At 50.0% G+C, this 140,947-nt stretch overlaps 4 protein-coding genes across 6 annotated transcripts in view; 1 reads left to right on the top strand and 3 right to left on the bottom strand.

The window, feature by feature from the left end:
• Positions 1 to 6,959, top strand: part of LEP (leptin) — a 12,404-nt gene extending 5,445 nt beyond the window's left edge. Inside the window, exons 2-3 of the mRNA XM_032865380.1 lie at positions 4,530 to 4,701; positions 6,552 to 6,959. Of these exons, the coding sequence (XP_032721271.1) occupies positions 4,558 to 4,701; positions 6,552 to 6,908 (501 nt within the window). The 5' untranslated portion in view covers positions 4,530 to 4,557 and the 3' untranslated portion in view covers positions 6,909 to 6,959. The remainder of the gene's footprint in view (positions 1 to 4,529; positions 4,702 to 6,551) is intronic.
• Positions 6,960 to 52,496: 45,537 nt separating this feature from the next.
• On the bottom strand, positions 52,497 to 82,516 carry RBM28 (RNA binding motif protein 28). Its single transcript, XM_032869866.1, has 19 exons — positions 82,285 to 82,516; positions 77,429 to 77,587; positions 77,030 to 77,124; positions 76,562 to 76,637; positions 75,810 to 75,902; positions 74,988 to 75,059; positions 73,796 to 73,976; positions 73,485 to 73,627; positions 72,176 to 72,248; positions 69,509 to 69,618; positions 66,730 to 66,803; positions 65,634 to 65,769; positions 64,574 to 64,638; positions 62,677 to 62,835; positions 59,597 to 59,746; positions 59,208 to 59,282; positions 56,455 to 56,717; positions 55,753 to 55,852; positions 52,497 to 53,046 (listed from the first exon to the last, which is right to left on the bottom strand). Exons 1-19 carry the CDS (start codon positions 82,400 to 82,402, stop codon positions 52,912 to 52,914), a joined length of 2,277 nt encoding a protein of 758 aa, XP_032725757.1. The 5' UTR covers positions 82,403 to 82,516; the 3' UTR covers positions 52,497 to 52,911.
• A 4,923-nt stretch (positions 82,517 to 87,439) lies between these two features.
• Positions 87,440 to 98,283, bottom strand: PRRT4 (proline rich transmembrane protein 4). 2 transcript variants are annotated; one of them, XM_032869857.1, is made up of 5 exons: positions 98,107 to 98,283; positions 96,127 to 96,851; positions 95,937 to 96,041; positions 95,479 to 95,598; positions 87,440 to 89,808 (listed from the first exon to the last, which is right to left on the bottom strand). In XM_032869857.1, the coding sequence occupies exons 2-5, from the start codon at positions 96,776 to 96,778 to the stop codon at positions 87,983 to 87,985; spliced, it is 2,703 nt and encodes a 900-aa protein (XP_032725748.1). In that variant the 5' UTR covers positions 96,779 to 96,851; positions 98,107 to 98,283; the 3' UTR covers positions 87,440 to 87,982. The 2 variants fall into 2 exon arrangements, with proteins under 2 accessions (XP_032725748.1, XP_032725738.1); XM_032869847.1 differs by lacking the exon at positions 98,107 to 98,283 and having other exon boundaries at positions 96,127 to 97,127.
• Positions 98,284 to 113,232: 14,949 nt separating this feature from the next.
• On the bottom strand, positions 113,233 to 129,346 carry IMPDH1 (inosine monophosphate dehydrogenase 1). 2 transcript variants are annotated; one of them, XM_032869827.1, is made up of 15 exons: positions 129,101 to 129,346; positions 125,090 to 125,191; positions 122,907 to 122,955; positions 120,599 to 120,700; positions 120,398 to 120,472; positions 119,937 to 120,143; positions 119,716 to 119,803; positions 118,674 to 118,873; positions 117,965 to 118,055; positions 117,618 to 117,713; positions 116,143 to 116,286; positions 115,880 to 116,024; positions 115,441 to 115,584; positions 115,219 to 115,302; positions 113,233 to 114,000 (listed from the first exon to the last, which is right to left on the bottom strand). In XM_032869827.1, exons 1-15 carry the CDS (start codon positions 129,274 to 129,276, stop codon positions 113,979 to 113,981), a joined length of 1,725 nt encoding a protein of 574 aa, XP_032725718.1. In that variant the 5' UTR covers positions 129,277 to 129,346; the 3' UTR covers positions 113,233 to 113,978. The 2 variants fall into 2 exon arrangements, with proteins under 2 accessions (XP_032725718.1, XP_032725726.1); XM_032869835.1 differs by having other exon boundaries at positions 125,090 to 125,188.
• Positions 129,347 to 140,947: the final 11,601 nt, after the last annotated feature.

The raw sequence follows: 140,947 nt of genomic DNA, 5'->3' as shown, positions 1-140,947 counted from the left end.
ATTTCAACTCCCTCCCTGTGCCTCTGCCAATTTCCATCTCCATCCTTCTTGCCACCTGGACTGAAAACATTAGCCTGGGAATAGTCAGAGCTCCTCGTTTCCATGACAGGAACCTAGCCTCCCTATGCTGTCCTCAGGGCCCTTCTGGCCCATCATACCTCCCATGCTGGCTGGGAGCCCCTGTGTCCCAAGTTCACAGGTGTTCTTCAGCCTCTGGGCCCTCAGCTGGGCTGCTCCACTCCTCCACTTCACAAACCCAGTTCCTCCTGACTCTTACAGCCTGTATCAAATGCCACCTCCTCCAGGACGCCCCCTTGATTCCTTCCTGGAGATAGTGGTGATGTGTGACAGCTAATGTGTATTAGGACAGGCCAGCACCTAGCACATTACATGTATTACCTCATTTCATCCTTGGAACAACTTCAGGTGGGAATTATAGTTTGTGTCATTCCCCTTTTATAGCTAAGAAAAATGAGTCTGAGAAAGTTTGGCCAGCTTGTCCAGGGTCCTATACCCCAACCCAAGCAGAGTTCTGCTGGACTCCCAGAGTTTATAATTTTACACACATCTCCCTCCCCTGAATCACCCTGGGCATGCTGTCTGTTTAAACATTCTTCCTGGACTTACAGCTAATTAGGTAAGCTGGTTGTTCAAGAGCACAGTTTTGTTCTTTACTTTTATTTCTAGCAAATAATATACGTTAACAATTGACTGCATTAAATACTGTGGTATATTCCCTGGGCTTCAGGGAAACCCAGCAGTCTTCAGCCCCATCCCTCCCTAGTCCTGATTCCTGCCTTCCTGTGGTCCCGGGTCCATTCTGTCTTTGTACCTGGCCCCCAGGGGGCGATCAAGGGTAACCACTACATGTCAGGCGTGGTGCTTAGTGAAGTTGTAGTGGTCGTCTTGAATGATCCCTCCCCTCTCTAGTTCCTGAATGCTGCTCTCACCGGCCCTGTGTACCACCTTCTTGGGCCACAGACAGGCCCCACCCAGGTACTGACATTCGAGGGAACCCAGAAGCACTTGGCATCCACTCTGTCCTGATGCCCATGTCCAGGTGTATAAAGCAGCTAGCATCAGGTTGGGCTGCATTTAGCAGAGACCCAACATAACAGTGGCTTAACCAAGACAGAGGTATGTCTCTCTCACACGCACAGCACAAGTCCAGGGATGGGCAGTCTGAGGCCAGTAGGTCACCTCAGCTCCGCAAAGTCCTCAGGGACCTGACCTCTAGGTCCCCACTGCACTGCTTGTAAGGTGAGGCTCTCCTACTTGTGATTCAAGATGGCTCCAGAACCGAGGCCACCACATCTGCAATCCAGGCATGGGATGGAGGGAGGGATGAAAGAGGAAGAGGCAAAGGCACGCACCCCCAGGGCTGCCGTGCTGGTAACTGAATTGGCCAGGCTTTAGTGGCAGAGCCAAACCTAGTCAGGGGAAGCTGAGAAGGGTAGTATTTGTTCTGGATGGCACATCACCATCTAAACTTGGATATCACTTGGAAAGAAGGGAAGGAGAGATATTGGAGACAACTAGCAGCCTCTACTAAAAGGGTTTGGGGTGTTGATGTGTTTGCGTGTGTGCCTATGTTGGGTGTGATGTACGTGAACGTGTTGGTGGGGCATGTTTCCTCCCCGACGTTGACCTCCGATGGACTTGTTATGGGCTCTCTACAGAACTCCCCTACATCTGGTCTCCTCTTGGGCAGATTCAGCAACAGCCTCTCAATTCCACCTCTCAAGGAACTACAGTGTATTTTCTGCGTTCGCTGAAGCGTATTATCAGTGCTGATAGAGGGGCTTCTAAAACTGTTTTCCCATTCAGGTGCTACAGGGTGGCCATTATGCGACAGCGACTGTGACCAGACTTAATCTGGTAATAAATTCTCTTGGGAAGGAGGGTGTCATTACACTAGAATCCTAGAAAAGGGTACTGTTCAATCTTGTGCTGCCCAGAAATGCCAGGCACCCTGTGGAGATGGCCGGGGGAAGGCAGTGGGCCAAATGCTAGATTCGGGGTTGGCGGCAGGCAGTGTTACCCCAGTGTTTCAAGACTTGCCTAGTGATCACACAATGCCGGAACGGCTGACCTCTCCCCCCAACCCCACCCTTGGGCACCTACACGCCCTGTACTCAGGGGCTTGACAGGTTCATCTCATTTATCCTTTTAGCCAGGTGCTGTTATTGGTTCCGTTTTACTCACAGGAAAGGATGCTGTAAGGAAGTTAAGTATTTGCCCAGGGACTCCCTAACACCTTGGGATCTAACCACTGTACTTTCCGCCTTTGCTAGGCTTTTGTGGAACCATACTGGGGATTAGCGCTATTTAACTCCATTCCACAAGCATTTGGTGGAAATGTTTACTCACGCAATCAGTAGTTAATAGAGGGAGCTTTGATTTTTTTTTTAAGATTTTATTTATTTATTTATTTGACAGATCACAAGTAGGCAGAGACGCAGGCAGAGAGAGAGAGGAGGAAGCAGGCTCCCTGCTGAGCAAAGAGCCCGAAGCGGGGCTCGATCCCAGGACCCTGGGATCATGACCTGAGCCGAAGGCAGAGGCTTTAACCCACGGAGCTACCCAGGCACCCCGAGCTTTGAGTTTTTAAGAGAGAAAGCGAGCACAGAAACCCTCGAAGCATAGCCCCTCCTGCATTACTTGGGATTTTTCATATTCAAAGCTGGTATGGGGGTTCAGTCTCCTAGCTTACTGCTAGAGCGGGTATTTCTTTCTCAGGACCATGGTTCCAGGAGGTACCTTGGTTGAGCATTGGGGTGGTTTGTAATTTGGGGCTCTCCTCGAAAGCTGGGGAAACTATGGGGTGGCACCCCAGCTATGGAGAAGGCACCCCAGCCTGACTCCGCCACTCACCTGTTTGGCTTTGAGCAAGTTAACGCATCTTCCTGACCCTCGTTTTCCCCCTTCTGTAAAATTCAGATTAAAAGGATACCTTTGGGGAAAAAAAGCATACCTTGATCAAGCATGATACAGATTACTTATTTCTATTATATTGTCAGAATATGAATCATACTAATATTGCCACCTGCGGATAGAAAGTGTATTATCTGTTTTTTTCAAGACCTAGACGAGGCAGAACATAAAAAGCAGAGATTAACTTTTTTGCCTTCTCCGGAACCTTCCTGCTACACTTACTTACATTTGATTATCATTTCAGGTTCATGCACACAACCTTAGCACGGATCACAGACTTGCATACCTTTAACTTTATTACCTTTTGTCTTATGTATCTCATTAAAACTTTGCTGCTTACTCAAGGATCTGCATATCATTAATATGAGAATTCATTGTTCCATGACTTTGAAAGTGTCAGTCATTCTGGATGAACATGTTATATAATCTCTCCTGCCTTCATGCCTTTATTTTATTTTATTTTGTCTTATATTAAGATTTTATTTGTTTATTTGTCAGAGAGAGGGAGTACAGGCAGGGAGAGCAGCAGGCAGAAGGAGAAGCAGGCTCCCTGCTGAGCAAGGAGCCCGATAGGAGACTCGATCCCAGGACCCTGAGACTGTGACCTGAGCTGAAGGCAGACACTTAACCAACTGAGCCACCCTGGCATCCCTGTCTCTATGCCTTTAAACCAGGTGTTTTCTGGACACTGGTGGCAACCACTTTCCATCCTTACTAACCCCCACTGGGCCTTTAATACCCAGCTCAGGTGACACCTCTTGCAGGGAGCCCCATTTGTACTCCTGTGATCTCTTGCACTCATCCTTCTCATGAATTTATTCTCTCTCTATTGGAATGGCCTGCTGACCTGTTTATCTCTCCTACTAACGCATAAGCAACCCGAGGGTAGAGAACATCTGTTGTTCACAACTGTATCCTTGTGCCCGGCTCTGTGTCTGACGCATTAGCAGACCTTCCAGCAGCACTGGTTGCATTCAGGCTCCCGGTGGGAGAGAAAGGACGTAATTAAGCCAGTGACAAATGCCCTCACAGAGTCATAAGCAGGCCGCCGTGGGAGAGTAACGGAGAGGACAAGAACCATCACCTCTAGTAATGAAGATAATAATAGAGCACATTTCACAACACCTTTAAAGCTCTTGCACACAATTGTCTCGTTTGAGCCTCATAAAAGCCTAGAGATAGGTATATTGCAGGAGATGCAGGTGGAGTTTTTAGTGGTTATGTGATATGCTTAGAGTCAGGCAACTATTAAATGGCTGGATTCAGACCAGACCTTAAAAGCCTGTTCTCTTCCTCGTGGTGTGCGATAAAGTCATATCACCACCACATCGCCCATTTGCTCCTGTCCTGGCTTCATGTTCCGTGTCCATCTCATACCATATCATAGATAATTGCTCAGGCCTTGCCTCCCTGAGAAAATGCATTTCATTAATGTAATTCTAGATAATGAATTGCCTTTGGCACTGAGGGGATGATTGCCATGGCAGAAAGCAAGTCTCATTTTTATCCACATCTGATAATGTGGTTGGTAATGGGGCATCTGGGTGTGTTCTGAGATACCAGCGACTTGCCATGTGTGGTTCCTTCGTTTTCAGGCCCGAGAAGCACATCCTGGGAAGGAAGATGCGTTGCGGACCCCTGTGCCGATTCCTGTGGCTTTGGCCCTATCTGTCCTATGTTGAAGCTGTGCCCATCCGAAAAGTCCAGGATGATACCAAAACCCTCATCAAGACGATTGTCACCAGGATCAGTGACATTTCACACACGGTAGGGAGGGAAGACAAAACAGAACAGTGACTGGCCCTGGAGAAACCACGACCTCATATGCTAGCTGAGGCCTATGCAGCCCCATGTAGGGACAGTGGTGGTCTTGACCTCTCCCCACTTCAAGGACAGCTGCCTTTCCTCTTGCTCTTCCCTCCACCTCTCACCTCTGCCGACTCCTTCCTCTCTGCTGGGAATCCTAGTGCCTAGGACCATAGGGAGCCATAAAGGTCCTCGTGTCCCACTGGCAGGAGACCAAATTCTCAGTTGCATCCTCTCTGGGCCTCAGAATGTGCTAGAATGTGCTTATCATTGGGCATTCTTTTTTTTTTTTTTTTAAGGATGTTATTTATTTGAGAGAGAGAGCAGAGCTAGAGAGAGAGCACGAGTGGGAGGCAGAAGGGCAGAAAGAGAAACAGGCTCCCCACTGGGCAGGGAGCCCGATGCCGGGCTTGATCCCAGGGCTCTGGAATCCTGACCTGAGCCGAAGGCAGACACTTAATCAACTGAGTGACCCAGGTGCCCCACATTGGGCAGTGTTGCTAGCTGAATTCTGGCCCTAGGAAGCTTCTCCCTGTTACTGAGAGTCCTGGGGTCCACAGGCCTAGACCTTCAGCCATTTCCCAGATGAGGACTGTGTTTGGAATTAGGAAGACTGAATGAGAATCTTCAGACTTCTGTTCTCTATCTATAAAATCTGAAGCCAGTTGCTCAGCGTCTTGAAGCCTGGGTTTCTGGAGCTAGATATTGGGACTATCATAAGGTACTTTGCAAGGTTGTTACGAGATTCAGTTAGATAAAGCAAGTGATCCTCCCTCCCTGCCCCTGACAGAACCAGAACAGAGCATGCTCTCATTAAAGGATTTTAGCAGTGGTTTTTGGTAGCCCCTAGTCTTAAAAGCCTGCTTGCTCCCCCAGCATGGAACCATCTAGAAACTTGACATCTTCTGCTCGCTATGCATGTCTGACAGTGGCCTTGGGTAGCCAGGGAGGAGTTAGGTGGCCAAAGGAGGGACCCCTCAGAACTAGATAGAGCCTTGGGCATTTTATAGAGAGAAACCCAGGACTCTCCTGGCTTTCATGAGGCCATGCGTGGTAGATCCAGAATGTTCCAGCTTGGGTGGTGCCGAGAGTGAAGGCCACAGGCAGTGGGGAAGAGGGGAAGCCCTCCTGGTAACCAGTGTGTTACTGAAGCAGAGGAGGGAGGTGGGACACTTTGAGGGGGGCATCCCCACCTTAATCCCTGTGGGGTGGGAGGCCTTGGAGAACCTGACTGGGAGGGAGGAGTCCTCTGGGAGTGGAAGGGGGTGAGGATGGCTGGGGGAGGGACCATTCAGGAGGACCTCAGTGCCTGGGGAAGAGACTTAACTAAGTAGGAATCCGGGCCACCTGGGTGGCTCAGTCGTTGGGCGTCTGCTTCTGGCTTGGGTCATGATCCTGGGATCGAGCACTACATTGGGCTCCCTGCCCAGCGGGAAGCCTGCTTCTCCCTCTCCCACTCTCCCGGCTTGTGTTCCCTCTCTCCCTGTCTCTCTCTCTGAGATAAATAAATGGATAAAAAAAATCTTTAAAAAAAACCCACAAAACTAGGAATTGGGCCTCATGGCCGGTTCTCCAGCAGAAACCATTTAGAGGAGGGAATTGGGGACGGGCAGGAAGACAGAAGTCCAAGAGACCAACTTGTAAGCTTGGCAGCCCCCCGGGGCCCAAGCAACAAGGGCCTGGGTCCGGGTGGTGAGGAAGGGGGAAAGGAGGCAAGCAAGAGAGCGGACTCCACACCCATGGGAGAGGCCAAGTCCTTGCAGCACCAACTTCTCTGAGATCCTGCTCTCCCTTTTCCTCTCTCCTGGCAGGCTGTCTCCTCCAAACAGAGGGTCGCTGGTCTAGACTTCATTCCTGGGCTCCACCCTGTCCTGAGTCTGTCCAGGATGGACCAGACATTGGCCATCTACCAACAGATCCTCACCAGTCTGCATTCCAGAAATGTGATCCAAATATCTAATGACCTGGAGAACCTCCGAGACCTCCTCCGCCTGTTGGCCTCCTCCAAGAGCTGCCCCTTGCCCCGGGCGAGGGGTCTGGAGAGCTTTGAGAGCCTGGGTGGTGTCCTAGAAGCCTCACTCTACTCCACGGAGGTGGTGGCCCTGAGCAGGCTCCAGGCGGCCCTCCAGGACATGCTTGGGCGGCTGGACCTCAGCCCTGGGTGCTGAGCCCTCAAAGGCCTCTCTTCCCAAAGTCGAGGAGAGAGCCCTGGACTCCCGGGTGTCTCCAGAAGAGAGCCCATATGGGTGTCCCTTCTCCGGACCCCGGGCCATTGCTCTCTCATACCTTTGTGCCCCTCTTCCAAAGGCATAAGCCTCCGGAGGCATGAAACCAAAGACAGAATGCATGATTCCATGCTCACCGGGAAGGGGGACCCAGCCGGCAAACAGTGAACTGGATCTGGGGTTCTTGCCAAAGAGAACCTTCCTTTCTGTGCCACCTTCCCCCTCACTGCATGCTTTAGCGTGACCTGGGGTGATTTCGGGAGGCGCCCACCGAGCCTTTGGACCATCGAGCAAGGTTCTGTCCGAGAATTCTGGGAGCACGGTGAAGGCTACATCCACGGAGCTGCCAACTCCCCGGCAATGCATTATTTATTATGCCTTTTATTCTGGAAGGATTGGAAGCAAAACATCAGCTTTTCTAGGCTCTCTGGGGCCAGCCGGAGCTAGGGATGCTGGTTCCAATCCCACCAATGGGCCTGGCTAAAGCAAATCCATTTCTAGTGACTTGAGGGCTCTCGAGTTAGTTCTTTGGTACCTGGCTTTGTTTCTACCGCGACAGATGTGAAATTACAGTATTTTGCAATGGCATTGCCGTGAGCGGATCTCCAAGGACCAGGTCATTTCAAAAAGAAGATGAATTTTGTCATCTGTGATATATAGATATGTGCACGTATTAGCGGGAGTGTGTTTTCTGAATCACATTTGTGCAATGGGCTCTTGGGATTGGGGGGGTCATTTTCTCATCTCTGCAACCACTTGGTGTGGTTTTCATGAAAAGATGACTCCTTCAGGGGGGTCGTGGGGGGCTTTGCCAGCCACCCGTGGAGGGAGTGGCACTGAAGACTGTCTCTTGGGGCAGTTGTGAGCTCCGGTCTTCTCCCATTACTGGAAGGAGGTCTTTCTTATTGGGGTGACGCTTGCTCTCTGGAGATGGCGATCCCCGGAGCAGGGGTCCTTGGTAGGGGCCTTGGAATGGTCTAGAGATGATCCCACACTGGACTTGTAACACGGCAGGAGCCCTACTTGGGATGTACCTGCTGAATTGTGGCTCTCATCTGACTGGCTCCCCTAAAGCAAGACCGTGTTTCCCACTCCTTCAGGGTGGATTTTGATTTCAGTGGGAAGGTCTGTGGGCCTTCGTGGGCAGTCCCAGGACCTGGGCCAGCACAACTTGGTGCCGGACTGCCAGGCCGGGCCTCCAGGAGTGCCCTTCCCACTGGAGATCATGTCTGGGGGTGACAAACCAGGAGGCTTGGGTTTTCCACCATCCTGCCGCTGTGATAAGGCCATCACACTCTCGGCGGTGGATCTGTCCAAGGAAATTTGAATCAAAGCTATCAGCTTGGAGACTGAGCACCTCTTTTGCGCTCAGCCCGGATGGGTGCTATGGGCTAGAGAAGCTCACCAAGTAAATGTTAAAGTCCAGTCTTATCCTCAGGGACCTTGCATTCCAGATGGTAAAAAGTTTACACACCGGGATGCAAAGGCTGGTCTTTTCACCATGGCAACAGAGCAGGTGAACCAGCATCCTGTTCAGCAGGCAGGAAACACGGAGCTGAGGATGCCAGTGATCAGGGGCCCCCAGGCCAGCCCTGCTTGCCTGTGGTAGCATTTTTGCTTTGCAGGGCACGCCAGCATTTCCTCCTGCGTAGCCACCTCCCTTTGAAACAGCGCAGCTGACAATTTAAAAAATAAGAACATAACCTAAGACCACAACCTCTGGCAGGTGGCAGGGCTCAGATTAGAGTTCAGGTCCTGTGACTCCCAGAGTGGTCTGGATAGAGGTTATGCTCCCTGGAGGTGCCAACAGCGTTGGGCAGGGCGGACCAGGAGACAGGAGTTGGAGGTGACTTTGCGGAGACGAGGGGTGTGAATTGTCTGGAGGGAGGGGGTTGTTTTGTTTGTGCTGAGACCCTGGGTGAAGGTATGTGGTTCCAAAGAAAGTCAGACAAAGAAAAGACAAGACAGGAGGGAAAGGGATGTGTTGAAGAGGCTTTCAGGTGCAAAGAAGTTTGATATCGAAAAGCATTAATGTCGGCAGTTCTGGAACAGAGATTCATGAGATGGGCGGAGTCAGACCCCTTCTGGAGGCTAGGACCTAGGTAATCATTACCACCAATCATGACCACCCAGTCAGGCTGGGATTTTTTAAGCCTCTCACTCTCCAAAACCTGACACCAGGGCTTATTCTCAGAGTGTGAAAGTTCTAAAATGTAAATGATTGTCTTCTTTTGTAACTTAAAAAAAAAAAAAATTTGTTGTTGTTAAAAAAAAATCAAATAAATTAACTTTGCCGCCTGGTCTTTGTTTTGTCACCCTTTCTGGAGGGGCTTTAGAAGAACTATTTGTGTGTGACAGGGCAAGGCCTGGCTGGCCTCCATCCCTCCCTGGCATCAGCTCTGCCCAGGCTTGGCCACAGCCGGCCACCAGTTATCCAGGCTAAAGGATTCCCCCAAAGCACAGAGCTGGCAAAACGAGCACATTCTGCACCAGAGTCCATGCAGGTCTGCAAATCAGCCTTGAGAAGCACCAAATAATTTTTCAAACAAAAAAGAACAACAACAACAAAAAAATCCACAAACAAAGAACAACATGCAGCCCAACAGCAGACCCAGGCAGGGCCGTAGATTCTTGAAAAAACAAGACTTATCTCATTGCAGGCACAGAGCAGGGACAGTCATCTCTGCAGTGCAATTAGAACCTGACAGTTTAAACCCAAGTTCTGGAGAGGACTGGGGGCAGGGTGGTGGGGGGGGACAGGGCTGACCCATCAAGCAGTCACTTCCATGGGTGATCTCAAAGGATAGTTGACAGTTGCCAACCCTTTCCTGAGCACTAGTTTAAGTGGTGGAGGAAAGGGAAGCAGACCTCCTGAAGAAGGGGAATCCGCAGCAGGCTGGGGTGTGGGTGGGGGGTTGTCAGATCTGGCTGGAACAGCCTAAGTGGGCCACTTGGCAGCTCAGGGAAGTGGCTGGCCTCTGTACCAGTCAAGACTTCTTTAGCTGCAAACGACAGAAATCCAATGCAAACCAACTTAAATAAAAAAGAATTTTTGGCCCACGTTGCTGAGAAGTCTAGGTCATGGTCCGTCCCTTAGAAGACTTTCTCTGCACACATCCCCAAGGACCTAGAAAGGTACCCGTGCCATGACCCGCCCCAGTCTCTGCCAGCCTTAGATGGGGAACAGGGCTCAGGGACAATGTATTTGTCCCTCGGTGGCTGTCTGGGACTGCAGGAGATGTCTTGTTTTGAGCAGGCACCCAGAAGCTCTCCCCGCCCCCACAATCCCCAGGTGGCTCCAGAAGTCAGCCCGCTCTGGGAGGTGACTGCCAGGGTCACAGTTGAAGGTTGTGTTCTCTAAGTTATCCTTCCAGAAACTTTTCCATCCTTGGGCATTCTCTTGCTCTCCCCTGAGGCAGAGCTCACATCTCCCAAACAGCGGGCAGACTCTGTGGGCAGCTTCTAACCATGTTCAACCTCCGAAGGCAGGACTTCTGCAGAGAAAGGGAGAAAGAAGTCAGGTCAGTCCAGCAGGTTATTTCCAAAGAACCCATCCTAGATTCCTGCGCAACAGCACATGACCAAAAAAATTAGACCCCACTTTCCCAAAAAGAACATGGAGTAGTAATTCCAGGCTTTTACCAACAGGATCTGAGTCTGGTGCTGTCTGACAAACACATCCACCTGGGTTAAGCTCACGGGCACACTGACGTCCTCAGCCCTCCGGGGTCCTTACCCCAGGAACACACCCTTTCAGACCTGAAGATGGTAGAGTCAAGGATGTAATATCGTAAGGGAGCCTCTGTGCCCAGCCCTCATCTCAACCCAACTCCCAGCGAAGAGGAGGCTGAACCCTTAGGCGAGTTATTTAACCACTCTGAGCCTTGGTTTGTCATCTGTACAATGGGAATATAATAGCCCCCTTCATCACAAGTCTTTAGAAGATTAGATGATAAAATATTTGGAAAGCTATTCACCCAATGGCTGATATACAAAAAAGCAGTCAATAAATGATGTTGTTATTGGTACTGAAGTGTCAGAGAAGCCAAAGGAGTGAGACTTGCTGTACCGGACAGTCCTCCATGAGATAGCCACAGCTGTGGTGTGGACGCCCGGGAACTGGGTTCCCTGCACCGCTCCCCTTGGCTCCTTAGAGAGCCTCTCAACCCACACGGGGCAGAAGGGGAAGGGGAGGGGGAAGTTCCCAGAGGGGCAAATCTCAACCAGCGGAGAATAAAGGTCTGTGGATAAATGCTTTTGCCTCCCTCCCTCCACAGGAGCAATTCAAAGGTGCATTTTGTAGGACTGAGCCCTGGGTCCCCACAGGCATCACATCCGTGGGGGCACTCCTGACTGGTCTTCTCCTTCCTGTTCCCACTCTCCCTGATCCTCACTCCTGCTTCCTGGGGTCACCTCCCAAATACACCTCCTGCACTTGAACCCTTGTCTCTGGCACTGCTCATGGAGGAACACAGAGTAAGAAAACTGCAAGACAAGTGGAGATGGGCTTGGATTTGGGGAGAACCATGAAGCCAGATTCCTGAGAGGGGTAGGCACCACACAGCAAAACTCACAACCGTCCCCAAGAGGCAGGCCTAATAGAAAAGAAGAGAGGCCTCCTGAGGGGAAATCCACTATAGGAAAGCTTGACACGGGAAAGACAACAGGACAGGACGCAGAGTCTACTAAATGTAATAATGACAAGATTAATAAGGAAGGGAGGGACAGAGGAAAGCAGAAGGAGGGAGGGAAGAAAGGGAGGAAAGAAGGCAAGGAGAGAGGGAAGGAGGGAGGATGGAAGGAGGGAAGGAGGAGTAAATGAGAAGAAATACATATAAATTTAATATCTCCTTACTGCCTTGGGCTGCTATTACTGAATAAAGAGGTCTGGGGTGCTTATAGAAAACAGAAATTTATTTCTTACACTTCTGGAGCCTCGAAATCCAAGATCAAGGGGCGAGCAGATCCCCTGTCTGGTGAGCACCTGCTTCCTGGTACATAGACCACATGTCTCACTATGTCCTCACCTGGCAAAAGGGGCAGGTGAGCTGTCTGGGGTCTTTTTTACAAGGGCACTAATCTCATCGATTATTATGTATATAATTATTACTTAGAAAATACTCATCACCGGGGCGCCTGGGTGGCTCAGTGGGTTAAGCCTCTGCCTTCAGCTCAGGTCATGATCTCAGGCTCCTGGGATCCAGCCCCGCATCGGGCTCTGCTCAGCAGGGAGCCTGCTTCCTCCTCTTTCTCTCTCTACCTGCCTCTCTGCCTACTTGTGATCTCTCTGTCTGTCAAATAAATAAATAAAATCTTTAAAAAAATAAAAAAAATAAAAAAAACACTCATCACCTCCCAAAGGCCCCACCTCTGAATACCTAACCTTGGAGGTTAAGATTTAACATATGAATTTTGGGGTGACACATTCACTCTAGGGAATCACTGTATGATCACCGATTAGAGGAAAGATCAGGCCAAATCAAGGGAGTCTCTATCACTGACTACTACTTGCCTAAAATGTCTTTTTACAATAAAGGTACCTCTATTAGCATTTCTTCCTTCCACTGAACTCTCAGGGCCCCTGGTCACTGAGCGCCCTATCCTTCCCTGCCTGGCTGGGAGACTGTGCAGGCGGGATCGCCCCGCCCCCTCCTCGCCCGCCCCCGCCCAGCCTGGCTGCTGTGTCCCGCCCAGCGCAGCCCCTCCGCTCTCGCACGGTGACCGAAGGAAGGGAGACTCCTGTATTACTACCAAACCCATTTTATCAGGTCAGCTAATTCAGTCAAAAGCCTGAACACCGTCCAGACCATTAAAGGTTAAACTTCTTAAAAATTCTGGTCACTCTTAACTTGCTCAGCAAACCTCTTCCTTTTTAGTTCAAAGATATAAGCCCAAACCAACTATAAAAGACAGCGTTGAGACAGTGATGGAAATTTGAGTATGGATTCTGTGTTAGATGATGAAAGGAATTGTTACTAATTGTGTTAGCTGGGGTGATGGCATGGTCATTATTTTAAATTTTTTTTAATTTTTAAAAAAGATTTTATTTATGGGGCACCTGGGTGACTCAGTTGTTAAAGTGGCTGCCTTCAGCTCAGGTCATGATCTCAGGGTCCCGGGATTGAGCTCAGCCCCAGAATCCGGCTCTCTGCTCAGCGGGGAGCCTGCGACTCCCTATCCCTCTGCCTGTCACTCCCTCTGCTTGTGCTCTCTTTGTCAAACAGACAAAAAAAAAAAAAAAAAAAAAGTCTTAAAAAAAAAGAATTTAAAAAAAGATTTTGTTTATTTGACAAAGAGAGAGCACAAGTGGGGGGAGGGGCAGAGGGAGAGGGTGAGAGCAGACTCCGCACTGAGCCGGGAGCCCCAGGGCTTGATCCCAGGATCCCGAGATCATGACCTGAGCCAAAGTCGGACACTTAACAGACTGAGCCACTCAGGCACCCCTGTTTTGTTTTGTTTTGTTTTAATTTTTAAAGATTTTGTCTTTAAGTAGCCTCTCCACCCAATGTGGGGCTCAAACCCACAACACTGAGATCAAGAGTCACATGCTCTACCAACTGAGCCAGCCAGGTACCTCTATTTTTAAATGCTTCCTTATTAGAAATTCAAACTGAACTCATTTAGGATGAAATGCAATGATGTCTGGGATTTACCTTAAAATATTTCAGAAAAAAAATATATGTAAGAGGGTAGATAAACAAGCTCAGTAAAATGCTGGTAATTGGGCACCTGGGTGGCGCAGTCGGTTAAGTGTCTGCCCTCAGCTCAGGTCATGATCACAAGGTCCTGGAATGGAGCCCAAGGTTGGACTCCCTGCTCAGTGGGGAGTCTGCTTCTCCCTCTCCCTTTGCCTCTAACCCCACTCTTGCTCTCTCTCTCTCTTTCTCAAATAAATAAATAAAATCTTAAAAAATAAAATAAAATGTTGGTAATTGTTAAAATTGGGTGACAGGGACGCAAGAGTTTATTACAACAAGCCCTCTACTTTGGGGCTGAATTTCCAGAAGAAACATTTTGGGGTAAAGTGCAGTTTATCCCAGCCCCTTGGCCACCTGGGTGTTGTGTGTTCAGGGTCGGGGAGGAGGGGGTGGTGCAGGGAAGAGAAAGGAGAACAGGATGTGGGACTGAATTGTGTTTAACTTCACATTTGCTCTTACTGCCTGGCAGATGTCTCGGGGCAGGGAGGAGGGCAGGGGGCGACAGCCTGTCACAGTGGGTGTGAAACTGAACTAAGATGGAGATTTGACAAATCAAACGAGGAGACAGCGTTAAGAACCAGCTGCGAGATACTAGAAAGGTGAGTCCTGACGCTTAGAAGAAAAAGCCAAAGGAGTGGAAATGAGAGCCTCTGGCATTGCCTTAGCCCTGCTGGGCCTTGGGGTGCCCCATGGAGGCCACAGAACTCCCCTTCTCCCTCTGCAAGGGGGCGTCGTGGTGTCTGACGTCTCCATGGTTATCCCTCGATATTAAATAGACTCTACTGGGTAAGGAGCCCTGGGACCACTTGTGAAGGAAAATGGGATTCCTATCTCATTTTCCAACTTCAGCCATTATAATAAAAAGGTACTTCATCCCAACCTTCAAAACCTTGTCCCTGGGCTCTGCCTTGGGCTGCAACCCACAGCAGGCTCTCCCATTTCTCCGCTAGCTTACGTCAGAGCCCTCCGAGTGCAGGAGCAAATCTCGGTGCACCTCTACCCAGCCCCACACACCCTCTACACACACTTCAGGACACCTGAGAGTGCAGAGGAGGGCGAGCCGAGGGACCGACTCAGAGGTCAGTGAGGCTTCCCCCTTGGGGCCTAAGCCCTTGGCACAGAACACTGTGACACCTCAGATAGGACCTTCCCATCGATGGCCAGGGTTTCATCTGAGATGGCTGTTCCCAGGGAGGTTCACGGACCAGAAAACCACTCTGAAGTTGCCTCCGCCTTCCTACCCTCTTTTTGGCCATCATTCCTGAGGAAACACCAACCGTCATGGCTTCCCTTTCTCTGTTTATAAAATGTGTGGATTTACCTGAAGGAACACTGGCCGGTGTAGCTGGAGTGGAGCTCCCCACCCCCACCCTGCCAGGCCTCAGACCCTGACGGCAGGGGAAACCTCTGCTCCCTTCCCTTCCACACTTGGGCTTGGACCTTGCACCTGACTCAAAATCTGGAAGTGGTCTTCACAGCCCAGTAATGATTTGGAGCTCACGGTAACGGCCCAGGACCAGTCCCCTCCCTCCGTCCCTTGGAGGAGCAAGGCAGGGTGTTTGTGACTTATCTCATGCATTGGATGATGGCCTAGAGGTCTCAACAAGACTTGCCCGAGACTCCCATCTGAGGATTAGAAAATGAGCCTTCAGCTTTGCAATACCCAGGCTGGATATATATGGCCATCTCTCCCCACCCCACCCAGTCCGGAACACACATTTGGATTTCCAATTTGTCCCATCACCACCTCTCCCCATCAGAGAGACAGCCACCTGGAAAAGCTGGCTGGCCGTGTCACTGTCCTGGTGCTGAGGAGCTTGTGGCGTGGGCTGTTTGTACACACACACACGTGTCATGGAAACAGATGCCTGCACAGCTGACTCCAGGGTTCACTCATGGGTTTGCATACCTTCCCCATCAGCACTCCTGAAGATCCCTGAATTAGTCAACTCTCCTGCTACTTTTCTTGGGTGAGGAACTCTTTAAATCACAGATCAGGAAACCAACCCTCACCCATCCAGCTTCTCTTGGTTGCCTATATTTTACTGGACATTTTTTTAAAGATTTTTTGAAATTTATTTATTTGACAGACAGAGATCACAAGTAGGCAGAGAGGCAGGCAGAGAGAGAGGAAGGGAAGCAGGCTCCCTGCTGAGCAGAGACCCCCCCAATGTGGGGCTTATCCCAGGACCCTGGGATCATGACCTGAGCCGAAGGCAGAGGCTTAATCCACTGAGCCACCCAGGTGCCCCTACTGGACATTTTTTCATTCACATTTCCCTCTCTACTGCCCACCACCCCCAGTCAACATGTGTCAGCTCCTCGTAGGCAAGGATGGTGTCCGGGCCTGTTTTATTTTCTACCGTATCGCTAGCACCTTGACCAGATCCTGGCACAGAGTAAGTACAAAACAGTTATTTGTTGGCTGAATAAGCACCTGACTTCAAGAGCTGAGCCATAGATATTTGCATGTGGGCCGTTAAGTGTAGAAGCAAAAGAAGCCCCGTGAGGGGAGGGAGAATTCTGGGCAGTCTGTCTGCTTAGATGATCCCAAGCCAGATATAGTTGCTAAAGCCTTGCCATGTGGACAAGACTGGAGGAAGTTTGGAGATCAACAGGTAGAATTCTGCAGAAAGCAAACTTGGGCTTAATCTCATAGGGGGAGCTGTCCTACCGTAGGGGTATGGGTGGACTACGGCAATGATGGCTCCCATGAGTCCTGCCTTCTGGTTACCACCTCCTTAGGCAGTCTCTTGTCACGTGACTCGGGGCTTGACCATGTGACCTGTTTTGTCCAATGGCACAATGGCATGCCTTATACGAGCTGAGCCTGGAAAAGTGCTTGCACTCTGAGGCTTGTCCTCTCTCATTGCTGGAAAGCCTTCAGCCGTCACAGAGCCAGCCCAGACTAGCCTCCCAGAGGATGAGCGACCAAGTAGAGAGGAGCTGCAGCCATCCCTGCTGTATAAAGCACTTTTTTAATTATCTGGACTCTCTGATGCTTTGCCATATGGGGGCCTTGTGGACACTTGATTGCTGATTGTTCCAGCCAAAGTCTCAGGGCTGGCTCTCACTGGCCTAGTTTGGATCACATGCCTCTCGCTGAGTCGATAACAGTGGCCTCTGCTGAGAGAGGTTTGAGTCATCCCAGAAACTGGGGAAGGGCTCAGTCCTACTTGGAATGAGAAGTGTAAGGGGTAATTTTCCAAAGGAAAAAGGGGTTCCATTACCAAAAAGAAAAAGGAGTGCATTCTGGGGAGGCAGAAACAACAGACAATGTCTCCAGCAATGCTCTGAGCCTCTCCATCCTGCCTCTCTGATTCTTTTTTTTTTTTGAAGATTTTATTTATTTATTTGACAGAGATCACAAGTAGGCAGAGAGGCAGGCAGAGAGAGAGGGGAAAGCAGGCTCCCCGCAGAGCAGAGAGCCCAATGCAGGGTTCGACCCCAGGACTCTGGGATCATGACCTGAGCTGAAGGCAGAGGCTTTACCCCACTGAGCCACCCAGGCACCCTGCCTCTCTGATTCTTGACAGCCTTCCAGAGCCTTTTTCCCATATGATCTCTTTCAAGGGGAGTGAAGACAGGAGGCTCTCACTTTGATCCTATACTTTCTTGTATGGAGAACCAGAACCAATTTCAGTTGGCTCTTAACTTCAACCACACGGCATCAAATAAAAAATGATGTTTGACCTTCGGCTTTGAAGAAGGTGAAGCAATTGTCCTTGGCTCTGAGAATTTCTGATAAGAATGGAGACCATTTTCGTTATTGGTTATACTGGACTGGGCCTTGCTATGAAATCAGCCAAATTGTCATTGCTCTAGTTTGGGTTATTGGATTGGTCTCTCTGCTTTGTCCAGGGTCACTCTTTTCCATTGAGAAAATTGGTTCCTTTTTTTCCCTCCCTTACAATGGAGGTCATGCGGCCAAGACTTTATCTTAGAAGGCATGGTTGTTCTGTGGGCTTTGCAATAAGTATGATGACCATAATGATCCCTTACAATGGACTAACACCTTGCCGTCTAGAAAGGCTGTTCGCACACATTACTGTATTTGATCCCCCCAATAACCAGGCTGGAGGAGTATGGTATTACCCTCATTTTCTTTAGATATAGAAATAGACTCAAGAGGTTAAGTGACTGGCTGAAGGTCACAGAGCTATGCTGCCTTGGGTAGAAGGAAAATATTGGCAAGGATTAGACAGACATTTATTCTAGGTTTCATCTATTTACCAAGATTAGACTTTATTGCTGCAAAGCTAATCAGAGCTAAATTCCCAAAAGAGCTATTTTGCAGTATGCAAACTATGGTAGGTCAGAAGGACCCAAACATGAACACAGGGTCACAGAGGCACCAACACGTATGACTGGAGCCCAGTCCAGCCTGTCTGCCATTGGACTCACCCATGAGCAAGTCCAAGAGAGGCAGTCCCAGCCCGGCCCCCTGGAGAGCAATTCTAGGTACAGGACAAGCACCCAGGAGCCCACATCTGTGCTTCAGCTCTGCTGGGGAACCCCTGCACTCCTCCCTAGCTCCTTCTCTCCTCAGAGAGGCTGGCGGCTGGGCCATGCATGGAACTGAGATTTTGGCCTACAAACAGAGAAGGGACAAGTCTGGAAGGGCCTGGAATGCTGGGGAAATTGCAGGCTTGGGTAGAAACCCCACCCTGAGAGGCTGAGGGCTCCCCTTCCGAGGACTCTGCTCTTCCTTACCCACCTCCTTGCCTTTCCCCTCTGGGCCTGTCCTCTGTACTAAAATGCCCAGTCAGAGAGCTGCCTGGCGGTCCTCGTTGGTTTGGTTTCCACACAACTAGCAAATTCTGCTCACTACCAAAGGAAGAATGGACCCAGAGGAACTAGAGGAGATAGCGTCCCTTTCACAGGAGGAAGAGCTTCTGGGGAACCTTCCATTCCTTGTCCTGTCCCTGGAAACTTCCATGTCATCCTCTCATCCCAACATTCTGCCAGTATCCAGAGAAAGCCAGAGTGAAGAGGTAAATGGTGACCCCTACAAAAGTGGGCCCTGTCCCCACCCATCCAGTCCTGTCCCTCCACTCATTGTGGAGGTCCTGAGGGCTCAGCAGGACAGACAGGCCAGAGAGGAAGTGACCCAGCCCCAGAACACTCTGGGAAACCTACTGTGTTGACCCCAGGCCCCACAAAGATGGGGGGTTAGTAGATCAGAGTCCCTTTCCAGCATTGTCTGAGGTGAATGGGACAGGACTTATCAAAACCTGCATGGGCCAGAAGAGAAGGAGCCTAGTCAGCTTACTATGCTGTCCCTGACCTAGCTAAAGCCTTCCCTAGATGATCAGGCTATGTGCTGTTGGGACGCTTCTATTCTAGAAGTTTCCGCCAGGTGGCAGAGGAAAATATCAGATGCCAGAAACTTATCCATCTGAAAGGATTTCCCCCATAGGAGAAAAAAACCCAATCACACTTCTCCCAGTTGGAACGTCTGCAATTACTCACCCCCCCATAAGTGGAAAAAGAATGTCAGGACTAATCAAATGACATCACTTTGGGAACCCAGTGCATCCCAGCACTGATCTTTTTGAAAAGCTCCATATGGGAAGATACAAATTCAATTTGTCTTGTCTAGGGGAAAAATGAGTTTTAAATATGTTAAATCAAAAATGATATCCTACATACCAGACATTAGCGATCCAGAACAAACGCCTTGGGAGAAAAATTACCCTGAAAATTTTAAGTATGCAGGTGGCCAAAGAACTGGTAATTGATGCCTCCGTGCGAGAACAGAGCGTCCACCCTGGACGCCCACATGCCCCGGGCTGGGCCAAGGAAGGCCAGGCACCTCAGACAGCTTAAAGCCCTGGTTCCTGAAGACCAGCCTGGGTGGTTCCCGGGAAGCCTGGGTGGTTTCCCGCAGTGACTCCTCCTGCTCACCTCCCTGGCATTGCTGTCTTCTTGCTCAGCTGGGCTGCCGAAGCCTGAAGACCTCACAGGAAAACAGCCCGGAGCAGGGTGGTGGCGAGGGGAGAGAGGAAAGAGGCCCAAGCCTGGTGGACACCAATGCTTTTTTTTTTTTTTTTAAAGATTTTATTTATTTGAGAGAGGGAGAGAGCACAAAGCAGAAGGGAGGAGCAGAGGGAAAAGGAGAAGCAGACTCTCCACTGAGCAGGGATCCTGATGGAAGACTTAATCCCAGGACCCTGGGATCATGACCTCAGCCAAAGGCAGACACCTAACCAACTGAGCCAGCCAGGTGCCCAGCACCAAAGCTATTAAAAGGCCAGTTTGCAAGAACACTAGAGGGCACTGGTTGTTCTTTTCCAAGACAAGCAGGTGGGATAGAAAGGAGGCCCAGGGAGATACGGGTTTTAATCCGAGCTCTGCCAGTTGCTGGCTGGTGCCAAGGATCTTGGATCAGTCTCTTCTCCTCTTCAATTCTTAGCTGACAAATCAAAGAGTTGCCTCTAAATGACATCCAGGTCTCTTTCAGCTCCATGGCAAAGATATGTTTCTTTCTTTCTGCTCTCTTCCTTTCAAGAGTCTGTAGAGCACGGTAAAAGCACCATCTCTCAAACCGATCTGCATGGGTTCGCATCCGAGCTCTGCTGTTTTCTAACTCTGTGACCTTGAGGAAGTAACTTAAGCCTTCTGTCCTTCCACTTCTGCTTCTGCAAAATGGAGATGATAATATTTATGTCATAACTTTGTGACAGGATAAAATGGGTTAACGTGCGGAAAGGGCTTCGAGGAGCTCCTAGCATGTAGCTCTTATTTATTGAGCAATTACTGTATACCAGGCTCTGTAGCAGGGGTATTAGCTACAGAAATGAACCAGAGTGCCGTGACCCTTCCTCTCCAGGATGTTATTGTCTCCTAGCAAAATGCTGGCAGGAAGTTCCTCTCTCATGGTCACCTGTCTGTGTCCAGGGTGGGTGACTCCTGGCATTCTGCCTTTGGTATGGGGTTGGACATGCAGCAAGCCCCCCCCAACCCCACAGGTCCCCAAGGAACGCACCAGCTGCCCGAGATCTCAACTTTTTCCCTTCCCTGCTTCTCTATTGCTCTTCCACTCCTGATGCTACTTGCAGTCTGACTTCCAAGATAATTAAAATAAATAAAATCTCCCACAAAAGAGCCTTTCCTCCTCCTCCCTCACCCCTTTCTCTCTTGAATTTTCTCCCGTCTCCACTCGCCAGTGTTGCATCACTCAGTCTCGCAGCCTCGCTCCACTTGCCCCGTTTGGGGAGCTCCGAGATCCCTCGGTGCCTGCCTGCCCAGAACACACTCTGGCCTCGCTCTTCCGAGAACAGGATGCAGTCATAATCTCCTTGGTTAGCGAGGACATTGGCTGCGGGAACATTCGGCTTTGTTTTCCCAGGGGACGGGGTGGGAATGGGAGGCATGGCTCCGCTCCTGCACAATCAGCGGGGAAGGTAATAGGGATTAATCTGGGCGCTGCCAAACGCAGATGTGTCCCCAGCCCGGGAGGGAGGATGAGCAGCTGCTGTCTCTGGGGCCAGCTGCGGGCTGCAGGGGGCCCAGGGCGAAGAAGGAGGCACTGGCCCAGAACCGACAGCCCCAGGGGGCTCGGGGCAGCATCATCCTGGAGGTCTGGAGCTGCCCTGCTCAGCGCTGCCTGCCCAGGAGGGCTGGTTGATTGATGCCTTTAATAGACATGCTGGGGAGCTGGCAGGCCAAGTGTTTATGCCCAAATGCACACTGGCTGTTTAAGGAATTCCCAAGTCCCTTGCTGGAGCCTCAATTATGAAAAACATTTCTAGAGGAATCCTGTGGCCTCCTAGTCACTGTGCTCATCTTCGGGCTGCGCGTGGGTGGGAGGGTTGGGGGAGGAGCGCAAAGGGCAGCCCTTTGGCCAATGCTGGCAGGTTCTGATCAGGCCCTTTAAATCCGGGCACAGGAGGAGCTGGGGTAAAGATAGCTGTGAACATTTCTTGAGCACCTACTATATGCCGGACTCTGGAGAAAGCGAAAAGGAGCAAAAAGAGAACGGAGCGGAGCAGACAGCTGCACCACGGGAACAGGGGTTCCCGGAGCTGTGGGAAGCATGCAGAGGTGGCCTTTGAGGTCTTTGATGCCCTGCCATGCCCTCCCTCACGCCTTCACCTCTGCAGGAGCCAAAATCCTTGTCTAGTCACAGTGCTAATGAAAGGTTCCTTCCACCATGATTTCTTTAAAGGGGATGTTCTTGAAGCCCCCCCACCCCCAAGCCCTCCAATAGTAAGGGGGTTGGGGAACTCTAATGGCAATTTTTCAGGAATCCTGACAGATCTGTGGAGGGGGAGGAATTTGGGAGATCATCTTCAATAAATCACACGCTGGCCTGAGTCAGGACACCTGGGGTTTGTTTGGTCCATGTCTTGTCACTCCAGCTGGGTGAGTGGGACAAGTCCCCAAAGCTCTCTAGCCAACCCTCTAGAGTCTCTGTGCTGTTTAGATGATAAGACAGGTGGGACAGGAAAGGGAGACGCACAGAACCTGGGGCAGCCCAGGCAGGTCCCATCTGTGGGAGCCTTTCCTGTTGGCTTTTAAATTTTATTTATTTATTCTAAGTGATCTCTATACCCAACATGGGCCTCAAATTTAGGAACCTGAGCTCTTCCAAATGAATCCCCCAGGTGCCCTGCTGCTGAGTTTTATATGGATCACTGTTCACACTCATTTATATACAAATAGTTGTTGAAATAATACAATATTTAATGAAGGTAAACAAAAAGGGGTATGTGTGTGTGTGTGTGTGTGTTTGTGTGTAAGTGGGATATCTTTGTGATTGCTACATTTCGTGACCATGCATCAAGCATCTGAAAAAACAGCCTCGGGGCCATCTAAAACAGGTGAGATGGGAATCGAGTTGCCCTGGGACCTGGTCGGCCTCTGGGCTTCCAAGCCCATCTGAAGGGGGAGGTCAGGAAGTAGTCTAAAGTCTGGGGTTCAGGTACGCAGCCTGGTCTTAGGGAGAAAAACAAAGCCATGTAGGAGGGCTAACAAGGGTCTTGCGCTGGGAAGCCAGACACAGGGATTCTAATCCTGAAGCTGGGTAGCCCTGGGTACGTGTGTTCACTTCTCTGGGCCTCAGGTTCCTTATCTGCAAAGCTGCATCCTGGACTCCATTTCTTAGGTCTGTTCTAGATTTACTATTATACAATCCCATAAATAAATGTATCAGGTGGGAAGACGCCCAGTCAAGTCATCCAACAGCCATAATTATTTGCTTGAGCCGACACACCAACATAAGGCATTTGGAAAACAAGTTTTATTTCATGCACCAACTTGGCTCTGTGGGCAGTGGCTATCTGGAGTACTGTGTTGAGGAGTCTGAAGCCTTCTCTCAGTACAGCAGGAGACAGGATGGTTTAGGGTTAAAAGCTAGGTTCAGGGGGCACCTGGGTGGCTCAGTCAGTTAAGTGCCTGCCTTGGGCTCAGGTCATGATCCCATGATCCTGAGATCCAGACCCGCATACATCCTGGTTCTCTGCTCAGCAGGGAGCTTGTTTCTCCAGTCCCCCTCTGCCTGCTGCTCCCCCTGCTCCTGCGCACTCTCTCTCTCTCTGTCAAATAAATAAATAAAATCTTAAAAAAAAAAAAAATGGGCTCAGAGGCAGACAGCCTTCCATTTATGAGCTGCATGATTTGGGCAAATTACTTAATCTCTCCCAGCTCTGGGCTATTTGTGGTGATGGATGAGATAATGCCCCCAAAATCTTTGCGCGGGATCAGGCACATAGCCAATGCTCCAGGAAGAGGGCCAGAGCCGTCTTGGTGGGCCTGGGAGGGTCCTGGAAGAAGGTATGCTAGCACAGGGACCTGCCCTGTTACATTATCTCCTTCTCAACCCAGTGATCACGCTGGCTGTTTTCTCTGTTTCTCCCAGGAAAGGTGATTAGGAATCTCAACAGGATAGAAGCGAGTGAGAGGAGACAGCCCACCCCCAAATCCTCAGGGAACAGCTAAGTTGCTCCTTCCCTCTTCTTTTTATCCTGGAGACTTATCATTTCCAGAAATGCTTTTGCTGCCCGCACCCTCTACCCCTTTCTCCGGCCAGATGGCAGGAAGCGGGTGGCAGTTGCCCGCCCGCTGAGCCGGTCCCCGAGGGACTCAGTCATCTTCGGGTACAGGTCTTCCTCCCGATCCCCATGCCGATCCCCGCTCCTGGCCTGGGGAGGCGCGGGTGCGGCGGGGGTGACAAGCGCGCCGCCGCCTGGCCGGCTGAATCCCAGACGCGCGCTCACTTGTTGCGTCTGGGGAGAGAATTCCACCGGCTCAGCAAATTTCCCTTTATTGTTGGTTTTGTCTGTTGGCTTTTCCCCCCTTTCTCTTCTTCCTTTCTTCCCTTGAGTCAGCAACACGGAGTCCAGCGAAGCAATGGGGTGAGGGAGGAGAGAGGCGCCCCGGGGACCCCAGGTCCCACCTAGTCCAAGAGGGCCGGCCCCGCGCTGCGGACGCCCGGGGCGGGGGCGGGGGGGGGGGGGGACTGAAGGTTGTCGGCCAACTCCAGGATCGATAGAAGGGCACTGGCCGGGAAGGCGGGCGCCAGTCACCTGCGTTCTCCGGGTCAGAACCCTGCCTGCCTGCAGCTCCCTCCTCCGCAAAGGCTCCTCCTTTCTCCTCAGCTCTGGAAACCTCGGAGAGTCCAGACCCTTTAATTAGTGCTTTACCTTGAGCTCATTTCAATCTCACCACCAGTCTGTGAGCGATCTGTTATTATCCCACACTGTTGCTGTCAGCAGCCAAACCGAGGAATCATAATATAATAATCAGAGTAGAGCAAACCAGCAATTTTTCGTCTTCGCATGAAGATTTGAAGGGATATTCGAAAGGTCCCTACCCACAAAAATATTACCCCATACTCAGGTCCCGAAGCTTACCAGTGTATGTATTTAGGAGAAGCATGTCCCATGCAGTATTGCTCTGTTGTCTGGGATATACTTGTACTAAAAAAGGATTCATTGCTGCTACAATTCAGATTTAACTAGTGCCCTGTATTTTTCTTTGCTAAGTTTGGCAATCCTAGCCTTATGGACCTGGCCCCAAGCCTGCACAGAGGCCTCACCTACCTAGAAATGCCAGGACCCCAGCTGTGGGTGGGGGTGGGGAGCCCAGGTCACTCCTATTTCCTCTCCCTTCTGCTGATTACACTCACCATGATCTCTTCTTCCTCCTCCCCCCAGCTCTACAGCCTCTTCCCAAATTCATAAGGCCTCACCCCACCCTTGCGCGGGTAAGCAGATTGCCCCATAGCTAGCCGCCTCGCCTCACATGCTACAAAAGGATACAGGGCCTTGTCCAGAGCCCTTCCCTACACACCCCTAATGCCATCCTGATGCCAGAGAGGAGAAAGGCAGAAAAGAACAGGAGGACGAGCAACGAGGCTTTGAGATGTTTCTGCTGAATTACCAGGGGACCCTGCCAGAAGGCCAGTGGACTGATTTTTTTCAAGCTGCACGTGCTTAGGTGCCGGCCCTAGGGACTGGAGTGAAGGAGAGTCGAGCATGGGGCCTTGTCCTGATGGAGCGTATGTCTAGCAGGAGAACAAATTACTAGGGAAGTTACACCTTGTGTTGGGGGTTTCTGCTGGGAGAAAACATACAGCAGGGTCCCAGCAGCGTCTAGTGGCCAGCGGGCTGCAGCAGAAAAGGAACCCCGAAAGAAGAAATGAGCTAAAAACCCAGGGGCTGAGCAGAAGTTCTCCAGGTAGAGGGGACGTAGGGGGTGGCTTGGGGTGAGAGTAACAGTGTTTCTGAAGTCCCCAAAGCAAGAGCGAGGCTCTGGAATCTTGGAAACGTGATGCCAAGGGAAAACAGCCAGACACAAAAGGCCCTATGTGGTATGATTCTATTTATACGAAACGTTCAGAATCCGTCAGTGCATAAAGAAAGGAGATTAAGGTTGTCAGGGCTGGGAGGGGACAAATAAGGAGTGACTGCTAATGGGATTGGGTTTCTTTTGGGGATAAAAATGTTAGCTAGTGGTGATGGTTGCACAACCTTGCGAATATCCTAAAACTGACAAATTTTCCTTGTACGCTTTAAAATGGTAAATTGCATGGTCTGTGAATGACGTCTCCATTTTTCACAAAGGGGGTGTGGTGGGAGGCCCAATGAGCACCTGAATGAATCCCAGGGCATATGGGACAAAAGAGAGAGGTCAGCCATGCCAATTCATGCTGGACCACCTCCGATGGACTGGACCTGGAAGCTGTGAAGACCAGGGGGAGCTTTGAAGCTGAGCCCCGTGGTCCGATTGGCACTTTATTTTTTTTTTTTTCAAGATTTTATTTATTTATTTGACACACAGAGAGAGATCACAAGTAGGCAGAGAATCAGGCAGAGAGAGAGAGAGGGGAATCAGGCTCCCTGCTGAGCAGAGAGCCCGATGTGGGACTCCATCCCATGACCCTGAGATCATGACCTGAGCTGAAGGCAGAGGCTTAACACCCTGAGTCACCCAGATACCCCAGTTGGCACTTTAGAAAGATCTCTCAGGGCACCTCGGTGGCTCAGTGGGTTAAAGCCTCTGCCTTTGGCTCAGGTCATGATCTCAGTGTCCTGGGATGGAGCCCCACATTGGGTTCTCTGCTCGGCAGGGAGCCTGATTCCCCCCTCTCTCTGCCTACCTTTCTGCCTACTTGTGATTTCTCTCTCTGTCAAATAGAGAAATAATTTAAAAAATTACTAGAAAGATCTCTCTGGCTGCAGTGAGAAGGATGCATCAAAAGGAGGACGGGATAGACCAGTTAGGAGGCTGCTGCCATATCTGGATGAAGGATCACAGGGACCAGAACCAGGCAACAGGGGAAGAGACAGGTAGGATTCAGGGGACAGAGAGGCTGAATGACAGAACTGGGGATGACTGGATGTGGAGGGAGGGGTGCAAATGGGAGAAGTGGTATGTGGCCCAGGGAAATGGGACTGAGGACAATTTACTGGGACAGGGAAGCCTGGAGGAGGCTCAAAGAACAGGGTGTCTTGAGCAAAATGGTGTGGTCCACCATGTGGAACGCCATAGGGAGTCAGGCAGGTGGGGACACACAGGTGTCCCCTGGATTCAGGGACAGGTCAGTCACTAGTGACCCTGAGGGGATAGGGCTTGACTGAAGGGAGATTGGGGTAGACTGAGGAGGAGGAAGAGAAGAGGAGGAGGAAGAAGCAGAAACTGATTCTTGGAACAAGTTTGTTCAGGGAAAAGTAATACGGGGGGTTAGGCTGGCAGTGTGGGAGGGCTCAAGGGTGAGAGGGAAGCAATTTGTTTTAATTCGGAGAGCCCAGGCAGGAGGGGCTAAATGTTGTGTGTGTGTGTGTGGGGGGGGGGGGTGTTTCTAAGGAAGTGGGTGGAGCCACAATTAGCAGCCAAGAGACCTGGCCCCATGGGAGGAGGGATAGACCCCTTTCTTAGGAGGAGGGAAGAAGAAGGGGCAGGGCTGCGCTAGGCAGTACCAGGGTTTGTAAGTCTAGAGATGAGGGAAGGGAATTTGCACACAACTTCTTTTTTGTAACTGAAGCAGGGGTCAAGGTCAAATACTGAGGCTGTAGGCAAAATGGGGGGGCTGGCGTGGCATATGCCTGTAATGGCTCAGAGAAGCTACTGTGAAGTTTCCAAGGATTTTGTGAGCCAATTATTAAACAGAACTGTTATTAAAATTAAATTATAGTAAATCCACACAAAAATGCTCAACTATTTTTTTATAAAGATGCAAAAACAGGGCACCTGGGTGGCTCCGTTGGTCAAGCATCTGCCTTCAGCTCAGGTCATGATCCCAGGGTCCCGGGGTCAAGACCGTCCTTGGGCTCCTTGCTCAGCAGGGAGTCCGTTTCTCCCTCTGACCCTCCCCACTCTCCTGCTTTCTCTCTCTCACTCTCTCTCTCTCAATAAATAAATAAATTTTAAAAATATGCAAAAGCACTTTGCTTTTTCAATGAGTGGTTGCAATTGGACCACATCAGAATGAAAAGCTTTTGCTCTGTGAGAATCAGAAGACAAGCTACAAACTGGGAGAAAATACTTGCAAACTGCATATCTGATGAAGGACCAGTATCTAAAATATATAAAGAACTCTCAAAACTCAGCTGTGCAAAAAACAAACAATTCAGTTAGAAAAATGGGCAAAAGGTATGAATGGAAGTTTCACTGAAAAGGAGATACAGATGGCGAATAGCACATGAAAACACGTTCAAGATCATTAAACATCTTGGGAAATGCAAATTCAAACCACAACAAGATAACATGGCACACCTACCAGAATGGCTAAAATGAAAAGTTATAATAACAGCAAATGCTGGTAAGGTTATAGAGAGACTGAATCACTTATATGGTGCTTCTGGGAATGCAAACTGGTAAAGTCACCTTGGACGAGATCATGGGAAGTTTCTTACAAAACTAAACATGTGCCTACAATCCAACCCAGCAGTTGTGCTCTTGGGCATTTATCCCAGAGAAATGAAAACTGACATTCATACAAAAATCTGCACAGCAATGTTCATAGCGGCTTGTCATAGTAAAAAAACTAGAGACAACCCAGATGTCCTTCAGTGGGTGAATGGTGCATCCCTACCATGAAATGCTAACCAACAAGAAAAAGGAACAAACCCTTGATATGTATAGCAACTTGGATCACACAGTATAGGCTCTTTTGGAACTGTATTTTTTTAATTTACTCAACATAACGTCCTGTGTAGGGGAAAAAAAAAATCCCGTTCCAAAAGATATTGTACTCTAGGCATTCATTTATTTTTTTAGTGGTTTTATTTATTTATTTGTCAGAGAGAAGGAGAGCATAAGCAGGGAGAGTGGCAGGCAGAGGGAGAAGCAGTCTCCCGGCTGAGCAGGGAGCCCGATGCAGGGCTTGATCCCAGGACCCTGGATCATGACCTGAACCGAAGGCAGACGCCCAACCAACTGAGCCATCCCAGCCTCCCTTTATGAGTCCACCTCTAGAACACTCTCAAAACGCCAAAATGATAGAAATAGAGAACAGATGATGGTTGCCAGGTGTCAGGGATGGAATGAGGAAGAACGTGGGTCTCTGTGAAAGGATGACAGAAGTGATCCTTGTGGTAATGGAGGTGTTTTGTATCTTGACTGTGTCGACATTAGTGTCCTGGCTGTGACATTATACTATCGTTGTGCGACGTGTCGGCCCTGGGCAAAAGTGGATAGAGGTACAGATATCTGTATCATTACAACTCCATGTGAATTTATAATGATCTCAAAATAAAGCTTACTTTAAAAATACATTAAAGGGATGCCTTGGTGGCTCAGTCAGATAAACTGTTAAATCCACCAGCTCACCACGGGCCGGTCAGCTTGTTGGGAGTCTGAGTGAGTGGAGCCGTCTTTCCAGGGCCCAGAATCAAGAGTTGTCTAGAGACACAGGGTCGTTGGGTTGCTGGATGCTGCTGTGCACTCAGTTGAGGTGGAGACCAGGACTTCAAGGTGGCCCAGTCTTCCTAGAACGGTGGAAAGCTGCTGGCTGCTTTTATTGAGGGCGGGATTTTGCCAGGGGTCCTGCCGGGGCAGGAGGGAGAGAGGGAGTCTAAGATAGAGACCATCCATGCTTGAAGCTGGAGCATGGACCCTGAGCTGGGAAGGGAGGTATGTGCAGGCAGCGGAGACTGGTTGATGGGGACGGTGTGGAGGCATCCGTAATCCAGAGGTCCCCAGAAGCCTGAGGAGCAGGGTTGTTACAAGGGACTCAGGGCAACTGTGGCGGCTGCTGTCAGGGGGCACAGCCTCCACGGGCACGGTCCTGGGGGGCGGAGATCCACAGCCTAGACCCAATGGATTCCAGGACACAGCCTGGCCACAGGTATGGGCTGGAATGGAGGGCAGGGCCCTGGGCACAAGGAGCCCAGGATGTGAGAGGCCAGAAGCTGGCCATTTCCACGGAGGCTGGTGTCTCCAGGGATGGCAGCAGGCTTGGAGTGGGGGTCGGGGGAGGACTGGGAGAATTAGGGGATATCAGGGAGGGAGAAAAGGACCAAGGGAGAAAAAAAAGAAAAGCCTTCTTAGCAGAGACAAGAAGGAATTAACTCCTAAAGCTGGAGGCTGTTTAGGAGCACCATTTAATGATATTAAATGCCTGCATTTTAATCAAAAGGCCTAAAGGGTTGGGCTAAGAATCTCAGTTACCCCAGGGGCCAGACTAAACTCCTGCCTCCGTGATTCTTAAGTTGTCAGAAGAGTCTGAATTTATCAGATGCTTCAGAGTGTAACCCAAAGCACAGGACAAACTGTCACCAAGAAAACGAAAGTCTCCTGTCAGTCCCAGACAGCCGCTCTCAGGCCTGAGTGGTTGCCTACTGGGCTAGTCAGAGGGAGGAGGCCTCAAAGGCAGAGGGGCATGCATCAACCAGAAGGCAGGAGGTGGGACCAGATCTGAGCTGAGCAAGTCTGATTCCTCCAAGGACCCAAATGGGGTCCCAGAAAAACCCCTGTTCACATCCCTAGGAGTGTAAGGATGGTGGGAATTTTCAAATTGCAGAAACCATGTCTTTCTTACTCACATATGTATTTGTGCTACCGAGCCCAGTGTCGGGCATACAGTAGGTTAGTGGGTGCTCAGCAAGTGTTTATAGAATTAAACAGAATTTACTTGAAGAGAGAGAGAGAGTTTCAGTAGAAGGGTTGGGGCCTGCTACGTTTCCCTTCCAGCAGAATTTTAAATTTAAGATAGGAGAGGGAAGGAAATATGAGCACAGTTAACTCTCCGATGGTGGACTGCCAGCTCTCAGTGGAAGGTTTTCTTGCTGGGGAAGAAAAGGTGGGAAGAGCCTTCCCTTTGCTCCTCAAATTGTCCCAAGGGACACTGCTGTTCCAGGTCAGGTAACCTTGCTTGTGGTCATGGCTCTCATCCGCAGCGAGTGAGTCCGGGCCACGGAGCTGAGGACTTTCCAAGGAGCCGATCCCATGGAAAGGACAGTCGTTCCGTCCACTGTAGTGGTCAGGACCCTCTTGTTCTATGAGAGCCCTGGCTGACTGGCCGCTGGGTGGGTCTAGGCCAGGAACCTCCACCTGCCTTCCCAGCCTGAGCCCACAGCCTCGCCCCTCCCCCACAGACCCTGCGACTGAGGTCAGGGCAAATAACCCTCTTCTCACCAGCTCCGTGACCCCTTGGGACAGACACCTGCCCAGTGTGGTCCCAAAGACTGTGCCAAATCACATTCTTGCTCCACAGGTAGAGGCAAGGGGGAAAAATCCAGACTCCACTTGGAAAAGAACTTCAATATGGGGGCAAGGGAGAGATGGAAGGAGAAAGGCTAGGAAATGATTCAGAAACAGCTGAACTTTGAAAAACAGCAGAAAAATCTCTCGGGCGCTGCAGAGGAGTGCATTTTTCCATGAAGCTGTGCCAGGGGACTGAAAAATTGCTTATGAGCAGAGGACATGGGCCCAGGGAGCAGATGAACTGACAGGGCAGACAGAAGAACTGCTGGGAGCACGGTTTGTCCAGGGGCAGCAGAGGGAACTCAGAGCACATTCTTCATCACTGGATTCCAGGAGGTCACCGGATTCTGTAGCCACTCAATAATGTGACCGCTAACTGGGATAGATACCAAATACGAGGGCCACTGCAGACTATGGCCACGAAATACTACAGTAACCGAAGCCTGCACCCCAGACAGAAAATTCTGGTATTATTACTCCAACAGATTAGGCCTAAAGAAAACCAGTAATGTTTGTAAAAATAACAGCATTCTTGAGGGCTCTGGCCCATTGTCTGAGTAGCCCCCGGAGAAGGACATTAGACAGGTGGCAGTTTGGGGCCGGGGGAAGGGAAAGGGAGAGAAGTATTGTTTCACTTCCCATGAGGCCAGAGGCCTCTCTGTGCTTCTTGGGTCTAGGGTAGGGGCAGCAATGCTCTGTCTGAGTGTGAATCCTTCTTCCAGGCCTGGAAGCCAGCTTAGTCTCACCAGCCTCAGGGCCAGAACTGGGCCAAGAGAAGACCTGGGCAGTGATCTTTCCAATCTGACTGGCCCTTTGACTAGAAAACCGTCTCTACTCTTAATCACTGATATGAGACCGGGGACCAGGTAACATTAAAATTGCCCATGCGTATTTTTGGTCATGGTGGATGTTTGCAGCCGAGGAGTATTTGGTTTTGGTTTTGGTTTTTAGCATTGTATTTAAGTCATCTCAAACCCACAACCCCGAGGCCAAGACTCGCGTGTTCCACCAACTGAGCTGGCCAGGCCCTCCCAGGTATGTTTTTTAGCTGTGTTTGGGGATTTGGAAAGGAGAGAGTGTGGAGTTCTGTTTTATTTGGAGTTTATCTGTTGGCCTTTCTCCTGGGCAGCCAGGGAGTCCTATGGCCTGTGGTTTTCCCTTGGCAGATCATCTTGGCTACCCAGGGAGACTCCAGGAGATGGAAGAAGCGTGGACCTTGGTGCAGTGGCCACGGTCACAGGTACCCGCCACGGTCAAGGGCCTCTCTGAAAACCACCTGCAAGCAGAAGGGACCTTGGCAGAGCCTCCCCCGCTGCCTGGGTTCTCCTGCAGGGTCACCATTATTTCCTGCCCTACCCCTGCCCCCAAGTCTCCAGGCCTCTCTCTGCTCTTCCCTGGCCCACCCCAGGAGGACAGGACAGGGGTGTTCCCTCCTTGTGTCCCCAGGTGCTTTCACAGAGGGGATCTGGCAGCTCCTGGCAGTTTCCTCGGGCTGTGTGTGGAGAAGGGCAGACAAGAAGTGGCACAGAGGGACCCAAGGCCCAGTGCTCTTGTGCCTGCCCTTTCCCCCACATCCCTCCATTTAGTCTCACCCACAAGAGGACCCCCCAGCACCCTAGTCCCAGACAGAATTCCCACCATGCAGCAGTTGGATTCTCCCCTTAGGGGGTTGCTCCACGCAGAGGACAGGGTACGGCCGCTGGCCCAGCTGAGGGTCTACAGGAAGAGGCCAGCCATGAGGTCACGGCCACAAGGTGGGAAGCACGCCCACCCCAAAATGAATCTTCTGGGCAGCGAAGAGATGCCACTACTTCTGAGCCCTCAGGGTTTGCGTCCTTAAGTTTTTTCCTTGTCACAGTGATTCGTGTTCATTGCCGAAAATATGAAAAGTGCAGAAAAATAGAACTATAAAAACAATGACTCGTGGTCCATAATGCAGAAGCAAACACTAGTCACACTTCGTTGACTGTCTTCTTGGCTCGCTTCCTTCACGTAGCTTGTTTCCCTTAACAGTAGGGGATAAGCTGTTCCCTAGGGGTTCAAACCCTTCAGGATGTTGTTTTAAAGGCTGTACGGGATGGTCGACTTAATTTTATGTGTCCGCTTGGCTGGGCCACGGGTCGCCCGGCTGGGCCACGGGTCGCCCAGATTAAATGTTACTCCTAGGTGTATCTGTGAGGGGGTTTCCAGATGAGACTGGCATTCGAATCAGTGGACTGTGTTGGGTCAACTGCTCTCCCAAAGGTGCCTGGGCCTCATCCAGTCCACTGAGGGCCCCTCTCTCTGCCTCACCAAAGGAGGAGACCTAGCCCATCTTCTCCCAGCCTCAGACTTCTCCTAGCCTCAGCTTACACAATGGGCCCCACTGGTCCTCAGGCCTCTGGACTCAGACTGAAGGAGACAACTGGCTTTTCTGGGTGTCCAGCTCGCCGATGGCAGACTGTGGGACGTCTCAGCCTCCATAATCGAATGAACCGATTCTTCATAAGTCTCAATAGACAGAAGATAAATAGATAGATCAATCGATCGATCACTCTCTTTGGAGAACCCCAACCTCCCCAGAGGGGAGGGGGTGGCTGAAAGAGGTGACGGGGTTAAGGGTGCCCTTACCATAGTGAGTACTGAGTGATACGTAGAATTGTAGAATCGCTGTATTGTACACCTGAGACTAACACAACACGGTATGCTAACCACACTGGAATTAAAATAAAAAACAAGCAACAACAACAAACCAAAATGAAGCACTGAGTGCCCGTGGGGTACGGCTAAGGACCCAGACTCTGCAGCAAACTCTGGGCCCAGGTCTTGGCTCTGCTCGTGATCGGTTGAGAGGGCTCGGGTAGGTGACTTAACGCCCTGCTTCCCTTTCCTCATCTGTAAGCCCAGCGTGGGGGATATCATTCATCTCTTAGGGTGAGGATTCAATGAGTGAATGTGTGGAAAGTATTTAAATCAGGGTCTGGTTGGGGCATGTTGGGGGCGCTATCAGTTAAGCATCCGACTCTTGGTTTCAGCTCAGGTCGTGATCTCAGTGTGGTGAGATCAAGCCCTGTGAGGAGCACACACCCCCCACCCCCCCACCCCCTCCACCCCCCCCTGCAGCCTCTGTGCTAGGTGTGGAGTCTTCTTGTAGATTCTCTCCCTCTGCCCTACCCCCACCTTTTCTTGTGCTCTCACTCTACAATAAATACAATAAATCTTAAAAAAAGAACAGTGTCTGGCTTGGGACTCAGAGAGTGTTAGCTGTTGTTATTAATTTTATTATCAGTATTATTTTTAATTGGTATCATGCTGGAAGCACAAAGAAGATTTAGCTACTGCCTGCCTCCCAGGAGGTCACGGTCCACTTGAAGGAACAGACAAAGAAGGAGGGGTGCCCAGTCCAGCATGTGTGGTGGATGCTGAGGATGGAGAGGAGAACGGTTTCCAGAAAGAAGGGATTCCTGAGCAGAGAATCAGCTGGGAGAAGGCGGGAGAAAGAGAAACAGCATGTGGGTGGCAAAAGTTGAGGTTTTAGTTAGAAGAACAGGAAAATTTAGCCAAGTAAACAGGGACCCAGTGAGGAAGAGCTCGTTGTACTTCAGATAAAGTTACCCTTATCCTGCTGGGGAGCTGTCACAAGGACAGAAGCAAGGAAGAGGGTCACACGCATGCAAGGGAGATGACCCCAGCTGAGGATGGAGTTGGAGATGACCCGTCTCGGTGGTGTCTGTCCAGGGTAAGGAGGATCTGACAGGCAAATGGCGGAGGGGCGGCCTCAAGCCTGGTGTCGGAGGGGAGCACTGGCGGGGCTTGGCAACATGGACAGAGGTGTCCATGGCAACCTTGAGGTGCCTCGCCACGGTGGTTTGGTGGATCCTGGTGCCACAAACTGGGACGGATGATGTAGGAAAAGGCGTGCGCTGGGAGGCTGGAAGGCGTTTCAGTTATTTCTACACCTGCAATTAAAACCTGCCTAAAAGGTCGCCTTAAACAACAACTTACTATTTCTCATGATTCCGTGGGGTAAGAAACGGGCAGAGATCAGCCGGCTAGTCTGCGACCCCAGCTCCCCCTGGGCTCATTCAGGGGGCTGCACCCAGCCTTGGACAGGGCTGGGAGGTCCACAAGGTGACTCACATGCTCGGCCCCTCGTGGCAGGCGTCGGTCCCCTCCTGCCTTCAGTCAGACTCAGAATAGGACCCAGCAGAGCCTATGGTGAAGTTCCAGTCCTGTTCTGAGTCTGAAGGCAGGAGGCAACCGGTGCCTGAGCTCGAAGACTGAGGCAGAGAGGAAGACTTTTTTATCACTCAGACTTCTTGCTATTCATGCTTTCGACAGATTGGACAGGCCCACTCACACCGGGGAGGGAAATCTGCTTTACTCAGTTTACTGACTCAAATGTTAATCTCACCCAGAAAACACCCTCACAGACACGCCCAGAATAATATTTAACCCAATATCTGGGCACACGGTGGCTGAGTCAAGATGACACATAAAGGGAAGCAACACAGCCAACCAGAGGCTCCCCTTCCAGAGGGAAGCACGCAGCATGCAGTACTCCCCTGCTGGGAGCACGGGCTGCGCAGCTGGCTCTCCAGGAACTGTCCTCCCCCGAAGTCACACCCTCTCAAAGTACAGCCCCCATCCAGTGCCTAGAGGACGTGGAGGATACCAGAACCCAACCCCCTCACTCCTCTTCAGGACAACTCTGAAGGGCCAGGCCAGCTATATTTCTCCCCATGGGATCAGCTGATGACTCTGCTGGAACGGTATCACGGTTCAACTTTCCCTCTTGCCCAGTCCCCTTCCTTCACTCCCGTACAGAAGCTGCTCCAAGTCCCTCCCCAGCAACTAAACACATACCTCTGCTTCACAATGTGTCCCACCAGCCGACCTAAGCAGAGAAGGAAGAGGCTGAGCTCTGACCATGCCATGCAGAGGTATAGAGAGCCTCTGGAATGGAACCAGAGGCTCCGGCTGCTAGAAGGATAATTGAGGCTGCCATTGGAGGGAGAGGTCAAGGCCTATATGGAGTGGGTAGAAAAAGAAGATCAGGGGGCTGAGGTGAAAGCAAAGGAAACGCTTGACCTAACCAATTCACTCATGTTAATGCTTAGGTTGTCTCCAATTTGCATTGTTATAAATAAAAAACATTGCAATACACGTCTTGATATCTGAATTCTTTTGTTCACAGTTCTGATCGCCTTTTTTTTTTTTCCTGTAGCCCAGATTTGAGCAATGAAATCAGGAATGAAAGAATATAAGCATTCTGGACGCTGCCAGAATGGTCCAAGGCCCCTATTCACATTGCGTTTACACAGAATTCATTCCCCTGCAGCCAAACTCCTAAATTTATAAGAAACCTGATTTAAGGAAGGTCATTGATACAGCCGGAAAGTTAATTATTCATTTGAATTGGTTTGTGCAAAAGGCTCCAGAGAGCCCACAAGAATAAATTGAAATGCTATTAGAACTAACAGGCGAATTTAATAAAGTGGCTGCATGCAAAATTCAATAGCTTCCTCATCAACTCGCAATAGCCAATTAGAAAATAAAATGTGGGGGCCACATGGGGGGCAGAGAGTGTAATCACAACAGTAATAACAATAACAAAATGCCCAGGATTGACTTTATCAACAAATGTGGCAAATGGAACACTAGATCTTAAGATTTGGTGAACTTTCTAGAACACATGCCATAACGGCTTTGGATGGAAAGGCGTGCCGACATGTGCCGTGAAGCACTGTGTTCCTAAATGGCATGAGCCAATGTGCCATGGAGTGAACTTGGTGACTGAACACTGCCCAGTGGAAAGTCAAAGGTGGTTTATTGCTTTGTTGTTGTTAAACGTGCCACAGCTATTCTAAATTTCACTCCTAGGCAAGAACAGCTAAGAAAACATTTGAAGATGGACGAAGAGGAATTTTGCCTTATCAGATAGTGAGTATACAACGGAGCTAATATTATGGGAATAGTATAGCACTGATGGCAAGGACTGGCAGACACCTCAATGGGTCACGCTCACAAACAGAAGTTCGTGTGCGAGAACCTAGAGTCTGCAGAAGTCGGCATCATGGTCCTGCTGGGAGAGACAGCATTATTTGATAAGTGGCAGAGAGATGATTGGTGAACTTTCTGGGGGAAAAATTATACCTCCTCTCACACCACACAACCAAATAAGCAAATCCCAGTTGATGAAAGAGTTTGGTGTTGTTAGAGGTTGAATTGTATCCCTTGGGGAAAAAAATAAGTAAATTATATATATTGTAGTCCCATCCCTCAGCACCTCAGAACGTAACCTTATTCAGAAATAGGGTCATTGTGTACGTAATTAATTAAGATAAAGTCACCCTAGAGAATTAGGTGGGCCTCCAATCCAATATGGCTGTTACCCTTATACAAAGACAGCACGTGAGGACAGAAGCCGAGATGGGAGTTACACCTTTCCCCAAGCCACGGAACCTGGAGACTCCCAGGAGCTGGAAGAAGCAAGGAAGAATCATTCTCCCTAGAGATTTCAGAGCAAGCATGGCCTGACTTCCAGCCTCCAGAACTTGAGACAATACATTTCATTTTTTTTTTTTTTTTAAAGTAGGCTTCACGCCCAGCACAGAGCCCAACATGGGGCCGGAACTCACAACCGTGAGAACAAGACCCAAGCTGAAATCAAGAGTTGGACACTCAACTGACTGAGACACCCCAATGCCCGAGACAATACACTGCTGTTGTCCTAAGCAATCTAGCTTGTGGTACTTCGTTGTGACAGCACAAGGAAATCAACACAAATGTATGAATTAGAACCATTAAAAAAAAATTCAAAGAAAATATAGGTGAGGGGCTCCTGGGTGGCTCAGTCAGTTAAGCGTCTGCCTTCTGGCTCAGGTCGTGATTTCAGGGTGCTGGGATCGAGTTCCTTGGGCTCCCTGCTCAGCGGGGCGTCTGCTTCTCCCTCTCCCTGCTCGTGCACTCTCACTCCCTCCCTCTCAATCTCTCTTTCCCTCTCAAATAAATAAATAAAATCTTTTTTTAAAGTTATTTAAAAAAGGGAAAATATAGGTGAAAAATGTGTATGCTTTCAAAAGCAGTAAGGACTTTATATGCATAAGACCAATGGAAAATATCCAGAGGGAAAATCAATACTTCTTCTACATTAAAAAACTGAAACTTACATAAAAAATAGGTTTAGTAAAACTAAAAAGTGAATAGCAAATTGGGAGATACAATTGCTACAAAATGACAAGTGGCCATTATTCTTAATATATAAGAATCAAAAATCCCAATAGAAAATTGGGCAAAGAACACAAACAGACATTTCACAGAATGGCCATGACTCTAAACATAAAAAATGTTTAACCTCATTAGTAATCAAATCCATATCAATTAAAAGATGACACTTTTGCCTTTCAAATTGATAATATTTTATATGATAATACACTTAGTATCAATGAGTACAGTAAAAATACCCATAATACTATCCAAAGTATACATTTCTAGTATTCAAAGCATAAAATTCTAAATTTTTTAGAATGCAATCTGATGCTGGGCAGAGTTTTAAAAATTCATGCCCTTTAAAAAAAAACTCATACCCTTTGACCAAGTGATTCTCTTTCTAAAAAAATCTATCTTCAAGAAACAATTAAAATGTAGGCAAATATTTATCTACAAAGATGTTCATCACTGCATAATTTATAATAATGAGAAATTAGAAATAGCCTCAGTATCCAACAAGGGGGGGAATCATTGCACAGCCATGTATGCTAAATTATATAACCATTAAAGGAGGTGATTTTAATTTAATTAATGACATGAATACATTCACAATAAAAATGTAAAACTAAAAGCCTCACTATTATATGTATATTATAAACCAAGTTTTATAAAACACACACATGCTGTGGGGGAGGACAGGTTAAAATAAGCCAGATTACCTTTCCTTCTGAACAGCATGATTTATGGATGATTTTCATTTTTTTCATATTGGGGTAAAATATATATGAAATTAAATTTACCACTTTAACCATTTCTAACTATACTATTCCGTAGCATTAAGTACATTCACAATGCCACGTAATCATCACCTTCATCTGTTTCCAGAACTTTTTCTTCATTCCTGCTGAAACTCTATACCCGTGAAACAGAAGCGCCCACTTCCCCTCCTCCCCAGCGGGCCCTCCCCAACCTCTATTCTACCTTCTGTCTCTAGGAGTTTGCCTATTCTAGGTGCCTTATATAAGTGGAATTACACAATATTTTTCTTCTGTGGCTTATTTCACTTAGTGCAACAGACTGGATGTTTATCTCCCCTCCACCCATTCATATATTGAAATCCTAATCCCCAAAGTGTTGGCATTTGGAAGCGGGACCTTTGGCCGGGAGTGGAGCCCTCATGTATAGGATTCAAGCTGTTATGAAAGAGATCCCAGAGAGCATCAACAGCCCTTCGGCCAGATGAAGGTACAGCGACATGATGACCAACAGTGAGGAAGCGGGCTCTCACCAGACACGGACTCTGCAGATGCCATAGCCTTGGAATTCCAGCCTCCAGAACCGTGAGAAATAAATCTCTGCTGTTTATAAGCCACACATTGGATGGTATCTTGTTACAGCAGCCTGGATAGACCAAGACACCCGGCATGATGTTTTCAAGATTCATTCCTATTGTAGCATGTATCAGAATATCATTCCTTTTTATGGTTGATTGCTATTCCATTTTAGGCACACCACTATTATCCATTCATCCATTGATGGACGTTTGGGTTGTTTTCCTTTTTAGGTTATTACAAGCAATCCTGCTGTTAACATTAGTGTATGAGTGTATGTTTGAGTAAGGTTAGTATTAACATTAGTGTACGAGTGTATGTTTGAGTTCCTGCTTTCAATTATTTGAGGTATATGCCTAAGGAGTGAAATTGCTGAATCGTATGGTAAATCTATGTTTCACTTTTTGAGGAATTGCTGGTATTCATTTTTAAAATTTTTCTTCTGTATTTTTCAGATTTTCCCTACTAAACATGTATTATTTTTATAATCAGGATAAAAAATGAACATATTTATTTTCAAGCCTCTCCCACTGCTTTTCTTTCTTCTCTCTACACATAAAGCACCGCTCCCTTGGAGCCAAGCAAAAGATGGCTCAAATTTTCCCCTTAACGGAGAGCAACAGCTGCACAAAATGACTATTTTAACATGCACCTGGGATTTGTTTTAATCAGGCATGGTAAGATGATAGACACGGAGACCATTGCCTGTCTTTTTTTCATTTTCTGGAGATATAATTGCCATATAACATACTGTAAGTTTAAGGTGTACACCATGATGACTTGATACACATGTATATTGCAAAATGATTATCACAATAAGGTTAGTTCACACACCTATGGCCTCATTGGGTTGCCATGACAACTGCCATTACAAGAATAGTTTATTGCTTACCATTCCCAAGAGGAGGGGGCCAGCCGCACCACACAGAGAAGCACCAGGTTATGCAAAAGGCTGGAGGAGCTAGGAGAAAGCGTGGGCACAAGCTTCCATTGTGATTTCCATGGGAAAGGCGAGGCAAGCCAGGGTGGACAGATTTAGGATTGACTAATTTGAATACTTTCTCAGTGGGCTCTGGGCTAAAGGGGTGACCCCTAGTTGTTGGGTACCCGGCCCTGGGGTGATTTAGGGCAGGAGGAGTACGGACTTGGTGTGAGAAAGATAATAAAGGAGGTGGGTTGCCTATGAAAGGAGTGCTCTCAGGCAAGGTGTTAACTATCCCTGGAAAAGAGCTAACCCTAGGAGGACCATCAAAGCCCCAGGATGTCAAAGCGTCATAGAGGAAACAAAAAACATGATTAATACCATGATGTATGTGCACGGTTTCTCTTCACAGCAGTGTGTCATAGAAAAGGTTGGAAGCCAATGAAAGTTCCATCAAAGCAGGAGGTAGTTAAGTGATGGCACAGTAATAGAATCCAATGCCAGGCAGTCATGAAAAAGAAAGAAATGATTTCCAAGAGATGTCACAAAAAGAAAAAAAAAAAAACCCTGGTGCAAACACCAAGTGAAATATTCCTTATTATATGTACCCAGGTGCTTGTATGTGCAGAGAATGTCTCTGGAAGGGCGCCCAAGAATCCTAATACGGGGGCCTCCAGGTACAGGAACTCAGTGGCTCAGGACCAAGGTTAGGAGAAAGAGAGTTTCTGTCTCTTTTAATTTTGTGCCATGTGAATGTGTTGCCTATTTCAAAAGGAATTACATAAAGCTTTTTTTAAAGAAAAGAAGAGGAAAAAAAAGGGCCAGAGGCCCTGTTACACATGTTATGGGTTGAATTGTGTCTCTCAGAAAAACACACTGAAGTCCTTCTAAGGCCAGGGGCCTGTGAATGTGACTTTCTTTGGAAAGAGGGTCAAGTTACAGTGGAGGTAGTCAAGTTACAGTGAGGTCATTAGGGTGGGCCCTAATCCAATACGACTAGTGTTCTTATAAGAAGAGAGATTTGGACATGGACACCCCCACGAAGGGGAACACAGACACGAGAAGGCAGTCGGGTAATGCCGAGATGGGAGAACACATCTTAGACCGAGGAATGTCAATGCCAGATTTACCAGCAAATGTCAGAAGCTAGCAGAGGCAAAGAAGAGAATCTAACACCTTGCTAACACCTTGATTTTGGACTTCCAGCCTCCAGAACTGCAGGACAATACATTTCTGTAATTTTAAGCCCCCCAGCTTGGGTGCTTTGTCATGGCAGCCCTAAGAAATTAATACAGGCCTCTCTCAACTTCCCCTAGAACCCCAGGTTTCCTGGTTATAATGCTGGCAGATGTTTTGAGAGAAGCTCAAAGTGGAGACTCAGTCTCTGAACATGAACCCTCAAGGACCATGAACACTCCTTCTGGCCAGACTCTCTGGCCTCTGGGTTCTTCTCTGTCCCTTGTCTGAGGGCCCCAAGCAGAGCTGGGTAAGAACCTTGGATCAGACATCCTGAGGCGGTTTGGGGCTTGGTTCCTAGAGTGTGAGCTCCAAGCTGGCCGGAACTGAATTCTGTACGGTGCCCTCCCTCTGCACTCCCCCTGGAGCTCCTGGAAGGAAGTCAGGACTCAGTTAACATTTGCTGAGTGAAGGCAGGCGCCGTCTATCTTGTGTCTCATTTGATCATTCAGTCAAAACACTCTGAGCATCTGCCTCCTGACCTTGTGAGGATTAAAGCCGCTAATGCCCACAAACCCTTAACAAGATGCCTGGAATGTAACAAGAGGGCTATTAGAAGCAGTTATTAATACTGTGTTACACTTTGGCAACTAAGCATGTTTCCTTATAGCAAAATTGGCAAGAAGGTTTCACCTCGCATGCCAACTTGACTGAGGTCGCCTAGACTGTTGTGTTGAAAAGATGTTGAGGTCAAGTCTGGGCTGGGTCACAATAAGTTACCAAGGATTGCCAGGAGCCAAGAGGTAGGGTGGTGGCCTGGGTGCCCCTGATCTGGGGTCTCCTCACAGCATTCCATCTCTCCCATTGACAGAGCCAGCTCCTCACAGAGATAAAACATGGACACAAGACACTGCTCTCCCTGCGGTTTTGTAGGGAAGAAGCAAAGGCTGAGGAGGGCACATTGCCCTGGGAGCAGAGCCTCATCCCCGAGTCTGGGTCTCCCTGCAGAGATCATGGTGGGGCCAGTGCCTCACTCCTAGCCTCAAGGACAGGGTGGGCTCCCTCGCCCCCAGGGAGGAGGGAGGTGGAAATTAGCCAGTAGTCTGGTGATGGGCAAACGCTTCTAGGACAATATCCTTCTTCCCCCCTTCCCATGAATTTACCAGGGCACTGGGTGCAAAGGCGTCACGGAGCCCCTTCTTCCCAGGCACCCCGGAGACCGCTGGCCCCGATTGAGGACTTCCCCACTCCTTCATGACGCTTTTCCATTCGGCGCACACTAATGGTCCTGCAAAGAGGGCTTTATCACCGCTACAGATGAGCAAAGAGAAGACTGAAGGGTCTCATGGTTTATCCAAGGTCATCCTCCTGTCCTCTGGCCTTCGTCTTGTGTCACCACAGCCTTGGGGAGATTGGCTGTGTGTGGGGCAGAGGATGGGCTTCACATCGGGGAGGAGCAGCCCCACGCTCTTTCCTGCCCTTTGGCACTGCTGGGGACACACCTGGCCCTGCCCAGCTCCTTTGGTGCTTTTTACCCTCCAGAACTTGGAAATCTCTTGGGAGGAGACTTTCCTTCTTTCGTCCCTCACCCAACTGGAGCAACTCAGATCCTTTACTACCTCCACAGGAAAGGACCCTTGTCCTTAGGTAGTCCCTTGTTAAAGCCCTACATTGCCTGAATCTCGCCAGGCGGCTGGAAACACAGATGCCCTGTGACAGTTTCCTGGGAGCCATGTGGGTCCTGCCCCTGGGAACACTTATGCTTCCTGGAAGGTTTGGGCACCCCAGCTCACCATGGGGCGGGGGCTGGGGGCTTCTCCTGGCAATAGTTCTCACTGCATTCACTTAAGTGCCTGCTCTCTGCCAAATATGCCCTGGGAGCTGAGCAGACAGAGGGAAAGACACCCCCCCCACCCTCCTACAGCTATACCCCAGCAGGGAGGACAGGTCCAGAAATAGACTTTCGGTGGTGCCACTGTGGGATCCATGGGTGCTCCGGCTGTACAGAGGGGACTGACTCAGCTAATTAGCCCACAACCAGGCTGTATATTCCGAGCTGTGTGGAAATGCATGGGGTGCTTGGTACAGGTGGTGAGTTTCCTGTCCCAGAAGGTCTGTAAGCGGAGGGCAAAGGGACTGCCTGCTTACCTACACAGATTTCCCTTCTGTTATCTTCATCCAGGCTCTCAGAGTGGGGATAGGATGTGATAAGCCTTTGCTCAATGGGATAATTTAGCACATGCCTGACTAAGTGCTGGGGAACTGTTAGCAGCTATTATGAACTATTATATTTGATGTTAGAGCACCCATCCTCTTGCGGAGAGTAAGGGAATAGGAGGCAAAGGATTCTTCCCCTGTGCCAGCCACATCCACACACAGCTGGCCATGGGGAAGGAGAGCCTGGCTGGCAGCTGTCCCCACAGAGCCAGAGCAAGGGTGTGTGAGCTCCTGAGCAGCCGCTTCAATCTTAATGTCCCTTTAATAGTCCTTGTCAAATTGCCATGGCTCTCCCCAGAGACTTCCATGACTATGGAAAATAAATAGCCATTATCTGACCTCCAGGGGAATGACACTGCCTGCAGGATTCCAGGAAAGGCCATGCACAAACCAAGTGGAGCCAAGTCACCCTTTCGGAGACGCAAAGCCAAGGTAAGAAAGTCATAAAGTAAAGGCATTCACTGCTCAAATTCTTTTCACCAGTTTTGATGTATATGAGTGCATTTGGCTTCTGGCAGCAGAGAGGGAGAGGGAGGGAGATGGAGAGCAACTTCCAAAATCTGGGTTGGCTCTTTTCTTTTGCCCTGAGGGGAAAGGAGGTGGTGAAACACAGGACTTCATTTTTCAGTTAATAATTTATCATCAGAACTTAGCATTATTAATTACATGAACAAAGTTTTAAAAAGTCTTGCTACCATCCAAAGAACGTGCGAGAATAAAGTGTCCTTCCTTTTCTTACCACATAATTTGAAACAGAGAAACCATTTTTTATCCTAAAAACATTTGATGTACCCGGCAAAAAGTGTTTTGAAATACAAGACAGTTCCTTAAATAGGCCCCAGAGACAGCTCTGGGCCAGGTCGGAGCCCTGCTCTGGTCCTCGCTCGGGTGGCCGGGGATCTTAGCAGAGCCAGCCAGTTGCCGCCAGCTGTGAGGCGGTGGGAATGATTGCCCCTCAATGACCTCAGGAGAATGGTCCAGAACGATTGCCCCTCGGTCACCTCGGCCAGGATTATTGGGAAGAGCCCCTGAGGTAAGGAGTAAGCAAAGGCTCTGAGAAAGCAGGCCGCCTGCAGAGCTGACTCTCATGTGAGAGGAGCAGTACTCAGGCCCAGTCCCTGCCAAGGTGGGGTCCTGGGGCCACTCTGCACCTGTCACAGCCAGACAGCTTCCTCGGGCAACTTCAGCAACTTCTCCCATAACCAGGCTGCCCACCCGCTCCGACTGCCTCTGGAAAGGGTCAGGAGAAATGAGAAGGAAGGAGAAGTTTTCCTTTGTGTTCTTTCTCCCACCAGGAGGCAAGCCTGAAGCCGGGATAGGTTGGAGGACATCCCCACTCACCCTAAGCCTTGGCTGCCCTCTCCCACAGGTGAGGGAGGGTGGCTGAGGTTGATGGGCAGTCCCCGGCCCTGCCTTTGCCCACCCTCCACGACCGACACTATTAAAACAACAAAACTCAACTGAGTAGATTTGAAGACCTAATTGACTTTATTAAACAATTCATGAATAGGACAGCAGCCCATCTAGCTGAGGATCCAAGTTCCCAGTAGAGGGGAACTGCTGTGAGGAGCTGTACAAAACGGAAGGGTTTTCTAGAGGGAGGGTGGAGTAAGAAAGTTATTAGGAAAAGGAAAGAAAGGCAAAGCCACCTTCCCTTAGATAAAAGCAAAGGGGTGTTATTAGGTGGATTACTTAATTTTCCTTTGGGGGACAGAAGGGGCCCCCGTGTGACAGATGACCTCATTGGTGCTTATCAGAAAATTCCTGATTGATAGGCTGAGAATTAGATTTCTGGGGGAGACTGAAATGGCAAGTTAGGCATTAAGCCTGGGTTTTGTGGCTTGGCTTAAGAGACACCATTTGGGCCTGTGGTTTGCTTTTTTAACGACCTAGAACCCATGGCTGTGCCCCTACCCATTTCAACAGCCACAGGCTTTTCTGAGCCACATCATCAAGGATGTGATGACACACAGGATATGGGCTTCCTTCGGGAAACTTTTTTGTGCCAGTGGGAAAACTAAGGATGACATGGGGCAGACCATGTGGCCAGAGAGACAGGTGAGGACGGAGCATTGGCCTGGGAGTCAGGAGACCTGGACTTGTATCCCAGCCCCACCCAGTGCCACCTACCCTGTTTGGGCCTCAATTTGCCCCGTCTCTGAAATGGATATCACAGCCTCCAATCTGCCTATCACACAAGGCAGGCCTGGGGTCTGACTACACGAGGGAGGCTGCTCTCCGGCTTCTGACACCGCAGACCTGGCGGGAGTCTCAGCACTGCTGCTGGGGCAGGGATGTTCGCTGGGGTGCTCTTACAAGTTATTATCTGTAATCCTGACACCAACTACAACTCTGCACCCAAGTCCCACAGGTGGAGTCTTCCCCAGACTAAGTGATTCTCTGACACCAGCTTGGGGGTCCTGCAATTCGGTTCTGACATTATCTACCTGGAGATACCATCACATTCCACGGGGTAAGGGTTCAGTCCTACAAGACTGCCCGCTGACCCTGGCCCCTTTAGACGCCAGTCACAGATCCAGGCTGTCACCCTTACTTCTGACCAAAGGGCTGTGAGATCAGAGGTTCCAAAAACCCCTCCTTGAGTTTGACTAATTGGCTGGAGCGGCTCACAGAACTTACAGAAACATTTTATGCACTAGATTACCAGGTTATTATAGACGATAGAACTCAGGAAAAGCCAGACAGGAGAGAAGCATGGGGTAAGGTCTGGGGAAAGGGGGCAGAGCTTCCCTGTCCTCACTGAGCACTCTACTCTCCCATCATCTCCACATGTTCGCCAACCTGGAGGTTCTCCAAAACCCACCCTTGGGTTTTTATGGAGGCTTCATCATGTAGGCCTGAGTGTGACTAAATCATTGGCCACTGGTGACTGAACTCAATCTCCAGCCTCTAATCACATGGTCAACTGTTCTCGCAACCAGCCCCCATCCTTAGGGGCATCCCAAAATCACCTCATTAACAAAAGACACCTTTATTGCTCTCTTCACAGGAAGTTCCAAGGGTTTTAGGAGCTCTGTGTGGAGACAAGGAGACAAAGACCAAATATGTATTTCTTACTGTAAATCACAATACCACGTTATTTTATTAGAAGGGTGCACCAGAATTCTATCTTCTCATTGCAAATAGGAAAAGAACAATGTTCTGGACCTCTCCCTTCATCTGAGGTGCCATGTGCCATGACAGGATCCTCCCCAACGTGGGCTAAAATACAAAGATGGAATCTTTTCCGAAGTAGTCTCCAAGGGAAAACCTCATCAAAGCATCAAAGCATCTGAGTATCTTTTGGTTGAAAAGTACATGTAGACAATGGAGTGTCCATCCATGAAAGTGGAAGAGGAGGGAAAATGGAGAGAGGTTGAGAGTGAGGAAACACTTGAGAATCCATTTCTTACAGCTAGGTTTTTGCACAAAGAGGCTTTAACATCCAGCCCTACACATGAGGGAAGGAGTCCCTCAGGCAGAGGGGACAGGTCTCCGGGTTGAGTTGGGTTCTAGCCACAAGGCAGACCAAGCAGCATCTGAGGGGAGATGCTGGTGGACTGAAGCCCAGAAAACAGTGCAGAGAAGAAGAGGAGGAGAGAAGGAGGGGAAGGAACTGACATTTATGGAGCACCTACTGTAAGGAATGAGGCTGAGCAAAAGGAAAACAAAAGGACAGGTTGGGAAGAGGTCACTGCAGCCGATGACAGTCTGGCATATCCCTCATCTTCACCATCCTCCATAACCAATGGTCAGCCATGTCCCAAGCCCTGGGGCTGGGATCACAGGGAGCAAGTTCTTGCCATCAGTGGCTCACAGTCTCCTTGGGGAGGCAAGACCTAAAGAAATGACAGGTCAGCCACAGTCCCGTATGCTCTGTCAATGGCTGCCACCTAGTAAGTGTCAGAGACTGAGGGAGGGATTGCAGTCCCCTGCTTTGGGCAAAGGCCCTAGGGAGAAATCTGGCCTGAACTTGAATGCCAGATAGCACACCAGCGGAAAGGTGTTCACTTTGGACAAGGAATTAGGGTGGATGGACAAGGAACAATAAAATGGGGCCAGCTGGTGTATTCAAGGGACTGTGACTAGCTGTTTATTATTCTTTTTCTGTTACTTTGTATTTGGGGGCCCTTTCACAGAGCTCGCTCAGGAAATGACTCTGCTGTCCTCCGTAAGCCCAGCTAAGCCTCGAAACAGATGGCCTTCAGTGAGTTCAACAGAATGAAATGAACTCCTACTATGTGTAAATCATTGTCACGTACTGCAGAGTACACAGGCAAGTGTGAAATACAGTCCCTGCCCTCAAGGGCAGGAAGGATTTTCCTTCTGTCAAATGGCCAGTGACAGAGATTCAGGATGACTCTGCAGCAGTGAAGTCCTCCGTCTGATAAACGGCGGCGGGCTCTGGGCAGCACTGACAAGTCTAAGGAAAACCAGATTATCCATCTATCGAGATGCTCCATCTGTGGGGGATCCAAAGGTGTTTGGTGACTCTGGAGTTTTCTTCTCAGGATTAGTTACCAGGCTCAGTCTTGTGTCTCCCACACTCCTCCCAGTGTATTCCTTCGCAAGCATGGGAGCCTGTCTGCAGCCAAATGCCTGTTCAGAATCAGAAGCCAGAGTAATTGCAGAGATAGCTACGACCCATCCATCGCTGGGCCACCGAAGAGCACCCCAACCAGTGAGCAGTCTCAGACTCTGCAGTTACTCCTGGTAAGGAAGAGGCATCAGAACAAGAACTAGAGAACCCACATAAGACAATGCCTGTGGGTAACTTCTGCATCGGGCAACCCTGGACAAAGGAAGTCTGCACATCTCTACCTGGCCTGAGAGAAACGAAGCTACCTCCTCCTGGCCCTGGAAGAGCGGTTAGGGCTGAGTGGGGGAAAGCACAGGTGAACGTCATCTGAAACAAACTGAAATACCAGTTTATCTTGGGCATCCCACAGTCTGATGATGTAGCTATTGCCACAATGGAGTGGAGAAGTTTCAGGAACTTACCAAGTTGTGTGGGACAGAGCTGCTACTTCTATGACAGAGCTGGCAGATGCCTGTCAATCACATCTCAAAAAGTGAGTCACGGGGATATAAAGCAGAGAACTAGCTCCTTGAGTCAATCAGAGGGCATAAGACTGAAGATTCTGGATGGTCAGCACTCACTCTGGCATATCTGACCTCCTGCTTCCTCAGATGACTGAAGGCCAAATAATGGTCAGAAGGGGATCTCTGGTGCCCTCAGGTTCTAGGCTCTGAATGCTTCAGTGGAAAAACTCTTTTCAAGGCAAAAACATACTGCAAGATGTTTGGAAGTATTTTGAAAAATGAGTTCATTTTCAGCCATAAGAAAGAATGAAATCTTGCCATTTGCAATGACATGGATGGATCTAGAGAGTGTCATGCTAAGTGAAATAAGTCAGTCAGAGAAAGACAAATAGCTTATGATTTCACTCATATGTAAATTTAAGAAACAAAGCAAATGAGCAAAGGAAAAAAAAGAGACAAACCAAGAAACAGACTCTTAACTATAGAGAACAACCTGATGGTTACCAGAGGGGAGGTGGGGGAATGGGGGAAAGAGGTGATGGGGATTAAGGAGTGTGCTTGTCATGATTAGCACCAGTGATGTATGTAATTACTGAATTGCTATACTGTACACCTGAAACGAATAGAACACTGTATGTTAGCTACACAATTAAAATGAAAAACTTAACAAAGAATGATTTCACATGTCCTAACTCTGTCTCAGAAGTTTACAGATCTCACTTCAAGACAGTTGAAGCATAATGTTGTTGCAGGCTAACCTGCAAAGGAAGGGACTGTACCTCCTAGATCAGAGTCCTCAAAACTGTCAAGTGACCCCCCCCCCAAAAAAAAGCAAAGAAGTAGCACACAATCTTAAGGCTCTATATTTAAAAGAAAGATTTCTGAGCCAGGCTACCATCACCAAGCAGGAAGACACTCCTGAAACTTAACTGTCTGACTGAAGGTATTTGGTCTTGGATGTTAACAAAATGGTATTGTTTTTTTAACTAAGCAGTCTGTACCTCTATCTTCATGTTCAATTCAGAAAATTCCATTTCATGAAACTTTAGGCTCTGAAGTGAAGAAGCGAGCACAACTCTCATACATTAATACTCCCAAGGAAAAGGTAAATGGAGCTACCCAGATACCCCCCCACCAAGGTGTTCCGAAGGACAATACCATATAAGGAATCTGGTTGTTGAGAAAGTGGATGACTGATCTGCATATCACTTTTTAAAAGCACTGAGCACTAACTGTGCTAGATTGCTAACGCTATCAGAAGCAGCATCGGGATCTAAGAGAATATGGCAAAGCTATCTGAATGAACACCAATTTTTATCTATCCTAAATGTTAATTAAGACATATGAATGTTAATTTATAGATATTTGTAACCCCCCCCAAAAAAGTATCTGGTGAGCAGAGTTGGCCAAGCTAGCAGACTAGCTGACAGGCAGGTGGTAGAGAGTCAGTCCGTGTACACCTTGATAATGTATCTTGCTCCCTCCACAGTGTACAGACCCTCCTAGGACAGGTGTGTGGCCAAGCTACTAAAAGAATGTTTCAAACTTCCTAAGTCACACTGTCTCAAGAGAACTCTGGAGATACAGCCCCTGTCCTTTGGTTCTTGCCCAAGGAAGGCTTTTCAGGTCTCTCCTTTATCCATTTTTAACCAATTTAGGGCATTTTTGAGCATTCATTGGTCCTCCCAAGATACTGCGACAGCTATAGCCCTAGGGTTGCAACAGTTCTCAAGTAAGCACCATTTATTATAGCACCAGCTTGGACTACAGAGTCAAGAACTTTGGACTATATTTCCAATTCTTTCTCTGACCCACTGGGTATTGTTTCTTCCTTTGCCCATTTTTTTTTCATTCAAAAAATATTTACTCCTTACCTACTCTGTGCCAGGTTCAACTCTAGGTGCTGTGCCTCCAGGACCAATGAGAAATCAAGTTCCTCTCACAAAGCATACATTCTAACTGGGGGAACAAACACACACTCTCAGAGAGACTGAGCGCTCGTTAGAAAATAAGCACAGTAACAGGACTCAGTGATGGGGGCAGGATAGAGAGGAGGGGAAGAAGAGCTCTGCTTTGGCCAGGAAAGAGCTCTAGGAGGAGTGACAGCTCAGTGGAGAGCTGAGTGATAAGCAAAAGATCTGAGGGAAAACTTCTCCAGGCGAAGGGAGCAAACACGAAGGTTCTGAAGTGGTAGAGTCAAAGGAACTGAAGGAAGGGCTGGGAAGCCAAAAATGAAATAGAGGGAGACAGATAGAGACAAGCAGGAGAGGGGGCAGGGGCTAGAGAACCGAGGGTGCTGCCTGTTGCAGGAGCTACACCATCTCAGCCTGGGGCAGACTTCATGAGGACCAAGTAGCTGCAGAACACCGCAGAGAGAATGAGGACGTCTGCCTTAGCAAGGGGCCTCAGGGACTAGGGTAGAGACATAAAGCCCATCTTCAGGTCATCCTGGGGTCAAACATTACTCAGCTGACCAGTCCTTATGGTCTCCTCTAGCCCAGTCATCGGGTACTGGAACGCCCTGGCACTATCCCGGACTTACCCTACTTGGTCTGTACCAGAGATGGGACTCGTGCCCCTCTGATGGCGACACTGAAGTTCTTCCAAAACCCAATTCCTTGTGACTTTTACTCATTTGCCTCCATAGATCCTTCTGTGCTCTACCAACAGCTAATAACACTCCAAAAATTCCCTTCTCAGGCAAGTCAGACCGGTTTCTTTCAGTTACTCATTTGACTTTCTAAAGTCTAACTTTTTATTATGGAAAATTTCAAATGTCCACAAAAGCAGAGAGAACGGTATAATACATCTCCATTTACCTATGACCAGCTTCAACAACAACCAACTCATGACCAATTGTGGTTCCAACTCTCTTTCTGACTTCCTTCACCAACTTGGTCATTACATTTGTCTCATAGGTATAGTATGGCCAACCCAGAATACCAGCAGCTCACTCACTGGAGACGTCCCATTTCTACTGCTAATGATCCCATTACATGTGTGGCAGCCATACTGTTGCTTCAGAATGTGAATTCATTCAACTCAAACTCTCCAGTCAGAACTTGTGCCTGCAGGGCTTTTGAACCCAAGTAAAGGAATTTATGTTTGCTCCCAGTGGTTTTCATTTTATCAGATTCAGCCCATCCCTTCAGGCTATCATGATGTTTTTTGGATCTAGACTCTCTAATATTTACTCACCATCCCTCCCAGCTTTTGCAATACCTCCAAAATTTGGGGAAGTAATGAGTCATCTCTATCCTCTCTGAGGATAAAAAAAGAAAGGATTAAAAAAAAAGAGTATGAATTAGAATGAGTGAATTAGAAAAAGAGTATAGCCAAAATGGATCAGAGAAAAGCTTTAGTTCAACTGCTTACTCTACAGATGAGAAAACCAAGGCTGAGAGAGTCTGCGTCTGATTCAAGGCCACCCATTAGGTAAAGGCAGGACAACCTAGAGCCTAGGCCTCATGCTCACTGCTTCCTCTACCCACTCCTACCTCTGCTAAGTCCTGAGGAGGGAAATGTGGGTCATCACCAGAGAGGCTACTGACAGTGGGCCACTGCAAACCGATTTCTAGTCAACTGCTCATAATAACCCACTTATCTGGTTAGCAATTATTAGGGGTTGCTCTCTGCCCGGACCCACAGCCCTCAATGACTTTCCCAGTCTCTCCCATTCTCTGAGATTAGGTTGGAAATCATTTTTCTCCATTCTTACTTAATTCCTGCATTATGTAGAACTATGTAACTGAACTAGAGTTAGGAATGTCAATGTTCATAAATAATAAAGGATTCACATCTATTAGAAATGAGAAATAAGTTTGTTATTCAAAAAGCCAAAAAATACCTCATTTAAAGGAAACACTTAACAAAATACACATCTTAAAAATTCAGCCCTCAAGAATCCTCTTTCCCACTGTTTCCATTTGAGAAACAAAGGACTGAATGGGTAATAATTACAGACACAATTCACACAGTAACTTGGAAATACACAAAAAGCATCGATGTTTTTCTGAGATTTCTCTTTGTGGTTCACTAATCACGCACTGAGGAGGGGTCCAAAGTTCAAATGTGCACAGCCCAAGCGGCCTCCCAACAAAGTGGCAGTGCCCTGGGGAGGAAGGGGCGGGTGTCCTTCCCTCAGAGAATAACATTAGGGGGTGGCAACCTGGGAGCTTGACCAAGAATCCAGCTTCTTATCCAGTCCGCTGCCACCATCAACTGTCAAACCATTTGCTCCTCTTTGCAAGAGGTGCTCCTTTAGAAGGTCCCAGTAATTTCTGCTTGTATTGTTCGACCAGCTGGTTGAAGCGGATTTCGGTCTTATTTCCCTTAGCTTTTTTCCTAAGGGCCTATAAAAGAAAGGTAAGGAAAAACAAGATCATCAATTTCAAGCACTGAATGTCACCTTGCTTTTATGCCAACCAAGAAAGAAAATAAGAAATCCTGTCAGCCACAAGAGGTGGACATTCAGGGAGTGACCCTTAGAAAAACCCAAATGAACCATCCGTTGGCAAGAAACCAGACCGGGAACACCTAAGAGAAGGTCCCACTAAAACACTGTGCAGGAGCTACAGAGCTCTCACTCTCAACCGCTCCTGTGAGAATCTTCTCACATGAGTCAGCCCAGAGTTTGCACCTTCCTGCTGGCCCTTTCCCTCAATGAGAATCCTGCTTATGCGATTTCAGAGACGGAGCTCTATAAGACAGTACGGAGTGGGTCAGACTTTCCAGAGGCACAGATTCTTTGAGTAGGAGAAGCTAATGCTTCTTTTACCCTTGAAACTTAGAAGGAACTAGAGAAGGGGAAAAGAAATCTTGACCTCAAATGTTCAAGAATGTAAAACCACAACTTTCTACTAAAAGGAACTAGGGCTGCTTGGAAAAATGGCTAATGCCAGGACCAGGGAAGAAATATGTGAGATGAGCTGGGACATCGGTTCTACCAGAAAGCAAGGACACCACCAAAGACAGGGTCATATCGGAAGGACTCAGGACCCAACTGAAGGGCCTTCTGCTGGCCCAAATGGGACAGAAATAATAGCTGCATTTGATGGCAACACATCAAGTGTACAGAAACTCGGGCATCTATAAGACGAGAAAGATCTTACTGGTCACCAAAGGCAGGTGGTAGGGCACCAACTCATTACTCTGAAAACTGATAAAGAGAAATGAAATCAAGCATTTATCCTGCCTTTCCTATACAAATGGTTATATCATGGTAACCATATAGTTGACCAGGGAAGATTATTTTCTCTAGAATTCTACCAAAACAATGCAAAAGAACTGGGGAAAAAAAAAAAAAGCCCCAAAACCAAAACGCTAGAAAATCACCATTCTGCACCCCATATTGAAATCATGGATATAGAGAGTAATTGTCAGTGGGTGCTAAAACCATTAGATGAGAGGCTGATGGGAACTTCACAAATGGGAGAGAGGCAGACAACCTCTAAGCCTACACATCTACTGATGAACCTGAACATCACTAAAAATGGGGCAACCAGACGTTACGTGCCTTAGGATGCTGATGCACCCGCAAGAACCCAGCACCACCCATGAAAAACTTGCCAAGAAAACTGAACTCGAGGGGCGCCTGGCTGGCTCAGCTGATAGAGCATGTGACTCTTGATCTCTGGGTTATAAGTTCAAGGCCCACACTGGATGTAGAGATGATTTAAAAATAAATAAAATCTTTACAAAAAGTAAAAGAAAACTGGACTTGAATCTAATCGAGCCTGTACATCTAACTACAGTTTATAGGCAATACCGGGTATCACAGGAACAGGTTAAATGATACCACAACGCAGCAAGCAGCTAAACTCAAAATGTAATACATTCTTTTTTTTTTTAAAGATTTTATTTATTTGAGAGAGAGAGAGAGTGAGAGAGAGAGAGCATGAGAAGGGGGAGGGTCAGAGGGAGAAGAAGACTCCCCTCAGAGCAGGGAGCCCAATGCGGGAGTCCAGGATCGTGACCTGAGCCACCCAGGCACCCGAAAATGTGAAACACTTTAAAGGGCAAATCACTCAGTTTCTTCAACAAATTATCAGTATGGGAAAAAGGGGTCTGATGAGGAAGACTGAGTTTTATAGGCAAAAAAAAAGGTTTAAGAGATATAAAACCAAATGTAATGTATGAATCTGTCTGGATTTTAATTTGTACTAACCAACTACAAAGGAATATTTCTGAGGTAACTGGGGACATTTTAATATGGGCTGCATATTAGAGGATATTAAGGGCTTCTTATTAATTTCATTAGATATGATAATGGCATAATATATACATATTTTTAAGGCCAGTCAGTTGAAGATGCATTCTGAGTTTTTTTCTGAGCAATACACCTCATTTTCATAGAAGGCATATTTACATGTGAAGCTGAGTTTGCCTTAATATACTCTGGGCAGGCGGGCAGTATGCTTGAGGAAAAGGTAAAATAAGAGAATTGTTGAAGTAAAGAAAATAATATGCAGGTTCTTTCTACTTTTATCTATTTATTTACTTACTTAATAACTTATTTATTTACTTATTTCTTATCTATTTTATTTAAGATATTTTTAAGTAAGCGCCATGCCCAGTGTGGAGCCCAATGTGGGGCTTGAACTCACAACCCTGAGATCAAGACCTGAACGGAAATCAAAGTTAGATGCTTAACCGACTGAGCCACCCAGGTGCCCCTAAGATTTTTATTTTTAAATAATCTCTACACCCAACATGGGCCTCGAACTACAATGCCAAGATCAAGAATTGCATGCTCCACCAGCCAGGTGCCCCATTTCCTTTTAAGTTTATTTATTTTTTTTTTTTTTTTAATAATTTTTACATCCAACATGGGTCTCGAACTCATGACCTCAAGATCAAGAGTCACATGCTCTTCTGACTAAGCCAGCCAGGCACCCAGGTTTTCTCCACTTTTAGAACTGCATACCTCAACAGCTTCTAAAAGAGGGTGTTGCAATCCAGAAGCCCTTTCTTTTTGCTTAACTAATCAGAGCACAAAAGTGGCTACCAGCCATGGCAGAGCCCTGCCGTACCAAAGCCTCGTGCCCTATAGAACTCACCTGCTTGGGAGGTAATGTCTGCTTCTCTGGCTTCTGCTGGTTCATCTGGGGCTTTGGCTTTTTGGGAGGGAGAGACTTCACCTTGCCTTTGTCCCGCAGCCTGAAATGAGAGGTCAGGTAAGTGTCACTCTGAGCTCTCCCTCTAACTCGCTCCTCCGAGGCTGTCTCTACCGCCAGATAAAATGCTTTTTCTTACACTGGCTCTTTCTAAGCCCAGGATAAGTCATTCTAAAAGGGGAAACTATAACATAATATCCTAAGGCTCAACATGTGTATACTTTTTATTTTGGCTTAAAACCTCAAGGGATTCTCAAAAACCATCATTTATTTAACAAGTATTTTGTAAAGATTGACTTTTGTTGATAGCACTAATCCGTCGCCTCAAACAGGATCTGCACGATAAGCTCAAGTAAGAGGGCCTCAGCTGACAGAGACAGCCCTCCGGATGGGAGGCAGCTCTTCAGAAGAGGAGGAGAATGGCACAGAGGATCTCCCCGGCTATTCCTATTCCGGCCTCCAACTGCTCCCAGAGCACAGCTCTGCCAGTGTGGAGATGCCTGCACATTAATCCTTTATGGGGGGCTGACAGAGTGCTAAATGTACCTTTCATCCAAGCAAAAGCCACAAAGAGGAAAAGGGTAGAGCAAAACCAAACCCTGGGAGAAGCCCACCGCAGTGCTATGCCACCACTCTGCATCTCACCTAATTTTGGGGCCTCGGTGTGAGGGGAGCACCAGGACCTTTCTTCTCTTCTTTCCATCTGGCAGCTCCACCTGCTCCACTTCAGCCTTGGTCTGGAACCCTGTCCAGGAGGTCCGATGCACCCTCTCCTTTTGCTCCAGGGGGGCCTTGGTTTGTTCCTGTGTGTGGTTTTGAGCTGCTTTCCGTTGCCGTTGCTGGTCTTTTCCAAGTGCTGGTTGTTCCTGCTGGGGCCCACCAGCTGCAGGCTTGGATTTCACTTTTTGCTGCACAAAACAAGAGACTGCCATCTAGTTTCCGGATGAGGTTTATTTGCTGAAAACACTCAGCAGAAAAGGAGCTTTACGCAAGCTTAGTGAAAGGAGAATTCTTCCCCTGTAGAGTACAAATTACAGGGAAGTGAATTCAAGTTCACAGGCCTTGACGTGGTAACAGCTGGTTACCAGGTTGGGGGACACAAAACCACCACTTCCCTTTCCATATACAGGAACAGGGGAAAGTGTATGCATGCCCAAGACTTAAAAGCCAGTAGGAAGAAAGCAAAAAGAAAAGCCAGTAGCATGGGTCAATTACTAAAGATGTGATGGGAATCCCAGAGGGAGAAGAAAGAAAGGAACAGAAGAAATATTCGAAGTAATAAGGGGTGAGAATTTGCCAAACTTGGTGGCAGATACTAAACCACAGATGCAGAAGCTCAGGCAAACACCGAACAGGAGACATACCACAGCCTCTCCACCCAGGCATATCATACCAAACTGTAGGAAATCAAAGACAAAATGAAGATCTGGAAAGAAGGGGTGGGGGTGAGGTAAAGGATACCTTACCCTCAGAGGAACAAAGATAACTTTACACTGAATTTCTCTTAAAAGCCATGTAAGAAAGAACAGAGAAATACTTAAAGTTTTGGGGAAGTCACCAACCTAGAATTCTATATCCAGTGTAATCACCTTCAAAAATGAAGGACAAATAAAGACTTTCTCAGACAAACTAAATTAAAGGAATTTGTCACCAAGGGACCTATCTTGCAAGAAAGGCTAAGTGAATTTCTTCAGAGAAGGAAGATGACCTAAGTCAGAAACTCGAATCTACATACAGAAAGGAAGAATGCAGGGCACCTGGGTGGCTCAGGCGGTATCTGCCTTCAGCTCCGGTTATGGTCCCAGAGTCCTGGGACTGAGTTCCTGAGGCCTGCTTTTTTGCTCAGCGAGAAGCCTGCTTCTCCCTCTCCCTCTGCCACTCCCCCTGCTTGTGCTCCCTTGCTTTCTTTCTGTCAAATAAATAAATAATATCTTAAAAAAAAAAAAAAGGAAGAATGCTAGAGAAGGAATAATTGAAATTGAAATGAAGACTAGGAAAAGATGCTATAAGAAGGAAGACATAAAGTATGTTACAGATTTAGCTGCACTGTAGTGGAAGAAGAAAAAGATCCACATTAAATTAGTGTAATCATTGATACAACAAAGATCTACTATATGCCTGTAAAGTGCCAGTCTCAGTTTCTAAGGTAAGGCTACAAAGGGTGTCTACCTTTGAGGACTCACAGCCTGGTGGAGGATTAGACACATACAAATAGGGTGAAACTAAAAACCTTAAAAAAAACTAAAGACCTTAAGGAAACTCATGAAAGTACAAGTTATGAGGTCTTACCTCCTTTGAGAGAGGTGGTGAAAACTATACTTGAGGAAGCACATTTGATCTGAATACAGAAACTGGGTAGAAGTATCCTTGAGTCAGGGGAAAGGGGCACTTTCACACAGAGTAGTATGTACACAAGTATAAGCAACAAATAAAGCCATCGGAATCATTTTTTAAACCTCTAGTTTCGGAATCACTCTGAAGCAAGAGCTTAAGGCAGTAAGGACAACAAAGCTGCCTCAAACAAGAACCAGATCCTATATTTTCAAGTCCAGGACCACTGTATCGACTCCCGAAACTGCTCTTCTATTGGTCAGGCCCATGGTACACACCACGAAGAGTGCAGATGTTTTGTATATAAGCGAATCCAGGAACATTATCCATGAAAGCTATAGCAGTTACGGTATCAAGATTATTCTGGCCTTCTAAGTCCTAGGGCAAGAAGGGTAAGAGAATGAGTGTTGATTGTGTGCTGACCATGCACTGTGACCATTTAATCCTTATCAGTCATGTGAGGCAGATACTGGTAATCTTACTTTATAAACTAAACTGAAGCTGAGAGAGGTACTAACTTGCCACAGAACTTAGGGGTACAGCCTGAGTCTGAACATGAGTATTCCTGGTCCCATTCTTTGCTTTACACCACACTAGATTAAAAACAATACTAAAACTATCAGGCATCACATTTCTGGAGACATCTAAGAAGAAGAATCATGGCAGAGACAGCTGAAACCTACAGCAATGTAAACTTTCATGTGGGCCATTACCTTTGACAGGTATGTCACAAAACACTGTACTGGTATTGTTCACTGTTAATAACATTAGCCTGACTCTCCTCTCTCCTTCCTTTCCCCTCAGCAGAGCTATCACAAGGAAGGCCAGCAGAGAAGATGGCCTGGAGAGTTCTAGGGAACTAAGAGTAGAGGGTAACAACCTAATGGGGTAAAGACCTACTTCAAGGATACAGAACCACAAATTAAACAAAATAGGAGTTTAAATATAGCCTGAACAAAAATTGTTTTAAGTGAACTACACTTAAAAATAATAAATTTTATGTTATGTGTATTTGACCACAATTTTAAGAAAACAAGCAAAAACAGAAAAACATTTCAGTTCTGTACCAGGCTGCGCTGAATCCTCAGTTCCTTTATTTTAAGTTTCCTTCGATCCTCCAAAGAGAACTCCACTATTGGTCTCTGGGTCAGAAAGAGAATATCGTTCATTAGATGTCTTAGTTTCTGAGTGCAAAGAGCTGAGCTGTCCCCCACCACTGCCCCCTCTCCTGCTCACTTACTCTACTTAAAGGTAAGGGGCCATTCTGCACACAGTCTATCCAATTTAGATTCCAATTCATTCTAATCTTATCAGCTGAATCACTGCTTATTCCCTTCACCAATTGGCTACTCTTTGCCACCACATGCAAGTCGGAGGACATGGGACATAAAGGAGAGAGATGGTTTTGTGCAAATGGCCCTCAGAGGAACAGGTGCGCCCACAGGCTGAGGCTCACCTTCAGAGGCCCGAAGATCTCTGGGTTGTTGTTGATGTGGCGTAGGGCTGTCAGGGCATGCTCATGCTCCTGGAACTCTGCAAAGGCGTAGCCCAGGGACTGACCCTTCACTTTCCCAAGTGCTCCTTTGAGGTCTCGCATCACCCTACACTAAGAGTAGAACAAGAGAAAGAAGCCGTGGTTACAGGATGAGAGCACGAACAGACTCACTGAAGAAATCAGGTGACTGGAACAGAACCCTCATCCGATCAGCCACAGCAGTCACACTGGAGTCATGCTTACCAAGGTCTTATTAGAACACCCCTACTGAAAGCACAAAACCAATTAAACAGATACTTTCTGGCTTTCTAAGAGTTTATAGAGATCAAGAAAAACCTATAAATAAGCATGTAAATAAAACAGCCCCCCCCTCATTTTAACAGTCAACTGTGGACAATACATGCAAATTGAGAGGTATATGGTACTTTAAATGATGTAGGTTACACGGAGACTGAAGTGCTGTCCACAGATCTCATCCCTGAAGAAGCCACTCAGGAAGGAAATCACTAAAGAAGGAAAACAAGGGCGCCTGGGTGGCTCAGTTGGTTGGGCGACTGCCTTTAGCTCAGGTCATGATTCCGGAGTCCTGGGGTCAAGTTCCGCATCAGGCTCCCAGCTCCATGGGGAGTCTGCTTCTCCCTCTGACCTTCTCCCCTCTCATGCTCTCTCACTTTCTCTCTCTCAAATAAATAAAGAAAATCTTTAAAAAATAAAAAAAAAAAGGAAAAGGCCTGATGGCTTTAGTCAAGAAAGACATTTAGGGGTGCATGGGTGGCTCAGTTAATTAAGCATCTGACTCTTGATTTCAGCTCAGGTCATGATCTCAGAGTTATGAGATCGAGCCCCACATCAGGCTCCCTGCTCAGCAGGAAGTCTGCTTCTCTCTTTCTGCCCCTTCTCTCTTTCTCAAATAAATAAATAAATCTTTAAGAAAAACATCCAGGCATAGGGAAGGGCCTGCCTAACATATAGCCTCAGGATTACAGGAAGAAGCTTCAGCTGGCTTTGCTCAGAGCTCAGATCTTCTCTGACATGATTTTTTCTTAAATCCTTAAGCTGAATGTAATAGGCATCCTGGGGCATCAAGGATACCAAACTATAGTAGCATATCTTGGAAAAACTGGTTGTTTACATGCCATTACTCCTGAAAGCCATAGTTCTGATGTAATAGAGACATCTAGATATTAGGACACATGGATGCTGCTAGTACCTACTTCTAGATACTTCTAGTACCTATGCTGTCCCTACAACTGTGCCATGTACTATGGGGAAGTTACAAAAAAGCTGAATGTGAGGTTCCTGTTCTCAAGAAGTTTACCATCTTGCTGAGATCCTATATCTACACATATTAAAGAATTAAAGAGAAAATTCAAGGGGTGCTAGGGTGGTGTAGTTGGTTAAGCATCCAACTCTTGGTTCTGGCTCAAGTCATGATCTCAGGATAGTGAGAGTGAGCCCTGCATGGGGCTCCATGCTCAGTGTAGCGTCTGCTTCAGATTCCCATTCTCCCATTCCTACTGCCCCTCCTGCTCACGCTCTTCCTCCCAAATAAATAAATAAATCTTAAAAAAAAAAAAAAAAAAAAAAAAAAGAGGGCGCCTGGGTGACTCAGTTGGTTGAGTGACTGCCTTCAGCTCAGGTCATGATCCCGGAGTCCCAGGATTGAATCCCGCATGGGGCTCCCTGCTCAGCGGGGAGTCTGCTTCTCCCTCTGACCCTCTCCCCTCTCATGTTCAATCTCACTCTCTTTCTTGCTCAAATAAATAAATAAATAAATAAAAGGAAGGAAGGGAGGGAGGGATAGAAAGAAGGAAGGAAGGGAGGGAGGGATAGAAGAAGGAAAGAAGAGAGGAAGGAAAGAAAGTCAGTCCCCTTAAAATGACAATAGTGGGAGTTTTTTAAAAAGTAAAGAGAAAATTCAATACAACACAAATATTGTAAAACACATAAATTCCCCTAACTGGGTGGCTCAGTGGGTTAAGCCTCTGCCTTTGGCTCAGGTCAGGATGCCAGGGTCCTGGGATTGAGCCCCTCATTGGGCTCCCTACTTAGCAGGGAAACCGCTTCTCCTTCTGTCTCCTTCTGCTGCTCTCCACTTGTGCCCTCTTGCTTGCTCTTGCTCACAAACAAATACATAAAATCTTAAAAAAACAAAATTTCCCTTTCTGATGACAGGTTTTCAATGTGTATCGGCACTTACTAAGTATTGTGGATGCTGATATGAGAAATTACACAACTGACCTCTACGCCAGTAACACTTTGAACAGTTTTACTAAGAGTGGTGTCAGATATGTGCTGATATGTTCACATTCTCTCATGTAATTCCCCAAATACTAATGCCATACATTTTGAAGAGGTTTTCCAGGATTAAGAAAACAGTTTCTAGTCACAAATCAGAGAAAAGTAGATTTATAATACTGCCTGTGTTACTTAGTAAATACAGATTGAGAGATTACTATGTTCCAGGTATTCTGCCAAGAGCTAGGAGCAATGTCCTACCTGCTCTCAAAGAGCTCAGTGTGGTCGGAAGAAATGACCGGCAGACAATGACAGGACGGTGTAACAGTAAGTGCATGACAAAGGCTTGCAGTGGGGGGGCAGGGAAGTCTTTGTACTCAGAGACTTGGTGTGAATCCAATATTTGTCTAATACAACTGTCCAAGACCCCCATGGCTCTCTGTGCTTGCCACACAGCACTTTCATACAGTAAGAGCCTAAATGGCACTAAAATGTCCTTCTAAAGAGCCAACTACACAGAGTATTTTCTCTGTGAGAAAATTAACATTACAGCACCTGCTATGATGCTGAGCACACAGCAAGCATTCAAATTAATTCATGAGGGCAGACACTTCCTCACATTCTGCTGCAATTTGGACAATGCGTGTGAAAGGCAGTTCTAAGAAGAGAAAACAAACACATGAAAACTGCCAAACCCAGCCTCATCTGTCGACAATGCACGCAAAAGAAACTGTCAGTCTGCTAGCAGCACAGTCTGACCCACAATGAGAACCAAACTTTGGAGTGGGCAGGGCCCATCTCACCTCCTTGAGGCGCACCCCCTTCTCCCCTCGGGTGGCACTCAGCAGCAGCTTTCTGAGCTCTTTGTCATCCACACTCTTTGGGAGGTTGTGCAGGCACAGCCTGGTCGGGGAGACAAAGATATTCTGGTCCTTGAGTTTCTGATGCTTCAGCAGCTCAAACTGAAAGAACACCAAATTGTTAACAATACAATCCACCCTTAAAAATGCAGGTTCATAATTCTCCAAAAGGAAAGAACTGTGACCACCACTCCCCATCCAACAACACATATAGATAAAAGAAGAGAAATCACCCACCTACAGTCTTATGATGACTAGATTAGGAAAGGTTCAGAGAGGCAAGATGGGGGGCTCTAGAATTCAGACTAAATTGGAAATCCATCCCTAACTGGAGAAGTTACATGAAATTTTTTAAGGCTCAGTTTTTCCCCTCTACAAAGTAGAACCGTAGGTCAAAGTACCCATCTCTCAGCACTGATGTGTGGCTGAAATGAAGGAATATACAAAAAAATCCCAAACTCAAAACACAGCCCAAAGCAAATAATAAATAATAATGCGATTACCATCTATGCCCAGTCCTTATCTGCCCCCAACTCAAGCTAATTATCTAGTCTTTCCAAAAGGAAATGGAATTTATTTAAATACTTGACAGAATTCTATCTCAACTCTGCCACCTTGAGGCAAAAGTATGTCCATGACCACAGAAATGAATTTTGCTTCTAGAACATTGGACTCAACTATGCTGCACAGTTCCAGGGCAACGTTTGCTAAAGTAAGAGGATAACATTCTTCTCCTGGTATGTTTTTTTTAAAATCAGGTTAGTAGAAAAAGAGTTTTAAATTAAATTTTTTCTTTTACCAAGTCTTGTTTCTGCTGTTCTTAATTGGTAAAGGTGCTAACAAATTACAAAATAAAGATATTCTGAAAATGAGTATTAAAGGGTTATTTGAAGAGGCTCTCACACCTGAGTTCAACAGTATGATTCTTCTCCCAGGAAAAGCTGTGCCTGCTGTGAATTATAATGCATATAATTTACAGAGCTTTTTGCTAGAAAAATTTGTTCTAAGGGAAAATTAAATGTTTCACTATCCTACCATGATCAGAAAAGGGCATACAATACCCTCTAAATACCATGATTTCCAGATGCTCACTAACAAAAAAAGTTGTGAACACGAGACTAGAAACTGTACAAAGGAAAAACACACTGACTCTTGGTGTCTACATTCTCATCTCTGTTCTTCATCTTCTGTACCTTCAAGTTCCAAAGCTCATTCTCTTAATGATCGTGCCTCTTTATCATTCTAGGATGGCTTAGCTATTTGAAAGTACGCTACTTGGATAAAAGTTAAAAATTACTGGAAATGAAAAACTAAGCAGCAAAGAAACTCAGTATCAGTTATCAGGGGGAACTCCCATGATATGGAATCTTCCTAAAATGATTTTATAATCTGGACATAACCCCCTACCAAAAAAGGACATCTTAACTCCTCCTTCTAAGACCCACATCTACCTCCTTCCCTACTAACTCCAGCCCATTCTGATCTTCCTCTCTTAGGTCATTATGCCTTTACACTGACATCTAATTATATGTAGCCTTAGCCTCTAAGTGTCTATTCTATTTTGTAGAAGCATACTATTTGGCAAACATTTACTGCTGAGCATTGGGAAATTAAAGAATAAGATCCAGTCCTTTTAATGGCATACAACGCTCACATTATATGATGTACAGTGTTGGGTTATTTGCTGTTTCACCCGTACACTTCCCTCTAACAAGACTTCAAGCAAGCAGGATCTGTGATGCTTGGCTCTCTGACAGGCACCTCCAGCATTCAATAGTCATTACATATTGATTTATAGTAAGTCATGCAGAACCTGAAGGCTGGTGCCTAATCTACCCACCCGTTCTCTTTTGGCCATATCAGCAGCGCTCACACCCTCGGCAGCCTTAGTCCCAGCACGAATCACTGCAAAAGAGGGAAAAAGGCCAAGACATCAGCAAGGGAATTTTCACTGAGCAACAAGAGGAATGTGATTTGAATGATGCAAGCTCTTTGTACAGGGCCCAGAGGACTATGCTGGCCAGGACATAGTGGCATTTGGGTAGGTCCAGAAATAGGCTACAGGGCTAAGTTCTCAGCTCTGTGCTGCTCTCAAGGACTAAAACTGAACATTTTGTGAATTTGTTCTTCTTCTCCTTCCCTCCTCTCACAAACTTCCATGTGTATGCCCAACATCAGATGGAAAGGCCTAGAGGAAGTTCTGAAAACAAGTACATTTTAGGTATTTGGGATACAAAAATGCTCCACCTATAACCTGCCCTTAGAATTTTACTGTTCTTCACGTACTTGGGGTCAGTTCTAAGCAGTGAGTTAAGCCAACCTGAAAACAGCCACCTGGCCATACAGAGGCCTAGAACCAATGGCTAAAAGGCCTTGCATCACTAGTCCGGGCTGTGCAGCTGTGCAACAGGTAGGCTGACAAATACCATATGACCTAGAGAAAGGGAATCTTCTGGGTTTTTTTTAATTGAAGCTAATTTCTAATTATCTTTCTGACATTAAGGGAAAGGTACTGGGTGCACATTTTAAATCTATGAATAATTCAAAAGAGTAATTTTAGCCATAATTTTCAACTCCTTCAGAAAAACTATCAAGAACCTTGACAAGAAGTGAAGGTAATTTGAGCTTTTCCTCCCTCTTTGCCCTGCTAATCCTCTAATCTAAAGGTCTCAAGGCAAGCAGGCAGGAAGGAGAATAGGACTGGTTAATTCACAAACTGAGTGAAGGCTTCCTAACAGAAAGCCCCATCTGCTCAAGTGGAATAATAATGTAATGCTGTTGATGAGGACATGTGGGTTTTGAATCTGAAACATGCCCCCAGACATACTATTGCTGGTCACAGTCATAGCACGGCGCCCGCCACCCCGAAGCTTGGTTCACATCTCCCTTCCACTACTCACAGCCTTCTCGGGCCAGGTAGAGGTTCCGGGTTCCAGTTGGCTTCTTCACCTTCTTTGTCTGGAGCTTTGCAGCCTCATCACGGGTCACTGCCAAGTCGACCCTGAGCTGCCGGCCATCCAGTTTAAGCCCACCACCCTGTAACAGATTGCAACCTTCTCTCTTAAAATTCATAATGAGTAGAGACTAAGCGCCTGACAAGGAATGCCAAGGAAAGGGAAAACAGCAAATCCCAATTATGCTACGGAGCCCAACCCATAGGATGTTTTGGCCCAGACAGCTACAAATGGACACTAAGCCTAATACCTAGTAGAGCTGTGCAAAAGGCCACGTGTATACTGAGGGCAGTTAGTAGTAATTTATTTTATGGGAGTTGAATAGGCCCAAAGTAAGCCCAAATAAGGAAAACCATATATAGCCAATTTTTAAAAATTCTAAAGAAAGCTAATGACATGGTAGTATTAATTCTACTTAAGAGAATATGAGATAATGGCAATACAGGATAACTTATCTCAAAACAATATATAGTTGGTTTTAGAATACACAGAAAAATCCATCACCCATACATTTTCTCTCATTTACTCCACTTTATAGATGACCTTAACCCTTCCTGTCCCAACCTTTCATGTTATCAGCCTATGATGGAGGCTGGCATATAGACAGTGCTTAATAAACATTAGACACATTATTATACCTGCTTCCTCACTTATAAAATGGGTATAATAATTGATCTTTTTTTTTTTTAAGTATACTCCATGCCCAGCGTGGGGCCCAACATGGGATTTGAGCTCACAATCCTGGAGATGGAGACCTGAGCTGAAGTTAAGAGTCAGACCCTTAACCGATTAAACCACCCAGGCACTCCAGTAGGTATAATAATTGTAATTACCTTACATACTCCTGTAGAACTGATGTAAGGATTAAATAAGGTAGTACAGGTAAAGCTGAGTGCCTAACACACACCAAGTGCTCAGTAAGTGTCAGCTTTATTACTATGATATTATTGACAGTACTAATAAATCTGGGTATAAAAAGCAGATGCTGGCCTTCGGAGCCACTATGCCCTAAGTTATGGGGTAAAAGCAATGTCCTCTTTACCTCAGTCTCTGGAAGAGCAGCTTCAAGGCATTTCTGAGCTGCTTCTTGAGTCATGAACTGGGCAAACGCACAACCTGCATGGAGAAACAAATTAAGTGAGATGCCAAACTCCCAAGGCCCACCAGGATGCGAAAGATGATGCTACAAATGGTGGCAGCCTGACACAGGGTGGAAGGGGACGCAGCCAGGTGCTAGGAGACAGGCATTGTGCCAGGCACTGAAGGTTCAAAGATAGCTAGGACACATGCTTACAATGAAATTTTATTATTACTTCATCTTTTCTAATGCTTCTTAGAACTTTAGTCTCACCATTGCTCTCCTTAGTAAGAAAAAGCCACAGGATATGGTAGAGAAATTCCACTTAAATCAGCATTATTTACTGGCTTGCTTTTTAGAGGACTAAAAAATGAGGCAGGAACCACTTAACCTGAAATTAATTACAGAATCTCACTGTCATCAAAGCCACCTGGGAGACATCAGACATGGGTAGACTGGCCTCTATCACATGAATACAGCAGTGAACCAGAAAGCCATAAGCTCAATTCTTGACTCATACCCTCAAATTTGCACAGGCTAACCTATCACTGGTTAAATGCAAAGTCAATCAACCCATCCTAATTTCTAATATTGATAAAAAGCAGTTTTTGTCAGCAAAGGAAAAAAGTTCACCTTACAGTAGGCTCCAAAAAAGAAATACAAGTTTCATAATATTTTACAAGTATTCCTTTATACAAATTTAAATATTCCCTCATATATGAAAAAAATATCATACTTCCTGGAGTTACTGGGGCATTGATTGATTTTTTGCCCTCTACAAGAATGAATGGCAGCAGACGGAGACAACACACGTGGCAGGCCAACCCAGGAGTCACCATCTAGGTGAGGTGTTTCCTGACTTCTCCAGGCAAGGCCAAGTGCCCCATCCACTGGGCCTCCAATCACATCTCTCTTTTACAGTGTTGGTCACGTGCCATCTTTTCAAACAGAAGAAATGCCTTAGGAGTAAGGGCTATGTTTCTAGGCTGTTAGCATCTACCATAGTGTCTGGCATTAAGAGATACTCAATAGGAAGAAACAAACAATACAGAAATAAAGAAAGGAAGGAAGATGGGAGAAATATGTTCTAACTGACAGATCAGCTTATTCATCCAATATGAAGAAAATGGGTACTTCTCTCTGAATGGTAAGAATTTTAACACTGGAAATCCCTAGGTCAGTACTGGGTTTAGTCTTAACACTTCCCTAAAAGTCTACAAATAATTTTTCGCTCTCCTACACAGCGAAATGGCATGCTGACATTGGATATTGGTAGGAGGTGGCCAAGGCTTTGTGAGTAGGCAAAAAAACTTAATAAGAGCTAGAAAAAGACAATTATTTTGGACACGTGGGTGGCTCAGTTGGTTAAGCCTCTGCCTCAGCTCCGGTCATGATCCCAGGATCCTGGGATCAAGTCCCACATCAGGCTCCTTGCTCAGCAGGGAAAGTGCTTCTCCCTCTGCATGCTGCTCCCCCTGCTTGTGCTCACTCTCTCTCTCTCTGACAAATAAATAAAGTCTTAAAAAAATAATAACAATGAAAACTATACTTACTAATATCATTAACTCTCAGCTAACATTAATAGATCGAAAGAGACTGAGCAAGTCAGCTATTGACTATACTTTGAAAATACCAACCCAACAGACTACTGCACTCAAAAAGAAACAAAAGATATCAAAGTAATGCAATATCCTACAGTACTACGAACATCCTATGCAATTCTAGTTTCCAATTCCAAAAACATACTGGAAATGGAGAAGGTCCAAGAGGTATAGCTGAGTATTAGAGCTAAAGACACATTAAGTGATTACTCTAGTTGAACCTACTCATTTTACAGATAAGAAACTGAAGCCTGCAGTGGTTAAAGACTTTGCCAAAATCACCCAGCTGGTCTATGGCTCAGCTACAATTAGATCCCTAATCTCCAGGAAGCAGTTCATCTTTCTTTCCATCATCCTGCCCTACTTATATCTTTTTGGTTAAGGGAAAACCAAAAATGATCAGGTCTCATCAATTTGGAAAGTAAGGTTTAGACCAGAGGTTCTTACCCCTTGAATAGATTCCAGAAAGCTCACAAACCCTCAGGAGTGGCATTTTTCTGGAGAGAGAGAGGGTTCATAGCTTTTGCTAGATTTCAAAGGAAGCAAGAGCCAGAATGAATTAAGAAGTCACTGCTTTAGGAGAATGACTGCAGTTGATGAAATCAAAGATTATGAATCTACTGAAAAGATGCTGCTCCCCTAACAACAGTACTCTAGAATGAACTGGGGCCGATCCTTGGAAGTTCAAAAGAAATAGCTTTAGGGAGAAAAATCTAAGGCAGCAGTCCTGCTATATACAGCTTTCCTTCTGACTGTTGCCATTGCAACAAAATTGCTGTTAGCTTCCATCTCTAACAAAAGCAACTGAAAAAGATCCCAGTAATTTCAAGCAATGTGGAATGATTAATACCCATGAGATGCTATCACATTTGAAATTCAAAGGAGAACAACAAATGGAATTCATTACCCTAAAGTAAATAAGCAAGGGCTTAAAAAGCTTAGACAAAATTGTGGCTGGCAGCACCATTAAAGATGCTGAGTTTGATATCTTGGAAGACAACCTCAGAATGTCCTTGGTGCTTCTACGGACCACAGAAACCTGGGCTGGATGGACTGTAGGCCCCTCACAATAGCACACATTATGCTCTGTTCATGGCAGCAGTCTCTACCTTTTTAGGGCCTGACAAGCTGACAACAAGTACCTTTAGAATGCTCTGTGTCTGGATGCAAGACAATACGGACATATTTAAGATCTCCAAATTGCTGGAGGAGCTCCCCGAGTTCTTCTTCCTCTGAGTCAAAAGACAGGTTTCTATGGAAGATAGTCAAGTCACAAGAAAGGTCAATTACTAAAGTGAGATCCTGTGTTCTAGTACAAGGTGAGTAAGACACCAAATTGAGTGGTACTCTTGCTCATGACCACCCTGTGGTTCAGGAATAGCACCAATACATAGGGGAGGTCCCCAGTGGCCCAACCTCTAATATGTGACTCTGCCCCTTGGCCATAATTGATTGGCCTTTCTATGTCAATCAGATTCTCTCCCTCAGGAATTTAAAACTTGAACAGACATACACAAAGGCCAGAAGTAGTTGATGCAGATTTATTTCAAAATAGCAGTAGCCCACCCAAAGAAAACTTCTGGGAAGCGGAAATCTTGAAAATGTCCCATATCTTGATCTGGGTGGTGGTTACATGGATATATATGCATGAAAAATTTCACTGTACAAATGTACACAGCTGTACATTTAGATTAATGCAATTTACAGAATACAGATTATGCCTTGAGAAGGAAAAAAAAAAAGGCAGTGAGTGTTCCCAGAGAAAAGACCCATAGCCTCCTACAGCTGGGGCCCAAAACATCCCAGGTTTTCATCTCCTTCTTCAGGTATGTTCTTCAACAGTTTTGATCCCGTGAATCACCCAATGTTCATCCAACAAACCCACTTTTCCATTTACGTGGCCAAAATTAGTTTCTCTTATTACAACCAAAAGATTCACAGCAGGCCAATGAGAAAAGTCAAATGTGTGCATATGTCTGTCTGTCTCTCTTGATTACCCATTTTCCTCTCTGTATTGCTGCGAAATTGAGGTTTCAGTTAAAACTTTACAAAGGTCAGAAAATCCTTCAAAATAATGATTCAAAAGCAAACACAGTAAAGTTTACTAGCTAAGTGCAAAATAAGAAAAGCACTTATTTCTCTTGATGGGATTAAAAAATGTTGGAAGATTTTCTAGCAAATTTCAATACATTGTAAAGATCTTTCATTTCCCCAGCTATGCACATCTTTCCAGGGTAAAAACAAAGAAACAAAAAACGGTCCCCAATAAATATTTATAATTTTTCTTCTCTATACTCAGTTAACAACCCCATAAACAATTCCATCTTACAAAGTAACTGAGACAAAACAGATGTTCTGGAATAAGACATACCCTAGCCATGTCACTTCTAATTTGTCTCATTGTGTATAGTTTTCTCTCCCCCATCCTTTACTTTCCTGTTTCTTTAAAAGATGTAGAAATAGTAAGGAATGGTACCCTTGGTAATAAGGTCACAGGCTCCTAAGTATGACACTTCCTCCTTCCCATTAGACAGCATCCTCTACAAATACAAAACTATTGATGTGGCTATTCCTAACAATACAGTAAGAACAACTATGAAGAGACAAGCTGTGAAGGAAGAGAATGGGCTAAAGCGCAGCTTGTAGAGGCTAAACTCGTCTTTGATGTGGGCATGTTTGCGGGTGTTCTCTGAGTAATCAGTAAGGTTAATATTTTGTGTCTTTTTGCTCATTTATTTCCTAACTTTCCTACAATAAGCATAAGTTACTTGGATAATAAAAACAACCTTAAAAGACTATATAGGAAGATAAAATACACATCTTTAAAACAAGACCCAAATAACCCTAGCACACTGGCACTTAAGAAAGGACAAGAAGGCACGCCTTAGGTAACCTTAAGATATCCTGACTCTGTGAAATGACCAATGTACCACAGTCAGTAGCACTAAAAGGGCAATGGCAACATGAAATAAAACCCATCTCCACCTGACTGCCTCCTTAAGTTTTCCTGGAAACAAATGGATGTCTTATTTTATTCTGGACAATACTTTAAAAGGTAAGTTAGGCAGAGAGAAAAAATTATCTGGGACAAGTGGCAGTGGCATCACCCCTTCCCAGTACTTCCCCTAAAACAAAAGCCAGAAGCAAGATGTTTCTAATAGTTGAAGAACTGATTTATTCCAAATGATGCTACCTCAATTACAAAAAAGGAAATGTAAATGCGGACAAAATCTGGAGACCCCTGCTCTTTATCTTGTGTGTGCAGTTCTGATTCTCCTATATTCTTACCGTTTGCTATGTTCCTATGGCCAGATGTATTAATGGTTTTAAAGGCATCTAATTTTCTGGCCTACCTAACAGAACTAGTACTGGGGTGGGGAAAGGTGGGGCACCTGGCTGGCTCAGTCACTGGAGCATGAGACTCTTGATCTCGGGGTTATGAGTTCAAGCCCTACTCTGGGTGGAGAGCTTACTTAAAAATAAAATCTTTACAGGGCGCCTGGGTGGCTCAGTGGGTTAAGCCGCTGCCTTCAGCTCAGGTCATGATTCCAGGGTCCTGGGATCGAGGTCCGCATCGGGCTCTCTGCTCAGCGGGGAGCCTGCTTCCCTTCCTCTCCCTCTGCCTGCCTCTCTGCCTGCCTCTCTGCCTACTTGTGATCTCTGTCTGTCAAATAAATAAATAAAATCTTTAAAAATAAATAAATAAATAAAATCTTTACAAAAATAGAGAGAGAGAGAAGAAAAGAAAGAAGGAGAAAAAAACCTGTGAGGGCAACACAAACAGCAGTTCCCAAGGTACAAAGGCATACCTGATAAAAACAGTTTTCCCTTCATTCACATCAGAGGGTAATTTCCTCTTCTTTTTCTTTGAGACTTGCACATCTAAAGTATAAAGAAAAACAGTGTTCTAAACAATAAACACTATATTCGACGTGTGTGTGCATGCACGTGTGTTTCTGCTTATAAAAGTATTACATAGATATGTAAGAAACTTTTAACACTGGTTGTCTCTGGGGAGGTACCCTAAGTGGCTGAGGACCTGGGTACAAGGAATACTCAGTGTTTTTAAAAATAGACATACAGAGGCGCGCCTGGGTGGCTCAGTCGGTTAAGCATCTGCCTTTGGCTCAGGTCATGATCTCAGGGTCCTGGGGCTGAGTCCCACATCGGGCTCTCTGCTCAGCAGGAAACCTGCTTCTCCCCTTCCCTCTGCCAGCGTCTCTGCCTACTTGTGCTCTCGCTCTTTCTCTGTCAACTAAACAAAAAATATCTTTAAAAAACAATAAAAAGAATAAAAATAGCATATATGCTTACATATACATAAAAAATTTCTCAAATAATGCAAAAGAAACAGCTGTGGTTACTCTGAGGGACTCTCGGGGGGGAGTGGTGAGGAACTTTCCTTTCTATATGACATTCTCCTGCACTATTCTTTTTAGTTTTCTGCCATTATCATGAATTGGCCCAATAATTTTTTCAAAGTAGAGAATGATAAGAGATGAACCATTATTGAATGGTCATAATCCCACCAGTACAGAAGCTTCTTTAATTCTAAGGTGTCTACCATTCTCTCCTCATGGAAAAAGCTTATTTCCTCAGATTTTTTGTATGGCCAAGCCAACATGCCAGACTTAACCTAAAGAACCAGTTATTGACCATTTCTCATTCTGTAATGACCTGCCGCCCTCAATAAAAAAGTTGAGCTCATGTTCAACATTCTTTATAAAGAGTGTTTGATGATTACAGTTTGCTTACAGTTTTACAAAATGCCCCAAGAGGTCCGTTAGCCCCATCTCAACTCGTCAGAGTTGTTTAAAATCCACTTGATGTTAGGATACACTATCCTGTTTATCCAGTTTTTCATTCATCTTGGATAAGCAAGAGAGAAGTACTGCCTTGGCATTAAGCCAGGTTTTAAATTCCCTGAGAATTGTAACCCTCAAATACTATTCAAATGTATTTAAAAGACAGAACAAAAACCTTGAGAAGGAAAATAAAGGTATCCTTTTCAGCACCGAAACATAAATCTGACGGAACACCTTAGGGTCTATTTAAAAAGAGGCATGCGCTGAACTGAAGCACATTTGCCAGTAACTGGTTTTAAATGCAAAGGCAAACCTTTGTCCTCTTGCTCTTCACTGCTGGTATCACTCTGAGCCAGTTCCTCTCCACCACCGATACTCTCTCTTTCCCCCAGGTCACTGTCGTCATCAGAAAGCTCCTCCTCACTGCTCTCGGCAGGCGTGGCCCTCCGGATTGTTCTGCAATGGCACAGTTCAGCACTGAGGATCTGGGCTACTGCAGGGGTCTGTCCGCTGTCACTACTCACGTCAGCTCTGCCATGATGGGGACCGGGAAGACATCACTATCCCTCACAGAGACAAGCCTTCGTCTGCCTCTGTTGTCTCGGAACAAGCTGAGCTGCTTACCTCTTTTGAATTTGTGCAGGCTTGGTCACCCTTGTCTCTTTGTTCTCCTCCCTTTCCCCCTCCTCATCTTCTTCCTCTTCTGTGTCATCCTCTTCTCCCTCTTCCTCTTCCATATCCTTTTCTTCCCTGCCATTCTCTTTACCTAATTCCTGATGTTTAGGCTCAGGCCTCTTCTCCTCACCTACACACAGAGGTAAAGAAAGTTAGGTATTCATTTAGAATCCAAGATTAAGGGGCGCCTGGGTGGCTCAGTGGGTTAATCATCTGCCTTTGGCTCAGGTCATGATCCCAGGGTCCTGGGATCGAGCCCCGCATCGGGCTCCCTGCTCTGCAGGGAGCCTGCTTCTCCCTCTCCAACTCCCTCTGCTGTGTTCCCTCTCTCGCTGTGTCTCTGTCAAATAAATAAATAAAATCTTTAAAAAAATAAAAAAGAATCCAAGATTAACTTAACAACCCAAGTTCCCAGTTCCTTGGCACTAGGACTAGGACTTTAACTATTTTTCTCAGTATTTTTCACTATATATAAGAGAAAGTATGAGAGAAAAAAACAAAAACAACAACAAAAACCCCTCATCACTGAGACTCCCTGGAAGCCTGTCCCATTCATCAGAAGGTTGGTTAATCAGGCTCTGAATGAGAGAAGTAGCAACTGAGCCTCTGCAAACAGCCTGTCATTGTGCACCACAGCCGGCACGATGCTCACCCAGGGGACCAGCCATGAACTGTTATCTTGGTGAGTTCTGTTCTTGGAGCTCCTGGTGGCTTAAAAGCCACCTGCTTTCTAAAAAACCCTCAAGTTTTAAGTTTCTCTATTCTTAATATTCCATCATTTTATGAGAAGTTGGGAAAGGAGAGCCAGCAGAGGGGACAATGAACTCAGGTCCCACTCCTCATTCACATTCATACCCAGGATTGGGCTTAGACTCAAAAGACCCTATGTTTTGAGACCAGATCACCAGATGGTACAATATGAATCGACAAACAGCCCTGGGCTCACTTCTGAGCCCACAGGAACTCGGAGCTTCTTTTAATTCTCAGTCTCATTCTTTCCATTAGTTTTGTGGTTTTGGTACCTTTGACCCAGTATTCTTACTGACAAGCAGGTTCCCTAATAATTTTACCATAGGTAGAGCTGTTTCCATACCTACCTCAGGACATATTACCCCTCCTACCCAATACAACCACATCTTACCTGGGGCAGAGGCAGACTGTGTATTTTTATATTTATCCTTTGCCACAGCCCAATCCACAGCCACCGTCCGCCCTGGCAAACAGAAAAGCAGCATCAGAAAGTCTCTTCCTCTTTTTAATGTCACTTGTAAATGACTTCCTATTCATCGAAGACGGTGATAGAACCAAAACAGACAAAGAAACTGCTAATTCAGAGAATGCTGGTCCTGAAATAAAGCTCAGAGTTGCCTACCCTTGTTAACCCTTAAACTTTTTTTATCAATTTAAACAGTTATTTTGCCTTTCTACCACAGCCTGGGATAAGAGAGTAAAAAAGTTAAGAAAGAAAGAATGGGAACAGTGTTTCCAGTTAGACAAGTTTCTAGTTAGACTAAGCAACAGCCAAAACAAGTGGTCTGGAATAATTTGCACTCTGCACAGAAGTTACAAAGTCTCCAAGCCAAGGCCTTCTTTAGTATCTAGTAAAGGAGCACAGCCAGTTCAACAGCCCACTGATGCTGAAGGGTGCTGAAGAGGGACCACCACCAAGACAGAGAAACCTGCAAAACCTGCATCTATCAGTGATTATTTCAGGAACATTTTTTCACTAAGGATTTAAATGCATACTCATCACCCAAATAAAGAAAAGCAAACAAATGTATGTGTTCTTTCAAGTTTAACCCTAAGATCAAGCACTAGGAATATTTCACCACACAGTTTCTGTACTAGCAGTAAGACTCTCAATAATTCAAACACCTTTTGAAAATGTAGAAAGTGGGTTACTGTGTTAATTCACAAAACAGCAGAAATATCTGGGTGAATGGTATGGGTACAGAAAACTTACCTTTTATCTCTTTCATGTTCATGCTTTTGAGAGCTTTTCCTGCTTCTAGAAGGTTTTTGAACTGGACAAAAGCAAAACCACGCATCTTTCCATCTGTGTGCAAATGTACAAAGAAGTTAGAGACAGCAGGTGGGGAGCCAACAAACACCAAGGACATAACAGCAACCTGGGCTGGCAAGATGACCCAAATACTGCCAACAAGTCAGCTCCTTGCCCAGAGCAATAGCTTTTGTCCTCCTGCTGAGTATACCCTGACTCAAGCTTGAGGAGAAATGCATTTTCTCAAACTATTGCTTGTCTTTTAAAATTTGTTCCAATCTAACTAAAAATGCCATTGGGGGAATAAGCATTATTTTTGAGTTTTTGCTATGTGTCAAGCACTGTGCCTCATACTTTATATATGTCATGTGATCTGGGGCTCACAAGGAGTATGACATGACCCCTGTATTTCTATTTTGTTTAAAAGATTTTATTTATTTGAGAGAGAGAAAGAACACATGCGCGGTGGTGGGGAGGGGCAAAGGGAGAGGGACAGACTCCATGCTCAGTGTGAGCCCCACTTGGGGCTCTATCCCACAACCTTAAGATCGTGACCTGAGCTGAAATCCAGAGTTGAACACTCAACAGGCTGAACCACCCTGATCCCCCTGTATTTCTATTTCAAATATCAGTTAGTTCAAGGGTGAAATGGAAAAACACCATTATGTTAAATAATCTTAACCTAATCCACAGCAAATGAAAGTTTGCTGTACCTGGCTTCCGGGGGATGTTTACTTCCAGGACAGCTCCATACTGAGCAAATACTGTCTTCAAGTCATCTTCTGAACACTGATGCCACAAGTGAAAAGATATTATCACAAAAAATAAACATCAAACATCAAACATTAAATTAGCTAATTACAAAGAACTTGAATACTTTCACTCCTTTTTTACTTTTGAGACTAGGACATCAAACATTTCTAAACACAAAACACCTTGCTTTGGATCTAACAAAGAAGATAGATATCAAAGAGCTCTTCCCCTCCTCCCTGTCCCAAAAGGAAGTCTCCTTTACACTTACAATCCTTAATTGTTTATACAGGCCCATTTTCTGTATCCAACAAGGCTAAGATTCATGCCCAGAAGGAATTAGGTCCAATTATACCATCCCGGTGAGGAGCTCCACCAATCAGTACCAACAGCCTACAGAACGGGTAGTGTCAGTGCTCTCCATTACTCACCTTAAAGCTCAGGTTCCGAATAATTAATCTGGCTTTCTTATCTGCTAGTTTGGGTTTTTTAGGTTTCAGCTCCTTCTTTGGGGGTTCTGAATTTTCTAAAAAATTAGAGGCAACAAAATAAGTCTGTGATCCAGTCTCATCCCTGATCACAGGAAAGAAGCTACTAGCAAAAAAAGGCATTTCCCAAGGGTTAAGTATGACAACACCCAGGAGCACCAGATTTCCAAAGTTAGAATTAAATAAAAGACAAAAATGGGTAATAAAACACATTAGATGATTTTGGACATCAAAAGGAAATTAAAGGAAGTTTTAAATTTAGAGGCTATCCCCCATCTCCCCTCTCCATCCTCCCCTTCCTCCCACCTGAGGGAAAATTCTCTTCAGTTACTAGAAACTCACCATTTTCCCCCTTTTCCTTGGACTTGTTCCTCTGTTTTTTCTTGGCAATAGTCACATTGATCTTACAGCCTTCAAAGGTAGTGATCTCCTTGAGGGCCCTCTGAACATCTTCCAGCATAGAAAAAGTGACATAGCCAAAGCCTCGACATGCCTTACTCCCTGAACAGTGAAGGGGGAGGGAGAGCACGGTTAGTCAAGAGCTCTAAAACACTAAATTCTCTCTTTAAAACCCAGTAAATTCTCAAAGTCCTAACCAGCATATATACTGCCAGACCATCCTATTATCAGTTTGCCAAAATCCTCAGAAGAATAGAAACAAAGTTGGCATCAGTGGCCCCTTCTCCACTTTGTTCAGAAATCGTTAGGCTTCCTCTTCTAATCTGTTGTCTTCAGTGTTAGCTTGTCTTCTTCCTCCTTTCTTTTTTTTTTTTTAAGATTTTATTTATTTATTTGACAGAGATCACAAGCAGGCAGAGAGAGAGAGAGAGGAGGAAGCAGGCTCCCCGCCGAGCAGAGAACTGGATGCGGGGCTCGATCCCAGGACCCCGGTACCACGACCCGAGCTGAAGGCAGAGGCCTTAAACCACCGAGCCACCCACGCGCCCCCTTCCTCCTTTCTTGATAATCTTGAGAATACGGAAGATCCATGATACCCATTATAGCCCCAAAGAAGAACTCATATCAAACAGAATGGGAACATCACCAAAGAAGGTGGGAAAGGTAAGTATAGTAGCTTTGAGAACTGCAAGGCAATAATGCAGCAGATCAGAAATGAATGCCTGAGGCCCTGACAAAAGAACCTCAATAAACAATAAACATTGCTTCGGGAGCCTGCAGATACTATTACCATTATTACCAAGTCTTAGCAATCAATATCAAACTTAACCTGTCCAAAGTAGCTGTAAATCTCTTATCTCACTTTCATCTTCAGAAGACACTAAGGTAGGTAAAGTGAATATTACCATCCCTTTTTCCAGGTGAATAATTTGAGATGGAGGAAAGTAAGTGAACTGGTTGGTGCACCAGGGTGTTAGTAGCTGAATTAGTTCCTCATTACTGGCCCCATGTTCCTTCCATGGGACTCCACCAATATAAAGGCCACAGAGAAGAATATTGGGACCAAGCATGAATAGTTGCAAATAAAAATTCACCTTTGCCCTTTTTGGTATGCTTTTTTTGATTTAACATTTTTGTGTAGTAAAATTTTTAAGCCATCTACTGCATCGAAAAGGAAAAGACCAGGTAGTCTGCCTACGACCCAAAGAAGAAACACAGCTCACATGCTCTGCTTCTTTTTCAACTATACTCGGACCGACTTCAGGGTACAAGCCCTCAAAAACAGGATGATGACCCACATAAAGGGTTAAAGCTGACACTATGCACTAGGAAGGCATATTGTGTTCTGGAGATCAAGGTTTTTCTCCTGGCACTCCTCACAAAAGCCTGCCCACTCACTGTCAGAAATCAGAACAAGAAAAATCAGGGCCCTTCCTGATCAGTACACTGAAATGTGAAGGAGTTCAGCACCAAAATAAAAGCATGTCTCACAACAAATGCCATTCACTGTTCGCACAAAGCACTCTCACTCTACTTGAATCCTCACAACACCTTGTGAAATTGTTCCCATCTTCAAGAGGTTAAGTGACGTGCCCAAGTCATCACTACTAAGACCTCATCCCACACACACCCCCTCCTTCCCATCCCAGTAAGTATAACACTCCGTGCAACACACCCTGACTATCTGGAGAGAAGAGCATATAGTCTTTTAAAAAGGGAATAGAGTTGTTTTGTTTTTTTTGTTTGTTTGTTTGTTTTTATATTTAGACCACATACATAAGACAAAAGGTAAGATTACACTTCAGTTATAGAGGACCCTAAAGAGAATTGCCATTCCATGCCTGTTCTTCCCTGGAACAGAACCACCAAGCATGGGACAGTAGTGTCTCTCAAAGTGTTCTGACAACCCACAGTAATGAATGTAACATATATATTCTTTATATAAAACCAAAGGGGTGCCTGGTTGCCTCAGTCAGTAGAGAATGTGATTCTTTTTTTTTTAAGCTTTTATTTATTTATTTGAAAGAGAGACAGAGATCACAAGTAGGCAGAGCAGCAGGCAGAGAGAGAGGGGGAAGTAGGCTCCCCACTGAGCAGAGAGCCCAATATGGGGCTCCATCCCAGGACCCTGATATCATGACCTGAGCCGAAGGCAGAAGTTTAACCCACTAAGCCACACAGGAGCCCCCAAGAATGCGATTCTTGATCTTGGGGTTGTAAGTTTCAGCCCCACATTGGGTGTACAGATTATTTAAAAACAAAATCCTTAGGGACACCTGGACGGCTCAGTTGGTTAAGCATATGCCTTCAGCTCAGGTCATGATCCTGGGGTTCTGGGATCAGTCCCTCAAGGGGCTCCTTGCTCAGCAGGAAACCTGCTCTCTCTCTCTCTCTGACAAATAAATAAAATCTTTAAAAATAAATAAACAAATAAGAATCAAATAAAATCTTTTTTTAAAATATTTTATTTATTTTTTTTGACAGAGAGAGAGATCATAAGCGGGCAGAGAGGCAGGCGGAGAGGAGGAGGCAGGCTCCCTGCTGAGCAGAGAGCCGGATGCGATTCGGGGCTTGATCCCAGGACCTGAGATCATAACCTGAGCCGAAGGCAGAGGCTTTAACCCACTGAGCCACCCAGGCGCCCCTCAAATAAAATCTCTTAAAAATTATAAATATGGGGTGCCTGAGTGGCTCAGTCGTTACCCGTCTGTCAGGTCATGATCCATGTCTTGGGATGGAGCCCCCTGTCGGGCTCCCTGCTGAGAGGGAAGCCTGCTTCTCTCTCTCCCACTAGCCCTGCCTGTGTTCCCTCTCTCATTCTCTCTCTCTGTCAAATAAATAAATAAATAAATAATCTTTTTTGAAAATTACAAATATTAATCCTTTACCATGTAGACATATACTTTATCTTTGAGAAAATTCTTGTCATGACCCACACAAAACCCACTAACAGTAATGATCTGCAGTTAAAGAAACACGGCTGTAGAGCACTCCCATTCTCTCACGCGCCCATATCTATACCTAAAATGACAAAGAACCAGGCTCGTGTCATGGCCTGTATGGCAACCAGAGCCATGGGGACAATCCCAACTCTAGCCTCTGTCATTAACAAAATAGGAGCTAGCAACGGAGGGATTATTAGCAAACAGTTAGCGTGTCTGCTCGCACACTGAGATACCATGCGGGGAAACAGGGGTCCACAAGATGCCAGTTCCCTTCAGTTGTTCTGCTGAAAAGCAAAGAAGTGGCCGCCTACAGAGACAGCCTGATGACTTAGAAGTGAGCTAAATAAAACATCAGGTGCCTGTCTCGAGTGTCCCTTGAAGTCTAGGTAAGAGGAAGGAATGCTTCTCTACAATTAAAATCCTTACAATCCTTCCTCATTGCAATATATGCCAACCCTTTCTCACAGTGATGCAATGAGCATCACACAGAGTATGAGGCATACAGCAGGATTACACTTTTGGCTTAAGCCAAAAGCCTTGGGAATAGGACTTGACTCCTCTTTTTCTCATACCCTGCATCTGATCCATCAGCAAATCGGTTCTACCTTCAAAAATATCCATATTCCAATCACTTGCTACCACCTCCACTGTACCATCCTGGTCCAACACCGTAATTTCTCACCTGGATTATTGCAAAAGCCCACTCTTTGGTCTCCCTGCTTCTGTCCTATTCTCCAACGGCAGCCTCAGAGAATCTTTAAGCCAGATCATACTTACTGCTCCCTATTCAGTTTCTCATCTCACAGTAAAAGCCAAAGTCCTTGCAATGGCCCGTAGGTCCTCCACGATCTGGTCCCTTAGAATCTCATCTCCTAAGTCTCTTACCTTCACTCACTTACTCTGGTCACCCTGCTCTCCCTGCCATTCCTTCCATACACCAGTAGTCCTCTTCAGTATTCCTGAGCTTGCTGTTTCCTCTGCTTAGCCTCCTCCTCCTCCTGAAGAGACACATGTTCCCTCCCTCACCTCCATGAGGCCTTCCCCGGCTTCTCCATCCATAGGTAACTGCCATTCCTCACTCCTCTACAACCCCCTCCCCCACACTCACTTACAGAGACTCCTTATCCTTCTTACTGACTTATTTTCCGCCTTAGTATTTACCCCCATTACCACTCTATATTTTGCTTGTTTAATTGGATGTCTTCCCCATCTTGCAGACTTAAGAGCAAGTCTTTTGGCTTGGTTTGGGTGCGCTGCTGCATCCTCAGGACCTACAACAGTGCCTACTACACAGCAGGCCTTCAAAAAATATCTCAATGAATGAATGAGTAAATGAGTAACATACTGGTTAGGAGCTCCGGGTTGGGTGACCAAATTCTGGATCCACTACATACAAGCTGTACGAACTTCAACTGAATTTATCAAATTTTCCCCAAGCCCCAGATTCCTGTCTGTAAAATGGGGTTCAGACTCTCCACCCCAAGACTGTTGGGGAAATTGAAGGAGATTAACATGTGCGGAATTCCAGCACCGTGCCTGGCAATCAGCTGACTCTCAATACGCCTTACCGATGTTATTAAATGTGAACACTGTTACCAAATAAGACACCGTATGTGAGTGCCCACAGAAAACGGAAAGCGCTATGGAACCCTGAAGCAATGCCTTGACTGTCAGAAATGGACCCCTATGGACTCATTCAGAACCGAGTCCTTCTAGAAAAGAAACTCAATTCCCAGCCCCTTCTCCCAGGAGCGGGTCAAGAACGCCATGGCTTGCTGAAGTCTGGGAGGGTGTCCTCGCGCGGACCCCGCTCCCAAGAACCCCAGCCCTGTCCTCGACAGCCCCGCCCCCTACCTTTCTCAGTCACCACGAAGCACTGCTTCACCGGCCCCACCTGACTGAACAGCTCCTCCAGCTGCTCACTGCGGGCGGAGGGCGGCAGGCGGCCCACAAACAGGGTCAGCCCGGCCATGGGGCCGGGGGACCGAGGCGCGCGAGATCACGAGCGAATCGGGCCCTCGCACGCGAGGCGAGAATCAGACTTTGGCAGGCCAACCACGCCAAGCGGCCCGGAGATTCCGGAAGTGCTCGTTGCTCAAAAGAGTCCGGCGGAAAACAGGGTGGGGAGGGGGGGAAAGCGTTCCGGAATGGGGGAGGGGCCGTTCTGCCCGGGGGCGGAGCTTCTTGAGCGGGGCTCCACCCCTAATCCTAGCACGGCCCCTCCCGTCCCTTTCGGCCCCTGGGGCCTCTGTAGGAGACTGGCATCCCAGCTCCTACCTAGTTTAAGATCTCATTTCCAGGAGATGATCCCAGAGTGCGACGGCAGGCAGAGGAAGTCGTTTTTTGCTCGGGGTCTCACCCAGGATCTGACACATACTGGATATTTAATAAATACTTTTTTCGGTGCCACCAAAGACACCCAGTTTACGTGTATAAAGTGGAAACAGAACGCACGTAGATGCATACATCACACATGTTCTCAGAGAATGAGACATCTGTCACACTATAGCAGATAACTATAACAGTGCCTGTAACAGTGTGCAGACAAATTACAGCTACTAAAGCACACACAGACACAAATCACACACAATCATTCTTCCAATAAATATTTACTGAGCGCCTACTATGTGCCAGGCCTTAGGGATAAAACTGGTGAGCTAAAACAAGACAAGAGTCCCTACTCTCATGGAGAATGGAGTCTAGTGGGGGTAGACAGACATTCATTTTAAAAACTTACAAATAAATCATAGCAGGCACCCTACAGGATAAGAGAACACACCCAAAGCAAATATAACATACAGACACTGCATGCAGGTCCTCCCAGAAACAGGAGAAAACCTTCCCCCGGGTCAGCTTATCAGACAGACCCAAGGCTGAGGGATCTCACCCACCAGCAGGAGATCTGGGTGCTCCTGGAACCTGGAAGGCAGAGACTATTAGCCATTCCACTGGGTTCAGGAACTGACCCGGTGCAAGACTGAAGCACCCTGGAAGGGTTCCAGCTGAGAAAAGTTCCAATGCACTTTTTTATTTTAAAAGATTTGATTTATTTATTTGACAGAGAGCGAGAGAGAGATCACAAGTAGGCAGAGAGGCAGGCAGAGGGGGAGGAGGAAGTAGGCTCCCTGCTGAGCAGAGAGCCTGATTGGGGGTTCAATCCCAGGAGGCCGAGATCATGACCTTAGCTGAAGGCAGAGGCTTAACGCACTGAGCAACCCAGGCGCCCCATCAATGCACTTTTTAAATAACTTCTCAATACTATAACCTGAAAATTCAGAAAGTACAAAAGGTACAGTGAAAAGTAAGTTTCCGCTTCTCTTCAAAACCTATTTGCTGGGGCGCCTGGGTGGCTCAGTGGGTTAAAGCCTCTGCTTTAGTCTCAGGTCATGATCCCAGGGTCCTGGGATCGAGCCCCACATTCCCCACATCGGGCTCTCTGCTCAGCGGGGAGCCTGCTTCCCCATCTCTCTCTGCCTGCCTCTCTGCCTACTTGTGATCTCTGTCTGTCAAATAAATAAATAAAACCTTTAAAAAAAAAAAAACATTTGCTTTTGATACATTTTGGATGGATGGGATGGCTAGTTGACAGTAACGGGGGGGGGGGAGAACACAACATCAGATTTATGAAACCCTAGTCCAAGTATATAATGTATGCTCAAAAGAAAACACTAGTTATTTTTACACACATAACTCAAGAGAGCAAGTACTGAAATACAAAACAGATTTTTAAGGCTATGGGGTTAATCCTATCCAGGATAAACAGAGACAAGTAGACAAAGGAAGTGGGATGGGTCATTTGAATAAAGTCGGTTTGGGATTCCACATTCCTCCTCTTTTTTTCTCCTCCTCTCCTGCCCCCTCACCACTTTAGAAATCAAAATTCTATCCCCAAAGACTTAACTGCAAGCTTTGGGGCCCTAGGTATAAGGAGACCTTCCCAGTGCTGGCTGCAGCGTATCCAGGAAAAGAACCCTAAGAAGGCTGTTCCAACACCCCTTTGGGATGCCCCTACACTGCTATTTAAAATACTTCTCACTCAGACCTTCCTTAAAGAACAAAACAAAACTGTGTGCCTGTGCCCATCAGGGGGCAGCAGCCACCCACAATGCAGAGAAATTCTGTGCCCCTAGGAGTAGATAATAATGCTGCTGACCCTTTCTACACTTCCGGAGTTTCAGACCTGGGCGGGAGTGGGGGTGGGGCGTGTGCATCTCAGACTCCCAACCTCAACCTCAGCCCTGTCTCCTCCTATCCCTGCACATCAGGGAGACCACATGGTGCTTCAGTCAGGAATATTTGCTCATCCATCTCCCCAGGACACACGCAGGGTTCTTTATTAAATAGCGGGAGTTGTGGTCCCCTGCACCACATCAGCAACGTGGCTTCCAGGGGAAATAAACTGTTGGCTTCTCCCTCATCCATCACTGTGCAGGAGCCCGGGAAGGAAGGAAGAGAGGCCTGGGCTGTGCTGTCTCCCAGCCAGCCTCTCCCAGGCCCCATCCCTCTAGTCCCACTCCCCCTTGCAAGTCAAACCTTCTTATTATACCACTTACTTCTTGTGCTTAGCACTTCTCACAGCTGTAGTTAGTGCTATTGTAATTATTTATATGATTTTTTCTTTTTTTTTTTAAGATTTTATTTTTAAGTTGGGGCACCTGGGTGGCTCAGTGGGTTAAGATATTATTTTATTTTTTACGTATTTTTTATTTATTTATTTGGCAGAAAGTGAGAGATCACAAGTAGGTAGAGAAGCAGGCAGAGAGAGAGGGGAAAGCAGGCTCCCCGCTGAGCAGAGAGTCCCATGTGGGGCTTGATCTCAGGACCCTGAGATCATGGCCGGAGCGGAAGGCAGAGGCTTAACCCACTGAGCCACCCAGGTGCCCCAAGATTTTATTTTTAAGTCATTTCTAGACCCAACATGGGGCTCGAACTTATAACCTCAAAATCAAGAGTCATATGCTCTACTGACTGAGCTAGCCAGGTGCCCCTATTTGATTAGTGCTTCAGTGTCTGCCTTCCCCCAAAGACCTTCAAATTCATACTTCAGGGCTGGTGTCTGCTTCGTTCACCTCTCTCTGCTCAGCACCTAGCATGTTGTAAGCATTCCATAAAATGTTTTAAAGAGATTGAATGACTGAATGGATGAATGAGTTTGTCACTCCATCCCCTGAAGTACTAAGAACTGGGATTGAAGGGTGTGTGCATTAGGATCTACCTGGGCTCCTCTGGGAAACCTGCTTTGGGTAAGGGCCAAGGCATGGGACAAAAGGGAAGGGTTGTTTCACCAAAGTCTTGGCCTCTTTATAGTCAAAGTGCTGAAGTAATCCTTGCAGAGGAAAACCAAAGAAGTGTTGGAGTTGGTGAACACTGAGCTGTCTTCCTCTCCCCACACTTCCCCATCTCATCAGCTCCATTCACAGCTTCTAGTCAGAAAAGGAGTTTGTGTATGAGTGTGTGTGTGAGGGAGAGAGAGACAGACACACACCCCGACAGACTGACTCAGGGCATGTGGGGCTTGGACTGCCCTGTTGTGCATGAAGCCAGGTCCCCTGGTGAGGAAAGCAAATGAGCCAGCTGATAAGCATTAGGGCAAGGAAGAGGGGGCCAAGAGGAGTTGGGTGTGAGCAGAGGCAAATGGAAGGGTTGGTGGGGAAGAAAAAGAGCCATTTTTTTCAAGCAGCAAGAATCCCTTCCATGATACAAAGCAGCTCCAATGCTGGGTCTGCTACAGCCACTATGACACCAGTGAGAAATGCCTATAATTAGGAGGCTGGCAGTTCCCTGGGCCTCAGCCCAGAGTGACGATGCAGCAAGAATTTCTGAGCCAGGCTGAGCCAGGTGATGGAGGAGACACAGTAAAAAACCACTCCAGTTCCATTCCTCAGTGGCTCCTGTCTCACTGAGCTCCCTACCATGACCCTCACTCTCTCCAAACATCACTGACTCTTCCTCCTTCCGAGGTCCAAGACCCTGGACCATCTTCTCAGGCAAGACAGATCTTCATGTGCAAGGAAAACAGTGCTCTAATTCTTCCACTAGTGCATGGACCTAGTCTGGTGAGGCCCCACCCCTCAGGGCCTCCCTGCCGGCTTTCCTCTTGACTCCCCCGCCTCCCTTCTCCAATCCCCAGGAGCTGATGGGAAGACTTGGGAGAAAAACCACTTCTATTCCTATTTTTTCATTTCAAGCCTGGGATGTTGTGCCCCTGTCGGTTTTCCTGTGACATGCAAGACACCTGCCAAAACACTGCCAAATTTTTATTTCCAAACCTAATCTACAACCCTGTTTTAGTGCCACTCTGAACTTAATTGCATTTTAGCCAAATGACGAATGCACACCCCAGAGCTCAGAGCCAAATGCTCCAGACAAGGGAGAGGTTCCAGAGTCCCCGGAGGCCTGGGTCTCTGCATTGTGAACTCTGCTTCGGTGGGTAGATTGGGATCGGGGTTTGGAGGAAGATCCCTTTAGGGAGGATCTGCACCATGGGAGATGAGTGCAGGGAAAGAGGGCTTGTAAGTCCAACCTTGAAGAGGCCTTGTTGGTAGGCGGAGCAGGTAGTGTCCTCTGTGAGTTCCTCTGGGAACATGGCAGGGGGAGTTGCTGGGGATCCCAGCTCAAAGTGATCGAGCCCTTGATGTGTGTATCAACATTTCCACAGAGGACTTCACCATGGACTCACTCATCCCTAGCCAGCTGTCCCCCACAACCTGCAGCCGGGCTCCTAGGAATGCAGAGGTTTCTACCAATGGGTATAGAGGTCCCACCTCAATTCCCAGGGCCTGCTTCATCTCTGACAAGGCACTTCCCAGAGAGTCAGAGGATTTTTACAGGGTCACTCCCAGGGCCCTCACTCATCCCAGCTGTAGGACAACAAGGCTCCTTGCAATCGGGAGTAAAGGTCACCCAGGTGTGAGATGAAGCCTGCCCACCCAAACACGGCTTATCTTCCAGTTCTGATGGAATAGCTGCTGCTGTGGGCTGATCTAAGCTTTTCCAAGAAGATTAGACCTTTCTCTGAAAATATTTTATTGATAAATTAACTCTGGAAGCGCTCACCTCCCACCCAACTGCTGTGGAGTCTCCTGGATGGGCCATGGACCCTTCAACAGGGAAGGATCGTGTGGAGGACAGGGAGTCTCACTCACACAGGAATGGGATTCCTGGGTATGGCACAGGTGGGTGTGGGGACTGAAGCCAGTCTCGAGGTCCTTGGAGGACAGCCCCTCTCACTCAGCACCAGAGTGGGGAGTTGGTGGTCAGGAGTGGAGCACCTTGGAGCTTTATTGCTGGTGAATGCCAAGGCAAGTGGGACCCCTGCCAGCCTAGAATTGCAGAAGAGGGCATCCGTGCCCAGGGCTCCAGAGGAGGTGGCACTAACCCCAATCAACAGAGCCTGGCTGCTGACCCACCCACCCAGAGACCCCTGGATGGGGAAGAAGCGGGGAGCGGTATCTGAGCCAGGCAGGATGGGGAAAGGGCTACAGTGTGCAGGTCTCAGGCAGAGCAGGCGCCAGGAGGGGTCGTAGGCTGGGGCGGCCAGGGGGCCGCCTCTTCACAGGTCTATGGTGTCGCTGCCCACACTCAGCTCATCGATCTGTCGACAGGCGTCCAGGAATTGCTCCTGCAGCAAAGCCTCTGAGGCCTGCAGCTCGGGAGTAGGCTCTGGGGAGTCGCGGGAGGGTGGGGACAGGGCCTGGTAGGAGCCTGAGCCCGGGAGGATAGGGCTGCTCCCCGAGGGTCGCGGGGGACTGAGGACGCAGACCAGCGGACAGCGTGGGGGCCTGTCGGGGCTGGAGCACAGTAGCATGGACGAGCTGTCCCGCGACAGTCCGCACAGTGAGCCGGAAGAGGCGCTGCTGCCCATCGGCCAGGCCCGGGGAGAAGGGAGCTCCAAGGGCACAGGGGAGCCAGGGGCCTCCTCAGACTTCCCCTTGGGCCCGACCCCCATCTTCCCCACCAGCGAGGTGGTGCGGTAAAGGCCGAGCCCAGGCGTGGTTTCCCCGAAGGCAGGGCCCTGGAAGAGGCCGGGCGTGAGCAGCGCCTCGCTGCAGAGGGCCTCCTCAATGCTGCGCCTCAGGTTGATTGGGGAGGGCGGGCGGAAGTCCACGGTGTAGTCGCTGCAGGGAGAGGAGGCCGGAGAAGGGGCCGGGTTGGCCGCCGCGCCTTCGAAGCCCCGGCAGCCGCCTCCTTGGAGCAGGAGGTCGGGGCCAGGCCCTGCCAGAGAGCACAGCTGCAGCAGCTCCGCGTCGCCACGCGCGATGGCGCCACCAAGGGGCTCCTTGTCCGGGGGCCCGGTGACCCAGCCCCCGGGCAGCAGTGGGGCTGCGTGGCCCGGGGACAAGCGGAACAGCTTGGCCCAGCAGCGCGGCGGCACACGGTGGCTGCTGAGCGCCGGGTAGAGGCCCAGCAGCGCCAACGGGATCGCGACGCCCACCTCGCCCAAGCGCAGGCCTAGCTGGAAGGCCCACCAGGGCCAGGGTCCCTCCAGGCCAGGCTGGCCGCCATAGCCCAAGGCGTGCAGCACCTCGTAGCCCTGCAGGGCTCCGCTCAGCAGCCCGAAGGTCCCCGCCACTGGGGCTGTGCGGGCCGCGCGCCGCCAGGATTCCCGCGGGGCGAAGGGGCTGCGCACCTGCGGGAGCGGGGTGGCGCCCTTGAAGCCCGACCCTCCCAGGGGCGCTCCGGCCCGCCGCCGCCGTCCCCCCCAGCAGGAGAGCGCCAGTAGGAGCCCGGAGAGGAGGGCGGCGAGGAAGGCGTGCAGCCCGCGGGAGGCGAGACGCAGAGGCCGCAGCGGGCGGTGGGCTGCGCTCCCGACGGCGGCGGCGGCCGCCAGCCCCAGCCCCAGGAGCAGCAGCGCGGCCAGCCCGGCGGGACACCGAGGCGGGCGCGGCCGGGCCAGCAGCAGGCAGGCCAGGCCCAGGCCGGCAGCCAGGCAGGGCAGCGGAAGGTCCTGCAGCAGTAGCCAGGCGAGCGGGGGCAGCCGATCGCGGTGCCCGTAGGCGTCGTAGAAGAGCGGGAAGGCCCGCGTGGTCCCGGCGGAGAGCAGGAGCAGGTCCAGCAGCGCCAGGCAGGGGGCGCCCGGCGGGCAGCGCCAGGGCAAGAGGGCTAGGGCCAGCAGCGCGAGCACAGCCACCAGGCCGAAGAGCGCGCCTACCCCATATACGTGGGCCTCCCAGGCCAGGCCCCAGCGAGCTCTGGCCTCTGCCCAATTGGCTTCCAGAGTCAGGAAGAAGAGGGGCAGCGGAGCCACAGGAGGCGGCCCTTCGGGTTCAGGCAGTTCTCCCAGGCGGCAGGACCCTGACCCACACTCTGGCTCCACCGAAGATTTCCCAAGGCTGGCAGGAGAGGAGTCATCTGGGCCAGAGGTAGGGGTGGTGGGGTCTGTGGGCAAAGAACATTCGTCTGAGGCAATTGTACAGCCTTCCCCTGCCTTCCCCACAGCCAGCAGCCTGCGTACCAGAGAGTCTTCATAACATCTAGGACACATGTGTCTTTTTTTCCCCCCTCAGGGAACCTGATGCGGGATTCGATCCCAGTGGGATCATGACCTGAGCCAAAGGCCAGAGGCTTAACCAACTGAGCCACCAGGTGCCCCATACTTGTCTTTAGTAGAGAGTCACCGGTCTCTCAGCCCCTTGTCTTCTCCTCCTCATCAAACTCTTCAACTCTCATCCCTCCGGCATCCCTAACCCACCCTTTGCTCTCTGCTGTTTATTTCCGCTCATCACTGCGATTCTACTGAAAAGGGGTTTTCTTTTTTATATGTATTTTATTTATTTATTTATTTGAGAGAGAGTGTGTGAATACAAGCTGGGGGAGGGGTAGAGGGAGAGGAAGAAGCAGACTCCCCGCTGAACAGGCAGCCCCATGTGGGAGTCTATCCCAGGACTCTGGGATCACGACCCGAGCTGAAGGCAGATGCTTAAACGACTGAGCCACCTAGGCGCCCTGAAAAGGGTTTTTCTTAAAAAGCTACAGAATTTTACTGAAGGAACTGGAGAAGGCCCCTCTAGTTCAATCCTCCCACCACAAAGTAAGCTTCATCAGAACAAAGATTTCTGTCTGTTCTGCTTACATCTGAATCTCCATGCCCAAAATGGGGCCTGGCTCAGAGCGGGCACTGAGCAGATATTTGTTGAATAAATGAATCCTCTTATTTCTCCAGTGAAGACACTGAGGCTCTACAGAGAGGCAAAGCAACTTGTCCAAGGTCACAAACTGGCAGATCTCAGAATCCAGATCTGAGTACTGGTCTGAGCCCCTTCTCACAATTCCAGAGTTTTTTCATAAGACTAGTTTGCTTATCTCTTATACTGCACCCCTAACTCCCAATTCCCACCTTGGTGCTAGGAGAAACATCCCCTGCCCTTTTTCATCTGCTTCCCCCTTCCCCCATCTCTTCAGGAAAAGCCCCTACACCCACATGTGGACACATGCAGCAGTGGGGGTGGGGGGAGGGGGAGGTAAGACACTCCTGTTCCTAGAATCTGAAGAGAACACAACCTTTCCTGATCACTGGCCTTCCTGTCTGCCACACCCCCAACCCTTAGTTTACCCATGGCCATGGTCCCCATCCCAACTCAGTCACAAAGTCATTCATCCAAGGCTCTTAAGGTACATGCCCCTTGAGTTCTCACTCCACTTTATAGAAGTTGACATTGAAATGGACTCCCCTGGGTCTCGAGGCTACCATTGAACTCTCCAGAAGGAATGACTGGGGCGAGCACAGCGGGATAAGATGCCTTCTTAGTGAATGAGCTCCTCAGGTGCTCTAGGATTTGCTAACTTAAGCTCCCAGCCCCAGTCTGGTCTCCAACACCTTGCCTACATCCCTTCGGAAAAGGGAAGTCACCGGGCACCAGAGGTGGCTCAGTCAGTTGGGTGTCTGAGTCTTGATTTCTGCTTGGGTCATGATCTTGGAGTCATGGGATTAAGTCTGCTTGAGAGTCTCTCTCCCTTTGCCCCTCCCCCACACACGCTCACTCCCTCTCTCTCTCTCTCTGCCCCCCTCTCTCTAAAATAAATAAACACATCTTTAAAGGTGGGGAGGGGGGAGTCAAGTAAAAGAGGATGAGGAGTAAGATCCCTAATTTACTTTCCTGGAGCAAGAGAAGAGCTAAAAAGAGATCCAAGGATTCTTCCCATGGCCAGGCAGCAAAGGAAGATGCTTCCGGCTCAACCTCTCCCTCCTCCACCTAGCAAGCTCAGCAGATCTGCAGCTGCAAACAAGTATGAAGGGAGAAAGATGGTGGGGAAGAATGGAGACACCCTGGTGAGGGTGGGGAGGGGCACAGAAGGCAGACATAGGATGAGGAAGGGAGGGTCTCCTGACAACTGAGACTCCTACCCCAACCACCTGGCCGCGCTCCCGCCTGGTGTCAAGCACACACTACAGGAAGACCCCAGATGCACTCCCACCCCAGGCCATGCCAGTTCCCGCTAGGAGCATGCAAAACAGCAATCCTGAGTACCAGGCAAAGGGGTGGGGAGGGGGGTGTGTGCAGAAAGCGGCTCCTTCTGGGGAAGAAGGAGGGGAAGACAGAATCAGACATCTGGGGAGGGCAGAGAGGGAGCAGCCATAAAATTAAGTCTACACAGCTCTCTGCCTCTTACAAATGGCAGCAAGGGCCCTGCTTCCCCTTCCATCGCCTTCCCCAAGTCTGAGATGGGAAGAGTCCCTTCTGCCTAAGGCTGTTAAGAGGATAAATGTTCCATGTGGCCAGAGCTCTTCGGAGTGCCTGGTGCGTAATAAGCATTTGGTATGTGTTTGGTGTTGGTATCATCATTATGGGGTAATGTTTATCACTGATCAATCATCAGCTTGTGTTCATGTGACAGTGACTATTTCTGGCCTCAAACTAGTTCTTGATCTAATCAACAAAAGATTGTCGTCTCTTGGGGAGCCTGGGCGGCTCAGCCAGTTAAGCGTCTGTTTTCAGCTCAGGTCATGATCCCAGCGTCCTGGGATCAAGCCCTTTGTGGGGCTCTCTGCTCAGTGAGGAGTCTCCTTCTCCCTCTGCCTGCTGCTCCCCCTGCTTGTGCGCTGTGTGTGTGTGTGTGTGTGTGTGAAATAAATAAATGAAATCTTTTAAATAAATAAAATCTTAAAAAAAAAGACTGTTGTTTCTTAGTCCATACTAATCTTGCTTAGAAAGGCAACACATTGTTTCATCTTGTGAACCCTATTTAAAGAACACCCTTTAGTTGGACTGACTACTCCTGAACACTTAAGGAAGACGCAGCCATGAGTTAAATGAGGTTCATTCAGCTGGGATAGCTTGTTGATCGGGGGTGGGTATCAGTCTGATGTTAGCAGCATCAAAAACTTGCAACCCCTCTATCAGCTTCATTCCTTTGTCCCCTCTGACGCTCTGGCCCAACCCACTTCAGCAAAGTGGATGACTTTGCTTGGCTTTTCCTCAGCGTTGGCGGGCTCTGCAGAAAGGCAACGGGACCGTGCCCAGGAGGGCTATGGCTGGAGCCAGACTGCCACCCCTCACGGCCTCCTCTTCGCTCACTGAGCAGACAAGCACAGCTCTCAGAGATCTGCTCTGCCTCGCCTTCTTCCAGCTCCACTTCTTACCCCAGAGCCACAAGAAACCCCATCTCTCACCTCTGTCCCCTAAGCAACTACGGCAACTAGAACAAATGTTTAATGTGACTAAGAAGCCAGGAATAAAAGAGGAAACCCAGAAAACAGACAAAGCACAGGCAGAGCTAAGGTCTCAGAGGAGGTAGTTTTGAAGTAGGAGCATTGCTTTCTTGGGGGGAGGTGGGCCTGCCCTGTGGACCCAGGTCTGGGCCATGTCGTGAATGGAGACAGGCAGAGAAGACCCAGCTTCTTCAGCCTTGGAAGAATCCATTTGACCTCAGTCCCCTGTCTCCCCACTTGAGGCTTCCCCAGAAGGAGCCCTCAGTCTCCCCCCAGAAGATAGTAAGTTCCTCCGATCCCTCTCCTGAGCAGCCCTCTCTTTACAAGGTGGTCCCCCTCTGGCCCTGTGGCCCCTCTTGACCTCAGGGGCGAGAAAGGAGGTAGGATGTCAATGTGAGGGATTGGTGAGGTCATAGCTGGCCAGGGAGGAGTCAGGGAGCAGGGCCTGCTAGATTTATGGAAAAGTCAGTCCTGATTATGTACCAGCTGCCCAGATCAAAGGGCTGGGAAATCACTCTCCCAGTAGAAGTGGTAGCCCATGCAACTGTCTGGCCCCATTCCTCTTCCCCACCCCCTCTTCTAGGATCATGGAAGATTGATCCTCTCTGTAAGGGTAACTGACATTCGAAATATTTAACAACTATAAATGGCACAGACGGCAGCCAATCAGAACAGATGTCACCAAGGGTGGTCTAGGAGTAGAGGGGAGGGCTCAGGGAGCTAAGGCCAGTGGGTACTTATCAACCTGGTTGAAAGTCTTTCAATATGTAAATGACCAGCCCAACTTCTCCTCCCATGGTGTACTGGCTGGATACTAGCTGTCCCCCAGGTGATGGGAGCCTAATGCAAGAGAAGAGACCTAGATTCAAAGCTTAAACACACCTAGGTTAGAAAGATCCTAGAAGAGACACACAGAGGCTCCCTTTGTCCCCTAACTGCCTCACACTACTCCCTACACATACTGCTGGCTAGAGCAAGGCCCTTGACCTTCTGGCCAAGGGGCCTCTAGCCCTCCTGGGTTTATCTGAGAGAAAGAGCCAGGAAGTGGCTGAGTTCCTGCAGCCATCAGTGAGGAGGGGGGAGGGGTGGGGCAGTGAGCTGGGCTTCCTCTGATCCTGTCCAGACTCATTAAACCTGCCTGGCCAGCACTGTCACCAAGGCTGACAGACTGCCAGCCAGCATCCTTCCCCAGGGGCCACAGAGCCTGCCCCCCCAACCCCAGAGCAGATCCTGCCACTGCTACACACTGGGCTGAGGGGAGAAGGGTCAGCCGCCCCCCCCCCCCCCCCCCGGCACACACACACAAGCCCAGGAGTACAGCGACTGCTTGGGAGGGAGCTAGAGTCAGGTTCTGTGTTAAGTCTGGAACTGGAAGAAGCTAGGAGATCAGCGGTTTCCACTGCTGAGCTGGTTCCTACTGTGAAGTGGCCGCCGAGAGGCTTTGCAACAGTATAAAGGCTTTGCAGAATAAAGCTGGGCCTAGAGGTACCTCTCCATGGCTCCCTTGGCCTCACCTACTAGAGATTCTCCCAGAGTGTGCCCCCTGCCCTGTGGGTTGAGCTGGTTGGCCTTGGGGCCAAGGGTACGGTGTTAGGTAGGGTCTGGAAGTGAACTTGGGATGCAGTAAGGGAAAAACCAAGGTTATCAGCTCACCCTTAATAAACTTCTACTTCATGCCCAGCCTCCTGCCAGGAGCTTGCATTATCTGGAAGCTTCATGATAACAAGATAGGTACTATTATTAAACCCTAGATAGATGAGAAAATTCAGCCTTGGGGAGGTTAAATAACTTGCCCAAGTTCACCCAGGCAGTTAGTAAGTGAACTGGGATTCCAAACCAAGTCTCAAGATTCCAGAGGCCCTGCTCTTTCCTCTGCATCACCAGCTGTCTATGCACATATTCGGAAAGGTTTCCTTGAATAAGGATGGCATCTGTCTACTCAAAGTCTTCTCTTCAATGTCTTCCAATGAGGGGCCCAGCTCTGCTCGTAACTGACAACATGTCGTGTCAGATCAGACAGCAAAGGAGAGAGCCCCCAAGGTGGATGGTGCGGGGTGGAGAGGCAGGCCAGGCAGACTGGCGTGAAGGGTGAAGTTGGTACTGAGGCTGTGGGAACCAGGAGGGAGTTCCTGTATCTGTCTCCCTCTCATACATCTGTCTACATCTTGCTTTGCCTGGGATTACAAAACTCTCGGAGGACTGTTACTTAACTCTGTGTGGGACTGCCCCCAGTGACACTTGTTCTCAGACAGTTAATATATATCTCCATGGTGGTGATGAAGAGAATGGTGATTATGATGATGAGGACAAGGAAATAAAAGAGTCCCAGAATGCAGATGAGTAGCTAGCACGTAGTAAGTGCTAAATAAACGTCAAGTTCAAATGAATCAGACACTTACCTACTGATGCTGTTGCCATCGTGGCGGAGTTTAGGGAGGTGGCTGGGTCCCACGGGCCTGTGCTTGGGAGCTTTCTCTCCAGGGGGGGTGGGGGCGGGGACAGAGTGGTGCCAAAGAACCCTGCAAAGGGAGCACGTGGGGTTCAAGGGCCATCCTACCAGCCAGCCGTGGCCTCTGGGGCTTTGGAGAAAATCCTGTCCTTCCCCCAGGGCTTACGCTAAGAGAGCCAATGTACACCAAACAGGAATTGTAGCCACATGGATGCTGGGAGCTAAGCTACTAGGACTCAGTATGGCAAAGAGGACATTTCCGCATGGGAGCAGCGGCCCGTGTCCCAGGCCCTGGGAGCAGCAACACAGAGTCAAAAGAGAAAGGGAGGTGCTGATTAGGCCCACAACACAGTGCCTGGCACATAGGAGTGTTCCCTAAGTTTTCGTTGCAGTGAAATCAACACTCACCTGGAGAATCTGAAACTCTAGACGCAGAGCTTGGGGATGGAGTTGGGCCTGGAGGGCTTGGGCCTGAGAAGTTCCGCAGTGGGGACAAAGTAGTGCCAAAGAAGCCTGCAAAAGGAGCCCAGGCTGAAGCTTCCTCCTACCTGCTAGGCTGCCCAGCAGGGACTCTCCTCCAGACGGGGTGGGTACTCACCAAAGGGTCCCAGGCGCCCTGCAATCTCTGCCAGACTGGCCCGCAGGCTGGGCAGCAGGGGCAGGGTCCGATGCCCGAGCGTGGGAGCTGCGCCTGCCCTTAGCGCCATGTCAAACTTCAGCTCCAGCTCACTCTGGCGGAGCCTGGGAGCACTGGACGGAGGTGCTGTGGCTGTCAAAGCAGTGTCCCAGGTCACAGTGCCCATCCTGGGCTGATAGGGAGCAGTGGGCCGGTCAGTGGGCCCAGAGAGGGGGGAGGTGGACTCTGGAGACAGGGAGGAGGCCCAGGGAGTAGAGCTGCCTTCAGCAGAGCCCCACTCTGGGGGGGAGTTCCCAAGGGAGCCCACCAGCAGTTCCCAAAGTGGATCAGTCCTCAACCCACTGGCCACATCTTCCTCGGGCTCCCGGCTTGGCCCGGGAGAGAGCGGCTGGGTCTCTGTGACTGAGATCCCCCAGGCGGCAGCAGGTCCCCGAAGATGGAATTTGAAGTTCAGTCCCAGGTTGAGAGACAGCATAGAGGCCTCACTCTGAGGTGGTGGGGTCAGAGTGGTGAGAGGGACACCTGGGACGGAGGATGCAGGCTGGGGGCCCACTGGAACAGCAAGCAGGACCCAGCAGAACAGCCCCAGCCCCAGACAGCCCTGCCCTGCCATGGCCCCACCTGGCCTCAGGTGGCCACAGTGGGCAGGGCGCTCAGTTCTTCGGCACTTTTTGAGCCTGAAGGTCCTGGAGAGAGGAGAGGCGCTATGAGCCCTGGCTGCCTGGGGTCGGATGCCCCCCGGAGAGAGACTGCTGATCACCAAGAAGCAGGTGGTTGGGGCGGACGCAAAGGGCTCTGCCCAGGGAGAGTTGCCAGCTCCTTCCTCCATTCAGGCCCCAGACCACATCTCTCACCTGCATCTCTCCTTCTCTTCCAGCTAAAGCCCCTTTCCCTAAACCCCTGCCTCCCCTACCTGCTCACTCTGGGGACTGGGGTCTGAAGGCGACCAGCTGCCCCTATCCTCTCCCAATAGCTGAGGGGGTGGACTCGGGTTCCCAGACTCAGGTCCCTTCCTTCCCTCTCTTCTCTCCACCCATCCACCTTCAGATATTTACTGAGGCCTACTATGTGCCAAGCACCCTTCTGCGGATACAACTGTGAACAAGCAAACCCTCACAGAGGAGCTTCCGCCTGTTTCCACCCCCCACTCAGGCTCCAACCTAAGGTGCTGGCACTCTCTCTCCCACTCAGACCCCGGGGAATGCAGGCCCTGGGAGGGGCAAACCACAGGGCTGCGTGATCTGGCCCAGCGGGAAAAGGCAGCCAGGCTCCAGCCAGAGAAGCAGGGTGCGCTGGTCTGGCAGAAGCTGGCCCATTCAGCCTGCCCCCTTTTTCCTAGGGCTTGGCCCTGCTCCCTTCCCCTTAACCCTAGAAGTATTGAGGGGAGGGGCCGCTTGGCCATCGCGGGCTTCCTGGGGATGATGGCCAGGCAGGCAAGCCCGGCGCGGGGCTGCTGCAGTGGAGTCCGACCTCCCCCCTGAACACCCCCTCCACGCACACACATCTGGTGGGGGAAGGGGAGGGTAAGCCAGGGGCACACGTGCACCCGGCACCCTTACATCACACACACAGCCACACCTAGCACCCGAGACACACTCACCCACTCACCCTTCACACACCCTGAACACACACGTGTACACACACACACATCCGATTCTGCCGAGCCCCCTCCCTCTTACACGGGTTCAGATCCAAGCTCTGTGAGCTCCCAGCCTTCTCTCTCTCTCTCTCTCTCTCTCTCACGCACGCCCCTCACAGACACGCACAGTATAGTCACACGGAGGCACACACACACCTACACACACATTCACACACTCCGTACAGACACATCACACACCTTCGTCGCCCTACACACCCACCCACCCCTCGAAGGCTCGCTGGCTCTCTCGCTCCCTCTGGCTCTCACTCTCTCCCTCTCTCCCCCTGCCCGGCCCCGCCGACCTGCTCCTCCGGCTCCCTCCCGCAGACGGGTCTCCTCTGCCAAGTCCCCCGAGAACCGGAGGTCGCGGCGGCCCAGGCGCCCAGCTGGACAACGCTCTGGCGAGTGTCGCCGGTTCTCTCGGTCGCGCCCGACGACCCCCTCGGCACGTCCTGGCGACCGCGGCTACGCCGCCACGCCACCCCCGGTCTGGCCCGCAGCGCTGTCCCCGGCGGCCGGCCGGGTCCGGCTCGCAGCCCCGCACTCCCTCCCCGCGGCGCCGCCTCCTGGCTGCGCGCCCCGCTCCCCGGCAGAGCCGCCCGCGCCGGGCTCCGCGGCAGCCGCGCTCTGACCGCCCGCCCTCCCTCCCCGCCTGCCTCCCTCCCGCCTGCCCCTCCCTCCCTCTCCCCTCCCCCTCCCACCCGCGGCCCGCCCCCCACCCGGGCAGGCAGGCGGGCGCGCACCGCAGCGCCCCGCGCCGCCGCCTCTGTGCCCGTCGCCCCGACGCGCGCTCATTCACCCCGCGCTGCCCATCCGCCACGGGTGCGGGCGTCTCGCTCGCAGCCCGGCGCCGGCAGCCGCGCACTCCCCTGGAGGCCGGTCATGCGCATCCACGCGCCCTCCTTCCCTGGGAAACACAGCCGTGGGCCAGAGTCCCGCGCGCGCACACGCCTGCACACACCCGCGCGCGCGCGCGACCCCGCTAGCTGGCCCGGGGACGGCACCCCAGGCAAGAAGAGCCGCTGTGAGCGGAAGTGTAATGGCTCATTAGTCCTCACCACAGTCCTCTGGGTGTCCACATTTCACAGGTAGGTAAATTGAGGCTCGGAGAAGTCCCAAATTTGCCCAAGATTACACATCTCGGCAGGGACTTGTACCCAGTCTATGTGCTGCCCGCTCCACAACCTGGTGGCTTCCAACAGTTGTACCGCTACGCGGGAGGGCCTGCAACACTTCACAGTTGAACTGCAGAATACCCATCAGTGTGTAACTTTTTTTTTTTTTTTTAACTAAAACTGATCTTTCAAAAATACTCAGAGTTTCAGAAATGTCTGCCAGGAAGAATGAATGGTGATCTTCAGCTGCATGTGAGAGATGGATTGTAACCGGTCTCCAGGAACAGAGGAATCAAAGAATGTGCAGCTTCAGGAGTATAGGAGAGCCCAGACCAAGGCTAACCCTGGGTTAAAGATGACAAAGGAGCAGGGAGGTCACTGTGGATACTCTATGGACCCTACTGGGCTGTCCCAGTGACTGGCCTAAGCAGTTCCAGCTCTTCTGTGTTATCCCGAGTCTCTAAATCCCTTCAAGCGTTCCTGCAAAAATGCTGATATTTAAACGTATCAGGAGAACATAAGACAGGAAGCTCCACATAAAACTGTCCCTCAAAATCTAGACACCCTGCTGTCTGCCAAGCTTCGTGCTAGATGCTTTAGGAATATCCTCACTTATTCCTCATCACAAGCCACAAAGAGAAAAATTATTGTCACTGAGTGATGGCCTTGGATGTGCCTCTGACCCCTGCTCCATCTCCACCTCTCTTGCTGCTCTGTAAGGTTAGGAGTGGCTGTGTTGAAAGAGTTACTGAGGGCAGATTCTGTCTCAGTCACAGAGAGTTTGCAAAAGGGGCTCACAGAGTTATAGAAATTTCACGTAGAGAGATGCCCTGGGTAGGGGCTCAGTGAATATCAGATAAGTGAATAATGACACCAACAAAAAAAAAAAAGATGAATTCTGGGCTCCAAGTGGGCAGTGAGATGTGTTTCAGAAAGGCATCGAGGATTCATCTTTTTTTTTTTTTTTTAAATCACAGAATTCCTTCAACTGATGTAAGATAAAATCAGGCAACAACTGATCCTCTCTCCCGGGAATGTCAACGATGAACTCTGGTTTGTATTCTGGGTCCCTAAACAAAACATTGCAAAGGGCATTCCTGGGATGCACCCTCTGGGATCACTATAGGATCTCTCTCCTAGTAGGGAACTCCCCCAAATCCTCTAGGGGCTTCCTGAAGCCTGCTTACTGGGACCCAGCCTCTGGTTTTCTCTCATATACTTAATAAACGTTATCCTGCTAGAGACATTTCCCTTGAATCCTCCTCATAGAAAGGCTCATTTCCTGCTAATCGTGTTCACTTAAAGACTTTAAATGGGAAACCAGAAATAAACATACCCCAGTACATTAAAACAGCAATCTTCCATGACCACGTAGAGTTATTCCCAGGGATTATATATTTTTTAAATATATTGGAAAGGGAAGTTAGGGTTCTGAGTTAAGATGATGATTAAATACATATATCTAATTTCACTTCCTCCTAAAACCCCACTAAAAAAACTTCAATAAAGAGATTTTAAAATCAAGAGATAAATCCTCAAGGATGGAGAGAACAGGAAAACAGACAACAGCCACAGAATTTTTGAAGCAGGATGGCAAATGGCCATGAGGTTACTGACTTATCAGCCCTGAGGAAAAAAAGACATCTCAACTGGCAGTGGGGAAAATGGAGAGCCAATTTGATTTACACTGCAGGGTTCTCAGAAGACACAGGAACTGGCAAACCAAGGGCCCTCTGGAACTGTGAAAGAGGTTGTTAAGATTAGGGCCAGGATAAAAAAGCAGTTAGATCCCTAGATTTCTACCCTAACTCCAAGCCAGTGGGCTACAAGTTCCTCGCCCATCCCAACCAGAGTCTGGAAGATTTTCCCCTGAGGAAGGTAAGGTAGAGGGTACCTAGATTGAAGAAGCTCCAAACGCAGTTGTGAACAGAGATACTCTACTGAAAATGCTGGAAACGGGGATTAAGTGACCATGTCACATGGGACGCTGAATGCGGAGGCCCCTAGCCTCTCCTACTATTGGGCTCCCAAAGACCTGGGAGTAGGACCTTTGCCCTTTGGGCAGGAAACTGGAAGACTCTACCCTAAGGTATTTCACAAGCCCAAGAGGAAAGACCTAAAGATACTGACATAGAGGTTTCCCTCAAAACAACCCAACTGGATCACCCTACAGTGACGAATCCAACCTGTAAGTTGACTCAGGGTTTTTGACTAGCCGTCTCACCTTCCACAACCTCCTTAATCATGACCAAAAGTTACCAGACATCTGGAAAATTTCTTTTCTTTCCTTCTTTTTTTTTAAAAAAATATTTTATTTATTTATTTGTCAGAGAGAGAGAGAGAGAGAGAAAGCGCATGCACAAGCAGGGGGAGCAGCAGGCAGAGGGAGAACGAGGCTCCCCACTGAGCAAGGAGCCCAATGCAAGGCTTGATCCCAGGACTTGGGGATCATGACCTGAGCTGAAGGCAGACGTTTAACCGACTGAACCACCCAGGCATCCCCATCCGGGAAATTTCCTAATGCAAAGAGAGACAAAACAAACAGCAAAAAGTAACTTGCAGGAAACAGGTTATACAGAGATCGAGGAGTGTCAAAAGCCCATTGCTAATGTTAGAGAAGTAAGACAAGCTAGTACATCCATAAAACAAGAACAAGATTGTATACAAAGGAGCAACCAGAGCATAGCAACAGTGAGAATTATGTCTTGAAAAATAAAATCATGACAGTGGCAACAAAACATCAGTAGAAAGATGGGAAGATAAAACTGATTAAGTCCCCTTAGGAAGTAAACCAAGCATACTAAGAAAATATAAGATTATATAAATATATATATAAAGACAAAAGATAAGAATGTTCAAGGACAGCTGCAAGAGTTCGACACTAAGTTAACAGAAGCTCCAATAAGGAACACACACACACACACACCCCCCAGAGGAAAATGCAAGGGAGGAAATTCTCACTAAATTAATTTGAGGACATTTTCCAGAACCAAAGGACATGAGTTGCCAGCTCATTAAACGTGTGTCCAGCCCTGTAGATGAAAATAAACTCACACCAAGGCAAATTAAAGAGAAGTGTCTAGAAACTTCCAAAACAAAGTAACACACAAAAGGTTTGTATACAAAATAACATCCAGAAAGGTTTTGGATTTCTCAACGGCAAGGACAGAAGTTCAAAGCAATGCTTTCAAAATACTGAAGAAAATTTACTTTCAACCTAGAAATTATATCCGTTCAAGTCTCAGTGAGGTAGAAAGACAGGATATATCAATTTTCAGACATAGAAAATTTCAAAATGTTTACCTCCCTTGTACAGTTTCTGGAAAAGCTACTAGCGAGAGTGTTCTAGCAAAACCAGAAAGTAAACCAAGAAAGCAGAAAACGTGGGGTGCAGAACACAGGATATCTACCACAGGAGAGAGGCAAAGGGGCTCACTTGGAAGACAATGAAGGGAGACCCAGGAGGTCAGCTGTGCCCCACAAGAGAGTTCCCGTTGGAGCCTTGTGACCAACACAGAAGACATGCTGACAGCTGTCATCACCAAGATCTTCGATGCCGGTGTGCCATCTTTGGAACCTTGGGTCAGAACTGTCTAGGTGAGCCTACCCCAGTTCCTCTCTGTCCTTGCCTTGTCTTGGCCATGCGCAATGAAGCTACTTTTCTCCCCTCCATGCCCCTCTGCCCACTCAGGAAGTGTTCCACTTTGCCCTGCTCCTGAAAGGAGAGAGGAGTGAGCTCAGAAGCAGAGAGCACAGAGCTCCAAGGGCTGGGGGACACTCCAGCCTCCAACCCACTGCCCTGGGTTTCCCAGGACCCCCTTGTGGCCCTGCCCACGGGCTTTTCCAGAAAAGGTTCTTGAAATTCTCAGAGGAGCCAAAGCTATACCAAGAACCAGGGGCTCTGCTCAGCATCCCTTCTCCAGGAAGCCTCTGCCTAGTACAAGACCATCCTTTCCTTTCCCAGTTAGGTTATTCTTGCTCCTTGCCCTTGTTTATGAATACACACAAATGTGGTGAAACTGTATGTAAAAGCTCTATGGGGCAGTCCTCCCCCAGAAGGTCAGAGCATCCTCCCAGTGTCCAGAAGGCTGGTGCCTGCAGGTGACTGCCTGTTGTCTATAAGAGAAATGAAGAAAAATGCAAAGGAATGGGAAGCAGAGCAGGGAGGGCAAGAAGAGCTGGGGAATGGAGATGGGGACCAAGGAGCCCTACCTTGCTCTGCTCCCCATTCTTCTTCCCTCCTGCTGCTGGCTCCTAGGGTCAGGGAGCTGGGGCAAGCTGGTGGAGGGTCCCTCCAGTGAGTCCCTGCATTTCCTCTCTTTGTGTCTTTAGCTCTTGGGGATTAGGGTGGATAGGGCTGGGGTCAGGGAGGTCTGTTGCACACATTATTTTGTAATTAAAAAGAACAAAACAAAACAGTGCTTTAATCTTTTGACAATGACAGCTGTTCCCTAGTGTCCTCTTGGTGGGTCTGTATCTCCCTGTTTCTTCAGCCCTTAGACTTAACACAACCCTATTGTTTGCCAGCCTATCAGATTCCTCATTTGTAAAATGGGGATAATAATGGTCCTTCCTTCGTAAACTTACTGAGACCGCTAAATCAGTTAGTGTGTATGACGTGCTTTGAACACTGAAATACCACACCAGGGCTTACTACCGTGTTACTACGGTGTTAGGGCTCCAGGAGGGACAAATGAAGCTGCTGCTGGGAATGAGGACATGGGGAAGTTGGGGGGCAGTGGACAGAAGAGATTGGTGGGGGCTGGGGGAACAAGAGTGTGGTGGGGACAAGTGGGAGATGAGAGTGGCGAGTGGGGGAGGAGGCTTCCTTCCAGGGGCTGGGCTGCAAGATCCCCGCTGGCCAGCAGAGAGAGGTAAAAAGGTTGGGGCCGGTAGGAGCTGGGATGCCATCTGCAAGGTTGATCTGTTTAAGTTTTATAGGGCAGAGGAGGCCCCAGGGAAAAGTGTCCTGGTTCTCACATCCCTGTGAAAAACCAGACGCACTGCTTAAGTCCCCTCCTCTGGACCACCCAGGCACAAGATGGGGGTGGCTGTGAGGGGACAGGTCCCCAGCTGGGCCACAAGCCCCTCCTCCCACAGAAATGCACTGGAGCAAACTCAGAGGGGCTTTGGCTTTTGACAGCCTGAAGGCTTCCCACAAGTGCCCCAGAGAACTCAGCTGTTCCCCCCAGCAGGGGCGCAGAGACCCGTAACCCTGAGCCACTTCTGCCCATGACCCTCCCCTCCCCACTCCTCCCAGGCTTGGAGGACAGGTGGGACAGGTGGGAGCAGCCGAGAGGCGTGCAGGGCTGAGGGGGGACAATGGCGCTACTAGGTTGACACCCCTGTGAGGCCTGATCAGGGTGTCAGTGGAGGGAGCACCCCCCCCCCCCCTTTAGGCCAGAAGAGGAGCCAGCAGCCCCAGCACGGGTCCCATTCCCCTAGCTCTCCTTGGCAGGCTGTCCTCATCCCTGCTTCCACCTCCAAGGACTGGGGAGGAACCTTAGACCAATCTTTGCTCCTCATCTCAGCCCTCCTCCCCTGGTTCCTGAGACTCGATGCCTTGGTTATGTAAATGGCAGGATGGCTAAATGGCTAAGTTGATGCTGGGGACACTCAAATCTCACCTCCCAGAGGGCCTGGGCTGGGCAGGGAGTGAGGGAGGGGACCTTCTCTGTGTCTGAGCTGCAGAGAGAAAAGAGACGAACTCTTCTGGATGCCCTTGGGTCCTTTCTCTTTCCCTCACCCGCCCCTCCTGTCCTCTCTCTTGGGCAGTGAGTGGGGAGTTCACTGTACAGCGGGGACCCACTATATGCTTCACATCCATACTGTGGGGATCCACGCCCACCTCCGAGGAACGGTGTGAGATAATACCGACGGGTTCTGCATGGAGTAGAGACCTGCGTTCCAGTCCCATGGGCAGTGCTTTGAAGAGTGCTCCACCCCTTCTCTCCGGGCTGGGCCAGGGCTGATAGGAGGGTGAAGTCATGTCTGCAAGGGCAGTGACAGGAAAAGCTTGGAGGATGGGGCTGCTGGGAGACTCAGGGCAGGCAGGGACTTGGAAGGTGATAAGGGAAACCAGGGGTGAGGAAAGCCTGCTTCATCCTGGTCTCCTGGGGAGGACTTGCTCCTTCCTGACGTGCCAGACTCTGCCAAGAACAGTGCAGAGTAGGAACGTGTCCTCCCAGCCAGTGTGCATGTAGGGGACCGGGGCAAGGTTGAGGAGTCAGTAACATGGGAGGGAGGGCAGACAATGGTATATTATAAGATCGAAAGAATATGGAATCACTGAATGGGTGCAGAGGAGAAGAGAGTGAAGGTGAGTCCTTGAGAACCATGCTGTTCTGTGTTTCCCGCAGACCAGCCCCGCATCCCAGCACCTCCTCATAGCTTCCCCTGGCCCTGGCCGCTGCGGCTGAGTGAACCCTGGCATCGAGCTGGTTCAGAGAAGGAAGCCGGGGAAAGGGAGGCAGGAGCAGGCCCTCGAGCAGGCCTTCTCAATCCTTGAAGAGTGAGCCCTTTCTGAGGATCTGGTGGGAATTCTGCTCCCTCTGCCTAGAAAAATGGACAGACACAGAACCTTACACGCCCATGATGGGGGTCATAGATCCTGCAGAGCCCATCCCTGAAGCCCAGTCCACAAATCCCATCTTTCCTTCTATCTCAACATTGCCCACGCCCCTCCTCTGTGTCCCGCGCCAAGGCCCTGAGGGTCTCAGGGCGCTTCCAGGCCAGACCAGGATGCAAACCCCAGGTCTTGGAGCCAAAGCAAAGGGCTTCCTGGAGGAAGCAGCTCATTTCCAGTCTGAGGAGGCAGCCTTGGGATGGAGGCAAGCCCGCAGGCTCTGGAGTTGGCCGGGCTCTTCACCTATACTGTGGGGATCCATGCCCACCTCCAAGGAACGGTGTGAGATAATACTGACAGGGTTCAGCATGGAGTAGAGTGAGGCCGTGGCAAATGTGCTATAAATACCCCCTCAGCTGTGGAGGAGGCAGTGAGCATCCTCACTGGATCCTAGAAAGTTGGATAATGGCCCTCCAAACATGTCCACATCCTAATCTCTAGAATCTGTAGATATGTTACCTTGCATGGCAAAGGGGACTTTGCAGGTGTGGATCCGTCAAGGGTTTGAGATGGGGAGATAATCCCCGTGGGCCCAGTGTCATCATAAGTGTCCTTATAAGAGGGAGACAGGAGGGTCGGGGTCAGAGCAGACGTGCAAACGGAAGCAGAGGTCAGAAAGACAAGGGGATTAGAAGATGCTGAGCTGTCGGCTTTGAAGAGGGAGGAAGTCGCCACCAGCCAAAGAATTCAGGTGGCCTCTAGAAGCTGGACTAGATAAAGGATTGTCCTCTCCAGCCTCCAGAAGGAACACAGACTGGAGGATCTGCTTCAGATTTCCAGCCTCCGGAAATGTAAGTTAATAATCGTGTGCTGTTTTAAGCCGTTCTGTTTGCAGTGATGTTACAGCAGCAACAGTAAACTCATACAAGATGCCTTGCCTGGAGGGACCAGAGCCCACAGGGGCAAAGCTTTGATGCAGGAGGGAGTTTGGAGAGGAGTTTTTGCAGTTGGGCAGGGCAAGGAGTGGGCCTGTGATGAGAGAGGAGGGCCGGGCATGGAGTGCTCAGCCCGTGACCTCACCCTTGGCCAGCCACAGCTGCCCTGGCATCCGGACGCCTGTCAGCCCGGGCTTACATGCCTCACTGGGCCAGAAAGGGATCCCTGTGTAGCCAGGCCCCAGGCAAGGGTGGGGCTGTGGCAAAGAAGGCTGGTGCCAGGGGAGGGAGCCCAATCAGCCCTGGGGCTATAGAGGCCACACGAGTGGAGGGAGGAGGCCGGTAGGGGCTGGCAAGGTTCCTGTCACCCAGGGCCCCACCAGCTCAGTCCTACTCTATTTCTCTCCAGAGGAGGCAGGAGCATTCCTTTCCTCTTCTTTTTCCTTCTTTGCCCCTGGGCTCTCCTGGGCTCCCCTGGGAGAGAGGGAGGGATACAGAGTTTGGGGTCAGAGAGCAAATGGCTGGGTCACAATTGATGCAGTGTTGGAGTAGCTGGGCCGCCTTGGGCAAGTCACTTCCCCTCTCTGAGCCTGCTTTCTCCTCCAGAAAAGAGGATGGTAATAAGCCTCTAGGATATGGGGCAGTATTAAATGATCTAATGCATGAAACACAGTGCACAGCGTAGCATCAACCCTGTCTTTGCCTCCTCTGCTTGCTGTACTCACGTTAGGTGACGAATATGAGTTCTATGATTTCATTTACTCTATTCAACAGGTATTTCAGAGCAAGGCTGTTTTCCATGATGAAGACATTACAAAAGAAAACAGATCACATATATACAAACACAGAGTATGTTTGTGATGTGTTATGGAAAACAACAGAAAAGGAAAAGGAAGTGCTAGGGACGGAGGTAGGGGAGTGGCTTGCTGTTCTGTGCATGGGGTCAGGGAAGGTCTGTCCAACCAGTTGCTGCTGGAGCGGACGCCCAAAGGCAGTGAAGGAGTGAGTCGTGTGGATATCTGGGGGACCCAGAAGGAACAGGCCCGGTGGAAGCATTTGAGGTCAGCAAGGAGGCCGGCGTAGTTAGAACAGAACTAGCAAGGGGAAAGATGGAAAGCAAGGTCTGCTAGAGGGGACTTAATGGTGAAGGGCCTTGTACACTGGATTTTACTTTCACCCCCAGGGAAGCCACTGGATGCTGTTGAGTAGAAGCATGAGAAGAACCACCTGGGCCATTATGTTGGGACGTCTCTGTAGGGAGGCAACACCGGGGGCTAGGCAGGCACCGATGCAAGAGATGACAGTGGCCCGGACTGCCATTGCTGGGGGACAGACTGGAAGAAGTGACCAGACCGAGGACATATTATGGAAGCTCGCCAACAAGATTTGCTGATGGATTTAACACAAACATGAGAGAAAGAGGAGTGCAGGGTGGCTCCACAATTTTTTGTTTTTTATCTCGGCAACCAGAAGAAGAGAATTGCTATTTTCTGAGATGGGGTCGATTTAAGGAGGATCAGGTCTGGGACGATGGTGAGGACGTGTGGTGATTTATTTTATGTGCCCACTCGACTGGGCCACAGGGTGCCCAGATGGTTAGTCAAACGTTGTCTGTGAGGGTGTTTCTGGGTGAGATTAACATTTGAATCTGTAGACTGAGTAAAGCAGATTTCCCTCCCCAATGTGAGTGGGCCTCATCCAATCTATTGAAGGTCTGAATAGAACAGAAAGGCTGAGTAAGAGAGAATTTGCTCTCCCTGCCTGTCTTCGAGCTGGGACACTGGCCTTCCCCTGCTGTTGGACGTAGACTCCGGCTGGATTGTTCTCCTGGTTCTCAGGTATCAGTGCTCGTTCATGATTATGTTCAGGGCGAGATCCTATTTGATATCCTGACGGACATGTGCAGCAAGCAGGCGAATGCCAGCACAACACCGTGAGAGTAGATCAGATCTTTGAACTGAATTTGAATCTTCCAGATCTGTCCCTTGACCCAGTTGAAGCCGGCCTTCTCTGCACAACTGCTGACATGGAGTCCATTCCTGCACAGTCCCGGACGCCAGCTTCGTCCTTCTCAGACCACTCGCCTGTCCTCGGTTTCCCTAGAAAGTTCACAGAAGCTCCAGAATTCCTAAATCCCCTCCCCTCCACCTCTGTGGGCTTCAGACCGAGGGGAGCCTCAGTGCAAGGTCAGGGGAACCCCGAGCAGAGGGGTGCCCCACGCAGGCTGGGCCAAGGTAGCAGCCCTGTCGCAAAGGGCAGATTCGTCTTCAGCTCTCTTCACCCATGCCTACTGCTCCTGGTCCCCAGCCCCCTCCTGCCAGCTTCCTTGAGGGACTTGGGACACCATGCTCCCCAGGAGGTAGGGTGGAATGGAAGGTAGGACATCTGGGCCTTGCTTCCTAACTGAGCTCACCTCTTGTTGTCTGGAGACTTGGGAAGTCACTGTCTCCCCAGGCCTCATTTTCCCCATCGGTAATCAAGGAATATGTGCTGCTCCCACCTCATGGGATTGCTGAGGATAAGGCGTACCCACCACAGAGTGGGCACATAAAAATGCTGCTCGGTCATAAATGGCTGCGGAAAGCAGGCCTTTTAGACTCCTCTCCGCCCCGCCCCCACTCTACCCCCCCAGCTTCTCTCCTTTCTGAGAGATTACTTTACTCCCGTGCTCCTCCTGTCCTTCAGAAACCAAATTTTACTGGGGACGCTGGCAACCAGGGAATGGTTGCCAAGGGCAGGGCTTTCAGAAAGGCTGCCTGTTGCCTAGGAAACTGCCCCACTCCAGGGTCCCCGAGGTCTCACAGGTCGGCGGGTCCTGGCGCCACCTGCTGGACGCAGTGCCACACTGCTCCTAAAGCCTGCGGAACCGGGATTCCTGCTTCCTTTCCCAAGCAGGGAAGGCGCGGGTCCCCGCTCTTCTACCCCCAACATCTCCACCGTAAAAAAGTCCTTTTCTCCTTTATGTCCCTAGATATTCCCAGAGGCAAGAGCCATGGAAGAGTTAGAGGCACCGTGGACCATGGGAGGGACCATCCTTCCCCACATAGAAGGACGGAGGGGAGTGGAGCCGGGTTCCTGGTGGCGTCAAGTCCAAATGAAGTTCCTCCTCTTGATTCCCTGAAGCCCAGAATACGTTTTGTTCCCCCCTAGCCCGTTTCATAGGGACGAAGCTGTAGGGAGGAAGACATCAGAGTTGGGAGTGGGAGAGTGACAGGCTGGCTCTTGACAAGGACTTCACATCCCAGCCACCTCTGGCTCCCTTCTTCCTTCCCCGCCTCTCCACCCCTGGTGAGCCTCATTCTGGCCTCCCTTCTCTTGGCTTTCCCTGAGAATCCTCCCACCCACCCTGACAGCTTGTCAGAGAAAGCTCTGGTTGCCTCAGATGATCCTGCCTCAGACCAACCCCAGGGGGCAGAAAAGATAGAGAAGCAGAAAACTACTCTGAGACACCAGGTCTCCTGAGTTGATCTGCCACCTGAGGCAGCCCTACCTGCCCCTGGTCACTCTGAGACAACCCTGCCCTGAGAGATGAAGGGTGAAGCGGACCTGATGTGCAGGGTCAAGAGACAAGAAGCTGTTGAGGTGCAGGTGGGGGAGGGGGGCTCTTCCTTCCCTAAGGGAAGAGAAACTGAGGCACCTTTTCCCTCTTCCTAAGTAGAGAAACTGAGGCACCCAGAGAGGGAAAGGCTGGTCTCTACCTGTCCCAGGCTAATACAGCAACCTCTCACCCACCTGCCTCCTTCCGACTAGCTGGGCTGGGGAGCACGGCTCACTTGGGAGCCAGACACCAAGCTCTCAGCCCAGAGACTGCTGTTGTCAATGGCCTTGAGAGGAGTGGGGCAGGAGGTTGGGACCAAGGTCTCTATGGTGCCTGACCCTGACTATCTTCTGTCTGGAACTGACCTGGGAGGAAGGTACAGGAGGCTGGTGAAAGTGACTCCCACACTCTGCAGGTGAGGGGCCCCATCCCGGGGACAACAGGTATGGGGAGCAGGGTTTGGGAGCTGGAGCCTGGTCAGTGCTGTTGGGGTTGCGGGGTGGTGGACAGAATTGCCCCCAGCCCCTGAGTAAGCAGGGGTCCATGTAAAAGTTGGGGGGAGAGGCACAGACCCAGAGAGGCTGGGGTCGGAGTGTGGCTCTCAGACGCCAGGAGGAATCCTGAAGGAACAAAAAGCTTAGTTCAAGGGTGGAGGGAGGAGCTGCGTCTCCCCCCTCTCCCCAGGGCTGACCCCTCTTCCTCTCTAGACCCCACTCCTGGATGTGAGGAGATGGGGTGGAGGGAGAATTGAGGGTGGCGGAGTCGTACACAGCTGGGGTGCTGACCCCTCTCCTGGCTGCCCGCCCGCCCACTTCCTGATCAGCACTAGAAGCACAGAAGCTGAAAGAGCCCTCAGAGGACTAGTGCAGCCCCTCCCGAGCTACGGGGTGAAGCCATCTGAGAGCCCTGCCCTCCACTGGCAGATGCGGGGGAGAAGGTAGAGTCGAGGGCCACCCACCACTCTTCTATCCGTCCTCCAGGGTGGGTCAGCCACAGCCCCACAGCTACCCCCCAACTCTCGGGCTCTGTTCACCTGCACTGCAAGCCGCACCTCCCAGGGTCCCCTGGCCCCCTGCCAGCTGCTGCTGCTGCTTCTGCTCCTGCCCCGGCAAGAACAAGTAACTGCTGCTCTCCCTGGCCCGTGGCTTCGAGGTGCAGGCCACGGAGAGTGTGCCAAGCCACTTCCCGTGCCAGCACCGGAGCCCAAGGTGGGCCACCTGGGTGTTGGTGTCGCTGCGGGCCACTGGGACCCTGGCCGGCTCCCTGCACAGATGCAACCACTCATGAGGCAAGACCTGGGGTGCCGTAGCAGTGAGTCCTGGGGCCTGTGCAGCCACATCTTCCACGGCCTGGTGGCAGGCACCCTGGGCCGCACAGAGCTAGGCGAGGGTGCGGGGTCTGGGCGAGGGGGCGCCTGCACCTCACGAACCAGGCTGGCCTGCGGGTGGACACATCCTGCTGACTGTGGGGTCTGTGATCTGCATCTGTCCCAAATGTGGCTCTGGACCACGTCGGAGTGTCCATATGATGATGTGGCCTTCCTCCCTAGAGCAACTGTCCCCTTGTCCCACCTGGGCCTGAGTATACTGTCCGGGCCAGCCTGGCATGTGTTCATCTCTAGCCTCTGTTCCTTTGCAGAAGGGGAGGGCAAATAGGGTGTGCTAAGACTAATTTACAGAGCGCCCAGAACCTTCCACACATTCCCTCACATCGCTACAATGAGGTCACGAAGTGGGTGCCGTGTCATCTGAAAGTCTCATGGCACATGCTTTGGCAAGTCTCAGAAATCACAGAAACTGGATTCTCCAATTTCTTCTTACAACAGTGATTCTCAAGCTTGGGTATGCGTCAGAATAAGTCAGAGGCCCAGACCCTATCCAACCTCAGGGAGCCCGGGCTTCTGGGTTTGTTCTTAGCTTTCCGGTGGGGTTGGATATGCACCAAAATTTAAGGACTGCTGTGCCTGAATTCCCTCTAGGAGCACCAGAGTAAGGCTAACACTCCTCAAGTAACAGGAAAGTCATCAATCCGAGGTAACCCATTCTCCTGGTCAGTTCTGATGGACCGCCGGGGTCTAGCATGGAAGGAAAATTCTCCCTTTGAACCACTCACACCCTTGATGCCGGGTGTCTCCGGAGTTCTCTAAAAACCCTTAGATCTGGCCAAGCCGATTCCTGTACAGTTTTTGTAAACGGACGTGCAGGACAAACTATGAGGCACAGCCTCATTTTGGTCCATCCCCTCGCAGCTTCTACCATCCCCTGGTATCCATGGATCCTTCTCCCACATAGCTGGGCCACCTTGGACTCTTAGGTGCTCACTGAGGCCACAAACTCCAGGGTTCGAGGCCTCTGCGGACTTTCAGTGACCCAGTCACTTCGCAGCAACTCAACCGGCTCTGAACCCCCCTGACAGTCCTGCTTAGCAGCTCTTTCCTTCTCACCCCTGAAGACGCCACCATGAAAGGCTGGCCCCAGACCAAGGGGCTCTTTCCAGAAAGGTCTGAGGGCTGGCAGGTCCCGGCAGGCAGGTGGCGAGGAGCCTGAGGCAGCCCCTCCCCGACAGTCAGGGGAATGTTTCCAGCTGTTCACGAGCCACAAACTGGGTTTTGTTTCTACAGCCTCTGCTCATTCCTGCCCGTGGAGCACTCGGGTCATCTTCTTGGCTTACGCGCCTGAGTGGTGTCTGTCTGTACCTGGGTGGCTTGGCTGTGAGACCAATGCCCAGTTGCAACAGAGGCAGAGGAAGGCACGGGGAACGCCCCAGGACCCCCCGTCCCCAGGAGATGCAGCAGCCCACGCGTAGGTGCCATCGCCACAGGGCGGGGTCTGAGGCTGGGACGTGGGGTCAGAGCAGACGAACTGCGGGAGCTGGACCCCTCCACCCGGTACCCACACACGGGTCTCCGCGGATGAAGGTGCCGGTCGGGGCTGCAGCCCCACTCTGCGCCCGCCTGTGTCCAGGCTGCACCGTTTGGTGTCGCAAGGTCGTGGTCGGGACTTGTGGTCGGCCACCAGGGAGGCTCCTGACATTCGTCTTCTGCGGCCTCGGTGGCCCCAGGCAGCAGGGGCGTAGGCCTAGGCCTGGGAGACCCCTCTGCCTGGCCATGCGGCCCAATTGTGCCAACAGCCCCTAGAGTCCCACAACGCCCTCCTCCCCTTCCTGGGGAGGCTGGGCCTAGTGCCCCCCAACCCCACCCCAGCCCAGCTCTGATGGGGGCTCAGGGCTACCAGGATGGGGGCCAACTGCCCAGTGGACAAGAGGCAGAGACGGGATGGAGAGGTATTAAGACCTCTTGATTTATTCCGATTATTTAATATACAATGACGTAACTGTGACCCCAAAGTGTGCAAAGTTAAAGCCTTCGACTGCAGCTGAGAGGAGAGGGCAGGAATGGTACACCTGGGGATGACGGTGAGTCAGGAATGAAGGGCAGCCTCCTCCCCAGGGCCAGGGACAGGGGTGGGGGTGGGGGCAGCGGCCTGAGGAGCTGGGCCCGGGTAGCCTAGGGCCAGGGGAAGGGGGCAGAGACCTCCCTCTGGCCTAGGTCAGGAGCCCAGAAGTGCCACATGGCTGAGGGGGCAGCAGCCCAAGAAGGGCCAGAGGCAGGGCCAGGAGAGCACCATTTCCGGGGTAGGGGGTAGGGAGGGAGGTGCCCTACGGAAGCCAGGAGGGGCCACCTGCCCCAGGGGTGGGCGCCAGGCCGGAGCAGGCTGCAGCGAGAAAGACCTGAGGCAGGCACACGGCCTGAGAGCCCAGGCTGGCTAGGCTCAGGGGGACTGAAGGAGGGGGAACCTGGGGGGACCCCCAGGGCAGCTGAGCCCTGGGAGCAGTCCGAACTCTGCAGGGGTTGGCCAGGAGGGGGCCATAGACCCTCAGGGGCTCCCCTCCTCTCTACCTGGAAAGGAGCTGCGGAATCCGTAGTGCAAATCTATGGACCACTCAGTTATGGAGGGAGGCGGTGCTCAAAGGGGCACACTGGGGCGCACCCCCTCCACTGCCCCGGCTTCCACCACCATCCTCAGTACAGCCGCTTCTCGTAACTGTGGGGACAAGGCAAGAGGGAAGCCAAGAGTGGGTTTCTGGACCCTGCTCCCTTCCCAGATCCCCTTGCCATTAGGCCTTGGGCTGCCAGGGCACCCCCACATGGGGGGCGTGGGGGAGGAAAGAGCAGGCCCTGTGCCTCTGTGTTCCCCAGGCCAAGGCTCCTGAAAGAACCATGCCAGGTCCAGAGACAGCCATGCTCCTTCTGGCCACAGCCACGGCCGAGCGGACTGTCCTCAGCGCTGGGGGCGGAGATGCAGCTATGGAGCTATGAAGACACAGTCCATCCTCACGAGCAAGCTCAGACCGAGCTGCACCTCCGCCGCCCACACCTCCACCCCACCCCTGCACACACAGCGACCTAGGCCTAGGTGGTCACTGGGTCCAGTCCAAGACAGGGTAGCCAAGCCTGTGGTCAGGGACATGGGTCTGCACCCTAGAAGGGGTGGTTTCTGCTGGAGGAGAGGCCATGGTCGGCTGCCCCCAGCTTGGTGCTGGTCCTAGGGTCCATGTCCCCTGCCGACACCCCAGGACCACCCCTGACCCAGCAGCCCCTGCCCCCAACCCAGGTCCCACCCAGACTGCCCCTGCTCTACTCTACACTTGGCCCGGGCAGCGCGGTTACTTACACGGCAGAAAGGTATAGCTACGGGAGGGTGGGGCAGAAAGAGACACAGGTTAGACGCCCGCCGGTGTCTGGGCGGGGGGGTCGGCCCTCTCGACCAGGGAGGGGACGCATGCCTCTGTGACTACCGCTGCCAACTAGCACTGCCCCCGCCCGCGGCCGCCCCAGCTCTGGCCCTGGCATCTGTCGCTCTGCCCTTGTCACCGCCAGAGGGCGCATGCCCCCAGCCTCTGCCTGCCTGCCTGACGCTGCCACCAGCAAGAGCCCGGCGCCACCAGCCCCTGCCACCAGCCACCAAGCCGCTGAGCAAGCAAGGGACTGGAGCCCAGGAGGGGTCAGCGGCCACAGCCTCCCATGTCCTGCTCGGGGAGGTGCCCGAGGGGAGCTGAGGGGCCTGCCTGACTGGGGGCTAAAGGACAGGGTCCCAGAGTGGGCCCAGCCCTGGAGGGAGATGGGCTCCTCCTGTGGCAGCACCCATCACTGGAGCAGATGGCCCACGAATTCCCTGAGACCTCAGCCTGGCCTCAGAACCATGGCCCCACCTGCCCGACCCGGTGCCTGCCAGCTGGGGCAAGGAGGCTGCCACACTTACGAGTGCAGGCCGTGGACGCCGCCCTCGATCTGAGCTGACATGGTCCGCTTCTCGAACTTGAGCTCTCCTGAGTACATCATGGACCTGCGGGCAGGTAGGTGGAGAGTGTCTGGGACACCGAGGACAGAGAGAGAGGGAGGAAGCAGGGAGGAGCCGGGAGCCTTCCAGGGACCCCCACCTGTGCCCTCCCCCAACAGCCCCAGCCCCAGTCGCAGTACTCACCGTAGGACAGACAGGCTCCGGGCGCCAATATCCTGGCAGCCATGTTGGATCCCCGCTATGAGGTAGGGCACGAACTTCTGAATGGAGCCTTTGTCCTGGATGGAGCCCGAGACACCCTGTGCGATCTTCACCTTATCCCCCTCACTGCGTGGAGGTCAAAGAGACTAAGCCAAGCGGCCCCCCGGCTCGGGGGAGCCCACCTTGCCTCTTGAGGGAACCAGCAGAGGGGACACCATGCAGAAGGCCCCCCAGAGCAGCCCCTCCCTGGGTTCTGAGTCAGAAGGCCCAGGGACCATCCCAGGTCCACTACTTGTACCCTGTGCCTTGTTTCCAGAACTATCATGTGGGGACTGGGCACCACGTGGGGAAGTCACAGGTGGTGGGGACACAGGAGGGTTGTGGCTGGTCTGCTCGGGACCGGGGTTCCACAGCAGGGCACCTGAAGTATCGTTTCTGGCTGCTGCTGCTCTTCTCCATGGCATCCAAGGAGCCCATGCCCCGGTACTTCTTGAGCCTCACCCCGTCGGAGAAGAAGTACTCGCCAGGGGCCTCCGTGGTGGCGGCAAGCAGGGAGCCCATCATCACTGCGATGGTTGAGGGGTCAGTGTCTCTAGCCCAATAGACCTCCTACTGCCCTTGCCCACCTCCCGGCCCCCCACCCCCCCACCCCACCCTGCCCCAACCCCAGCAGAGCCCCCTCACCTGTGGAGGCTCCCAGGGCCAAGGCCTTGACCACGTGCCCCACGGTCTGGATGCCACCATCCGCTATGACCGGCACCCCAAAGCGCCGGGCATACTCAGCCACCTTGTAGACGGCAGTGCCCTGGGGCCGACCACACGCCATCACTGTGTGTAGGGGGGGATACCCATCAGAGCTCCAGCAGCAACACAGGGAGAAGCCCCCTTCTCCGTGTGCCCCACCTCCGCGTGGGGAAAGGGACCAGGCTAGACGGTATTTCTGAGGCATAAGATAGGTGGCAGCAAAGAACACTGAGGGCAAGGGCACCCCAGGGACCTGGCCCACTCCACCCAGAACATTCGAGCCTTGCAGGATTCTGGTAGCCTTCAGAGTAGAGCGCACCCACCCCCAGACCGGGGCACGTGGGTCTGGGGGAGGGGGTCCCCAGGCTCAAGGTCTCTCTCTCAACCTCTGTGATTTGTGAAGCCTGTTTCCAGGGTAAGGTACTCACAGCCTCTTTTGGGATACAGGTGTATGTTTCTCTGACTTAATGGTCCAGGGTCTCTAAGTATGAGGTTTTAAGTGGGAAGTCTAAGGAACTAGCACGTACCTGGGGATGGAGGTGAAGTGGGGTACAGTGGAGAAGAGGCCTTGTCAGGAAGTACCTGTGGTTTGTTTGGTCCCTATTGCCTCCCAAGAGTCAGAACAGTGCCTGACACACAGCAGGTGCTCAGTTTGTCGAGTCACCGAGGGAAGGCCCCCATTTTACCAGGGTGGTCAGCTAAGACAAAGGGTCAAAACTTAAAAGCAGAGGCTCTGAAGACCAAAAGGAGGAGACGTTTTGGGCAGAAAAGACTAAGACCAAATGGGTCACTTGGTGTTGTGGAGAAATGACCTTCCCTCGAGGGGCCAGATACATCCCCTCAGGCCAAGCCAGGACCTACAAGTCAGACCCCAGCCTCCAGGGAGCACACCTCAACCACACAGGGATACACAGCAGGGTCTCCCCCACTTCATGGGTAGGAGCACACCCCAAAAAAGGGCTTTGTGACTGAGCTGGATCCCCATCCCCCATTATTGCCACATGGTGATAAGCTCCTATGTCCTTACACACTCAGGGACATGCTATCTCCATGTCCCCAAGTTCCTGCCTTGTCACAAAGCTGATCCCAACTCTGAGCTGGGTTCCAACGAGCCCCTCAGAGAAGGATTCACACCAGCCTTGGCCCTCTAGACTGGGCCTTCTGGACCAGAATCTGAGAAGCAGGTTGGCACATACCCCAAAACTCACAGTAACCTGATCTCACACCAGCCTCCCCCAAGTCAGTGGGCCAGAGAGACAGAGTTGGAGCCCAAGTCACCCCTGAAGCACCCCTCATCCTGGGAAGAGGCCTGGTACAGCGAGCATTCAGCACGCATCTGTGGGACACGAGTGGGGGCCCAGAGCCTGTGGAAGGCCCGGGGGCATTCTTGTTGGCATCGCTCTCCTGACACCTACCTTCCTGGGTGATGCAGATGGAGCCACAGCCCATGCCCACGCGCAGCCCGTCCACGCCAGCATCAATCAGGTTCTTGGCCTGAGCCGCTGTCACCACTGAAGGGGTGGGGACGACGGTTTGGAGAAGCAGGGAAAGAGAAACACTGTGAGGATGGGATGCCCTCTGTCTGGGACCCCAGTCTAGCCCTCCTCACCACCCCCCACCGACCCCCAGGGACCAAGCCCGTTCATTCAGCCTTCTGCCCCCAAGCAGGAGCAATGCCATCACCTAGAGAGGCTGAAGGACAGAGGGAAAGTTACACAGCGAGGGAACGAGGGCTGGGGGCTGACTGGGACCCTGCACTCACCATTCCCCCCAATCACCTGGAGGTGGGGGTATTTCTGCTTGATGTAGTGGACCATGGCGATCTGATACACGGAGTTCCCTTGGGAGGAGTCCTGCGAGAAGGGGGACAGGAAAGCTCAGGCTTCAGTGGCCGAGTCCTCAGAGGGGGAAGGGGATCATGAGCGGACAAACTCCTGAAATTGTATGAAAAGTGTTAGGAGAAAGCTCGCTCTTCTTCCCCCTGGGAAAGCAGCTTGACAGCTCTCAGCAGACTGAGTCTCGAAGAGGCCTGCTTTCCCCCAAAGGTTGAACGCCACCAATTTACGGTCTCAGAGCAGAGAGGGCCCCAGCATAGCCACTGTATGGACCGGTCCTCACAGCAAACAGGTGTTGCCTGGGGCCATAGCCTGTTCCCACCAACTCACTACCAGATGAAACCACTGCATTCCTTCCACCCCAGGTTCTTCCTCTGACAGGTGGGCGTGGTCTTGACCCTCAGGGAGTTGTGGTGAGGACCAAATGAGTTCATCCACATAAAGGTCTCCGTGCAGGACCTGGTGAGCGGGAGGTTCTCGAAGAATGTGAGCTCTGAGTGTTAGGGTGCAGAGGGCCTGAGCTGTCAAAGGACAAGTGACCCTCCTAATTCCGGCTTCAGGCTTCATTGGAGGCAAACCCGGGTTTCTGTGAGCCTCTCCTCTCCTGAACCACCGTGACCCTGGCGGTGCCCGTACCAGCACTATGACGTCGGCGCCTGCCTGGGTGAGCAAGTCCAGGCGGTATTTGTCATCCTCCCGGGTGCCCACGGCTGCCCCACACAGCAGCTGCTTGTGGGAATCCTTGGAGGCCAGAGGGTAATCCCTGTTCTTCTTCAGGTCAGTGCGGGCAATGATGGCCACCAGCTCATCACGATCGTTGACAATGGGCAGCTTCCCTGATGAAGAATGCAAAGGTTTGGTAAAGGAGCAGGCCTCTTGGGGCGGGAGTGGGACTGGGGGACTGGGGGACCATGAGGAGGAAAGGAGCCAGGTCAGAGATTCCACGGAAGTACCCAAAACAGCCACTAGGTGACAGCACCCACCCAGGAAATGCTCCTAGGGACCGGGCCCTCTTCCCAGGAACAGGAAGCAAAGAAACCTCTTAGCCAAGTGGGTTCCGGAGCTCTTCCTGCCCTAACCAGTGGCCTAACCAGGCTGGGTAGGTGGCCCCCGAGCACTGGCAGTCTTTCACCTGCTAGGCCACAGGCCACAGTGATCGAAAACCCCTAGCCAGGGCACAAACGTAAGGCTGTCTTGCAGGAAGGAACACATACCCTCTCCAACATCACCCCCAGAAAACAACCCAGTAGGAGCCAGGGAGGCATTGCTAATGTCTCCCATAAGGACCTAATGAATTTCATGTCAGCAGCTACAATATCAAATAAACTTAACTGCAGGATTTCTCAGGGCCTTTAATAAGCAGACATACAATTGTTTTAATGGAATATGGGAGATAGAAAGCAGCATGTTTCAGAATTTTTTGTGTGTGTGTGATGAGCATTTCACAGGATGAGCTTTATGGGGAGACACAGTGTGAAGATGTTGAATAAGGAACAAGTTTTCCTATGCCAGGAAAAGGACCTCAGGATTCATGCTCTAACCTGGGATTGCTCAAACCTTCCCTAAGGCCCGGCCAGTCTGGTTGCTGGGACAAGACAATGGTCTGCAGCAACAGCAGGCCTGGGGTACCAGGAGCCAGACTGGGGGGGTTTGGAGCTTTCTGCCCATGCCCGAGTACCTTTCTTGCTGCGCTGCAGGATCTCATTTGCCTCTTTCAAGGTTACACCTGCTGGAGCCACCACCAGCTCGTTCCGTGGCGTCATCACCTGTGGAGCCAGGAACATTTGCCTGCAGGTTGGCAGGTGAGAGAGAAGGGAGCCAGGCCTCCCTCTGGTCCCTGGTCACAGGCACCAGCCTAAGGCCCCAGGATGTGAGGTCCTCCCTTCCCCCTTCAGGTACCTCGCTAAGGAGGGTGGTGTGGTCCTTCTCGGCAAGAAAGTCAATGTCTCGGGAGGTGACAATGCCCACCAGCTTACTGCCCATGGTGCCTGTCTCTGTGATGGGGATGCCAGAGAAGCCATGCCGGATCTTGGCCTCCAACACGTCGCCCACAGTATGCGAGGGGCTTAGCACCACGGGGTCCGTGATGAAGCCCTGTTCAAATTTCTGTGGGTAGAGTGGGGAAGGAAAAGGCTAGAAGAAGGATGGAGGTGGCATACAGCCAAGCCACAGGGGAGCCAGGGCTCTCAATGGGGAGAGGGGGCAATGGGCAAACGAGGACTGGGCCCTGTGTCCCCAGTGTGGGGAAGGGCAGACAAGACCCCACAGCAGTCAGCCAGGGGATGCACCAGCCTGCAGGGATGGCAAAGGAGGGGGCGGCTGGGTCACATCTTCTTTCTGGGGACAGGCCTGGTACTTGCCTTCACCTTCCGCACCTCGTTGGCCTGGAACTCCGGGGTGCAGTTGTGGTGAATGAAACCGATACCGCCCATCAGCTGGGGTGGAAGGGAAGCACGATCAGAGTGAGGGTTCAACCCTCTTGCTCTGCAAACCCCATTTCTGAATCCAGCCTCCCATTCAGCCCACCCACCGCAGGGACGCCACCCTGGTGCCTGACTCACAGCCATGGCAATGGCCATGTCGGCTTCTGTCACAGTGTCCATCGGGGAGGAGATCAGTGGCGTCTTCAGGGTGATCTTCCGAGTCAGGGCTGAAGTCAGGTCCTGAGAATAGAGGCACGGTCTAGGTGAAGAGTTTTACTATTCACTCAACGAGCCTTTACTGAGCTCCCGTGGGTCCCTGACACCAGGATGGGCCTGCAGACACAGCAGTGGACAAGGCAGGTAAGGTCCCTGCTGTCCCTCCTGGAGGTTACAATCTACTTGGAAAGACGACAAACACGAAAACAACATGTATGAGATTTTTTTCAGTCAAGATAAAGGCTCCAAAGAGAGATGACAAAGCCAAGTCACCATGGCAAGAAGGATGTGGTGGTCAGGAAAAGACCCTTCCTTGGGATGTGATAAGTGGGAACCAGTTGAGTCAGAGTCTGAGGGACTGTCGTGTCAGGCCGAGGGAGCTGTGAGTGTGAACCTGGCCTCTGTTCCCAGTCTTCCTGAGGTGTATTTAAGACAAGAAAAGGCTAGCACAGTAGAAAGGGGGAGAGCAGGGGATAAGGGGTATGAGGCAGACAGGGGGGTGGGTGGGCAGTGAGGGTGTGTAGTCTTGAAGGCCACGGAGAGGAGAGGAACTTAGATTTGCCTCTAAGATGAGAAGCCACAGGAAGGTCTCAGGCAGAGGAGAGTCATGCTCTGCTTCATGTTTTAAAGAGGTCGCTCAGGCTCTGATGTGGAGAATGGACTCTACGTGACAAGGCCTGAGGCAGGGAGGCCACCGAGCAGGCGGCTGAGCAGGGCCAGGAGGGAGAGGCTGTGACCGGGAGGAGAAGGCACAGGAAGGAGTCTATCAGACATCCATGGAAGTAGGGAACCAAGGGTCTGCCACTCAGGGGAAAGGTCAGGGAGGCACATACCCACTGGGGAGGAATCTGCCTCTGAGATTCAGGCCAATGGCTCGTGGATCCTAGCCTCCCAAGCTCTCACAGACTTTGGTATAGAATTTTTGGAGATTTGTAGGCCCCTGAAACCCATCTCACAGACTCTGGTTCAGAACCATGGCCCTGCGGTCTAGGAAACCCCACCTTCTTCTCTCCCATCAAGCCACAGAAGAAGAGTCACACAGCCTTCCTGACCTAGGCCACAGGACAAGGATACCCTTGATGGCTGGGAGGGGACCTTTTCATCCCTTTCTTCTTTGCACCCTGCCCAGGGTCCGGCATAAAGCCAGAGGGCTTGGTAAACTTTGTTAAACTGAACAGCTGAACCCAGACATCCTGGTCGCCATCACCAGGTGCATATTCAGAACAGCTCAAATTTCCCCCCCAAATCTGTCCACATCAGCACTGGCTACACAGGCTAGACAGGAGTCTCCCAGATGTAAGACTGATTCAGGCACACTCTGGTCTTTGCTCTTTCTTGAGGATCAGACCTGAATAAACATGGGTAACAGCAACAAAGGAAACGATTTTTTAATGTGCATGAATTCATTATGGAATAATCTAACTTGGGGCACCTGAGTGGCTCAGTGGGTTAAAAGCGTCTGCCTTTCGCTTGGGTTATGATCCCAGGGTTCTGGGATCAAGTCCCCCATCAGGCTCCTTGCTTAGCGGGGAGCCTGCTTCTCCCTCTGCCTGCCACTCCCCCTGCTTGTGCTCTCTCTTGCTGTCTCTCTGACAAATAAATAAATAAAATCTTAAAAAAAAAAAAAAAGAATAGTCTAACTTTTCCATGAAATGACTTACACTCATCCGCACCTACCCCTTGGCTTCTACGAGCTTGTCATATCTTAATTGTGTAAAGAACACTGTCCATTATCTTGGCTCATTGCTGAGCCCCTCCAATAAAGCAAGGCACCATGTTTCCTTGTATCTGTCCAAAATCTAATTCTTTCAAATCCTCTTGCCAATTCCTGCATTACGGATCCACAAACAAGTCTGTCCACCTCATCCAAAGTCTCCAGAATTTTACTGGCTTCTGTCATGTCCTTGCTCAGCATTTCAGACAAAATCCAATCCTTCCCTGCCCCACCCATGCCCATGCCCCCAGGGTCTTTTTGAACCTCACCTCGGGCTCTGTCGGCAACAGCCCTCCCGCCCTGTGCTAGGCCCACTGCTCAGCATACCCCTGAATCCCCACAGCTGCCTCTGCCCCATTAGACATGACCCACTACTCTGTGCCAGTTTCTCTGGCAGCAATGAAGGCTACATGCCCAAGATAAGTCTCTCCCACACCCTGCCCTTGAACAAGAAGCCAGCCTCTTCTACCACATACATGGTCCCTCTCCCCCCAGGTCAGCAGAAGAGGTACTCACCACCTCATCAGCTATGAAGTCTATGAATCCTGGGAGAATCAGGAAGTCGCTGTGGAGACAGAAAAGTGAGTGTTACGGGGTAGGGAGGGGTCCCCAAAAGGGGCAGGGCCTACAATGCCTAGTGGAGGCAGCCTGTGGGTGGGAGGAGGGGCAAAGATTGGAGCCCTCTGATCCACGTCGTTCCCTGGTCAGGGATGAAGCAACCCCCTGCCCTCCAACCAGCATCTGATGGACTCCAGCCCAGAGACCTCAAGCCAAAGCCAGCGGAAGGTCTGTGGATTGGGGCGCCACCAAGGCGGTTGGCCCCAGATGCCCACTGCCTTCAGGGCTCAGAGTTCATCGAGGGATACAGAAGTCCCTGTAATGACACACAGAGTAAATACAGTGCCTGCCCTCGAACACTTCTCCATCTTGATAGCGGGAGACAGTCAGCAAACACGGAATGAACCTGAAAACCATTTAGTAGCACAGCATGGCATAAACACCTCAAAGCACAGGACAAGTGGCTCATCCCAGGGCTGGGGCTGCTGAGTCACGCGGGTTCAGAGCAGCACGGAGGGACCCCAGGGCCCTGAGCGTGGGGCATGTTCGGACAGAGCAGGGACTCCACTCCGGTTGGAGTGGGGTACACCACAGACACGGCCTGGGACGGAAAAGGGGAGGAAGGGGGTTTCCCAGCAGTTTAGGACCAGGACACCTGGTCAGAGAATGGCAGCTGCCCACACTAGGGTGGGCCCCAGTCACAGCAAACCCGAGAAAGAGAGTGTACACCTGCAGGGGTATGGCACAGAAAAGTGCTATAGCCACCACTCCACCCCCACCACGGGCTAGACTGCCTGAAATCACAGGGCCTTGGTGGACACACCCAAAAGCAAATGCTCCATACTTCAGGAACACTCCCAACAGGACGACGCAAAGCAGCAGGCACCCCAGTGCAGGAAGGAAAAGCTCCAGGGTGGCTCGGAGAGGTGGGGTCTTTAACCTGCCCCAGACCTAGAGAAACTCCCAGCAATTTCCCTAGTGAGTTTTCCTAGAAGACTCCAGCAAACAATATATCAAAGAGATACTTTCTCCCCCTTCATCAAAGACCCCCAGACAAATCAAGAACCTTAACTGTCCCTGCTCCCTTGGCAGCCCTTCTGTACAGTGAAGAGGCCTCTGTGGTTCATGGAGAGGTGGGAGGAGAAATGCTGGAGTCTGGGCCCCCGGACATTGTCTCGGCATTATCTACATCCCTCACCTGACCCACACCCCAGCTGTGGCCAGGCAAGGGGGACACAGAGGAATGACTGGGAATCCTGGTATCTAGGGAAACTGCCTGCCAAGCAAGAATGCTTCCAGGTGAAGGCAGGGACTGGCAGGAGACAGGACTGGGGTTCTTCTGACTTGCCAGCATCCCCACTCCTCCCAGCCCCAGGTTTTGATGCTCTTTCCTGGCATGGACACAATCCTGCAGCCCGTAGAGGAGCTAGTGCCAGGCCTGCAGCCCGCAGGACAACTGGCCCAGGGCCCATGGAAAAGCAAACTAAGCCAGAGGCAAACAGAGAGGTCTCATCCTCCTCCAAAATCCCGTGTGGGGTGGGCTTGGGGTGGTAGTCACAAAATACCCACGCCCAGGGGGCACAAGTGCTAACCAGTGGGCGGGCAGGGCACAGGTGGAAGTAAGGCTGGACAGGTCTGTGGGGGAAAGGAGCCATCCCAACTGCCCAGCTGGGCCTCTCCTGGAGGCAACACCCAAGCAGCTACCTTAGCTGGACTCCAGGGTCCCTTCTACCCTCTTGTGAGCTGGGAGCGAGAGGGTGTCCTGGACCAAGGTTTGGAAAAAGTCTCTCCATAACTCCCATATCTCCACTTCCCACCCGTCCCAAGGCCCCTCCATGGGGTCAAAACGCCCACGAGAGGAGAAAGGGGGGCAGGCCGACCCCGGATCCGGCCATAAACGGGGCACAGCACGGAGGGCCCGCTATGTCGCTGTGCCACGTCCGTCTGCTCTCAGCGCGGGCCTCCTTCCTGCCTTTGCCGGGTCCCCCCACCCCCACCCCAAGTCATTCGAATCCGGGCCGGAGAACGCGGGCGTCGCAGAGGGGGGAACGGTGCACGTGCAGGGCCCCGGGCTGGGGGAATCGCGGCGCACGGGTGGGTGCGCCGACCCCCTCCTCGCCACCCCCCCCTCCGGCGCTTACTTGTAAGTGAGGCCATCGGCGTTGGCGAAGAGCTGCTGCGCGGTGAGCCCATCCTCTGGCACGTAGCCGGTGCCGCCGCTGATCAGGTAGTCCGCCATGCTGCTGGGAGACACCGCGACCCGACATAAACACCCGCGCGGGCCGCCCCGCTGCTGTTGCTGTTGTCGCTGCTGTCGCCGCTGCTGTGCTGACGCCGCGCCGCGGCCACGCTGCCGCCGCGGGCCAGGCTGGCCCGGGGCGGGGGCTGCGGCAGCGGCGAGGCGGGCCCGGGGCGCCGCCCTCTCCTCCCGCTCCTCCCCGGGGGAGGCCGCCGCCTCCGCCCCGCGCAACACAAAGGCCCCGCGGAGCCCGGCCCAGCCGCCGCCCGCAGAGCCACGGCAGCCCCGCGTACCGAGCGGGGGAGGGAGTGTGGATCCAGTGGGGGGAGGGGACTGAACCTGGCCGGGACACGCCCCCTCCACCAGTTGTGGTCCCGCCTCCTAGCACCCCCTTCCCCCGCCCCGCAACGCGCCCCTAGGTTCACTCCCAACCTGGGTGGCCCCAATCTGGGCTCCCCCAGCCATCGGGTCCCTGTCTCCCCTTGTCCTAACTCCCCAGCCCAGGGATGCCTCTAACATGGTTTGCCTTTACCCAAGACCAAGGGAAGGGCTCTCTGATGGGTACTTGGAGCCCTGAGGAACTGGTGTGGGCTCACCGCTCCCCAACATACTGGAATTTGTGATTGTAGGCTCCCCATCTCCCCCAACATCATGCCTAGGGGGCAGGCAATCTCAACAATGACGTTCCCTGACCTTTGGGCGGCCTTGAAGCCCTCTGCAATTTACAAGGCATTTTTCATAAATGATCACATTTACTCTACAGTCCGTCAGCTGCCAACTATTAGATAGCCCCACTTTACGGATGCAAAACCTTCAGTTCAGGAAGCCAGGGAGGATGGGTACTGCCTTGGCTTCCTGATCCAATGCTTCTGTCCGACATCCCTGTCCCTAGCTCAGAAAGTGGTGTATAATCATCGGGGTTTTAACCCCAGAGGGGAAAGTTCGTTTTTATTTGGGAGGATAGTGCCCTAGGAAGGTGGGGGAGGATCACAGCTCTGGCTTAGGCAAGTATGCATACAAATTAGGACAAGCTAGGGAAGTTCTGAGGATTCCCCCAAGCAGAAGTTTGGTGGTTCTGTGGGCCCGGCAAGACCCGGATTTCTACATGGCGGCACTAACATTTGGTAGCAAATTGATTCACATGAGGACAGGTGGGGTGGCAGGGAGCAGACCCTCCCTCTGTGTGACCAGCACGGCTAATGCCACTTCCTGATCAAAAGTTAGAGAGCAGATCCCCCCCACCCCCAAACTCCATGGTCTCTTGTGGTTCCCACAGCTCACTCCTTGGTAAGGGGAGAAAAAGGCAGGGCAGGGACACAGTCCTCTTCCTGGCAAAGTGGCTGGCTGGCTGGCTGTGGTGCTCCTTCCCCACCCCCACCCCCACCCCCCAGTCCTGGGAGGCTGCGTTTGTTTACTGTGCCACAGTTTGGTGGCAGCCAGGCCCAGGGGAGGCTCGCTGGGATGCCCAGCCTCCCCCAGTGACACCCCAGGACCCTGCCAGGAAAATGCAGATTGTTCCATCTGTGTGCAGAGGGGAGGGGGACCTTCCCACAGAGCTAAGTGATGAGACCCGTGAGGAGTGCTGAAAGAGACTCAAACATCCAGTGCCCTCTTTCCTCTTACTGTGAGTGATGGGAACATCAAAGACCACCATATGGGGGAGTGAGGGTATCCTGAGGGGCACAGAACTAGGACCTGCCACTGGCCACCTGGAAGCAGAATAGTGAGACCTGCCAGAGAAATGACCCTGGCCACCCAGAGCTGCTCTGGGGGCACCTTTGTAACCGTAGGATAGGGCTGGAATGGCATTGCAGGCAAAGAGCAGCTGAGACTGCTAGATCTCTCTAGATCTCTAAGGGTCTCTCTAGATCTCTAAGGGACATGCTCTGGGGCACTATCCCCTACGGAATGGGTCAGAAATGGGTAGGGTACTAGTCAGGATTCCACCAGACCTGGACAGCAGCTGGATTCTGGTATCTCAAATGAAATGAATGTGACATCTGCTCCAGACTAGAACTTGGACCCAGGAGAGGAGGCTGCTAGGCTGAGTGATGGGGAGGGTCACTTTCCCAGTGATGACAGAATGGCCCTATGCCCCTTCTCCTGCTCCCACACACCCCCTCCAGCTCTGACCTGTCTGGGCTCCTCATTACTCTAAGCTCCTGGGCTCAGCGCTGGGTTAGGCTGTCCTTTTCCAGAGACCGTTAATCCATCCCCGTGGCTTTCCTCCTCCCTCTTCCTGATCTTCCCCAGCTGCTTCCTCCATGGGGAGGAGACACCGAGGCAACCAGTGGGCCTCCTCAGCCAGAGGAAGGGCTGTTGGTCCCCTGAGGCTCCCCACCTAGCAGCTGTGAAGGCAGCAGGGCCGAGGAACAGGCCTAAGCACCTTCTTCAGGGTCGCGGGTCACGGGGTAACAGTGCCAGTCAGGGAGCCAGAGGTCTCCCTCTGCCTGGTCTGGGGCCCTTTGAAGGGACAAGATTTCAAAACACTTTTGAGGGGTGGGTGGGGATGGGGAGAAGAGGTAACAAAAACACTGGCATTGTTGAGCTGGAACAAGGAACATGGTTGCCCAAGTTCAAGCCAGAAAACAGTAACACTAGCCTCAAACCCAGGACCCAGGCTTTCTATGCAACCCTGTCATCTTCCCACAGCTCTAAGCCAGTGAGAGCAGATGGAGGTCTAGTGAGCAGGTTTGGAATCTCATTACACCACCTGGCTGGGGCTCAGGTTTGACACAGGTTCTTCAGGGACAGGTGGGGGGTGGGGATGCCCCTTTGTGCAGAAGTACAAGGAGGAAAAGGAATGCTTCTTCATGGCCCCAGTCTGAGCTCTGAAATGATACTTTTGCAATACCTGTGTAACCCCCCTCAAGCCTCCAAGTGCCCCAGCCTGCTCCCTCACCTCCTCTGGCCTTTCCCTGTATAACCCTGGACCCTGAGCCCCATGAGCTGGATTTCTAGGATGGGAGGAAGTAGGGCTGCCAATCCTGAGTCAATTCTAGAGAGGCAGCCTGCCAAGGGAGGGGGGGGGGCAGGCTTCACCCAGCAGCCCCTTAAGCCTTTAAAAGTTCTTACATAAGCTGCCAGCCCCTGTGCAGAGCTTCGGGGCTAATTCCCCCAGAAGCTTCCCCCCACAAAACCCAGCTTCCAGGTCACCTCCCCAGGCTGCTGAGCACCAACAGATGGGGCAGAGAAAGAAGTCCAAATCCTCTGGACCAGAAGGACAGCGGGTTTGCATTTCAAGCTGTGATACAATCCAGAGATTAGCCACTGTCTCCTTTGCAGCCAGTACCCCTGGGGCCCAGCTCAACACCCCCACTCTTCCTCCAGTGACTCTTACAGGCCCCAGCAGGCTACGGACAGGAGGGCGTCTTGAAGGTTAGGAGAAAAACCCTGAGGTGAGCTGCACTGGCGGCCTCATCAGACCTCAGTGAATGGTGAGGAGGGGGCGGTGTCCTCACGGGGTTCTGAGGAAGCATCCATCCGGACACTGACACCTGCCAGGAAGATTCTGGAGATAGTTCTAGGAGGAAACGGCTACAGGAGGAGCAAACAAAGTTGGACAGGGACTCCAACAAGCACTGTCTCCACCCCAGAAGCTGGAGCCGCTTGGACCAGGTACCGTCGGGTGTGTAACCGAAATCCGACACAGGGCTAAGATTTCAGGAAGCGTTTTTCTGCCCCGCTCCCAGACGCGGCGCAGCACGGAACCGTTGGCCCAGTGCCTGCCTGCATCCCCCAACCAAAGCCAGGTGCTTGGCGTCTGAGCCCGGTTTCAGGAAGTTAGGGGTTGAGGCAGTTAGAGGGCAAGTGTGCTAGGGCCTGCCCTTCCCCTCCCCCGCAGCGTCGCCGGGTTCCCGGAGCCACCGCGCCCGCCCCGGATGCGCCCCGCGCGCTCTGCCCTGGGCGTCACCTCTCGGGCTCGTAGCCGGCCTGCAGCAGACGGGCGCTGTACCGCTGCGCCGCCGTCTCGTGTCCGGGGTGTTGCCGGGCTCCGGGCTCCGGAACGGCGGCGGCTCCGCCTCCCCGCAGCGGCGGCGGTGGCGGCAGCGGCCCCGACCCCGCTAGTGGAGCAAGCGGCCCCTCCATGCGGAGGCCGCTGCTCAGGGCGGGCGGGAGCCTCTCCGCCTGGAGGCTCCCCGGGCCCCCGCTGGGGAGTGAGCGCAGCCCAGTCGGGGGCCGGGGAAGGGGCGGGGCCTGGGGGCCGGGGTGGGGCTTGAGGGTAGGGGGCGGGGCATCCAGGGGATGAAGGCTCGGCCTTGGCACTGCGCTCCGCCCAGCCCGGTAAGCGGGTGTTCGGACTCAGCCCGTCTCTCGCGTCCCGGGATCAGTGAAGGGATACCAGGAGTTGGAGGTGGAACTGCAAAGGAACGCCGCCCCCCGCCCCATCACCTTCCCCTCCGTCTAGACCTTCCAGTTTGTCCTGGCTCCTTCTTAGGAAAAGCAGAAAAGAAAAGGAGCCGAGCGCCTAGGAAGACTGATGGAATGGTCCTCTGGAGCGCCTCCTACGGGCCAGCCGCAGACCTACTTCAACTAGGACAAGATGGGCGGGGAGATAATCCATCTCCCTTTGCCTACTGCCCCCTTTACCTATTCAACAGACTCCCTTAGACCAGAGGAAAATAGGTCTCCTCAGCTTTTAACTGTCACTACCTCAGGAAGGAACAGATAAGGCTGCAGGATCCTTAAGGAAAAAGGCCTGGTCTGCCCTCTTTTGGGGGTACTCCATAACCAGATAGTGGGGCTGAGCACGCAGGTGCTCAAACTTGTTCATTTACCGGCTAGAAGGCATAACTCTTCCTATTTCACCACTGTTATTATTCTTGTCAACAGTGATCGCGCACATAGCAAAGATGGCAAAGAGAAGAGTCCTTGCCTTCGGGCAATTTCTTTGAGGAGACGGAGTAGACAGAAAATAAACACTTGGGCGCCTGGGTGGCTCAATGGGTTAAGCCGCTGCCTTCGGCTCAGGTCATGATCTCAGGGTCCTAGGATCGAGTCCCGCATCGGGCTCTCTGCTCAACAGGGAGCCTGCTTCCTTTCCTCTCTCTCTGCCTGCCTCTCTGCCTACTTGTGATCTCTGTCTGTCAAATAAATAAATAAAATCTTTAAAAAAATAATAATAAAAATTTAAAAAAAAAGAAAATAAACACTTGACAATTCTTATACTGTATAGTTAAAAAAAAAAAATCTGGCAATCCAAGAGAGCAAATGGTAAACACTGAATGACTGGGGGTGTTAAGATGTATTTCAAGAAGGCAGAGTTGTGGATCAGACTTTTCAGCAACCATCTCACAAAGGAAATTGAATTTTTGCAGTGGTAGGATCTTGCATTTTATCCTGTCTGGTATCTTTTCCTATACATGTGCACACCCACTCCCCAGATTTAGGATTAAAGCACAGTTTCTCTGATTCTTGGCCACACATGAAAATCTTGTTACCATGAATGCCGTTATAGACAATATTTTTGCTATTGAGTGAATGTTTGTGTCCCCTCAAAAGTCATATATTGAAACCTAATCCTCATGGTGATGGTATTTGGAGGTGGGAACTTTGGGAGGTGATTAGGTCATGGGATTAGTGCCCTTATAAAAGATACCCCAATAAGTACCCCCAACCGCTTCTGCCACAAAAGGACACAGTATCTATGAACCAGGAAAAAAATTCTCACCAGACATCAAATCTGCCAGTATCTTGATCTTGAACTTCTCGGCCTCCAGATTGTGAGAAATAAACTGCTGTTGGTGTTTTGTTTTGTTTTTTTCTTTTTTAAGATTTTATTTATTTGTCAGAGAGAAAGAGAGCACAAGCAGGGAGAGCAGCAGACAGAAGGAGAAGCAGATTCCCCACTGAGCAAGCAGCCAGATGTGGGGCTTGATCCCAGGACCCTGGGATCATGACCTGAGCCAAAGGCAGACACCTAACCATTTGAGCCACCCAGGCATCCCTAAACTGTTGTTTAAGCCATGCAGTCTACGGTACTTTTGTTATAGTGGCCCAAAGGGACTAAGACAATTTTGTATAACAAGATTATTTCCATGGTCCTGCAGATCTCTCAGAGAAGCAAGGTAGTCTGATTTTTTTTAAAGATTTTATTTATTAAACAAAAAAAAAGATTTTATTTATTTACTTGACAGAGAGAGAAACACAGCAAAAGAGGGAACACAAGCAGGGGGAGTGGGAGAGTGAGAAGCAGGCTCCCCACCAAGCAGGGAACCGGAAGCGGGGCTCCATCCCAGGACCCTGGGATCATGACCTAAGCCAAAGGCAGACGCCTAATGACTGTACCACCCAGGTGCCCCAAGGTAGACCGATCTTAATTGTACACAATGATTACAGTCATTTCTCTGGTCGCTAATCATGAACTAATCATTCTTTTCACAGAAAGAGCCAACACACAGGTTTACGATTGTAGACAGGAGCAGTAACATATCAAAGAGGACGAGGACTGGCTATTCGGTGAGCCTAGGTCCACATATGGACTTCTTACTATATAATCCCTCAAGTCATAAACTCTCTCTGAACCAATTTCTTCATCTTTCAAATGGGGTTAATAGTATCTACCTTTAATGTTGATTTGCTATTAGTGAGAAAAAAACATATAAAGTTCCTGGCTTGTGGTAGGTTTTTGTTTGTTTGTTTTTAAGATTTTATTTCAGAGAGAGAGAGAGAGAGAGAGAGCATGGGTACGCGGGCACATGAGTAGGGGGAGAGGCAGAGGGAGAGGGGAAGGGGAAGGAACAGAGGGAAAGGAAGAAGCAGACTCCCTGCTGAGGTTTGATTCCAGGACCCTGAGGTCATGACCCTGAGCCACAGTCAGACTCTTACCCAACTGAGCCACCCAAGCCCCCTTCTGATGAGTTCTTAATAAACATAAGCAATGGTTATTTTAAACGAAGCAAGTTGTAGCTAAACTTTTGACTCACAGCTAAGTGCAACATATCACAATGTCTATGGCAGCGTTCCTTCAACAAATGTTTATTGGGCACTTCCCAAGTGCCAATTACATGGTCATTGTCTCTGCAGCTGTGGCCTTTACAGGCCACTGGGGCAGAGAGACAGGCAGGGAGAGTACAGTATGAGAGGGGCTCTGACAGAGAGGAGACCCTTCTCCACAGCCAGACTCCTGGGCAGCACACAGAGCATAGCGACTTGTTCGGAGAAGGACATAAGTCAGGCTCCATCTCAAAGTCCACTGGAAGTAGGCAGGGTGATAAACAAATGACACACGTATGGAATAAGTGACCCTGAGCAGTGATTGAGATCTGGCGCTGGCTGCAGAGTGGTTCTGTCTTTTCTCCAGAGCTTGCTGGCTACAAATGAAATTTGCTGGCAACCTATTCATTAAAACAATCACATTTTGATGGGATAACCCGAGGGCCGCAGCATTTCATACGAAGGGATCTTACCTTCAGTAATGTCTGGGCCAGTGGTTCGTTCTCCCCGGGACGTTTGGCAATGTGTAGGGACATTTTTGATTGTTCAGACAAAGGGAGAAGAGGGTAGATTACTGGCATCTAGTGGGTAGAGGCCAGAGTGCCATTAAACGTCCTCAAGGGCGCAGGACAGCCCTTCACAACAAAGAGTCAGTCAGTCCCAAGGTCAATAGGGCTGATGTTGAGAAATGCTGGTGTAGAGGAACTATTTGAAGAAGCCGTAAGGAAAGCAAAATGACTTAATCTTCCTAAGCCAGCAGGACAAAGGACTGTTTCAGTTGTTTGTACCTGAAAGAGCTATGTATCCATATCCTCGCTGGGACTGTTTCCTCGGCTGAGAAATGAGAGTATTGGGTCAGATCTTGCGGAAAGCCTTTTCTAGCTCAAAACAAAGTATACGAGTCAAATACACATATAGGATTAGGACACAACTAACAAGGGGCTACCGATTGGGGGGAGTGGTCATCCCAGGTGCTGATGGGTCTGTACTCCCTCATCTCCCAGACTTCCTGAACTTGGGTGCATAGTCCATGCATCAAAAATGCATGAGTATCGGGGCGCCTGGGTGGCTCAGTGGGTTAAAGCCTCTGCCTTTGGCTCAGGTCATGATCCCAGGGTCCTGGGATCAAGCCCCACATCAGGCTCTCTGCTCAGCGGGGAGCCTGCTTCCTCCTCTCTCTCTGCCTACTTGTGATTTCTGTCTGTCAAATAAATAAATAAAATCTTTAAAAAAAAAATGCATGAGTATCATGGGGCGCCTGGGTGGCTCAGTGGGTTAAAGCCTCTGCCTTCGGCTCGGATCGTGATCCCGGGGTCCTGGGATCCCGCCCCGCATTGGGCTCTCTGTTCGGCGGGGAACCTGCTTCCTCCTCTCTCTCTCTGCCTGCCTCTCTGACTACTTGTGATCTCTGTCAAAAAAAAAAAAAAAAAGGTATGGAGTATCGCTATCAAAATTTTTTTTTTAAAAGTGTGGAGTGCTACTATGGGCAAAGCATTGTGCTCAGGTGTCAGAGGGGTACACAGAGGAATTAGATATAGCACTTGCCCTTGAATTAGAGAAGACCAACATTGAGTTTATATGCACCAGACACTACGTTAAGCCTATACTTTTCTCAGCAATCCTACTTCCCATCATTTGTGTCTATTTCTCAGGCAAGGAAACTTGAGGCTCAGGAAGGTGAAGCAGTCTGTCCGCAGAGAGAAAGTGTCGATTGGTGGAGCTCCGTAAGACCCGGGGCTTGTTTCCTCCAACCCTTGAGGCCTTAAATATTGTCCTAGTAACTCTCATCTGTTCTCCACTCCCACAGAACTAGACACCATTAGCAGAGAATCTAATACAAGGTACGGGCCCCTTGCAGTGAACTTCAAAGGATGGTTCCAATTCTTTTGTGATCCAGATTTTGATCTAAGGAAGTTTTACTTGAAATAAGTGGAGTTCAGGGCGCCTGGGTGGCTCAGTCCGTTAAGTATCTGGCTTTGACTCAGGTCATGATCCCAGTGCCCTGGGCTTGAGCCGCCATCAGGCTCCCTGCTCAGCAGGGAGTCTGCTTCTCCCTCTGCCCCTCCTCCTGCTCATGTTCTCTCTCTCTCTCTCTCTCTTTTTTTTTTTTAAGATTTTATTTATTTATTTGTCAGAGAGAGAGAGAGAGAGATAGTGAGCACAGGCAGACAGAGTGGCAAGCAGAGGCAGAGGGAGAAGCAGGCTCCCTGCCGAGCAAGTAGCCCGATGTGGGACTTGATCCCAGGACGCTGGGATCATGACCTGAGTCGAAGGCAGCCGCTTAACCAACTGAGCCACCCAGGCATCCCTCTCTCTCTCTCCAAAATAAAATAAAATAAAATCTTAAAGATAAAAAAAGAAGAAAGAAGTAGAGTTTAGCTTGGAAATATTTTTGTTACGGGTCCCACTTGTAAATTTCTATAGTAGACATCACAAAGTTTCTTGCTAACGGTTGTTCCTCAAGATCTGATTGCGGGAAGAGAGTGGACTGACTTTTAGGGGCAAATGTGAATGTCTCTACCCCATAAAAGTGTACCCAGGCCTATAGGAAGCTGTAATAATCACTTTTACTCACAGTTCTTGCGTTTGAGAAAGCATGTTAACTGGAGCACAGGGCATGTAACAGTGTGTCTGGCACACTAGGGCATACAAAGGAATCTCGCTGGGAAAATGAAATGTTAAAAGCTAAATAACAATATAAGGTAATGGCTCTCAACTGGGCGGGGGGGGTGATTCCGCCCCCTGGGGTTCACTTGGTGATGTCTGGAGGCATTTTTGGTTGTCCCATCTGGAGGAGTGCCGCTGGCATCTACCCAGAACGGGCCAGCGATGCTGCTGAATGTCCTAAAATGAACAGGAGAATCCTTCACAGCAAATAATTATCCAGCTCAATATGTCAATAGCGGTGAGGTTGAGAGTCCCCGATATAAGGCAATTTACATGGTCGTTTTAATGCCAACTCTGAGTGTTACAGAGGGTGGAAGGAGAGACCCAACACCATCAGCAGGAATCATCGGAGATTTCGCAGAAGGAAAAGGACGAGCCTGGGTTTCTGAAGCTATGATTTAGGAAAAGAGGGCCCCTGGAGGGGACATTCCAAAGAGGGAACATGGCATGGGCGAAAGCGCTGAGAGGGAGTGAGCAGGCCAGCCTGGAGGGAGCGTTATTTCTACCCCACAGTCTGAGGGTTGGGACAGGCAGGTGGTGGTAAGGCCCTGCAACTCCTGAGGAAACCAAAGCATAGAAAAGCTTAAGAGAGGATCCTGTGATGTCCCCTGAGCTGGGGGGAGCAGCCAGGCCTCCAGTCCTCGGCCCTGGGCTTTCCCCACGGCAGGGCGGTTCACCTGAGCCAGGGCTCCACCTGGTACTGATGTGTCTTCTACCGGGAGCCAAATGGAATTTTGGGGGACATCACCCAAACCAAGGCTTCCTTCTGTCTTGAATCCCACTGGTCTTCTGGAATATCACCACCACTTTCTTTGAAAGGACACCTGTAGAAATGTAAGCACACGCACTCACACGTTTATCAGATCAGAGAAGGAGGCTCGTAGAAATAGAATCACATTCTAGAGAGCACAAAACACACAATTACTAGTTTGTCCACAGACTAACCAAGGGAAGAGAAGCCAGCGGGTCAGTAGACGTTTCTGGTCAGCTGTGGCATGGTCACCAGGCCACCCTGAAGGAAGGAGCCAACAAGCACAGCACAGTGGGGGAAGGAGGAGGATGCTAGGTTCTCAGGGTTGTCAGAGCAGGTGAAATGGGGCGGCGGGTGGTGGTGGGTGGGAATCTCACGTGGTGGAGGGAAAGGGAGAACCAGGAGTTTTCCACCTGGACCATCAAAAGAGACATAGGGCAAAGGTGCCCGGCGGGCAGAGGTTCTCCTGACTGCCTGGTGCCTCTCTCCTCTCCAGTTTCCATTTAGAGGAGAAGGGACTGGACGCAAAGCATAGAGGAGCAGGGTCAGAACAGGATGGAGAGACGCTTTAGCTTGGAGGACAGGAGGAGGAGCCTGGGATTTGAGCAAAGTTCCCAAGTGCATTGCCAGGGGTTGCCCACCAGCTCCTCAGAGGCAAGGAGTCACTCATCTGTGCCCCGGACACCGAGGACTCAAGCAAGGTCAGGTGAGAGGGAGCAGCCCGTGGAGATCAGCATTTGGAGGTGCTGCAGGAGCTGGAGCCCCAGACCTGGGTCTTACTCTCCCCCCTGCCAACCACCAGCCAAATCCAAGCCACGGGGGTTGACGTGAGGAAGCAGGACCCACGTGCTAGCCTTACGACTCTTCTCCCACACCCCTTTTAGTCCCGGCCCTGGCCTCCAGGGCTTATGTAACCTGACAGCTTTGCCGCATGTCACCCAGATAAGGCAGGCTTTTGCATCACCAGTGAAGACAAGGCTGGCATCAGGCAGGGCTGGTGTAGAGGTGAGGGTGAAGAGGGGTGGTGGCTGGAGGTCACCAGTTCAGGAAAGATCTATGCCAAGTCCACAGCAACGCCTTTGACCCCTCAGCATCCTCTGGCCTGGATGCCCCCTGCGAGGCCCTTCCCTTGATCCCCCAAGGGCACAGACTAGGGACAGTCTGCCCACCTTCTCTCATTTTTATTTCCCAGCTTTTCTCAGCCCAGCTTCATAAGAAAAATGTAAGCAATGTGCAAAGCGCACTTTTCTCTTGCCTGGGAGGCCCTGACATTATCACAGCCACAACAAACCCCGACCTTCACCCCAACCCACTCCTGCCTCTGGCCTGAGGCTGGAAAGCAAAGGGATGCAGGGCAGTGGTGGTGCCAGTGTGGGCCCAGGGCACCAGGGCCAGCCCCCACCCTGGTCACAGCACTGGCTGGCCTGGGAAGTGGCTACTGCGGTGCTTTCAGTTCCCTGGGAAACCAGGAGGGCAGGAAGGGAAAAATGTCCCTGTCCAGGTCAGCAGGGCAATTGGGCCCTAGGTTCCAAAAGCACCCTCCTCTCCTCCCTGCCTGCCTCAGCCTCTGCCTCCTCCCGCATCCTGCCAGGTCATAGTGGACAGGCAGGACGGAGGGCAGGGTGAGAGTGGTGAAGGGGGGCCTCTGCCTCGGGGGCAAAGGACTGGCTCCTAGTGGGGAAGAAGGACAGTCCCCAGAGTGATGGTCCCCGGCCCACCTCATCCCCACAACCGTTGCCTCCCAGCTGTCTTATCTGTCCAAGGGCACATCTGGGAGTGTTACCTCTCTACCCTGCTCTCACGCCTTGAGACCCTATGGGATCCCACACTGTATTCTCTCCTGCCCCATCCACTCACTCCCCTGCACCATTCAGACAGGTATGAGAGGAACGATGGGTTTTCCTATTTCTACCCCTCCCCCAAAGACTCCAGCTTGGCTCACAGCTCAGTCCTCAGGGTGGATGTGAGGGCTGTCCAGGGTTTCCTGCTGGAGACTCGGGCCTCTTGGCAGATCCCCAGGGCCCCAGGCGGGCCTCCAGCCCCACCTGGTTACCTACAGGCAGGCCCTGTATCCACAGCACCACTTTCCCCTCCCTTCGGTGCCTCAGCCCAGAGCCACTGGGGAGGGCGTCGGCATCCAATTACCAGAAAGGGCAATCTTGGGGGTAAGACTGGGGAGGCAATACCTCTACTCCCTTGAAGGTACAAAGGTGGGCCTGATGACCGCAGGCCAGAGTGAGACCTCACTGGAATACGATGCCCCCTTCTCTCTCCTTACCACCCTTCATTGTAGGCCCTACACAGTCTCTACTCTCCCCTACCAGAGAACCCTTGCCACAATCCCACCCACCTTCCAGACAGGTCTATGAATGTGTGTGTACCTGTGAGAGACAGACAGACAGATAGGGAGACAGAGTTACAAAGAAAGAGACACAGAGAGAAAAAAGAGAAAGAGAGAGCAAGAGGAAAAGAGAGGCTGCCCTAGGGCTCCTGCTCTCTATATCCAGTGAAGATAGGAAAAAAGGCTTCTTACTTGCCTATAGGCCCCAAAATGCTGGGAGACATCCCTGTTTCACTTCTAGCCAATGAAACCAAGAACCCTTTCAAGACTGAGAGCAGATTTAGGAAGCAGCTTGGAAGGCTGACATCAACACCGACCTGCACCAGAGTGGGTTTCTGTGGAACCTGGAAACCTGGGGCTCCCGGGGGAGGGACAACGAAGTGGGGCATCCATGACCAGCCCACTGAGAGCCCCAGCAACTCTGTCACCATCCCTGGAACGCTGGCTTGGAGGAGGTGGGGAGTGAGCCCTGGCACCTGGCCCTGACCTTGGGGCCATGTGTTCCAAACAGCGTGAGCAGGTGGGAGCTTCAGCAGCAGCTCTGAACCAGGGCCCCTGGGCCCAAGTCTGTGTTGGCTCCCAGCCAAGCACGAAGCCTCTGCCTGCTGCTGGTTTATCGCTCCTTCTTCTGAAGCTTGACCATCAGACGCCAGGTGAGGTCAGAAATGAGCTAAGTTCCTTGGGAAGACTTGGAGAAATGCCGAGAACCATGTGGACACAAATTCTTGTTCTGGGGTTTCATCAAACAAGGAGTACTGTACGGGTCTTTGCCAGTCTGGGGTGGGGACAGGAATCTGAGAGTTCGTGGAATCCAGCTCTTTTCTTTCGCAAATGGAAAATGGGAGTCTCAGGGAAGCGAATTGGTTTCCCCAGAGCCGTGCAGAGTGGTTAAGCAAGAAGAGGAATCCTGGGGACTCCTGGGTGGCTCAGTGGGTTAAGCCTCTGCCTTCAGCTCAGGTCAGGATCCCAGGGTCCTGGGATCAAGCCCCACATCAGGCTCTCTGCTCAGCGGGGAGCCTGCTTCCCTCTCTCTTTCTGCCTACTTGTGATCTCTCCCTCTCTCTCTGTCAAATAAATAAATGAAATCTTTAAAAAAAAAAAAAAAGGGAATCCTGGAAGGCAGTGGTCATGAACATCTGGGGGGAACATGGCTGTGTTTTTATAGACATGACACAACCTGTCAACTAGGAATATTTCACAGATGAGAAACCTGGCTGAGAATGGTTTTTGTTTTTGTTTTTTTAATTCACTTTTCCAAATTGAGATACCTTTCACAGAGCATAAAACTCCACCAGTTAAAAATGTACAATTCCCCCCAAAAATGTACAATTCAGTCTTTCTAGTGTAGCCACAAGGTTCTACACCTATCAGTGGTATCTAATTCCAGAACATTTTTCTCACCCCGAGAAGCCCTCCGCCCCGGCCCATTTGCAGTCACTCCCCATTTTTCCATCGCCCCAGCTCTGGCAACCGCCAAATTACTTTGTTACTATGAATTTGCCTGTTCTAAACTTTTCATATACATAGAATCAGACAATGCCTGGCCTTTTCTGTCCAGTTCTTCTTCACTCACTTTAAAATGTTCATTTACATAAGGGAAAATTCACACTTTTTGATATGCAGTTCTGAGTTTCGACCATGATTAGAGTCATGGAACCTCCAACACAATCGATATACTGAACAGTTCTCCTTTGTAGCTGACAGACCCCCTCCCCATCAGCACTCCTGGTCCCTTGCAGCCCCTAATCTGTTTTCTGTTCCTGTCATTTTGCCCTTTCCAGAATGTCCTATAGGTGGACGTAGCTCTTTGAGTCTGGCTTCTTTCCCGTAGCAGGAGATCCACACACATTGTTGCCCGTGTCCCGTGTTGGTCGCTCCTTCGTCTCCTTTACTCAGTAGCATTCCATCGTGTGGCCGGGTCGCAGGCTGCTCACCCACTCACGACCGAACCACATTTGGCAGTTATGAGTAAAGCCTCTATAAACATTCACGCACAGGCTTTTGTGTAAATATACGGCTTCATTTCTCTTGGGTGGACAGGAGTGAGATTGATGGGACACAGAGTCTGCATGTAATCTTTTAAGAAACTGTTAATTTCTAAAGTAGCCAAACCATTTCCCATCCCAGTCCTAATCGCTCTGCATCCTTACCAGCATCTGGTATGGGCAGGGGTTTTGTTGGTCTTTTTGTCATTTTAATAAGTATGTAGGAAAAGCATTTTTAAATTTGCTTCAAGGGGATTCTGGGTGGCTCAGTCAGTTAAGGGTTTGCCCTCAGTTCTGGTCACGATCCCGGGATCCTGGGATTGAGTCCCACATCGGGCTCCCTGCTCAGCGGAAAGTCCACTTTTCCCTCTGCTCTTCCCCTCCGCTCATGCTCTCTCCTCACTCCCTCTCTCTTAACTAAATCAATAAAATCTTAAAAAAAAAAAGAACCATTTATTAAAAAATAAAATAAATTTGCTTCAAATCCCACATATACTGAGCGGCAGAGCTGATATTTCACTGTAATCTACGTATGTCCAAAACCCATCCCTTCTCTTCTGCACATACTGCCCCTTGAACAACTCATTTACAACCACCACCACCACCCTCGCCCCCCCCGACCCAGAGCGCAGTGATGGGGAGCTGGCGCGCACCCTCTCCCAGCGAGAGCAACCCAGGTTATATTGCAGTAAGGACAGCAACAACAAAACCCAGCTTCTGGGGACTTCAAATAACAAAGCTTTCTTTCTCATTTATTCTGTATGTCCACTGGGTCAGATGGGGCCTCTCCCCCACGTTCTGCTCACTCCAAACCCAGGCTGACAGAGGAGCCTCTACCTGGAGCATCGCCACTTGCTACCAGGAGGAGAGCTCTGAAGCACTTACAAAGACATTTAAGCACTGGGGGCCAGAAGCGAACCTACCACTTCCCTTCCATCTCCTTGACCATAACCAGTCTATAGCCACACCAGTCCGCGGGGACCAGAGACCAGGCAGTGCAATCCTACCACGGGCCAGAAAGCAGAGACGAGGAAAAATTTGATGAATGGCTTTAATATCTACTGTATGTTTTAGAGACAA

The sequence above is a fragment of the Lontra canadensis genome, unplaced genomic scaffold (genome assembly GCF_010015895.1).
Source record: "Lontra canadensis isolate GAN:19392208 unplaced genomic scaffold, GSC_riverotter_1.0 scaffold2, whole genome shotgun sequence".
Classification (NCBI taxonomy): domain Eukaryota; kingdom Metazoa; phylum Chordata; class Mammalia; order Carnivora; family Mustelidae; genus Lontra; species Lontra canadensis.
Note: the sequence above shows the minus strand (reverse complement) of the source record. Positions and strands in the feature narration are given on the sequence as shown.

Coding starts and splice junctions, on each gene's coding strand:
- RBM28 (XM_032869866.1), bottom strand. CDS start 82,402: ATGGCCGGGCTGACCCTGTTTGTGGGCCGCCTGCCGCCCTCCGCCCGC. Junction 75,060..75,809: donor GAACATGAAAGAGATAAAAG/GTAAGTTTTCTG, acceptor TCTGTTTGCCAG/GGCGGACGGTGGCTGTGGAT. Junction 69,619..72,175: donor GGGAAAACTGTTTTTATCAG/GTATGCCTTTGT, acceptor TATCTTCCATAG/AAACCTGTCTTTTGACTCAG.
- PRRT4 (XM_032869847.1), bottom strand. CDS start 96,994: ATGGAGGAAGGAGCTGGCAACTCTCCCTGGGCAGAGCCCTTTGCGTCC. Junction 96,042..96,126: donor AGGGCGCCTGGGACCCTTTG/GTGAGTACCCAC, acceptor CTCCTTTTGCAG/GCTTCTTTGGCACTACTTTG. Junction 95,599..95,936: donor TAGAGTTTCAGATTCTCCAG/GTGAGTGTTGAT, acceptor CTCCCTTTGCAG/GGTTCTTTGGCACCACTCTG.
- IMPDH1 (XM_032869827.1), bottom strand. CDS start 129,276: ATGGAGGGGCCGCTTGCTCCACTAGCGGGGTCGGGGCCGCTGCCGCCA. Junction 120,701..122,906: donor ACTTCATAGCTGATGAGGTG/GTGAGTACCTCT, acceptor CTCTATTCTCAG/GACCTGACTTCAGCCCTGAC. Junction 115,585..115,879: donor AGCCAGAAACGATACTTCAG/GTGCCCTGCTGT, acceptor ACCTCCACGCAG/TGAGGGGGATAAGGTGAAGA.